This window comes from Rhodnius prolixus, unplaced genomic scaffold, assembly GCF_049639745.1.
Source record: "Rhodnius prolixus isolate KJV_2025 unplaced genomic scaffold, Rpr scaffold_1, whole genome shotgun sequence".
Classification (NCBI taxonomy): Eukaryota; Metazoa; Arthropoda; class Insecta; order Hemiptera; family Reduviidae; genus Rhodnius; species Rhodnius prolixus.
The window spans coordinates 20430274-20537887 of record NW_027411581.1 but is presented as its reverse complement, the minus strand read 5'-3'; the positions used below and the strand labels follow the sequence as shown (position 1 = coordinate 20537887).

Below are 107614 nucleotides of genomic sequence, written 5' to 3'. Positions count from 1 at the left end.
TTGTCCATGCATATGTTTACTTGTTATTAAAAGCATTTATCAGTTTTTCTGAGTTTTTTTTTTTTTTTTTTAAATACCTTCAACGATTGCCTTTAAACTTTGCTGTGGTATTTTATATACATATGTAAGGCTATTATAATTTCTGTATGAAACATTAAAAAAAAAAAAAATTGAAAAAATTAAGAACACTTCAGGAAGTGGGGGTAGGCATTCCTCTAATGCTCTGTTTCTGTAAATTTTACCGTCTCACCACCTGTATAATATTAATAAGAATCAAAAGAGGAAATAAATTTCTATACTTCTAAAGATCAGAGCAACTGAATTTTCACTGCCTTGAATAGATTTGTCAGATTTTGAGATTTTATCAAAAACAGCTCCTACGAAGAAAGTGATGGAAATCAACAAACAATGGTTTTATTTAGGTTTTTATCTTTGAATTAAACCCCATTTACGGCAGGTTCAGATTTAAGTTGAATGCCAGGCGATTCCAGCGCTTCCTAGCCGGCTATTAGAATACTCCCCCTGCATTTGTCGCTTGTCCACCCTACTTCTTTGCTACCATCTTTTTTATTATTGTAGTTATCGTTCAGTGTACGGCGAGTGGTCTCCGTTCATTCAGCATTTAGTAATCAGTACTGAAAAAGTATTGGCACAGCTAGGTGGTAGCAAAAATCTGAGTTCGGTTTCATCACGTGATTAAAATTAACTACAGTCGATTTTTGTTTAAACAGCTGCAAATCTTTGTCTGTTAGCAAAGATTAAATTAATTAAAAAGAAATAATAATCTCGGAGTTAATACATCCAAATTGAAAGTCAATGAGCAATTTCATCCATTCGTTTTAGTGTTTGTTAAAAGTAAATATTCGTCCTATTTTTCAATCAGAATCCTACACATCATCATTCAAACAGGTATTTGTGTTTCGTTATGTTATCGAATAAATAATTAATAATTTTATGAGTAATTTTAGACCTCTTTTATTTTGTGTTTAATAAAACTCTTAAAGTACGTAATCTTCTTATTTGTAAATCACAATTCAAGAATTAATTGTTTTATTGGATCATTAAGAATTAATAGCTGAAAGCTTCAAAATAAGTTTTCTAAGCATTGGATTTGGCAAAGTATCCCCTATTTTTTGTTTAGCTACAAAAGTAAGGGTCTGTTGTAAGTTAGCTTATTCTCTTTGAATTAGATTTCCATTTCATGTAGTGTCCAAATTTTTAACTGTTCTTAGCATTTTTACGAATAAAGTACATAATTAAGAAACTACGTGTATCACTGTTTTTATTTTAAGATTTGTTTTAACAAATTTATGGGCACTTGAAAAATGAGTGCCGATAGAACTTATTTATCCTTTATTTGGAAAATAAGTTTGTATGGAAATGAATGGTTCCAAGACAAGACGATAGTAATAAGCGCGAACATTAAATTAATGTGATTTCTTTAAATTATTATATCACCAAAAAGATAAGTAATAAGCTTGCGAAAATGCTCACAATCCATTTTTCATTATAGGGAGGTTGACACAAATTTGTCATATGTAAAATAATAGAATATTAATTAAATGAGCAAGTTGAGTTTGGCGCCGTAGGTTAATTGGTCTAGTTCTAGTTGATGTGATTTGGGAGGGGCTCGTTAGCACCATCGCGACAACAATCGTAGTACTGTGTAGTTTCTTGCTCGATGGAATAACTAAGTTATACATTGGTTTCCTTTATTAAGTAGTTGTTTGAATTTATGTTGACAACTTGGACAATTCCAAATATTAACTTAAGAATTTGCAAAAAAAAAATCCTTGATATGTTTATCTATATTATTTTACTTTCCTGCTGTTTTGTTTCTGGCTTTTTGAATAAATGTTTCATTTTGCTTTCATAATTTGATTCTTTTTCAAATTTCTTAGAATGTTGTCATACTAACAATATTTGAGGTTTATTATTATTCTTTAGTTAAGAGAAAAACCTTACGCTGTCTCAAAAAACAAAAAAAAACATAACACCAGCAGAGTAAATCAAGGATGAAAATCTTGAACCCGGCCTAAACCACTTGAGATTCACTGAAATCCGAACGAATCGAGAGAACAGCCTAAACACCTCCAACGTCAACCTTTTCCTACCAAAGATCTTAAGCCAACCTCCTCACACCACCGGCTATTTAACGCCCAGGAAACTCTTCTTGCAATGGCAGATAACATATCGCAGTGTCTGTTCCTCAGGCTATGCTAAACCTATACTTGACCTCAGACTATACTAAACATTACAAAATATCTAGGCACTTCCTAAGCCTTCAGTGCTCGATCAGCAAACCCAATATCATTTTAAAGGCGACACTGTTCGTACTGCTTGAGCTAGTCTAATTGGAGTCATATTTTGCTATTTATCAAAAACATTTTTTTTACTTAGGAATCTTTAATAGTTTTTCTTTTCATCTGGGTTATTAATTTTAGCTACCAAAATTTATTGTTGTCTGTCTGTTTTTTATGGTTGCTTCCTAGCATAATTAATCTAAGCAATTCTTTAAAATTCAAGTACTTTTGTGCTTGAAATTCAGCTAAAAAAGAATTTTAATTAGAAAGTTTACTGCATTTTTTATATTTAGATTCTGAAAACTGAACTCCGCGAATTGTGCTGAAATATTTTATTGATTCTACTTGCTAATTTATTTGCATGAAGTAATGTAATATTTCGTTAGTATTCGCTAAATGTTTGTTACTATTTTTTGTCCATAAAATATATACATATATCATCAGTTAATGAAATGAAATATCAATTCCTATCAATTGCACATTCTAGACGATGTGTTCTTACGTTATCTTTTTTTATTTTTCTGATAACTGCTTGGTCACCTAGGAAAATAGATATTTTATTGCTTGATCATAACGGGAAATGATTATTCTATGGGTAATGTCTATCATTTTATGATAGCAATAAACATCTAATTTTTATACTAAATTTGTCTTCATTTCCAATTTTAACTGAACATTTTAGATTTATAAAGAAATCTGCCCAGTTTGAGTGAACTTCTTTTATTGTTTTAAAATAAATACTTTCCAGATAAAGGCCAGCTGCTGGATTCGAACCCGTGATCTCCGCGTGGAATCCAGATTCGCTAACCATTCAGCTAATTCCTTTCCTAAAATTAATATTGTTACATATTTTGATTTTCTTACCCATCAATCGGAAGATCCCAGGTACGGCATCTTATAAAAACTAAACGATTATTTTTTATTAGAAAATTCGACATTTACATTTTTATTTTTGACCTGCCAGTCAGTAGACTTCAAACGGCCTTCAACCGTTGTAACCATCTTGCTCCAAATCGATAATTTTATTTATGTATCCATAGTGTATATTCTTTTGTAAATAACGAATTTTCTTCATCAACATATGCATGAGATAATCAAGAAGTGTAGTCGAGTTATGGCGGAAGCTTTAATAGCCTGAAATACGTACGAGTGTAAATAAAAAGATCAATTGTCTACGTTATAGACCAATTGTCTACTCCACACTTGATCATTTTTCGATGATGAAGGAAAATCCGGAATTGGACAGAATTAAGTAACAAATCAGCTTTTCTTATAAAGTTAACGTTAATCCATCACTGCAGACAGTATGAATTGTCAATATATAAATGTTATTGAACTGAAATAATATTTTATTAACTAATGCAAAGGAAATATTACTCTCAAGAACTCCTGAAGGCGATCTTTTTTAGAAGCGTATTTAGATTTTCGCTGGAAAGAGAATTCCATTTCATATCTATTTGAACAAAAACAAAAATTCTGTCGACATTGAAAGAATTCAAAGGAATTAAAAATTCTAATTATTTACTTTGGAAATATAAACAGTTAATTTGGAACCGTATTTTTGTTTATACTCATTCAAAGGACTCCTTAATCTTAATTGGTCTCGTTCAACATCATTCTTTTTTTAAGCAAACAAAATTATCTCATTTGTATTGCATTTTAATTTATAATTGTTTATTTTTGGATTTATATATTTATCTTTTTTACTTTTATATCGTTGTACTTATAATTATGTGGCATATTGTGTTAGTTTATATTCTAACGCGAAGTAAGATATTCGCACGTTGTAGTTAATGAACTTATTGAATGAATAGTTGGGAACCTCCTGCATTTTTACAAATAAAAGTAATCAACCAAAAAAAAAAAACTTCCCAATAAGAGGGAAATGCAAGTTTTTCCAGTAGCCAAAAAACTTCTCTTATCAGGTGAGTAAACCTCTGCGACCGGCAAAACATGAATATTGTGTAAGCTTCAGAGAAACTGTTGCGTGAATTTGGTGCAAATTCCCTTTAGGAGTCTCCCTCGACCCTAACTGAAATGAAAATTAAAATCGAAGTTCATCTTCTAAATATAAGTCTTAATCTATTCCATTTAACATTTTGCAACTGCATTTAGGTAGTTTCATTAAAGAGCTCTAATACTGATAGTAGTCAATCGCTTAATTGCTTAATGTGACGCACACAATCTGCTTGGGCCAATTGAATCTCTTCATAATATGTTGGTATTGCTTTTATAGTACTATCCCTAATAAATACATTTTTTGCTTGTTTTGCCTTGTTTGTTTATAAACCATTTTTATTAACTTAACTGAGTTAAATGAGCCTGTTTCATCGAATCTAGTTATAGCTTTCTACGCTGAAATAAACAAGCGAGTATATCAGATGAAAAAAGGAGTACATCCAGAGTTCAAAAGGATATTTTTATTTATCAACCTCATATAAAGTGAAATGCCCTGGGATAACAATTTACCGAAGAAACGGGTTAGAATTATCAACAGGTTCAGACCAAACCATTGCTTGAGTCATTATTTAAATGAAATAATTATTAAAAATTCAAAAAATGCAAATGAGTGCGATAGCTAACAATTCTTAGAATGCAGGAATGCAGAAAATATGTTCGTAGCTTTAATACTGTCAATTATTCTAAATTTCTGCACCTGTGAGCAGGGGCTAGCCTCCGATTTTGATGGTGAAGTGATTCGCCATGAAGGCGCAGCCCTTAATGGATCCTGAAGCTAAATAGTACTATTTTGTTGACTTCAAAACGGCATTTCAAGCCCATTGGCTATCTAAACATTAGCTGCAAACAGCTAGGAGTTGCAAGATCCTAGTCGTTAGTCTCATCCATTAGGGTTAGGAGTTGGATGTACTGTTGGTAATTTGGGAATAATGCACACTTGTTCACTTAGGAAAATTCAATTTTTTTTAAAAAAACAATTATGTCAATAAGGAAGTAATTGTTGTTAAAAAAAAATGTCGTATGTGTAGTTCACAAAAAGGTTGTTTAAAAATTCTTGGTAAACCGAGTTAGTATTACGCAAATCGGTCAAGAATGCATTCGGAGAATAGTTCACGTGGCCCTTGTCACGTACTTCATTTTTCTATGTTACCTGTTGACGTTGTTAAGTTGATTAGACTACTTTCGTAATTTCACCTATAATAGCTTTCTTTTTTAAAAAAAATAGACCAACATTTTGTAGTAGAGGTTTATATTAAAATTATTGATTTAATTTGTTTTAATGCAATAAAGATGTGGTCTCAATCCATCTTCCATGTCGCCCAGTCATTTATTGATCTGTCCCAGTTAAATGTTGCAACATATTGTACACTTATCTGCTCCCCAACTCAACAACTTGAGCTTTAAGAATCTCTTTTTATCTTATTTGGAAAATTGAAGTCAGTTTCCATTGTATAGAGAATTCATAATAATACGTCTGTTTATTTTAATGTATATTATATTTTTACCTTCATAATTCATTACGTATAAAATTAAAGATTCTTTTGCGAAAATCTCCTAAGTAAGTCGGGTGGTAAACAAAGGATAACAAATTAATAATAAAATGAAATGTGTTAAGCACTACCTAGCCATGCTTAAGAGCGAACTAATTAGAATAAAAATTTTAAATTTTTTGAATTTATTGGCAGCAATAAAAGTGTTTTAATATTCTTATTTGGTTTCTCCCTAAATTGCAGCTTGCTCTTTTGGTTGATGCGTATTTAGTAACAAATGTTACAGAACTGCACGCGAGTGAAACGTGATCAGAGATATTATTCCTGACACAATTGTTCACGTGAACAACTTTTAGATAATCGTGTAGAATTCATGCAGACTTTTTCATAAAAATTAAAACAAAAATATTTCTTCCGTTTTCATAAAAAATTTAAGTGTTTTATAAAATGAGTATTATTGTTAAAAAAAAAAAAACATAAATAAATGACGTTGTTCTAGAACAGGAAAAGATACAGTTCTGCTTTATTTTTATATTCTAGAAACTGCTATATCATTATTTCAATAATTTTAAACAGTCTTTATTTTATAAACAAGTATCAGAATAAATTAGATAAGGTTGTTTATTGATCAAGATAAGTTAATGAATCATAGTGTAAACGCAGGATTGGATAAAATTAATTTTTTTTTGTTTTGTAGATACAAAATATTTTTAACATAAACCTTTAAAGGAAATCAATATTAATTGAACTTTATTTTAAACAGTATTAAACAAGCCATAAATATTTATATATATTGTTTTTGTTCCTCTGACCGAAACCCAATTATATGAGAACATGTAGGCTGTAATGTGGACGGACAGTGGTCTATAGGTACTATTTATAAACTGATGGCCAATATGGATTTTAGGTTTAATGCTACAGAATACAAAATATGGTTATCTATTCGATTTCTATCATGCCACTCGTCAATAACTGTTATCAATAATTTTCTTTCATTCACAAAATCTATAACATTCATAACATCTTGTACCCAAATATGTATTTGATTAAAATATGACTACTTTGTTTGAAATCAAAATGTGCTCACTGGTGAAGCTTTCTTGTGAGAAGGTTTTCGGTATACTTTTGGAAGATTTTTCATTACAATCCATTTCTAGCTATTTAAAATCTTATTTCTCACAAGTAAGTCACGAAGAGTTTTTCTTTTGCTCTAATAGGCTCTTCAAGCGGTATAGTTTGGCATCAAACGCCAGATTAGTTAAATAAGCAAATTAAAATTCAATAATTAATTTAGCAAATAATTCGTATTCATCTCAATAAGATAAATCATATTAAGACATTTAATAAACAATTCACGCAATTATTTTATACATTAATGAAATCTTCAGTTCAGCCCTCAAAACTGGCAGAATTCCAAATAAAATACGAGCATCAAGTGTGAGTGGAATTGTCATGCTAATTTGAATGCATAAATAAAAAATTCAACTAATTACATAACTTGTCTGTAAATCATTTGTATTCTACTGTTTGAAATAGAGAGGGGATGAGAGGGAATTATTTGTTTACTAGTTCTAATCTGCTACTTCGTTACATGCTTTTTTTTAAATAGTTTTGAGTTTTTACGCTGCGTTCATACCTTAGGCTTCCATATAACTAACCACCCTCAGTATACTGCCGACGTTTCGTTACAATCTGCATCATGGCAGTTGCCAGCTAAAGTTACACAGAGCTTACAGGGAAAAATACCTCAGGTGTATTCATAGAACGGACTTTCACCATAGTGCTTCGCGTTGAAAAGACATTCTCCTAGTTATTGATGGCTAGGCAAGCACCATCAACGGAGTATTTTTCGTTTTAAGAAAGAAAGATTAGATCTTGAAGATTTTGGAGGTGAAAATGTTTTTTAATGCTTCATTACTTTTGTATCAAAGTTCTAAATTTCTTCTTCCATTTTTGTATCAAAGTTCAACCCTACTTTTAGCTTTTAAGTAATAAAAGCTGTAGACAAAGTGAAGTCAGACTGGCAACTTTCATTGTCCACCTAAGTTATTAACCAAAGTAATAAATTATTTCATTTTTGGGTAGAGGGAATGATAACTATTTAAAAAGTACTTTAATAGTTCAAATGGTAACCATTTCTTTCTGTAAATTTGACAGGGTATTCTTTGATTGAGGTAATAGCTGTCTTCTAATGGCTGGCTACTCATACGAGTATAAGGCTTCTTGCTGAAAGTAAGTCGCAAGTTCCTCTATACGAGTATATCCGCTATTGTTCTGCACTTGTTTCCCACTTAAAGGAAAGTGCATTAAGCGCTGAAGCATCATATCTCGTAATGATTCCATTTAGTTTACCAATTTAAGAAGTTTAAATTGGGAGAACTAGCTGATCCAAAATTAGAAAGACTGATTATTCAATAAAGTTGTATAAAATCTTAATTGGTTTGCTTACCAATACGGCGTTTGTTTTTATTATTTCTCAAAATTTAAGTCATTTAATACATGGGTTATTGTAAATAATCTGAGGGAGTTTTAAGCCTGTAAATTTTAGTTGGGATTGTGTGGGGCAAGATATGCCACTCGCTGCAAAGAGTCGTGATGTTATATAAGAATATGCGCAGTTGTACATTACAATCGCATATTCCAAGTGTCGAGGACTCTTCACTTTCTTCAATATAAAGAGGTATTAAGTTTTGGTGCCAATGGTATATTAACTTATTTTTTTTCTTAAGTTCTCCAAGTATCTTTTATTTTGCCATTTTTAGTTGATCTAGAGCTCTAAAGGGGAATCAGCTGCCCCTCCTGACATGTTCATGTTTCTGCCTAGAATCATCTGAGAGTTTGAGCCACAAAAGCTCGTAGTGTACTGAATTTGAATCCAGGAGCTTCGTTTTCCGTAAGCCCAATTAGGAATACAGGGCTCTAAATATTCAAAGAAGAATGCTACCATAAAACAAGGAAAATTACAGTACTATTGAGTAACAAATTATGTAATAAACTGCAAAATGTGTATACAGGTATCAAGTATATAAACATTGGTATAATGGTGGTGATTCATGACGATGTTTCTCTTAATGTATTTAGAGGCACGATTAAGCTTAAGTACGGAGCGTGCGCGACTGTAGAAGAATCAGAGGTCGCATATGGCTATTAGTAGAACTATTTAATCTTTAGTTCGAGAAGACGCTCTGTTGGTATTTTTTGTTTTTGAATTCTTCGTCATTCATGAAAGATTTCTAATATCGCGGGAAACCAGTCTTTCTTCTCTAGAATAGTTTTTACTCGTCTCAGAAAATGGAAAGTTGAACAAACTGTACGTAGTAACTGCAGTCGAGGTATTCTTACTTGAATCTTTTGCGAAAATTTCTTTAACTTGTAGCCAAATTGTATAAAGGTAAATACGTAGGTTCAGAATTGGCCTGAATTCATCCTAGTTTAGTAATAGCATTTGGCGAGTGTGCAAATGATAGAAAATACAGGGAAAACGTGTTGTGCAAATTTCTTGAACCATTGTAATTTTTGAATGGATTGTTATTTATAAAAATTTGTGTGAAACTATTTCTTACTTTCTCCGTTTTTATTTCCTTTCAGAAAATCAAGTATGTAGTATCTATCTGTCAAACCATGATCAGATAATTCCTTGATTTTGGCTTAATACAACCGTACTAAAGTAAGCCGTTTTCTTGCTTTTATCGAAGTTATTCTGCGTGACGTAGAAGAGAGCGCTTTTGTCCGTGGTCAACATCCTCTTCTTTAAGATAACACGTTAACATAACCTCTTCAATTCCACCCTTCCATCTCTACCTATGAGATTCTCCCTTACTGCCCCTTGGGTCTTGCGCCTTTGGGATTCTATCTTAAAGAGCAAACAAGTTTGCAAATGTTATTATGATACGCTGAGAATAACAAGAACGAATTCTTGGCCTTTTTTGCTCATGACGCAGAAGTAAAGCGGTTAATCTAATCAGTTAAGACAGAAATTTCGACCAACTTTCTTCAATATGGAAGAACATTGGTGCAATATGGGTTCAAAGACGAACAAAATTTTTGTTGCAACACGTCGTAGGACTTCTTAGAGTTTGGTTCATTCCTAGTTGATTCGTCCGGTTGAGATTTTAGGTTTCATTGATTTGTACCACAATTTCTCGAATAATTTCTGACTGGAAATCACATATTCTAGGAGAAGGTTATTAGTATGAAAATTAAGCAAATAAGTAGCCTTAAGAAGCCATATTATTGCTCTTGTCTTTACGAGACTTTCTTCGTTGCACAAAAAAAGCCTTAAAAGGTTTAAAAATAAAAAATAGCTAGGCTATGATGATTGATAATTATGTTTAAACTACGAATCTGCTATTGAATGAGCTGATTGTTTGTGAATTTCATATTCAAAAGTCAGAATTCTATATACAAAATTAGTGTAAAGTTTATCTCATTTTTACTTAATCTGTGTTAGAAGTCTCAATTATTGCATTTTGCGCATAACTAGTTTATGTAACTTCAAGACCTATTAATAAGCGGTTATGTAATATATGTATAAACTGGGAATAAATTACTAATTAATTCTAGGGAAGGGATTAGCTATGAGGTTAGCATACTGGACTCCCACGCGGAGGTCCCGGGTTCGAATCCAGCAGCTGACCCTTAGATTTTCTCTTCCTAGGAGCTTCTTACAGCTCACTGTCCGGTGATGGACAGTGTTGTCTGTAACGAGAGAACACTGTCCGGAGGCCGGCAGTGCACTGGAAAAAGCTCCGGGCGCTAATGACCTCAGCTGTTGATGCGCCAAAAAAAAAAAAAAAAAAAAACTAATTAATTCTCCACTATGTTTACTAATATTGGGCGATAATGTAAGCCGTTCACTCTAGATAAAATTTATATATAAACCCATTTTCGCGTTATCATTACAAATTATTATTATTTACTTTAACAATATAAATATTATTATTCTTCAAGAAGTCTGCAGACAGAAGCCACGTGTACCGTTCGTGAAAATGATTTTTTTTTAAATCTTTTTCTTAATCGCATCTAATTGGAGATAAAAACGCAAACAAGACGAGTTGTCCTTCTATATTTACGTCTTCGATTGTTCTTTTTATTATGTCAAATCAAGGGTAATTTAATATGTGGGTTTCTTGCTGTTTTTTTTTTTGTAAACAGATATTTATTTATTGCTATAAATAGTTGGACAGATATTTATTTATTGCTATAAATAGTTGGTTATGAAGAGTTCTTTAACATGAATGAATATAAGTTAGCGCTATAGATAAGTTATCTATTTTAACGTTCTGTAATAAGCTATTTTTGGTTGTGAGGAAAAAAAAAGAACATAATTTTCTCTGAACAGTGAACTTAGTTTTTTTTTTTACTTATAAAGGTTTTTTGTGACTGAAGTTTTTGAGCAATTTGACATAATTTGATTTTTAAATAAATAAATATTAAATTCTAGATAGTTTTATATCAACAGTTGAGTGGATTTACAAGTGGGGTGTCTTATCTTTGGTTCAAATTCCGCACGGGCCTAATTTTTATTCGTTAGAAAGGTATTAATAGTAAAGAATCTGCTTCCGCCCCCGTCCAGGACACCTAATTTGGTAATTAGACGTTAGCCCCACCTGAAAATATACGCATCACTTTACGAGGGTCGTTTGAAAAGTCCGTGCAAAGTCAGAGAGATAGCACTACTGGCGCGTATTGAGGTTATGTTTAGTTAGCAGCATCTCTTGGAAGAACACACACCAAGTTTCAGCCAGATCGGTCTATTTCTTTGTGTTTGGCATTCGTTTGAATCGAGGAAGTCGAGTGATTTTCAAAAAATGGACGAAAAAGAATTTCGTGTGTTGATTAAACACTACTTTATGAAAGGCAAAACGCCTCAGGAGACTAAAGAGAAGCTTGATAAACATTATGGTGACTCTGCACCTTCGATTAGAACAGTTTATAAGTGGTTTCAAAATTTTCGGAGTGGCCATATGGGCACAAGTGACGCTGAACGTTCTGGACGCCCTGTTGAGGTTACTACTCCAGAAATCATTGATAAAATCCATGATATGGTGATGGATGTCAGAAGAGTGAAGGTGCGTGAGATTGCTAGTGCTGTGGGCATCTCGAATGAACGGGTACATAATATTTTGCATCAACATTTGGACATGACAAAGCTATCCGCAAGATGGGTGCCGCGATTGCTCACGCTTGACCAAAAACGAAATCGTGTGAAGTGTTGCAAGGACGGTTTGCAGCTGTTTCAGAAGAATCCGCAGGACTTTAAGCGTCGTTTCGTCACTGTGGATGAAACATGGGTGCATCACTACACTCCTGAGACCAAAGAACAACCTAAACAATGGGTTACCAAGGGGGAATCTGCGCCAAAAAAGGCGAAGATCGTTCCTTCGGCCGGAAAGATTGGCGACTGTCTTTTGGGATTCGCAAGGAATAATCCTCATCGACTATCTGGAAAAGGGTAAAACTATTACAGGTGCATATTATTCATCGTTATTGGACCGTTTGAAAACCGAGCTGCAAGAAAAACGCCCACGATTGGCCCACAAAAAGGGTCCATTAACCTGGCGGCACTTTGGTTGAATTTTGGGACGAAACTTTTGCGCTGAGCTCGAAACACATTGCGCTCTTATGCGCCACCAAGAAAAAATCTAAATTCGCAAAGGAAAAGCCACAATAAGCAATTAAAGTTTTTTTCCCGCCAAAAAAAATTTGACTGGATTTGATTGCAACTAACATCATTATGTTCAGTACTCTTTGCGCTCTATTGCGCCACTTTAAAAAATTCTGTAACTTTAATAATTACGGAGATATGGCCATTCAAAAGATCAAAGGAATTTGCCGCAAACCTTGAATTTCGACCCGGGACTTGGTATACAACTAGAGGAGAGCTAGCGCCAGCTAGAACCACAAAAAAAATCTAATAAAATATGCACACATTAAGAAATATAAGGAATTAAAGTGCTAAAAAAAGCATTAACTTGGCGGCACTTTGGTGGAATTTTGGGGAAAAAATTATTGCACCCTGTTCGGAACACTTTGCGCTCCTATGCGCCACCAATGAAAAAGCTAGCGCCACTAAGGAAAAGCCTGAAATTTTCATTTAAAGTTACGCGCGAAATTTAAATTCAAAAAAAATGGTTCCTATTTGCGGGCAAATTGGTGCGGTTTTTTCCAAAATACCTAGCATTAGTGTTAGAAACGCTAGCCCCACACAGAAATTGCCAAAAATTAGCATATTTCTAAAGTAATTTACAAATTACTTAACAGATTTTCCCGCCAACTTACCATTAACTTGGCGGCACTTTGGTGGAATTTTGGGGAAAAAATTATTGCACCCTGCTCAGAACACTTTGCGCTCCTATGCGCCACCAATAAAAAAGCTAGCGCCACTAAGGAAAAGCCTGAAATTTTCATTTAAAGTTACGCGCGAAATTTAAATTCAAAAAAAATGGTTCCTATTTGCGGGCAAATTGGTGCGGTTTTTTCCAAAATACCTAGCATTAGTGTTAGAAACGCTAGCCCCACACAGAAATTGCCAAAAATTAGCATATTTCTAAAGTAATTTACAAATTACTTAACAGATTTTCCCGCCAACTTACCATTAACTTGGCGGCACTTTGGTGGAATTTTGGGGAAAAAATTATTGCACCCTGTTCAGAACACTTTGCGCTCCTATGCGCCACAAAAAGAAATTTTGAATTTACACTAATAGCTGAGATATTGATAATAAAAGATGCACGGACAGACGTAACCATTAAGTTGACGGCACATTGGTGGATTTTTGGAAAAAAAATTATTGCGCCAAGCTTGAAACACTTTGCAATGCCAATAAAAAGCCAGTAACACACTAGAAATGGTAAAAATTCGCTAATTATACGCCAAATATAACTTTAACCGGAAGTGCCCTAAATTGAATTGAAACTCATTCCATTTTGTTAAGGGTAGCTAGCGCCAATATGCGCCACAAGAAGAAATTTTGAATTTACCCTAATAGCTGAGATATTGATAATAAAAGATGCACGGACAGACGTAACCATTAAGTTGACGGCACATTGGTGGATTTTTGGAAAAAAAATTATTGCGCTAAGCTCGAAACACTTTGCAATGCCAATAAAAAGCCAGTAACACACCGGAAATGGTAAAAATTCGCCAATTATACGCCAAATATAACTTTAACCGGAAGTGCCCTAAATTGAATTGAAACTCATTCCATTTTGTTCAGGTTAGCTAGCGCCAATATGCGCCTCAAAAAGAAATTTTGAATTTACCCTAATAGCTGAGATATTGATAATAAAAAATGCACGGACAGACGTAACCATTAAGTTGACGGCACATTGGTGGATTTTTGGGAAAAAAATTATTGCGCCAAGCTCGAAACACTTTGCAATGCCAATAAAAAGCCAGTAACACACCGGAAATGGTAAAAATTCGCTAATTATACGCCAAATATAACTTTGACCGGAAGTGCCCTAAATTGAATTGAAACTCATTCCATTTTGTTCAGGTTAGCTAGCGCCAATATGCGCCACAAAAAGAAATTTGGAATTTACACTAATAGCTGAGATATTGATAATAAAAGATGCACTTACTGACGTGACCATTAACTTGGCGGCACTTTGGTGGAATTTTGGGGAAAAAATTATTGCACCCTGCTCAGAACACTTTGCGCTCCTATGCGCCACCAATAAAAAAGCTAGCGCCACTCAGGAAAAGCCTCAATTTTCCATTTAAAGTTACGCGCGAAATTTAAATTCAAATATAAATGGGTCCTATTTGCGGGCGAATTGGTGCGGTTATTTCCAAAATACCTAGCACTAGTATTAGAAAAGCTAGCCCCACACAGAAATTGCCAAAAATTAGCATATTTCTAAAGTAATTTGCAAATTACTTAACAGATTTTCCCGCCAACTTACCATTAACTTGGCGGCACTTTGGTGGAATTTTGGGGAAAAAATTATTGCACCCTGTTCGGAACACTTTGCGCTCTTATGCGCCACAAAAAGAAATTTTGAATTTAAACTAATAGCTGAGATATTGATAATAAAAGATGCACGGACAGACGTAACCATTAAGTTGACGGCACATTGGTGGATTTTTGGAAAAAAAATTATTGCGCCAAGCTTGAAACACTTTGCAATGCCAATAAAAAGCCAGTAACACACCGGAAATGGTAAAAATTCGCTAATTATACGCCAAATATAACTTTAACCGGAAGTGCCCTAAATTGAATTGAAACTCATTCGATTTTGTTAAGGTTAGCTAGCGCCAATATGCGCCACAAAAAGAAATTTTGAATTTACCCTAATAGCTGAGATATTGATAATAAAAGATGCACGGACAGACGTAACCATTAAGTTGACGGCACATTGGTGGATTTTTGGAAAAAAAATTATTGCGCCAAGCTCGAAACACTTTGCAATGCCAATAAAAAGCCAGTAACACACCGGAAATGGTAAAAATTCGCCAATTATACGCCAAATATAACTTTAACCGGAAGTGCCCTAAATTGAATTGAAACTCATTCCATTTTGTTCAGGTTAGCTAGCGCCAATATGCGCCACAAAAAGAAATTTTGAATTTACCCTAAAAGCTGAGATATTGATAATAAAAGATGCACGGACAGCCGTAACCATTAAGTTGACGGCACATTGGTGGATTTTTGGAAAAAAAATTATTGCGCCAAGCTCGAAACACTTTGCAATGCCAATAAAAAGCCAGTAACACACCGGAAATGGTAAAAATTCGCCAATTATACGCCAAATATAACTTTAACCGGAAGTGCCCTAAATTGAATTGAAACTCATTCCATTTTGTTCAGGTTAGCTAGCGCCAATATGCGCCACAAAAAGAAATTTTGAATTTACCCTAATAGCTGAGATATTGATAATAAAAGATGCACGGACAGACGTAACCATTAAGTTGACGGCACATTGGTGGATTTTTGGAAAAAAAATTATTGCGCCAAGCTCGAAACACTTTGCAATGCCAATAAAAAGCCAGTAACACACCGGAAATGGTAAAAATTCACCAATTCCGGTTAAAGTTATATTTGGCGTATAATTGGTGAATTTTTACCATTTCCGGTGTGTTACTGGCTTTTTATTGGCATTGCAAAGTGTTTCGAGCTTGGCGCAATAATTTTTTTTCCAAAAATCCACCAATGTGCCGTCAACTTAATGGTTACGTCTGTCCGTGCATCTTTTATTATCAATATCTCAGCTATTAGTGTAAATTCAAAATTTCTTTTTGTGGCGCATAGGAGCGCAAAGTGTTCCGAACAGGGTGCAATAATTTTTTCCCCAAAATTCCACCAAAGTGCCGCCAAGTTAATGGTAAGTTGGCGGGAAAATCTGTTAAGTAATTTGCAAATTACTTTAGAAATATGCTAATTTTTGGCAATTTCTGTGTGGGGCTAGCTTTTCTAATACTAGTGCTAGGTATTTTAGAAAATACCGCACCAATTTGCCCGCAAATAGGACCCATTTATATTTGAATTTAAATTTCGCGCATAACTTTAAATGGAAAATTGATGCTTTTCCTAAGTGGCGCTAGCTTTTCTATTGGTGGCGCATAGGAGCGCAAAGGGTTCCGAACAGGGTGCAATAATTTTTTCCCCAAAATTCCACCAAAGTGCCGCCAAGTTAATGGTAAGTTGGCGGGAAAATCTGTTAAGTAATTTGCAAATTACTTTAGAAATATGCTAATTTTTGGCAATTTCTGTGTGGGGCTAAGCGTTTCTAACACTAATGTTAGGTATTTTGGAAAAAACCGCACCAATTTGCCCGCAAATAGGACCCATTTATATTTGAATTTAAATTTCGCGCGTAACTTTAACTGGAAAATTGAGGCTTTTCCTTAGCGGCGCTAGCTTTTTCATGGATGGCGCATAAGTGCGCAAAGTGTTCCAAAAAGGGTGCAATAATTTTTTCCCCAAAATTCCACCAAAGTGCCGCCAAGTTAATGGTCACGTCAGTAAGTGCATCTTTTATTATCAATATCTCAGCTATTAGTGTAAATTCAAAATTTCTTTTTGTGGCGCATATTGGCGCTAGCTAACCTGAACAAAATGGAATGAGTTTCAATTCAATTTAGGGCACTTCCGGTCAAAGTTATATTTGGCGTATAATTAGCGAATTTTTACCATTTCCGGTGTGTTACTGGCTTTTTATTGGCATTGCAAAGTGTTTCAAGCTTGGCGCAATAATTTTTTTTCCAAAAATCCACCAATGTGCCGTCAACTTAATGGTTACGTCTGTCCGTGCATCTTTTATTATCAATATCTCAGCTATTAGTGTAAATTCAAAATTTCTTTTTGTGGCGCATAGGAGCGCAAAGTGTTCCGAACAGGGTGCAATAATTTTTTCCCCAAAATTCCACCAAAGTGCCGCCAAGTTAATGGTAAGTTGGCGGGAAAATCTGTTAAGTAATTTGCAAATTACTTTAGAAATATGCTAATTTTTGGCAATTTCTGTGTGGGGCTAGCTTTTCTAATACTAGTGCTAGGTATTTTGGAAATAACCGCACCAATTCGCCCGCAAATAGGACCCATTTATATTTGAATTTAAATTTCGCGCGTAACTTTAAATGGAAAATTGAGGCTTTTCCTGAGTGGCGCTAGCTTTTTTATTGGTGGCGCATAGGAGCGCAAAGTGTTCTGAGCAGGGTGCAATAATTTTTTCCCCAAAATTCCACCAAAGTGCCGCCAAGTTAATGGTAAGTTGGCGGGAAAATCTGTTGAGTAATTTGTAAATTACTTTAGAAATATGCTAATTTTTGGCAATTTCTGTGTGGGGCTAGCGTTTCTAACACTAATGCTAGGTATTTTGGAAAAAACCGCACCAATTTGCCCGCAAATAGGACTAATTTATATTTGAATTTAAATTTCGCGCGTAACTTTAACTGGAAAATTGAGGCTTTTCCTTAGTGGCGCTAGCTTTTTCATGGATGGCGCATAAGAGCGCAAAGTGTTCCGAAAAGGGTGCAATAATTTTTCCCCCAAAATTCCACCAAAGTGCCGCCAAGTTAATGGTCACGTCAGTAAGTGCATCTTTTATTATCAATATCTCAGCTATTAGTGTAAATTCAAAATTTCTTTTTGTGGCGCATATTGGCGCTAGCTAACCTGAACAAAATGGAATGAGTTTCAATTCAAGTTAGGGCACTTCCGGTTAAAGTTATATTTGGCGTATAATTGGCGAATTTTTACCATTTCCGGTGTGTTACTGGCTTTTTATTGGCATTGCAAAGTGTTTCGAGCTTGGCGCAATAATTTTTTTTCCAAAAATCCACCAATGTGCCGTCAACTTAATGGTTACGTCTGTCCGTGCATCTTTTATTATCAATATCTCAGCTATTAGTGTAAATTCAAAATTTCTTTTTGTGGCGCATAGGAGCGCAAAGTGTTCCGAACAGGGTGCAATAATTTTTTCCCCAAAATTCCACCAAAGTGCCGCCAAGTTAATGGTAAGTTGGCGGGAAAATCTGTTAAGTAATTTGCAAATTACTTTAGAAATATGCTAATTTTTGGCAATTTCTGTGTGGGGCTAGCTTTTCTAATACTAGTGCTAGGTATTTTGGAAAAACCGCACCAATTTGCCCGCAAATAGGACCCATTTATATTTGAATTTAAATTTCGCGCGTAAATTTAAATGGAAAATTGAGGCTTTTCCTGAGTGGCGCTAGCTTTTTTATTGGTGGCGCATAGGAGCGCAAAGTGTTCTGAGCAGGGTGCAATAATTTTTTCCCCAAAATTCCACCAAAGTGCCGCCAAGTTAATGGTAAGTTGGCGGGAAAATCTGTTAAGTAATTTGTAAATTACTTTAGAAATATGCTAATTTTTGGCAATTTCTGTGTGGGGCTAGCGTTTCTAACACTAATGCTAGGTATTTTGGAAAAAACCGCACCAATTTGCCCGCAAATAGGAACAATTTTTTTTGAATTTAAATTTCGCGCGTAACTTTAAATGAAAATTTCAGGCTTTTCCTTAGTGGCGCTAGCTTTTTCATTGGTGGCGCATAGGAGCGCAAAGTGTTCTGAGCTGGGTGCAATAATTTTTTCTCCAAAATTCCACCAAAGTGCCGCCAAGTTAATGCTTTTTTTAGCACTTTAATTCCTTATATTTCTTAATGTGTGCATATTTTATTAGATTTTTTTTGTGGTTCTAGCTGGCGCTAGCTCTCCTCTAGTTCTATACCAAGTCCCGGGTCGAAATTCAAGGTTTGCGGCAAATTCCTTTGATCTTTTGAATGGCCATATCTCCGTAATTATTAAAGTTACAGAATTTTTTAAAGTGGCGCAATGGAGCGCAAAGAGTACTGAACATAATGATGTTAGTTGCAATCAAATCCGGTCAAATTTTTTTTGGCGGGAAAAAAACTTTAATTGCTTATTGTGGCTTTTCCTTTGCGAATTTAGATTTTTTCTTGGTGGCGCATAAGAGCGCAATGTGTTTCGTGCTCAGCGCAAAAGTTTCGTCCCAAAATTCAACCAAAGTGCCGCCAGGTTAATGGACCCCCACAAAAAAGTCCTTTTCCATCACGACAACGCACCAGCTCACACCTCAGCAGTTGTGGTCGCAAAATTAATGGAAATAGGGTTCCAACTCGTTTCACATGCCCCCTATTCTACAGACTTGGCTCCCTCGGACTACTATTTGTTGCCCAATATGAAGAAATGGCTGGCAGGAAAAAGATTTTATTCAAACGAGGAGGTGATTGCAGAAACGAATGGCTATTTTTCAGACTTGGACAAATCCTATTATTCGGAAGGGATCAACAAACTAGAGCAGCGTTGGACGAAGTGTATAAGCCTAAAAGGAGACTATGTTGAAAAATAAAAAAGGTTTACCCCAAAAAATTAAGTAGTTTTTATTTTTGCACGGACTTTTCAAACGACCCTCGTACTATTTTTTTTCCTTTCTCTAGTACGTCTTTTGACAACAATACAATGCTTTTTTTGCCTAATTTTAATCATTATTCTTTAAAATATTTTTAAAAATAAACTACACTGTGTTCACGTGAATTTTTGGCGCTTATTCAAATCGCTGCAGAGTTCCTGGATTGCAGCCAGGTAAGACATTTCCGAATGCAGTTGATAAACATTTAGCATGGAAAGAGTGAGCCCAGGAGAGAATAAGTGCATTGGACTCAGCCCCGGGGTTTCATGCCCATTTGACTGACTGCCTTTCCGATGCCTTTACAGCCTGCTGTTTCGTAATAGGGAGGAATCGTCTCTAATGAGAGGACATTGACCGGAGACTGGATACGTATTGGCTGACACTAATGTCCTTTTAGATGTTGTTCGTATTAAATAAAATAGACAATAGCTCTAAAGCCATAGAACATATCATGCATGATTTTTATTAACCTGATGTATTGATGCAGATTAATATGCACATGTAATTCTCTTAAATACATCCGGCATTCAGCTGGAAGAGTATTTTTTTAGGATGCACGAAACATATTGTTACACAAATATTTATTTGATAATGCTTTTTTTTATTTAAAAAAAAATAATTATCTCTGCTAAATAATTTATTCCAATAATATTGATGGTTTAATTTTTTAATGAATTTTTTACTGAATGACGACAATGTAGGAAATATTTGCACTTGGTTTGTTTAGAACAATTGCTACATATTTTTATCAATGCTAGTTCATTTGCAAATCATAGTGTGTTACATAATAATGAACAGCGTCAAATATTCTTCAAGTATGTTCAGTAGTTTTCCGTTATTTGTGCGTAATTTGAGAGTTCGTAGGGGTCCTTTATATTTTACTTGGGGTCACCCTCTTATCTAACTATTTAACCTATTTAAACATGTCACTTAGTTTTTTTCCTTTTTATACACACTTCTTTAATATGTATATTATGTATAATTTAAAAATCTAGAAATAAACAAAATATTTTAAAAATTAGTTTGGTTTCGGGCCCATCTGAATCTGAGTTATCTTCTTGTGGATGTGCCGCACCAAATATGCCTCAAATCTGGAGTTCCTTCATTAAATCTGGTTTGACATGATTAGCAATTGAGAGGACGTATCCTCGTAGTACTCCAAAGTGCAATTTGCTTCTCAGAGAGTCTTTTTTTTTTAGTTGTCAGATTTTTTCGGAAATGGTGCCAAAGAATTTAATGATATCGTCGATTTAATTCATCACTGAGGACCTAACCACATTTTTTTAAATTTAATTATATTTTGAATATTAGTTGACTACAATCTAACTCTTTTAAACTTGAAGTGTTGTTCCACCTTACTTATTATACTTATTATAACCTTACTTATTATACACACCTACAATCCTTACTAAAGGTCTTAATACGTACCCCCTGTTACATAAATAATGCTTGCATACGGTTGAGAAAAACTCTATAAATAGATCTATAGATCTAAAAAAAATAGTGCATTTCTCTAACATTACTATCCTCTATCATGCCACGAACCCTTTCCGAAGATAATAAACAAGTTGACTCTTTCTATGCAGCGGGCTCTTCAAGTGTGATTCAAAAAATCCTTTCTTGCTCTATCCTTAGTAATCAGCATTTATGACGTAAACTGTAATAGCGAATACTTGCAACTGTACCATTAAACGTTCCGTGAATTTAGCCGTGATCTTGTCAACGATAATTCACCATCTGCGTGCTTTAAGTCTGCAAAATGCGTGTGTTTTTTTTACGCAAAAAAAATCTTTAAAACCCGAGTGATTTTAATTGATGCAGTAAAGAATGAAAAGTTTATTTATTTTGAAAATCCAATCGAACAAATCCAATAGAATGATACAGTTACGGGGAAAAAAAATCCACACTTATATTGACAAAGCGTCTAAAATCAAAAATACAATGTTTTAGGATAAGATATGTGGTTGAATTTTGAAATAAGAACAGCCTTTGACATAAATGTGTGCAATATTAGGAGTTGCTCTGAGCTAGTGTTCCAACCACTTGGGAATAACTCATTCTCAAAGCTATAAAGTTACGGCTCAAAGTTGCCTTATATAACCAAACGTTTTCCATTATATTTAACATGAAGTTCAATTTTGGACATATTAGAGTATAAACCACGAGACCATAGTTTTCAGAACAATAAGTAAAAGAAAAGAGGGAAGGGATTAGCTATGAGGTTAGCATGCTGGACTCCCACGCGGAGGTCCCGGGTTCGAATCCAGCAGCTGACCCTTAGATTTTCTCTTCCTAGGAGCTTCTTACAGCTCACTGTTCGGTGATGGACAGTGTTGTCTGTAACGAGAGAACACTGTCCGGAGGCCGGCAGTGCACTGAAAAAAGCTCCGGGCGCCAATAACCTTAGATGTTGACGCGCCTTAAATCATAAAAAAAAAAAAAAAAAAAAAAAAATAAGTAAAAGATTAGATGTACTTTATTACCAAAATGCCATACTTTTCACAATCTTAAGACGTTTTCAATTTTTTTTGGTTTGTGTTCATATTTAAATTACCTTTTTTTTTTTGTAACATTAACATCAATGTGGACAAATTTTAATAATTAAATTGTGGGACCCATCAGAGCAGCAAGGAAAAATAGCATTATTGTATTATAAAAGAATGATTGTATGATATTTAATCTAAAACGAATTACTTTCTAGGTCTAAATGACCAGAGAGGCGTGGAACCCGCCACAGAAGGAAGGCCTGTACGATCCAGCCTTTGAGAAGGATGCTTGCGGAGTTGGTTTTATCGTGTCTATAGATGGACAGCGTTCTCACAAAGTAAGTATAAATAAATCAAATCAATTTGGTAGCAGAGTTGTTGTCGTTATAATTATTTTAAAAAGTTTTCCTGTCCATGATCCTGTGGCCACAGCTTGTCAGCTTGTTTTTGACCACTTCGGATTTCCAATTTTCTTTTGAGATTATTCATCACTTTCTTCAGAAAACGGTAATATCTTCAGCAAGCTTATCGATTGATGTTCAGGATATTATGTTTTATCCAAAATCGCATACCGGAAATTTCTTTTCCTCGGTTACTTGTTATTCCTTAATATTGCTAAGGATCACTAGATATCTGGAAACTTGCCATCCAAAGTGCTGCTACAAATGGAATCGCAGAAAGCTTGGACTTTACATTCCGTTTGGGAAACTCCTCATGGTACCGTTCCTTAAGTTACCGTCCAAAATCTCTGGTACAGAAGTTACACTTCCATTTCTGGAACTAGGTTGACTAGGGTAGTTGGGTTTAATTCTCTCTAAAGGCCTTTTTTTACTAAGGGGATTTTGAATTTATGAGTTCTCTCAATTAAATTAATTGGATTAAATGAAATGTTACAATTTCGAGTTGGTAGAAAATTTCTCAATAATAAATTTAAAAAAAAATAATTAAGATAACGTTTTAAAATTATTGTCTAATAGTAAATAATTTTTTAAGATTGTTAGTGAAACTTGCTTAAAGACGATCAGTTTTTAGTAAAAAAAAAGGTTGCATTTCTGTTTTAGTGTACAGAAAAGTAACAACTTGGCCTTGAAATTAAAATAGATGACACCTTCTGGTACTTTATATTTTCTTATCTGCTTTACTATTGTTTTTTGCTGTTTTTTTGAAGCAGTCTAGTAGTTTCTTTAATCATATCTGGGGTTAATCAAATTATCCCTTAATTTTGTTTTCTTAACACTCGTTAATCACTGTATTTAATCCATTTCTAAATCATTCCTTGTTATTTATTTATTTTTTTAAATATCTCCTTGCATCCACCTAATTTATTGCTTAATTTTTGTTAAAAGTTTCTTTGCCAAGGAAGTACCTGAAAACAGCTTGAATTTCAGTTTCATTGCGATTTGCCTTCTGCATTATCTTTGTGCTAATAACTGTGCGTTTTAAGTTTATTATTATTCTGTAAACATTATGATCGTTTTTACAGTAAATATTTTAGTAATTGGAAAAAATGTATTTAATAAACTTAAAAACACATTTATCTATGAGTTACAGACAATATAATTGTCGAAACGTTGCCTAAAAGACGAGTTGTTGTTTTTATTTGACCGATTCCAGGCTAATTTTGAATCCTTAATTTATCTATTATATTAATAAAAATGAATCCTGACTGACTGATTCATTATCAGGGCCTAAACTACTGCAGATGTACACTAAATTTTGTTTTTTGAACTCACCAAAAAAAAAAAAAGATTCTTTTTCGATGTGAAAATATGTATGAGAAAATTACAACTCATCTATTAAGCTGGGACACGACGTAAAGAACCCTTTGGGATAGATAACAAGAATAATACATTAGAAGACTTAACACGTTAAGTAGATTCTGAATTACAAACGATTTTTCACCACATTATGGACGAAGTTTACAATAAATTTTTAACGAAATATGCTATCTTTGTAAGAACAAATTTTAGGACTGCATGTTCTACTCAGCCAAAGAGCTGTGAAGCAGTTTAACAAAGTAATGATTAATCTCAGTAATCTTAGTTCTAATAACAAAGGTCCATTAGTAAATTCTGCTGAAAGATCCTAAGTTATAATTTGCGCCTATTACGTATGTGTTAATATGATTGAAGACCTACTAGTAGCAAGAAGCCCATCTATTTCATAAAATTTACCCTGGGCGCAAAATTAAACGTAACTAGAGGTTGACAACTGAAAGGAAAAGTCTTCACTCTCTGTGTCAAACTTTTATTTTTAGAAACGAGAGCTCTAAGTATATTTTAATATTCATTTACCTAGACTCATATGTTTCAGCGAGCCCTGGACCTCCCTCTTGAAATACACAAAAGGGCTTTGTATGTACTATACTATGTTATCAAACCTAATTTCAGGTCTAACTGGTTTTATCCGAAGCGCAGTTACCAACCGGTTTAGTGTCGCCCAAACTAGCCGGAACAAAAAACTGATATGGATTAAAGTAGTTCAGATTCAAAAGCGAAATAGTTGTTTTGAATATCCTTGTTAGCCTTTTTCCTTAAGACAAAATACCAGATTATACAAAATAACCAAACATCTAGTCATTTTTTTTCAATAAATGGTCCCTTCTTCTCCACATATTCGATGTTTCCATTCTAAAGTTTCTTTTAAATGTAAATCTAGTAATCTTCTTTCGTTTTCAATTTGCTGAAACTCCAAAACACATCTCTCTTTTCTTTTATTAATCATTCTTATTATTAGATCAAACATTATTCTCAGCGGCAATGAATAAAACAAGAAAATATCAACATTCTGAATTGCAGCAATCGATTTATTAATAAATTTCTTTTCACGCGGTTTTTTTTCCCGATAAGCAATCTGATAAACTTATTACGCCTTGTGAAAATATTAATGGTTTAGTCTTCTTTTCGCTCTAGTGCGGGAGATCATGGTCATAAATATGACCTTCCAAAAAACGTTTACGTCCCTTTTGTTGAGCAGATAAACATTCTCTCTCAAAAAAAAAAGAAGTAATAATGACGAAATCAATAATAAAAAACATAATTCTTATACTAATAGTACAGCCTTGAACTAGTGTTCGTAGGACGTTTTTGCGAAACTTTCTTAGCGATAATTTTATCAAAAATTTAGATAATGACTTCAAACTAATATTCAATTTAATTTGTTAAAAAAAAATTAAAAAATTAATTTTGGTTAAGAGTGAGTTCAAATTTCTATCCTTACAATATCTTTTGAAATGACATACTTTTTTATTTGTGAGTAATCTGAGCCTCTGTTCAACAATTACGGAAGTTCGTAGTGTCTTCTTACTCGTGATATTTTACATTCATAAGAAAAGAATCCCTTTCCGCAGTAGTATTCCTATTAACTAGTATTCCGGAGGATTAAAAATTAAACCATTAATATTCATTCTAAATTTCTATAATTTACCATGATCGCAAAATGCCCTTTTCTTTTAAGAATATAATTTTTCTCTTTAGAATATAAAGTCAAAAAATTATTTTGCCTTTTACTGGAAATATTTTTTTTTCTTTTTATTTCTAGTAAAAAAACTTGGAATATTAATTAATTTTTAATTTTATAATTACACACAAAAGATAAAATAATTTTCTTGATAAATATTAATTACTAGTTCGAAAAATAGATTCACTTTAAAATGAATGTAGGTCATATATTTGAAATGAAAATTAAGTTTTGATAGAGTCAACAAGGTGAAACGACACGTGTTTTTCGGAATCGCTCTATCTCAGGACGTCCATTAGACTTTTCTTTAAAGAGGGTTTCATTCGAAAAATCTACGAGGTATAAGAGAAGGTAAAGATAGGCTAATTATGGATGAGTTAATGTATCTTTTATATCTCCATCAGTTATTAATGAAATAGATAATAATATTATTATTATTATTATACTATTAATATTATCAGTTTGTAAACAGTCCTCTTAACCTTGGCACTGTCTCGACAATCTGAGTAATTATTTCAGATAATAGATGTATCGTAATATTAGCAATATTTATGTGTCAATCGGTTAGATATAACCGTTTCTGAAGTGTTTTTTTAAAGAATTTTTTACTTTAATTGGAATTCTCTATCTAGGTTAGGAAAATAATTGCGATCGTGGCAAAATTTTGGATACCGAATCTATTTCGGAAATAGTCTTAAGATCGATCCCCTGAGTTGATTTCTAAAAGGTTTTTGTGAAATGGTCTCTCTTTCTCTCTGTGGGTACTGTTTATTTTCCAAAGAAATTCGATTGGAGAGAATTTTGGCGAAAGGGTTATGGTTGGATATCTTCTCCTGAAGTACCACGTCAGTATAAAATGTACTGTCTTGTGTCTAATGGTTTTAATTGAAACATAACCCTGTTAACAAGTGTATGATCGGTGGCCACAGATTGAAAAAAGTACTGAACTTCAAGTACCTTGGTTCGTATCTCTAATATTGGATGGTGCGTCGAATCTGGAAATAGGAAAACGGATGACAACAGCGTTGAAAGCTATGGAAATGTTGGACCCTACCTTGGAGCAGCAATATCCAGATGAAGACCAAGCATCTAATATAAGATTAATTTTAATTTTTTACGTTAATTATAACGAGTATAATTAATTTGATAAAGTAATAAAATATAAACTTAATAAATTTATTTGGAATAATTGAACATTTTATACATAACCGTCTAATTTCAGATTGTTAGAGATGCAGAGAAACTTGCCAAACGGATGAACCACCGTGGTGCATGTGCCTGTGATAATGATACAGGTGATGGCGCCGGAGTTCTTACCTCCATTCCACATTCCTTCTACGCCAGTGAATTAAGGTAATTATTTAGTAGCATGCTTAATTATAATGTTAATAAATGTATGCTTTTATTTGATAAAATTCTTTATTTTTAGGGAGCAACAAAGTATTGAATTGCCACCATTAGGTGCATATGCAACTGGCTTTTTTTATCTAGATAAAGTGCACCATTCTGAAAGTGAAGCAGCCTTCGATGAATTGGCTAAGCTTTATAAGTTGAAGGTTTGTTATTCACACCTAGAGTATAAGAATTAAAATAAATTAAAAATTACAGTCTCAAAAATTATTTTTTTAAATTATTTTTACGTGCGAAACGTTAAATCCGACCGCAGATTAAGGTAAAAGAAGTACAAAAAGCAAAATATTTGTTTGTAATAAATACTTATAATTTTTTTGTACGGTTTCATAAATCTTTTTCAGATATTTGAAATTGTACATTCATTTGACTTTCTATACTTCTTTTATTTAGACTAAGGTTGGACTTGTTCTATATAATTCGAAAGTTTCGCGTAAAAAAAGAAATAAATCACTTATGGGACTGTAGTTTTTGTTTTCTTGTGACCGTACCGCGTTATCCATGTTTACTAAAACCCAAACATTGCTGGATTTTTGTTGAATAAGTAATTAAACTGAATTGTCATAAAGCCTAACTTTGCACTCGTGCGCTAAACACAAAGCCTTTTAAGGTTGTAGATTTGAATGTTCATGACTTATCTTTCTGTTTACTGTGCACCTATCGGCAAGCCTTACTTTGCACTCGTGCACTAAACATAAAAGTCTGCTGAGGATATAGATTTGAATGTTTATTATTTAACATTCTATTTACTTCAGCAATACGGCACAGCGTAAACCAATATCTTCGTCAAAATCTTCAGACTAAATATATTTTGCCAAAAATAAAAATGCGATCTTTCTGTCAAGGCCTTTGTCATGTCAAGCTAGAATTAACGCTCACCTCGGCAAACAAAACTTCAACATTGTCAGTCAAATTAATCATTTCTGAATAAATCTGTCTCTAATTGTTACAATATTTTGTAACTATTATTTTTAATTGTTTTTTCCCCCCAACAGGTCATAGCTTGGAGAACTGTTCCGACATGCAGTGCAGGCATTGGTGAAGTTGCTAGAAATAGCGAACCATTTATGAGACAGGTATTTTTAACTTACGAAGATGATTATCCTGGGGAAGAAACATTTAAAAGACAAGTAAATATAATGTTATTATTGTGGTTAATTAAAAAAATTTAGAGAAAAATCGTAATATTTTTATTTATTTTATTTTGAAGATCTGGATTTTGCGAAAAAGAGCTACACATACTATTCCAAAACCTGGAGTTCGTTTTTATATTTGTTCATTGTCTGATTCTATTATTGTTTATAAAGGTCAATTCACGTCAGATCAGCTTTGGGAATATTTTGCAGACCTTAAGGTAAGCTGCATTATTGTAAACTCAACATATAGTATTTAAATAGAATATTTGAATTTAGAATCAAATAGAATAGAATTCAATAATTTTTATTGTAATTATAGAGAAAATTTGGTAATTACTAATGTAGATATTATATTTCAGCGCCCAGAATTCGTAGCTTATTTGGCATTAGTACATACAAGATTTTCTACAAATACATTTCCCAGCTGGGAAAGGGCACATCCTTTAAGGTAGTTCTTTCTTCTTGTATTATCGGAAATCTTAATATGTGAATTTAAAATTTATGGTTCATTTAGAGAGTGCTACTGTTGGGTAGTTTCTCTCCTCCTCCTCTTCCCGCACCAGTTCATCTTATTTACCTCCTATTTACTTATTGTATATATTTATAAAGATTGTAAATTACTAAATAAATAAATAAAAATTATTCTAAACTAATCAATTTTAGATGTTTGGCTCACAATGGTGAAATAAATACATTAAGAGGAAATGTAAATTTTATGAAGGCTAGAGAAGGTGTGATGAAGAGTCGTTATATTGATAATCTCAAAGAATTATATCCCGTTGTTGAGCCTAATTTGTCTGATTCTGGAAGTTTAGATTGCGTTTTGGAATTTCTGACAATGGCTGGTGACAGAAGTTTGCCTGAGGTTTTTATAATGAACACATTTATTAAATATATAAATAGTACCTTGGAGGTATACAACACTGAGTCCATTATTTCAAAATTTATTTTTTTAATCTTTCTAATACAAAATTATTGTTTTTTTTTATTACACAACCATCTGTTAACGTGTATCTATGTTACTTATTATCCACCAAAGATTTGAGCAAAATAACTCCCGTGGGCCTATAAGTAAGAATAACCGCGAAAAAATCTTTCATTTGCTTTCCTGTAAAAAATTAAAAATGTGATATGTCACAACACTATGGTGTTGTGTACCTCCGAGGTACTGATATATACATCTGGCTTCCAAAGATGTAGAAAATCTTGGTAAACATATATTTAAATTTTACAAATTTTTCAGGCAGTTATGACAATGGTGCCCGAAGCTTGGCAAAATGATAAAACAATGAATAAAGAAAAACGAGATTTTTATAAATGGGCAGCTTGCACTATGGAACCGTGGGATGGACCAGCTCTTTTGACCTTCACTGATGGCAGATATGTTGGTGCCATTCTTGATAGGTATGATTAACTACAGTAACTAATAATATACTAACAATATAATTAACTAATCAAAATCTAAAAGAAAGTAGCTTGGCCTCCCTGGTTCGATCTCAGCCTAGTCTAGTAGCTCTCAATTTTCTCTTCCAATAACTTCACAAATCAGTGCTTCATTCAGCTTTCGAAATTACAGCTCAGTCCAACAGATTCAATGAATACAACATAAACTTTTTAAAAAACAACAAAAATCTCGTACCATCCAAATGGAATGTTCTCTTATAATCTCCCAATGTCAACTATTCCTAAAAGAACCAAAAAATATCCGTAACTTAGCAACCTTAAAAACGAATTCCTTCAAACAACTGTGTACTACTTAAAACCAAAGAACGTCATCAAGTGGTGCAAGTTGCTAATAACTGCTTAACTCAAGCGAATTTCTCTTTCTAATATCCTTTTTTCCTCCCCTTCTTCTCCGATTCTATCCTTCTTTTTCTCTTTTCCTATATATTTATTACAAATTTTAATATAAATATTCTTAATTTGATACATACTGAAATTTACATATTTAAACATCATTTAGAAATGGACTTCGACCTTCTCGATTCTATGTAATGGAGGACAACATTATGGTTATGGCTTCAGAAGTTGGAGTTTACGATACTGATCCGTCTAATGTAAAGTTGAAAGTATGTATGATTTACAGTTTTGATATTTATTGTTTTGAATTTGCATAAATAATGATCAAAGTCCTGAGTGTTTGTCCCAATTTCTGTATCCTAGGTTGCTCTATTTAAATAACTCCAAAGCTGAGTTAAAAAGAAGTACACTAAGAGTGGGTCAACTCAATTCTGTTAGCACAAAGGAGTAACTGAATTTTTAAAATGAATAAGATAAACTTTTATATTGTTTTGTTTCAGAGTCGTTTAAAACCTGGGAGAATGCTTTTAGTTGATACAAAAGAGAAAAAAATTATACAAGACGTTGAACTTAAACTGGAAATAGCAAATAGTAGAAACCATTCAGAATGGCTAGCTGAGCAGGTATGTTGTCACGGTACATATCCGCGCTTTAAAATAATAATTGAAGTTTTTAGTTAATGCGTAGTAAGTACTAATGTGTAGTTCAGGATATTGCAAATCCACATGGGCGATTAAAAAAAAAAAAACTTTCTTCTCTGACAGTTCAACAAAGTTGCAAATGTTTTAAGAATAAAATAAAAACAAGAACTTAGAGCTAGATAATAACAATAATTATAAGAGGGAAGTGGTTAGCGCATTCTGGATTCCAACACAGAGAACCCGGATTATTGTTGCTGGCCCTTAGATTTTCTCTTCCTAATCTTCTTAAAGCTTCTTATGCAGTGATGGATAGTGATGACTGCAACGAGAGAAACAGTCCTGAGACCAGCAGTGCACTGAAAAACGTTCCGGGCGCCAACGACTTCAGATGTTGACGCGCTTTAAATTAAAAAAATTAATAAATGAAAATATCATATCAGTATTATAACATCTGGTGTGAACAATAACTCGACTTTCTCTTTCGTAAATTATTACAATTCTAAATGTATATTCCAATCTAATAATTTTTGTACTAATATTGAATTTTATAATTATAAATATAATATTGTTATATTATAATTGTTAAATTATTTATGGATCCATCCATTTGGCTTGCCAAAATTTGTAATAAGTAGGTAATAAATTGGTCCGTAAATGCACTTCCCTTGGACAGATTTCTGCCAAAATCTTGAACATCTAAAGATATCATAGTAAAAATGCAGAATACTAAGATTGATTATCTGCGACTTTTCTTATATCGTGATTCACTATTTTATTTTTATTTATGGTAGTAGTATTATGTTCGGAACTACCTATACTGGTATGTAGAAGAAGGTTTATGAATGAAATTTCAGAAAATTAATAATTCCTCACATTTGGTACGTAATAATGCCCAAAAAGTTGGATTTTAATTTATTCATCGAAGGGTGGGTAAGTTGCATCTTTTGGGTTTTTTAAAATTACATTGTATCGTTGGGATCTTTGCTTTTAACTTGGGAAATGGACTGAGTTTCATTCAATTTTATTTAAAGTAAATTTGTTTGTAACATTAAGAAATTCAAATAGCAAAATATATATTTCTACTAATAATTGTTTATTTAAACCATTTTTAATGTATTTTTCAATATACTTTACTAATAATTTAATTGTCTTATTCCCGAATATTTATATGCTCTCCGTTGGTGAATCTGAATAATGGCTAAAAAAAACAGACGGTGAGTTTATTGATGTTATGTTTTTGCACAAAACCATTTTTTTTTTGTAATTATCTTTTTGCACCGGATTTTGTTTATCCTGATGCACAATTTTATACCTCTCATTGCACATGGTCAGGCAGAAAGTCTTGAAATTTGAACAAATATCTCTCTTACACGTTTATTTATTTATTGTAATCATTTTGCATGTGACGATTATATAATTGCGTTTGGCACCATGAATGTAGAAGCGTTTTTTGTTTGTTCACATTTCAGAGAACAATTTTGAAAATTTCTTTTTCAATAGAAACTTGTAAAGTTTGGTTGCTCTGAACACAAAATTTACATAGTTCGCTCTAAAAATAAATTACTAATGTACAAAACATTAATTTAAAGTCGAAAACAGTAAGTGTTCCAAACTAAATTTTTGTTGCCCTTATAAACTCTTGAAACTTTCTGCGTGACCAAATTTTCGTTTTTGGTTTGATTTTTGTTAATAACGAAAATTGTTTTATTGTAGAAAAAGATTGTCAAATAAGGTATAAAATGATGTTCTTTTGAAAACGTTCTATAATACAAATTCTTTTGAACTACAATTCCTATAAGGAGTCAGTTTAACATACTATCCTAAAATTGGAAAATTATTAGTTCCCTTACCCCTCAATTAAAATGTATATTAAATCAAACTAAAATGGCTAATAATCATATAGGATTAAAACAAATATTTTTATTTTTTTGGTGTTTTGATTTAATTTTGCATGTTATCTGTAATGTAGAATATTTTTAGACATTAGATTTGCAGCTATTCCATTAAAAAAAACAAGACATGCGGGAGCAATTTCAAACTTTTTCTTTTTATGTTACTTCTATTAAAAAATTGAACTTTTTATTTTACAGCTAAATTCGCTCGTTCATTTAATTACCAGAAAAAAAATCCTTACTAAATTGTTTCAGATAACAATGCGAGAAATAAGAAAAGCATCTAAAGTTGATAGTAGTAGCGAAGGATTTAGTGTTAATGGAAACATTACTCCAGAAATTATATCATCACTGCCGAAGGAAGAAATTAGCAGAATTTGGGGTGGTGATCGCAGATTGTCATTGTTCAATTATACCATAGAAACCATCAACATGCTCATCCTGCCGATGATGAAAACTAAGTAAACTATTAATTCATTTTTCCCTCTTAAAGAAACTATTAAGACCTAATTCCGCCTAAAATAGTGCTCTTTAATTGTAATACTGATAAATAAACAAAAGGCAACTTTGTGACTGAACTTACATTAACATTTTTAGAATTACCATCTACAATAATAATTCTGCATTCATTAAATTTTTTCCTTAATGTGTAAATATGATTCCTTTAGTCTGAACTAAATATAATTTGATGAGTGTATATAGGCGCTAAGCTTGAAACCTCAATTTCTGTATTATTTCAACTTTGTGTACATATGTACAGTTTGTAAATAAACATTATTATTATTAATATATATTTTTTAAATTTATCTATACGATAAATTGCTATATTAATGAGAAATAGAATCCAAAAATAAGTCAAGACATATGTGCACATTATTGTTGTTTCTCCTTGAAATGCCTTAATGGGCACTTTTAATTAGTTTTCAGGGCAGTTCATAACTTTCTACTATTCAATTATTGTTGCTTTAAATTGATTTTAAAACATAAAAATGTAAAAAATTATTTTAAACCTGATCATAAAGTTTTTCATTAAAAAAAATTAAAATGGTAATCTTTCAACAGAAAAGAAGCTCTAGGTTCCATGGGTAATGATGCACCTTTTGCCTGTTTATCACAGTTTCAACCACTTCTCTACGATTATTTTAAACAGTTGTTCGCCCAGGTAAATTTTTAAAATTTATGAAGGTAATTTTTTTATATTGTTAATCTGAATGAAATATTTTTTATATGGCTTGTTTTATAGGTAACAAATCCTCCCATTGATCCGTTCCGTGAGAAAGTGGTAATGTCCCTGTTATGCCCTATTGGGCCGGAAGCAAATATTTTAGAACCTAGTGCTGTACAGTGTCATCGGCTTTTCCTGCCTCATCCGATAATATCTCTTCCAGACTTAGAAATCCTCAAATTAAATACCCATCGTGACTGGAAGGTATATTTTTCTATTACAATTATAGTATTAAGATTATAATAATAGTACAAGATATAGATCTTATTATATTTCACAGTTTTGTCTAAATGAAAAAAATTTAGCGTGATATGGATTTAAATCTTTAATAAAAGATAAAATTATATTTGGTAGAGTGGGCTCTGTGGTTTCCCATTGAATAAAGCAAATTTGTTGCTCTAAAATAATCCTTTCAACAATATCCGAGTTTTCTACGCTTTTTTTTACAGACTTTTGTCATTGATATAACTTTCGATAAGGAAGAGGGACCAGGAGGATTAGCTACTACATTAAATAGAATCTGTGATGAGGCTTACAAAGCTGCTGAAACCGGTTATCAACTCATTGTGTTAAGTGACAGGAAAGCAGGCGTTGACAGGTAATTAGCAAGATTTTAATTTATTATTGATTCTCTCTGTACAAGTTTTTATGTATGGTTTTATTTCGTAGTTTATGTTGTTGTTTGTAAGCTATGTTGTTTAGGAGTTAAAAGTTTTCCACTCTTGAAACGTATTCTTAAATGAGGCATAGTTTTATTAATTTTGGAGAATTAATGGCTGCCCTAGCATTACTTTAAAAAAAGAAAGGTAAATGCGGTGAGAGATATTTTAAATATTTAATTTCATTTTCTTATGCAAAATTAAGTTACTTTGTTCTTAACACTTTTTAGTTGGAGATCCATTCATTTCATTTTATTTTTTCCAGAGTACCATTGAGCATGTTATTAGCACTAGGGGCTGTACATCATCATCTAATAGAAACGCGGCTGAGAATGAAAGTGGGCCTTATTCTGGAAACTGGGGAAGCGAGGTAGCGAAAAATGTTCTTGTAGTTAACAGAAATAAAAGTATAACTTGAAATAAAGTTGAATTTTAACAAAATAAAATTGTTTTTAGGGAAGTTCATCATATGTGCGTCCTGTTAGGTTATGGTGCAGATGGAATCTGTCCTTACCTTGTATTTGAAATGGTGAAAAGTTTAAGAACTGAGGGTGTTATTGATTCTTCTTTGACCGACCAAATACTTTATCAAGTAATACAACATAATTAAATAAGTTATTACTAATTTATCTACTCTTCATTAATGCTAGAACTTCTTCAGAAAACTGCTCCTGGGTGTTCCCAAAATTATTATTTAACCTTGCTTTTAAATGATTTAGGTACACTGCCCATTTGAGTAAAGTAGTCACTTGATTTGCAGGTGGGACTTCAAATCCAATTACCAAACTAGTAAAAAATAAAAAAGAGATTTCAATGAGACCTGAAAATGTTGATTTGACAAATTGGTTTTGAGAAAAGCATTACTGCACTATTTATTTTATTTTTTCAATTATTTTTGCCCTTGAAGCTTTTAACAATAGCAGATGCAATTATTATTATAAACATATTTTGCTGACAAATTCTAAATGTACTACACCCTCTTTTAATTTATGCAAATAGTAATTTAATGTAACTTGAATTTCCTCAGAATTATTCTGAAGCAATGGAAAGGGGAATTGCAAAGGTAATGGCAAAAATGGGAATTTCGACATTGCAGTCATACAAAGGAGCACAAATTTTTGAGGCCATTGGATTAGCAGATGAAGTTATCAACAAGTGTTTCAAGGTAGTTATAAAACAAGAATTGTCCTTTAGGAATGAGTTTAACTTCACTCTTTACTAATCAAGTACTGTATTCGTGCAATCGATTGTTTCTTATTATTCAGTCTTCTTAAAAAAAACATTTGAAAACTATTGCCGCTACTGTTTATCTATCGCGGCCTACAACAAGCTTAAAGAAGGAATTTTAATTTAATTTGTTTAATCAGTCAACAATGGTACTAGCCTAGAACAGTGACGATATGATTTTCATAGTAAATAATTTAGCCAAAGAAGGTAATCTGGGGCTAGAGATAAATTTTGATAAGACAGAATATGGTAGTAGGAGGTAACGAGGAGGATGTCCAGTCCCCAGATTGAACCATTAAAAGCCCAGAAAAACGGAAAGCAATAAATATTTGGGATGTATAATCCTAAGGATAGCTTTTCAAATAAAGTTACAGAATCCCATGCCCAGAATGTACGAAAACCCATAAGAATGTTATATTTCATTTTGAGGAATCCATAAATCGGTTACAATAAAAAAATAATAAAATACAAATTTGTAAGCCCATCGTGGAGAGTGTATATTGCTGTAAGGAAGTGGAACCTGGACACGACACGATGCTCAAGAGCACAACGGATAGCTAAGGTCCAAAACAATAGGAAGGCTCATGGAAATAGAGGACAATATAATAGACCTAATCTATCAAAAAGCCCTTAACATGGTACAGACACACACTGAGAATAGAAAATGACAGGAGGCCCAGGAGATGTACCATCCTTTAACAGAACCAGAAAGGGAGACCAAGGTTGGATTGACAAAAGTGTACCCAGGTGGTTGTGGCCGACTAGGGTCTACAAAACAGTGATTGCCTGGGCAAAAAGATCTGGAAGGATGAGATCCTTGCAGGCAACATTCGGGAGAAGCCTGAGTAAAGTAAATAAGTTATCAAAAAATAAATATTTTATTTTTTATTTATTCTAGGGAACCCCTTCTAGGATAGCTGGGGTTACATTCGAGATTTTGGCTAATGATACTTATGAAAGGCACTATTTAGCATATAATGATGGTGATAATTTCGTCCTTGGGAACCCAGGCCTTTATCACTGGAGAAGTGGAGGAGAACCTCATATTAATGATCCTCTCAGCATTTCTAATCTCCAGGTAAATAATTTTGTTTATAATAGAAATTCCGCTGTAAACCAAAAAGAAACCTATATTTTGTGATAAATATAATAAATTAGATAATTAAAATTAAAACAAATTTTTATAAGCTAATGCTACTAAAAGTCAAAATGCATACGAAAAGTTAAAAGAATCAGTATTTTAAGGCATTCCTGGCTTTGTTTGAATCCTCTTCAGCTCTAGGTGTTATGTGGATAGTTGGGTTTCCAAGCTCTGCAAATAAACAAATTCTTACAATTTTCATAATTAAAGATATTACAGATGTTAATTGCCCTTACTGAATGGAAAGCATTGATTAACAAATACTCTAAATATTGTATGTAGTGTTGTTCACTGTGTTGTACTGTCGTTTTTTACGTTCCACAGTAGTTATTCCGAAATTTTTTTGGTCAAAATTGATCTGAGTTTGCGATACATTTTCATTTTTGCATAAATTCAATTTAAACGGCAGACATCTATGGAGTCATTCTCTTTGTGAATTAAAAGTGATAGCTCTACGTTTAAGAAGAGAAATAAGAGATTTAAACCATTCTTTTAATAGATGTTTGAACATTTTTCTTTACAAACCATTTCCACGCTTACAGAGTTTAGAATACTCTTACTAGTTTTGGAATAGAGAGTATTTTTACATTTCATCAAATTTCTTCTAACTGATGAACAATCGATTTTTAGGAAGCTGCTGCTAATAAAAGTAAAAATGCATATGAAAAGTTTAAAGAATCTGCTTTAGAAGGAATTCGAGCTTGTTCTTTACGTGGCCAACTGGAAATTATTCCCAGTGATAAACCAGTTGACATTTCTGAAGTCGAACCTGCTTCAGAAATTGTCAAACGATTCGCAACAGGTATTCAGAGTGAATTTATTTTTAATTTCAAATTTTTCATTAATTTTTTTTATCATTTCAATTGTTTTTAATGCAGGTGCGATGAGTTTTGGAAGTATTTCTTTAGAAGCTCATACTTCGTTGGCAATTGCCATGAACCGAATTGGAGGCAAATCAAACACTGGCGAAGGAGGTAAGATTATTAAATCTTAACTAACCTTAATTTTTTAGGGGGGTTTATGAACAAGTAAAACGTCATCTCGTAGATGTCTTTACTTAGTATTTTTCAATTTCATTCATGTAAATCATCAATCGAATTAATGACTTCTACACAGTTAAAATCAATAGCAAACGCTATTTTTAATACTTCATTATCTTCAGGTGAAAATGCTGATCGATATCTGGATCAAGATCCAGAATTTAACAAGAGATCCGCAATAAAGCAAGTAGCTTCTGGAAGATTTGGCGTTACTAGTTCTTATTTAGCTCATGCTGATGATTTGCAAATAAAAATGGCCCAGGGTGCAAAGCCTGGTGAAGGAGGAGAGCTTCCTGGATATAAGGTATCTTAAAAATTTAGAACTTCATCCTATTTATTTGAGTTGAGATCAAGGTCATGAAAATTTAGTATTCATATTCATTCCGGTTAAACTTTTTTTTAATCACCTTAATGCTTTGTTGTTTATCTCTTAAATAATATTAAGGTGTACTCCTCTCGATGTAGGAAATAGTAGTAACGAACTGCGGCAATTTGTTAATTTATTTACAATAATATTTTAACTTTTACTACGATAATAATAAAAGAATTAAAAGGGTCTATTAGATCATTGGGCGTATATTTCACGAACTAACCTTAGACCTTTTACTGATTTTGGCATAAGAATTTTTTTCCTTGACATGTTCTTAGATTCAGTTCAAATAACTAATAAAATAAAAATAAATCTGGTTGGAAGCAGTCGTTCATCGTTCTCCAATTTTTATACAATTATCTTCTCAATTCTAATGAATTTCAAAATTTTCTTTAATTGGAAATGTGTTAAATTTTTGTATTTATCCTAACATTATGTAAGTTGGAATGAGTTATAGGGACTCCCAACAAGAGGATGTGAAACTGTTGTTTTGTCCATTATTAGAATTCTAGTAAACTGAGTGAGATTTTCAAATAGGTGTAGTGTACACATTATCATGCGATAATTATTTAACGAGATATCTAATGTAAGGCGAATGCCCAGTACAGTTTTTGTCTCAGAATATAAATTTAATATTAATTATAATAATTTTATTATGTACTAATTATAGTAATTATATTAAAAATAAATTTAGAATTTAGAAATTGACGATTAAAATTAAAATTTATGAACTTAATACTTAATTTTTAATTGCTGTTGGAAAGTCTATAGGAGATTCTTACCTAAGATAAAAAAAAATCAATTTCAAGAATACATTACTACTAACAAATCTTTTTGAAAATTTTATTTGCAGGTCACCAAAGATATAGCGAAGACTAGACATTCAGTGCCAGGAGTAGGTTTAATTTCGCCGCCTCCCCATCATGATATTTACTCTATAGAGGATTTAGCTGAACTTATATATGATCTAAAATGCGCTAACCCTTCTGCTCGCATCTCTGTAAAACTTGTTTCAGAAGTGGGAGTTGGAGTTGTTGCTTCAGGTGTTGCTAAAGTAAGTAAAATTTATTTGCATTAAAAAAAATAATAATTTTTCTAGTGGTTACTAGATTGATTATACTTGATGATTTTCTTAATGATTTAGGGCAAAGCTGAACATATTGTAATATCTGGCCATGATGGTGGCACTGGAGCTAGTTCCTGGACCGGTATCAAAAACGCAGGACTTCCATGGGAACTGGGTATTGCTGAAACTCATCAGGTTTTAGTACTTAATAATCTCAGATCTAGAGTAGTTGTACAGGCTGATGGTCAAATAAGAACTGGTGCGTGATTAAATTTCTTTTATTTTTGAGGATGGAAGTGACTTACAAACATTTATTTTTGCTTTTAATGTCCAAATTTTAATTTCAGGATTTGATGTATTAGTTGCTGCTCTGCTAGGTGCTGACGAATTTGGATTCAGTACCGCTCCTCTCATTGCATTAGGATGCACAATGATGAGAAAGTGCCATCTGAATACTTGCCCTGTAGGAATTGCAACGCAAGATCCAGTTTTAAGAAAGAAATTTGCTGGCAAACCAGAGCATGTTGTCAATTATTTTTTCATGCTTGCTGAAGATGTATGTTCTGGATTTACAATGTCATAAATAGCTAATAACTAAATAACTCAATTTTTTTTTACTTTCGTTTTCCTAAACTGCTGAATATAGGTTAGAGGATATATGGCACAGCTAGGTATACGTAAATTCCAGGATTTGATTGGAAGGACAGATCTTTTAAAACCTTGTGATAGCTACAAAAATCCCAAAGCTAAACTATTATCTCTTGCTCCAATCCTAAAAAATGCGCTTCATATGAGACCAGGTGTAAATATAATAGCAGGCTCTCTGCCTCAAGTAAGTTTAACATGTTTAAATTACTGATACATGTTTCAAAGATATTTTTCTTTAAAAAGAAAACTTGTATACACTGCAATGAAGCATTTCATTGTAATTGTCATATACTATGTATATACAATATACACTGGATCGCACACATGTGTGTGTATGTACATATAGTAATTCTTGTTTTTACTTATAGTTGAGCAACCTCACTGACTCATTATGTAGGCTATATTTCCCTGATCACAGTTTTTTACATTTATTTCTAAAATGATTTTTTTAGGATTTTCAGCTTGATAAAAGACTGGATAAATACGTAGTAGAACAATGTTTTCCTGTGATAAGTGGAGAAAAAAAGCAAATTAATTTAGAATTAACTATTAACAACGAAAGTAGAGCATTTGCTTCAACATTAAGTTACCATATTTCTATGTTTGTATTATTTCTTTAGCTTTTACATCAAATATTATTTTATGATGTAAGCATTTTAATCAAATAATGTTCACTTGTAATAACATTTGAAGGAAACATGGCGATGAAGGATTACCAGATAAGAGCATTAATATTCATTTGAAGGGTTCAGCAGGCCAAAGTTTTTGTGCTTTCATGACAAAAGGAATTTCTGTTATTTTGGAAGGGGATGCCAATGATTATGTGGGAAAGGTATTTTTCTCTTCTGGTATATGGAAAATTATAATGAATGTTTTACATAAGTCATATAAAAAAAAATATGATTGCTCTGTAGGGATTATGTGGTGGTGAAATTGTAATTTATCCACCTAAATCTTCCAAATTTGATTCAGGACAAAATGTTATTGTTGGAAACGTTTGTCTATATGGCGCAACGTCTGGTAAAGCTTTTTTTAGAGGAATTGCTGCTGAACGTTTTTCAGTGAGAAATTCAGGTGCTATCGCTGTCGTAGAGGTAATCACGATTTAAGCTAAAAATTTGAAAAGATTCATTATGGTAAAATTGCATGAACTTAAAGAATATATTTGTTTGTTAAGGGCGTGGGTGATCATGGATGTGAATATATGACTGGTGGATGTACTCTTATTCTGGGTTTAACCGGAAGAAATTTTGCTGCTGGAATGTCTGGAGGAATTGCCTATGTTTTAGATATTGATGGCTCATTCCGAAGGTTAGTTTCTGTAGATTTATTTTTCTTTAAGGAACTGTGAACATTATATTAATTGTCCTTATTTATTTAACATGCTGATAAAGCAGAAGGTAATATTACTGAAAGTGTCATATAAAAATTCTTGTCTAGTTAGGTTTAGAAACAGAATTTAATTGATGTATTTATGTTCAAAGCAAATGTAATATGGAAATGGTAGAACTGCTGCCGTTAGACCTGCCAGAAGATATTGAGTACGTAAAATCTTTATTATTAGAATTTCAAGAAAAAACGGAATCACTTATTGCTGCTGAACTTCTAAAAGCTTGGCCAGAGCCTGTAAAAGATTTCATCAAAGTAAGTGCCAGATTTACCGTCGTTATTGTTATTTGGATAACCAAAGAATGCACAGAATCAGTGCAAAGACATGATAGATGAAGCATTTTATTTTACATATATGCTTAGGTATTTCCTTACGAATATCAGAGAGCCTTACGGCATATGTCCGAAGAAAAGAACCTAAAGAAAATGGAAGGAGACTGCTTGGTGAATAATATATCTCCTATAAGAGATATTGAAGAAATAATAGTCGATGGTAAGACCGAAAAAAAACGTTTGGAAAAAACTCTAGATAAAATAAGGTAATACAAAAATCTATTTTTTTCTACTTTCTTGAGTAAGTGCATTTTCTGAGTGTGACAATAAATTTATTTTTACCACTTTTTAGTTTTTATGCAATTCTAAAATAGAAACGGCAACAGTAATATATAGTTATTATTATTATTTTATATTATAGGGGGTTTGTAAAATATGCAAGAGAAACAGGAATGTACAGACCAGCTGAAAAAAGGTTAAAAGACTGGGATGAAATTTACAATTTTGAACATGTTAAAAAAGGTCTACGCGTACAAGCAGCTAGGTGTATGGAATGTGGAGTACCATTTTGCCAAAGCTCTCATGGTTGTCCATTAGGAAATATTATCCCTAAATGGAATGATTTAATTTTCAAAAACAATTGGAGTGAAGCTTTGAATCAGCTGTTGCAAACTAACAATTTTCCAGGTGTTTAATTAAAATAAATACATTTTATTTAAAAACGAAATATGGTGTGAATTCCAGGATCTAACTTGAACATTTTCTTCAAAGTCTGTCAGAAAAATATTTAGTATTTTTTAAAATTGTATAGTTTAGTCTGATGTAAAGATCAAATCCTATCTTCACCCCACCATAGTACCGACCTAAACCAGGTTTTCTTAGTTAAATTTTAATAATTTTAATAATAGTTATAGATTTGGTGTATTTCATAAAAAATCTGAGAGAACCTCAAAAAAAAAAAAAGAAAAAAGTAAGGGGCTTCTTCCGCTAAAGGAATTTTCTTCGAATTCCGAATTTTAGTAACATATTTAATCAAACTAATAGTATATAGTGATGGGACCGTACATTACACTGAAATTTTACTATACAGGTATCCTAGCCTAACTTTTCCTCTAGAAGTGCCTTAATAAAACTTTGCTGTAAAAAATTATTCATATAAAGTAATAGAACTGCGTGAATATAAAAATTATTAAAGTTTCACTAAAACTTGTCTAAGTTACTAATAAAAACCATAGCAACTTTTTCCCTGAAAATCTCCAAAAAAGGAAAAATTTCTGCAATAAAGTGCTATTTTGGATTAAGAGATTTTAATGCTTTCTGTCGATTCTCTGAGGCTCTCAAGCAATACAAATGGAAATTCGTAAATTACAAATGATAGCTTCCTACGATTTTTCGTTTTCGAGCTAGATTTTTTGTGATACTCGTATCACACATTTTCTGAATACCTCTTATTCTGATCATGAAACTTCAATACACATAACTCCAGTGAAACTCTACTAGAAAATTAAAGGTATCTTTCTTAAAAGTAAAAGGGCTTGAAAAATAAAATAAAATTTGGCATATATTTGGTAATTTGGCCGCTAATTTGGAATTCGTATAATACGTTAAAGAAATGTCAGAACTTTTTTTAGAACACCTTTAAAATAAATTTTTTAGTTGTTAAGTTCATAAAACAGAAACTCGTGTTAATATTCACACCAGATTTTGTTTGAAAATTATTTCAAATTGTGTTTCGCTTAAATATCACTCGGTAATCTACTTTTAGAATTTACTGGCAGGGTTTGTCCTGCACCTTGTGAAGGTTCCTGCGTTCTTGGTATTAATGAACCACCAGTAACTATCAAAAATATTGAATGTGCTATAATTGATAACGCTTTTGAGAAAGGATGGATTGCACCGAAGTTACCTCTGTCAAGAACTGGGAAAAAAATAGCCGTAGTTGGTTCAGGCCCCGCTGGTATGGCAGTCGCTCATCAGTTGAATAAAGTAAATGTTTTCGTATGTTACAAAGATGCTTATATTAATTTTAATTTAAAAAAAAAATGCAAATGTTTATTCAAGATCCTTTTTATCCAGTAAAAATAAGTTAGTCTAACTTGAAAGTATAACATTTTAATGGACTCCTAAAATTATTATCCTTGCAGGCTGGACATGCGGTTACAGTTTTCGAAAGAAATGATAGAATTGGAGGTTTGTTACAATATGGCATTCCAACAATGAAATTGTCCAAAGAAGTAGTTCAAAGACGGGTCAAATTATTGGAACAAGAAGGAATTGAATTTAAAACGAATATCAACGTAGGCAAAGATATATCAGCTAAGGTAAATAGATTTTTTTTTAATCGTTGGAACGTCTTTTTTGCTGATTTTTATGATTATTTTGGTTTTTTAAATAGGAATTATACGATGAATACAATGCGTTAGTTCTTTGTACTGGAGCCACATGGCCTCGCGATTTGCCAATTCCAGGACGACAGCTTAATGGAATTCATTTTGCAATGGCATTCTTAGAATCTTGGCAGAAGAAACAAATGGGTAATAATATTGTCCCATTGTTGGCCAAAGACAAAGATGTGGTCGTTATAGGAGGTGGTGATACTGGATGTGATTGTATTGCAACTTCGCTTAGACAGGTATTTATATAAACCACTTATTGTTTAGGTATTCACGCTTATTTTGATCTAGTTATTCAACATATTTTAAACTACAGTGGTAACGTCTCATCCATGAACTGTCACGTGAGCAAAACTCTCTCGAAAAAATTTGCGTTACTTGGATTTATTTACAAATAAGAATTGCATGAAACCTAAAATTCATTGTCATTATTTAATAAACTAATAAGATCTCCTAACGGCATTGACACTTAATACTTAATTACTAAAAAAATTATTATTTTATTTTATGATTTAAGGCGCGTCAACATCTAAGGTTATTGGCGCCCGGAGCTTTTTTCAGTACACTGCCGGCCTCCGGACAGTGTTCCCTCGTTACAAACAACACTGTCCATCACCGGACAGTGAGCTGTAAGAAGCTCCTAGGAAGAGAAAATCTAAGGGTTAGCAAGTTGGATTCGAACCCGGGACCTCCGCGTGGGAATCGAGTACGCTAACCAATAGCTAATCCCTCCCCTTCCCTATTTTATTATTATTATTATTATGGTGAATTCGTATTAACCCCTCACAAAGTGAGTCTTTTTATTCAATTACAAAAAAAAAGTAAAATAATGCCTTTTTTTTTCTACGTCCTACTTTCAAAGTTTCACTCAGTTAAATTTATATTTAAAAATAAACAAAATTAATTCTTTGCTAGGTTAACTATGAAACCAGTGGCCGTGTAATTTTTTCACAGAATTAGATCTCAAAAGAAAACGTAAATTCATGTTTTTTTTGTACATCTAACTAGGTGTGCTGTATTAAAAATAGTTCTCTTTTTGTAGGGTGCAAACAGCATAACAACTTTTGAAATTTTACCCGAGCCTCCGCAGAGGAGAAGCCGTGATAATCCTTGGCCTCAGTTTCCAAGAGTTTTTAAAGTAGATTACGGTCATGAGGAAGTTAAAGTGAAATTCGGAAACGATCCAAGGCAGTATTCAACTTTGAGTAAGGTATTAAATACATTTCTCCAAAATCTGAAATTTAGCGTTATTTATGTATTTGTCTTGTTAGTGGTATTTCTTATTATTATTATTTCAGGAATTTATCGATGATGGGAATGGTAATGTATCTGGCATTAAAACTGTCAAAGTAAATTGGACTAAGGATGAAACTGGACGTTGGAAAATGGACGAAATACCAAATTCTGAAAAGGTTTGTTATTATTACTGATTATGATACTTTGTTCTTATTTATTTATTTATAATTATTTAAAATTATTCGCAGATTTACAAATGTGAGCTGGTACTGTTGGCAATGGGTTTCTTAGGGCCTGAGCGGTACATTGCGAATGAATTGGATTTAGATTTAGATCCACGTTCCAATTATGAAACTCCTAGCGGAAAATATAACACATCTATATCCAGAGTATTCGCTGCGGGTGGTAAGTAAAATCTATTGAGTGATTAATTTTTAATAAATTCGTGTTTCTAAAAGTTTCTCCTCAATAAAAGATTGTAGGCGCGGACAATCGCTAGTTGTCTGGGCAATTGCAGAAGGAAGGCAAGCTGCACGGGAAGTAGATGCTTTCGTAATGGGTAAAACTACTTTGCCGGGACCAGGAGGAGTAATAACTCTTGTAAATCAGTGTGGCGCGTAAAAAGGTTTGTTTATTTGATTTTAATTGCAGCTTTTTAAAGTAATGATATTAACGATTTTAGTCTCACATAGTGTAGTTTGGTAGAATATAAAGGGGTTGAGGCCCTCTAGACCCTTAAATATGTGCTATATATATATGTGTGTGTTTGCGTGTGTGTGTGTCATTTGTGATTAGCGTACATGAAGTTTCATGCGTGTTTGTTAAAGACAACCAAACGTGCTCAAAACCAAGTGTAAATGTGGCTCAATGCCTACAAATTTTTAAAGTTATGGGGATTCGCTACTTAGATCTTGTATAACATGAAATTTGATTTAAAAAAATGAATAAAAAAGAAGAAATAAAACATTCAAGGGTATTAAAATAAAACTTTAGGATTATATAAAAATATTTTTATTGTTTCAGAAAGTTCTTCTGTGAAAAATGTGCAAGAGTTCAACGCATTTGTAATAGATTATATTTTTGTAGTATTCAGTGTATAAAAAAGTGTCTTATTTTAAAAATTATTCATAATTATGTATATATTTCTTACTGCGTTACTTAATTAGATGTTACAGTACCTTGTACAATTATAATGCAAAATAGCTCTAAAGTTCTGTAGCATTACTAGTTGCAACGATATAAACTTATTATAAAATGCTTCAGCACAATTAATTAGATGTAAATCTTATTAAATAGCATATTATACATAATTTGTATTAGCCTTACTATTTATATATATATATATAGCCTTTTTATATATTAATATTTTATTTGTAGTCATTTCTGTTTAAAATAAAGACTGTCATATATAACAAAATAATTAGGTAATAGAAAAATTGGAAGTACGTTTTTGAGATTAAGAGTCAGGAATATATTTCGCATGCCATTTGATAATCTCGGAAAAACATTTTGTGGACTGACAATAGTTTTTGAAAAAAGTAGGTATCTGTAGTTGTACAAATTTGGTTGAACTATACTTTTTTATTAACTTATAACACTTCCACTTTATCAAAAATAGATTCTCATCTATATACCTAATATATGTTATGTTCATCTACTTCATGAAAGACTGTCATTGCAAAAAAATCGACATCGAAAAATTGTACAATAAAATAAATTATTTCTGCAGGAGAGCACCATTTTGCAGTTTCGTATACATACACTTGGAAACTTGTTATAAAATTGTTAAATGATTTTTATTTTTTCATTAAATAGATATGTAGTTTAGAACGTGTAAATTATTTATTAATTAATTCTCCCAATTAAGGGAATTATAAATCTTGTAGAATCTTCCAGATTTTGGTTTGCAATTTGTTGGTGGTTAATGCAATGTGTGGCCTATTTATTGCTTTCTACTGCAACACATTTCATTTGTCACTTCGATTTATTCTTACATTTTCTCTTGAATTATTAAAATCGAGTATACTTTTGTCGCTATTCCAGAAAGTTAATTTCGGTAACATCAATTGAATCTCAAAAAACTATAGAATGCAATCGGGAGAGTTTGAACTTGATTATTTTATGGTTGGAACAAGTCTTACTGTATGGCTTGTACATCAATTAACGATACGTTCCAATTAAAAACTTATTTTACTCTTGGTAATAATAGACCTGATGATAATTTTAGTGGCAAGATCACATAATCAAATTAACATTTATTTTACTATTGAAACAACAAAGATTCAGTGTATGCAACAAATTGTTTATTAATTAGGCTAATATGATCTACATCATGGATGTCCAACTTTTTGAGTTCGAAGGGTGCATTTGTGTATAAGTTTAGATAAAGTGTGATTGAACCTTTCAACTACCCTATATAAGCTTACTTATTATAATATGATTCTTTTATTTCCGCAATCAATGATTATAAAATTGATTTACACAATGTCTGCAATTTTATTCATCTGATAATAATAAACTAGGGAAGTGATTTTTCAGTAGTAATGTTAATAGTGCGCTGGGCTCCCTCGCGAAGATTCCTAGTTCCATTCCAATTGCATAACTCTTAGGTTTTTTTTCTTCCTAAGACCATTTGCTAATTGCAGTCCGATGAAGGTCAGTGTTGTCTGTACCAATAGAACGCTTTAACAGTGTATCGTCCGGGGGCCTTCAGTTCACTGATAAAAACTCTGGGCGGTAATGACCAGATGCCTTAGAAAGTCATAACCTCTATGTAGATTTAAAAATTGATTATTAGGGAAAAAAACCTAATACACCTCAAACGTTTTTTTTATTAACTACTGCCTGTTCTACTTTTCCTTGGATGAAACAAATACTTCGCTAAGATTAAACAGAAATGAAGGTTAGCAGATATGGTTCCAAATAATACTATCAATTTTTATTTTATTTTTTACTTTAATGATTCAAGGTGTCATTTGTTTTAGCAAATTCAATGCCAATTTTGTTAACACAAACGTAAAAAAAAGTGCAAAATAAAGGAGAAGCTACACAAGATATAGGTAGGTATGTGTCCCTTTATAAAATTGGGCTCTATATTTTTATTTTAAAACTCAATATCTTTCAGCAGCAACTTTTTAGTGTACACCAGAATATTAAACTTGTGACAATAAAAAACAAATTGTTTCATTTTAAAATTCTTACATTATCTTACGGATACGTCGGAAATAAACTCTAAGAAAGAAAGAGGTCAACCTGGTCTCTTAAACCTAAGGAGCTAAATGAGATGTTATCATTAAGAACAGTATCTTGTCTAAGATTCTTTCTTTAAGAGACTCGTCAAAATCTTACGCTTCTTCTGGCCTTCAAGCACTATTTTACTTACTGCATTACACGTCTTCTTGATGTCAACTGGTTGATTCATTATACCATCGTAAAGGCTCATATTGCCAGCTGCGATTCTGGCTATGATTTCGATTCTATTGTGTTAGTACGATTCAATTCACACCTCTCCCAGATATTTCAAACTGCTTACATGAGGCTTGTACTTGCAATAGCCGTGTTCTTGATTCCAAGATGACAAAAGTAGTGGAGGGATTAATTATCCCTCATTTTTAATTAATGGAGCTGACATTTTTTTCATAAAAGATTCTATTCTGATTATTTTTTAATCAACTATTTCTTTATTTAGCGGCATTTTGCTATGCCATAAAAAGCTCAGTAACATGAAATTATTCCTGTTCTGGAATGGTAACATCATTTGTCCTAAATGTCACATTGTGTATCAATACACAAAGTCTTAAACTGCTTAGAATTAACATCGATGGGTTCGATACCCTGCTAATTAATCCACTTGGTTTCGTAAAAATTAGTGACACTTGAAAAAGTTATCCTCCGACGTAATCTTTGCATCACAAATGTATGCCAACTAGCTCTGTTTGAAAAAATGTGGCCAAGTTTTCATGGTTCCTTACTTGGACTAGTGCTGTACATCTCCATCTCACTCATCATCCTATATTCCTCTGTTCTGGAGACAGCAGAGAATATTAGAAATTACAATTAATGACTGTCAATTATTAATCTTTATTTTATAAATAAAGAGATTGTTCAGCCTAAAGAGATAGTATTTCAAAATTATTTTTTAAATAATTTAGAATAATTTGTATGCAATTATTTAACAGGATTTATCTTCAGACTCAATCTTCTAATATAGTCAAATGGGATTTAAGCCTAATTACTCATCCAACAACAGACAGATAAATCCCTCCAATTGTCAGTAATTAGTAAACTCATCAGACACTCAAAACAATATCAAATCCCTTTAGCAGGAATCTCACTCTTAATAGTTTTCTGTTAGATTAATAAATGTAATGCTAAATTTACAATCTCTTGATTAAATAATAAAAAATATATATTTTGCTTTATTAATTTGATGAAAAAAAAAGAGTAGGACTTAAGAATTGTTTAAGATGAAAAGACTATCTACCTAACAAAATTTAAATTATATATTTGTCATTTGAAAAAAGGTATTAAAATTGTTGAACTGATACAAAAGAAATTACCGCAGAAAAAACTTTCTTTTTTTTTTCTTTTTAAAAGAAAAAAGCTGCTGCGTTGTGCTAACATGAACTATTGGTGAGAGACCTCTGCATAATGACTGATCTAAGTTATTCAGAAATAAATGCTAATCCAACTTCATCACACAAACACGAATACTGAAGAAGAAAAATTACTTTAAATATTATATATTAAGGGATAAAAAAAAAAATTCCTCCCGTTACCTTCAATATAATATTAATGTTAATTTAAAATAAATATATTATTTATAATCTTTCTATTAATAAAAAAAGGTTTACTGCATAGCTTTTCTATTTTTCTTGCACTCCTGCATACAATTTTTTCATGCATTTCATATCACTTTAAATTATTTCGAATGATGTAACTTCAACTTTTATCTTTTTAATTGTATTATCACTAGTTTTCATATACTATTTCATCTTCCCCCTTTTCACTTAACAAAAAACTAAATATCTAGGAACAGAAAGTTTTCATGGAAAAAACAAGCAGAAGAAAATTCATGGTACAGATTAAGACTGTGGAAGAGTGGAAACCGTGCGATTTATTCACACAGAGGTTTTGCTGCACGTGTTGAAGTAAAGAACAATTTATTGTTTTTAATTTTTTTTTTTTTTTATTCAAGGGCATGAATTAAATCCAAAAAAATATACCTGGTATAAAATCCTGTTTTTAATCACCTTAATATAAAATTAAGGGGAAATCTGTAGAAGCTATGAAGGGTTGTGGCAAGCGTATAATGTAAAATTTGGTACCCAATTAGTTTATTCATTTATTTTTTTTAACGCACCAGATGTAGTAATATAAGTAAACTAATCCTGCTTCGAAAGATTTAACATAAAAATTTTATCGTAAAGGCCGTAGCCACCTATGCACTCAGTGCCGTAGCCACCTATGCACTGAGATCAATTATAACTTTAGGCCATTGAAGGTCTGAGAAAATTACGATTCTAGAATTGACTAGCAATCTCTTATAATCTCAGTAGAATTATGTGCAGCAACTAGTTCTGTTTGAAATCACTAGGAACAGGAACAGGAACTTCTGGCACTAGCTTGCCGAGAAGAAATCACACCTTGGATTAGCGCCATTCACGCTGGTTCCTTCTTCTGCCCAGGAGCCGTCCGAGAATCTCACAGAATCATAGGTTTAAAGTAATTACAAACTTATAAATGATTGTCAATTAAAAATGTTATAGCAAAAAGAGATCATATCCTAAGTCATTCTTAATGTCCTAAACATATTCTCAGAGAAACTCTCATCAAGAAAGTGATTTTGTTGAATCGGAGGTGAAAGAATAGTTTTTAAAATAAATACGTAATGGATTAACTTTTCAAACCAAATTCTCTGAAAAAAAAAAATTCTGTGAACTTTAACACTAGAAACATTTTTAGAAAGACCGAGTGACAGATAAAACCGTAAGTCGTATACCTCCTAAACTATATCGTTCTAATGGTGGAAGATGGCAAATTCTGGCTGGAAGCATACGCTTTCATTTCTTTCTTAAGAAACTGATGAATGTAAGCGAGTGAAAAAGTTGTCGAAGATTTAAAATTAATTAACGAGACGAAAATTGAATAAATAAATCTAAAATAAGTTTAGAAAATTTACTAAAATACAAGTAATAAGTTTTCTTAATTCTTTATTTTCAAAAACATTACACACATGGACAACGTCGGCTCTTTAGCCTATAATCAGAAAACATTTCAGTGACTTGTGTACTCCGTAACATGCAACGGTAATGAAGGTGTTACTAAAGCTGTCCTAATTACATGTATGTAGTGGAATTCTAAGTTTCAAATTTATTGATCATACAACTTATGAGAATTGCGTTTTATTTATTAACATATCTAGAAACCGCGTAAAAATCAAATGTTTACTCTTTTCCGTTTAGGGTACGGGAAGAATTGTGTTGATAATCCCTGGCATTTTTACTCTTGCTGTAAACAATGAGTGTGGGCCAAATTTGGTTGAATTCTGAGCAACGTAGCAAGAGCGCTTAAGTAACACTAACAATAAAAATATTAATTATATTCTAACTCTTCCACACTTTTGCTTCTTACAATTTATAAATATTAATGATACTTACTTTACTTACTATTTAAAAAAAAAAACCCTCCTATAGAGGGTGCTACCGCTGGGTAGTTTCTCTCCTCCTGCTCTCCTCCGAAAAATTGGACTCAACTATCTCCTTTAGCTATTGCGATCTTGTCAAAATTTGTTTTTGGAATATTCATGGGAAATAACCGGTTTTTCATTTCCCCTGACCCCAAAAAGTCTATAAAAAAGGTCTATATAATATGTTTCTAAGAGTACACTCCAGCTTCAAAAGTACAAATTGCTGGTATTTTGTTTCAGTACTACTTCATAAAGGCTTAAGATAGGAAGTTGACGCTCAAAATTCTTCACTAATCATTTTATATTTATATTTTTCTTGAGATATTCTCTGTTTTATTTAATCTTGTTGCACTCATTACACATTCCCCCCTCTACTCTTTTTTCTAAACTTTGAAAATAGATTACTCAGATCTTTAAGTTAAGAAAACGTATGAGTTAGAATCTTGAGAATTGAAAGAAAAAGTCGCGACATGTAATTTACAATAAATACATTTCACTAACTTCTTGCTTACGAAGTTTTATTTCTTTTTTGTTTATGGCAATCTTATTTAACCGCTTTTTCTTTATCATCACAACTTCAGATGTTGAAGCCAAGGTTAAAAGAACCGATTTGGAAAAACAAGCTGATTTAGTAGAATCCCTAACTTCCTAGAACTAACTCGCTAGGCATTTAATGACCTTAATCTGCGCTAAAGCCAAAGGAGTTGAGTCCAATTTTTCGAAATGAAGAATACGATATTCTGTAAGTGTATGAACGTGGTTTACGGAAGAGGTAGCAATTATTCCCACTTGTACACAAAAAAGAGAAATCGAGTACAAGAACATTAAATAAATCAGGAGAGATTTTGTTCAGCACATTCTAGTTTTCTCATTTCTACCAGGATACAACAGTTTATTACTACCCTTTTGTCGCATGCATGAAACTTTGAAGTAAAAGGCATTAAAATACGTCTTAACAATTTAACATATAAGTTTAGGAGAGATGATTTATATATTATATCCTGGCAAAACTTGGCCCCATTAAAAGACAGAACCTTTTCTTAAATAAACTATGTTTGCGTGATGCGCAATCAGTTTTAAAGTTTAACCAAATGTATAGGCATAATATTTATAGGATTATTTAGAAAGAACGAAAATAAATTATTACAATAAATTTCTTACACTTAACACAAATGTTCTTTGTCTATACAATTGCTGAAATCCCCAAGCCTAATAAAAATATATTTCGTTTTATTTACATTATTTCTGATCTTAACTTCGCTACAATCCTTTGCATGTTTCTTTGTACAATCAACTAAAATATTATAAACATTATATTAATAGTTCTTTTTTGAAACTATTTTCCATGTTAAACACAAATAAATGATTTTGTTTTTTTAGCCCTCTTGTTGCAATGAAATTATTTATTTAATAAATGAAATCCTTAAACGAATTTGTCTCCTTAAAAAATGTCCAATAAATAGAATACTATCTTTTAAATCTTCTTCTGCATGCATAAAATTCATTGACAAATTTTGTTAATAATTATTTACTTTTACTGTGAAGTAGGTTTTCTGGACTCTCACGCGGAGATCCCGGGTTCGGTCCAGCTGTCTGTCTCTTAGATTGTTTTCTTCCTAGGACTAGGAAGCGCCACAGAGTTCTCTGCCCTGAGATGGACAGTGTGGAAGTCTGAAGAGAGAGAGAAAAGGAACGGAGAGTGGCAATGCCATCTCAAGGCAGTCAAATCTCAAGCTTTAGGACGCACAAAGAATATAGGTAATGCCAGTCTTAATAACAAAAAAGAAAAAATACTAATAAATACTGTTCTGAAGTTCTCTTACACCTCCTTTTCTCTCACAATGCCAATCTGATTTTTCAATGAGATCAACTAAGATTACCTAGTTTGATAGGTTTGATAGAAAGAAGAAGAAGAAAATACACTACACTCATGAAGAATTCTCTGTAAGGGTGAAGGGTGTGTATGAATGTGTACGAGTTTGGTAATTCGGAGAAAAAATCTCCTGGAGTATTATCCAGGTATTATCTACTGTCTCTTAATTATAATCGAACAGACAGGACTGTAGGAGTTTCTACAAAAGAACTCCTGGGACATGGTTGAATAAGCAATTACCACAAGATCTAATCTAAACTTAGTCCAAATTTCAATTATGATAGTAAAATTATTTTTTCAAATTCTTTCGGGGGTTTAATATTTTAATATTTCGCGGTGAAATATTGGAAGTTAATTGGTGATTAAAGTAATCAAACTAAGAAATAAAATAAAGGCGCCACGGTAGCTGTGCGGTTAGAGGCGAGTCCTGTAAAGCTTATATGAATTGTGGTACTGGGTTTAGGCCTTGGAATTTATTTAATGGTTAATAAAAGGAATTCTACAGTTAAGTATGTTTGCTATCCACCTCCGCCCACGACACCAAATTAGTAGTTGGACGTAAAGCCCACCTGAAAAAATAGACATTACTTTGATTTAACAAATAAAATCATAAATTAGAACCATTTCAATCCAGGACTCTAAGAGGTTCTATTGTAGAAACTCTTACTCGGTAGAATACGCTAATTCCCACGGGATCTAATCTAAACTTCAATTTTCAGATTATTTTTTAAAATTATTTCTTCATATTCTTTGGGGGGTTTCAAAATTTCGATGTGAAATACTGGAAATTAATTGATGTAATTAAAGTAATCAAAGTAAGATGTAAATAATAAATTAGAATAATTACAAAGTAAAACTCATAGAATTAAAACGTAAATTACGAAAAAAATACAATTAATAGTACCATATGCGCTATTGATGACTGTGTCATATGTATAATTTTCATGACTTGTTAACTAGGATAACTCCATAATGGATGTAACCTAAACATTAACGAATAAACTGATGGTGTATGAATCTCATTTTGTACATTTTGTATGGAATGTTTACAAGTATCCTTATAAATCTAGGATGGTGGGGTTGGCAGAAAATTATCACGAGGAGGCGCAGAAGGTAAAAATTATTACATTGTACTGGGATTAAACCATGGGTGGAAGTGTAGTGATGTCCCCAGCTCATTCTACAAGAATATTATCATATTGTTTCCTTGATTGCCGTACCTACATGAAATCTTAATAATGTATTTATTTCTTTTAAAAAGTATGTTGCCCATTTACCTGCCAAAGATTTGGGGAAAGCAATAATGAAAATTTCGATTGCCCACGTTAATAATCGCAATTATGCGTTTTTAATAAAAGAGTTTCGTTGACTGAACAAGCAAAGGGTCTTATTACTTTTAAAATAAAATACGGCAATTTTGAAGAATTGGCTCTTTCACACTACTTAGGCTACCTAGTAGTAAGGGTAGTGATTATGATGATGATAGACGCATTCGTTACTGGTTCAGTTAGATAAAGCGGAAAAAGCTAGGCTCATAATTTTGTTTAAAAAGGAAATGAGTTTAACGAGGCTTTAAAAAATACAATTACTTTGTCTCGTAATTTAAAAAGTTAATAAATATCTTTGATTTTATCTGTCGTAGCAGACACTGTATTGTCACCTTGACCAGTTTCGGGCTTTCATCCATCATCAGATTGACTCAGTCAGTAGGTGTAGTGCCAGACAGAAACATAGGTGAAGTCGAAATCTCTACATCATACTGATTAATGTTCCTTTGATATTGGATGAAAGTCCGAAACCAGTCAGGGATGCAATAAACATGCGTGCAACGACGGATAAAATCGAAGATACCAGCTCTGCAGACCTAACCACATTTTCAACAGCTAACGTATACCTTGACCCTCGGTACCTTACTGATTTCAGAGATATATCACCCCAATTTCAAGGTCAGAATAAAACAAATGTTTTTAAAAGCGAAAATACAGCACTGATTTTCACCAAATAATTTATTTTCAAAGGCTTTTCCTCTCATTATCTTGATTACTTGACCTTAAGCAAAATTTTATTTTCCGAATTTTCATCCTTGTTACCCAACACCGTACAGGTGTAAGTATTTTCGGGCGGGCTTTTTCGTCCAACTACCGATTAGGTGTGTCCGCAACAATAAGGCTATTGAGGCGGATTTACTATTAAAAAAAATTTCTTTTTTTTCATTGACAGCATTTCCTTTGATTTTCATTAGAAAGGAAGTGGGCCTTTGCTAGGGGTGCTTTCATAGCCTTCAAAGACCCATTAATTTTCTCATATTAAGGAGACTGAGACCGACAATGTCTTACAGATGTAAAATTACTATTACACTGTAAGGCCCAGTCATGGTTATCTAAGATACTCTCAATTTAACTGAGTGTTAGAAAGGGACGTATGTATTATAGCATTTTAAAGACTAGAGGATTGTAAACTCCCCGGAAATTAGTGGTAGAAAATCTGTGATTGTTTGAAAAAACTGCTATATGGTTCTGTCGTGTAAATTATCTTCATTTGTGTGTTGCCTTCTTAAGAGAAATGGTTATTTCTTTCTTCTTGTATTTTGCAGGTCTTGAAAACTCTTCTTTCTCTGTATGCCAAACTTTTCAGTACGGATGAGTACACTCTTCAGAGGCTATGCTTAGCAAATCATTGCGGCCCTCAACAATGTTACATTCGTGGTACATGATACCAAAAGAAAGGCTATATCCTAGCTATAGAAAGCCTAAAATCAAAAGACAGGTCCCAAGTCAAGTAGTAAACAAAGTTAACTTCACGTGTAACGTGATCAGCCACATTCAATGGACTAAAAACCCATAAATAATAGAAAAGAAAATACTTCCTTAGTTTTCCACGCCACCACCCTCCACCATATGTTCAGCGTTAACAATCTAAGAATTATGGGCTAAAAGAACAAATCAATATTGAAAACGATAAACATGGAAAAAGATCCTTTGCAAATCAGAAACAGAACCGAAATATAAAATTTAAACCAAATATATATCCACAAAATATAAACTAAATCCAGCGGCCTTTACCGTCAACTAATTTAAATCACAATAGGGCTTAATCTCTAATGCCTCATATTCCTCACAAAAAGCACAGCTTCGTATCCTATCGGCCTCTGAGAAGGCAACTATCCGAGCAGATGACATGTAGAAAAAGGGTAAATTTTACAACCGACTATCCAGTTTACACAGCATAAAAATTATCTTCGATTTTAACTTCGGTAGAAGCGACTTCAAAATTTGGTAATCCTAGCTATAAGAGTAATGGAGAATTCATGAGTTGAAAAGATCTAATCGCCCCACAAATACGCAAATACAAAATTGAATTACTGACCAAAAGTTCAAGTAATAAAGTATAGAAATAAATCTTCCAAAAGACGACGTATTTCTAATCTAAATTTCAGATTGGGAAGCAAATGATGTGATTTAACTTTAAAATCGTGACAATAATAAATTAGACTTTTCTGGATTAATTTATTTTCGTATTAAACGAAATCAATAAATGTATCTATATTTATATTTCATTTCTTCCACTTAAATTAGCTAAGAATTACCCTTTCGGGTTGTTTTTTTTTAGATAAGCATGACAGTTAAGAAACAGATTGTACAAGGAATATTCTGCGTTTAATTTACTGCGGATCGTAAAAGATGTGTATTCCTTTTTTGTTTTAAGTATAGAAAAAAAAATTATCTGAATTATTTACCGCATCAAAGCGTGTCACGCAACTAAAACATTAAAGTAATAAAAATATATTTAGTTGTGTGAGAGAAAAGGTAGCATATAATTTGACGAAGTTGGGAAGAAAAATCTCTCGTGGATATCCGGTTACAAATTTTCTAACCAAGTCTATGAGGGAAGAAGTGCCTTTCGTGAGGAAGCGGCTGGTAGGTCTATATGTCGGCGATAGACCCAGCAGCCTTGGAGGTGGGAAGAAGGAGGGGCCATTCTCTGTGAGCATTTCTATATATACCCGTTAGCCGTATTTCTCAGTCAGATATAAGACACTACCGCTCTTAGATACTTATTTATTTCTCATTTTTAGTGACATTTCTTATCTGTTTTGTGTTGATTTAATGATTTCATAGCCACAATGCACCTTTCTCCATAACAAATAGCTCCAACTTTACTGCGTACGGACTTAGAAAATAAAATAATATTGTATTTAGTTTTATATGAAATTAAATTCACTTCTATTTTGTTTAATAAATGTGTTTGTTTATATTTAGGCAAGGAGGTGGTGTGGAAGAGGTGGTGGAGGAGCAGGGTGATAAGGCAAAATGATTGAGAAGTCTTTCGTTTTCAAAATAAATGACAACGGCTCTGGGCCGAGTCTACTTCACCAGGTAACTTCACTGGTAGTTATTTACTAGAGGAAGTAGAACTTAGTGTGCTACATATTCTTCAGAAAACCTTACCAAATGACTGAGTTAATTTAAATGCTCTTAAACTATAAGTTGGTTTTTATATTTTCTCCCGTTGATAAATTAACATTTCTGGACCAAGTTGCGTAGTATGTGATTAATATACCAGTTAATCTTAAATTATGTTAAAATAGGCAAAAAAAGTATTCGCTTAACTTTATTTTACTTCTTTACTCCTGTCTTGCTCAACTTTATTCTCATTTCCTTAACAGCAAAGTTCCTCCAAAGCGCAATTTTTGTTAAATATTTTAGAGTTTATTTATAACTGCGGGTTCTGTACAATAAACTTGAGAGATTCTTTTAAAATGGTAACGTCAGAGAGCTTCTTGAATCTCAATAAAATTTTCTTGGAACAATTTTAAACAAAACTTAAAATTCTCCATACTTACATTTATTAAGTAAAATAATCTTAAAATAACAGCTGAAATAGTTTTCAAGTGGACCAGGAAAAATTGAAAATAAATTTAATTTAATTTAAGAATCTACCAAAGAAATTTATTTCAGTCACACAAAAGTTAATAAGAATAAGAAAATTTTATTATCATTTTTTAGATGGTAGATACATTAAAGGGTCCAAATCATTTTAAAGTCAGCGATCTCCTAGAAGTTCTCCATAAATGAATTTTAGTTTTCTGAATAAAACGTTTGAAGTAAAAGAGACATCGTAAAAAAAAAAACAATTAAAAATTAGAAATTTTATGTTTTGTCCAAATCGTTTGTATCGTTCGAAAAATATACGAGTTATACTATTCACAGGAGACGTAGCGAGATTATAAAGCAAATGTTCGCAGGCGTGTCCGTGAGATGGGCGACCGTTTCTAATAAATGATCGTTCGGAAAAAATGTTCCTTTCAATCATAAGGTAGAAAATATTTGACAATACGATTTAATAATTAGCATGGATTTTACAATATACAATGCTTCTTATGTTACTATGCCGTTACTACTACCTAGTACTATTGGTGCTAGGTCCTTAAAGGACCTTGACCTAACCAAAGAGCTTCAGCCACTCGGCTCGTTCCGAAGCTTTGGCTCATGATGACGAGTCATCATCAGAGATGTCTGATCCCAGTTATGGAACAACTGGTTCTCCCTCATCAAGTTATCTCCCTCAGAGTTCTCGCTTAAAATTTTCCTTCGAGTGAAACTCAAGTCTAACTCTTTGTTCGAATTTGTCATATCCTACCCTACACATGGGAATTTTCTAAGGATTTTCCACTCCAATTATGAAGGATTATGGCCGAATAATTGCTTGAAATACTGAGATTTAGCTTCGAAGGAGAGATTTCTTTTGCGAAGGAAAATCGTGGCAATTCATGACAGCCATCCTTGCCTTAATCTCGTCCGTGAGTTATCTACTCTTACAAGCTTTGCAGGTCAGATTTTTTGGAGCATGCAGCTCATGATCTGTAATTTGCCTCAAAGTAGCGATGCATTTGTTTTGATTAAGGTAACCTTTAGACCGAGTTAACTTGGATAAAAATTGGACCTAGCTAGCTGGAAATTTGTTTTTGATCTTTTTGAGATTGCAATAACACTAGCGTGCTTGATGGTCTGTTGTAGTTGCTGTGCACTACTAAAGACCCTTATATACATCTTTTTTGCCTCCTTAGTTCAAAGTTGTTGCTGGGTTGCTGGGGCTGGAATCCCCAAAATTGTGAAGACTGCATTCACAATGGCGCCGCTAATGTTGTTTTATGTAGATATAGAAGCTCAAGTCCATATTGTGGCGTAAGTGCTTCAAGCAGTAGTATCTGTAGATGCTATCGTAATTTTAAAAGCCCTTACTTTTAAAATTGCATTCGGATGTTTAAAATTCAAATATTTTACTTAAAAATCAGGTGAAAGTTAAGTTGTTTGTTTTCAAGTGAAGAAATTGCAATTGTTAATTGCGAGTATTCATTAATTTTAAAGCGAACTTAATTTTAAGTAACCAAACAAACTCATGCTTTACCAAATCTTAAACATTATATGTTTGACACACTGTTTGCAGTGTACGACACTATTTGAGACTGGTCCTTTATGACTTAGAAGCATTGAATATAACTTGCAACCACTCTTCACACACGTTTACAAACAACTCTAAGAAATATTGAGAAAGATTTAAAATTAATAAAATTAGGGACTTCCTTAAATGGAATTAGCTTTAATTTGATAGTTTTTTTTTACTGTAAGTGCAATTTGTGAACCATTATTGTAAAACTGGTAAAAGAAATATTCATTTTAACTATTTACAGTCTCGTCACATGCCTATTTTATTTTCTTACATTCTAGTTGATGCATTCCTCTATTTACTTCTTTATCTGCGCGACTTCAACTTCCATCTCTTTACACATATCCTTTTAGATCTTCCTCGATAACGCCTAGGCACCAGTTTTTATTACGTCTAGGTTTTTTATTTTCATTTTTTTTTGCGTTTTCAATACATAAGATGACGTGAAAGTTCTTTCTATGGGACCCATCCATCGAAGTCAGTTTTTCTTGACAAATGCCATCAAAACTACTGACCATTTAGATAAAAAAACAGTTGGTTCTTCTTACACAACTAATTCCATTTTCATATTGGTCTCTGCATAAGGCTCTGAGTATTTTACAGCGTTCCTAGACTCTGCAGTCTTACTTCCCTTCCTTTGGTGAGAACTCAAGTCAAACATTCATAAGTATTTGTAAATCTTAAATCTGCTTGCTTCTAACTTAACGTTGATATATTCATATCATTGTTCAAGAACCATAGATATTTAAGTGAACTTTTCATTTAAAAAGAATGACATCCTTATAGGGAAATTAGCTCCGTATTTTTTGGGTGATGAATTTCATATTTACCGTAATATCATTTACCCAAGGACTTAGCTGTTTCCTTTACTTAACTAGGAGAGCACATGCTAAAACATCTTGCTGCTGGGTAAAAGTTGGGTATTATCATATGCCGACTAAGCCTAGTATAAATAATTTTTCTTATCAGCTCTTGTGACCATTTCCAGGGAGGGCTATGCTGAAGAGAGTTGGAGAAAGTTAGTTATTTTTTCTGAAATCTTTCGTTACCAGGAACTTCCTCAGACACATTACATTTTGCATTTGCTGCCTGCAAATCTCACTCTTGTTAGTTTAGCTTCCGAGGTACGCCTAGCTTTTCCATAGTATTAAAGAACAATGATGATCTTCCAGTGTCCATACGCAAGATATTCTTGCTTAAAATCAGTTAACAGATGGGAATAAATCCGCATCGTATTCATTCATTCATAGCATTTTTCTGATATTTGAGTAGAAAAGAAAATTACCTTATCCATGATTAATCTACCAGGTCTGAATTCAGCTTATTCGGACCAAAACCGGTGTAAAACCAAATTAGAGAATTTTTTAGAACTAAAGTTAAATCCCATTTCTTGGTAATTGATCTTTCAATTTCTAAAGATTGCTGAATACTCAAAAAAAAAAAAAAAAATGGTTGATTTGAATTCAAAATCATGTGTTGTATTCAAATGACAGATTAAAAAAAAAATCTTATACTTAGTTTCCTTAGCTTGCAAACTTATACAAAACCAAAATTGTTTAAAAATTAGTTACTGGTAAAAAATGTAAAATTAACAATTCAATTGTTGAATGTATGAATGAATTTAATGAGGTGTAAAAGTGTTTTATGAGTGGAGGTACAAAGCGAAAGAAACAGATGTGTAATGTGTAAAATTAACCAAGGTAGGCCGAAGGTACACTGACATAGTTTTTAACGCAATTGGATCAATATGAGTTCAATCACGCAATGTTTACGATTCAGACATGTTTTTTTAAATAGTTCTGCTCTCTTAGCTTAGTTTACTTCTTTTTTGGTCTTAAGACTTAATTATCACTTCATCTTTATGTAAACTATTTAGTGCCACGAATGTACGTGCACTTTTTGTAACACCTATTAATTTAACTTGTCACAAAAGTGTTTCTTTTACTACTTCATAGTAAATCAACAAGCAAAGCGAGTTAACAAAACTCTTTCTTTTTTTCGTCCTCTCTTTTCTTCTATTTTTTTTTATTTTTAATGTTTTAATTTTTATTTAATTTATTTCATGTTACCCAGAGTTTTTTCAAGAGTACTGCAGTACCCTGGACAGTCCCCTCAAAGTTGCGCTGTTCTTCACCGGACCTAGAAAGGACGTGTTTAGAAGAGAATACCAAGGTCTGGTCTCTGGTATTGAACTCGGGATCTTCTCTTAAATGTCCAACTCTTTAGTGCCAATGAATCAGAGGAAAAATGTAGAAAGACTGCAACTTTCTTAGCTACAGAAACCTTTGTCCATTGAGTTCAAGTCATAATAGAGGTTAGAGAAAGAATCCAATTCGCTGCAAGATTCTTCAGGCCAGTTAAAGGCCTGAAAAGGCTTCGTAAACAGAAGAGAAGTCTCTAAAAAAGATGAAGTTTCTGTCTTCTGAAATGCTTTTGTACTAATTTCAGAATTCAGAGGTCAGCCTCAAGTTAGTCCTAGATTATCACATCAAAACCTAAGTGTCAAATACAAATTATGGAAATGACATTCGTGCGAAGAATAGAAGAAGAAAATGGAAGAGATAGATAAGGAATTTATATTAGATCAAATCTTGACGGGTAGCCTGCAGAGAAAATGATGAAGAATTCCCGTCAATGTGGTAATACCTTGTAAATAGAAACCTATATTTAGTGAAACCGACTGGCAAGAATAACTTAAGGGGCCACGACGCAAAGACGTAGACTAGTAAGAATTGGGAGGTGGGCATCTGAAATAAACTTTTGTTTTTTTGTAAACTTAATGGTTCGACAAGAAACAAAAAAAATAGTATATTTCCTTAGAGAGCATCAATGTTTTTTAACCACCATATTTAACATCAATGTCTAAAGCCGTGGTTCTATATTTACTCACGAAAATAGTTAAAACTAAAAAGGCCTACCATATACTAATCGACTAATATCAGAAGCGTGATGCACGCGAAAAATCTGCAGCTAACAAAAACGTAAGATTCAATGAATAATGACATTCAATCTGTAACTTTTATTTAAATTTGTCGCATAATTATGTTACATTATATTCCACGCGATGACAAACAAATTATAATGTATTATAATGTTCTTATTCGTTTTGATGGATACCGTCATTACAGTTATTTATACTTATATGTTTAAAAGGTTATAGGGTGACAGAAAACTATAAACTTAGCATTCCGAATTGACCTGTTGTCGCTTTAAGCTAAAATCCGTCAACCATAAGCATAATTTTGTATACGCTATTTTAAGTTTTATTTTTCTTGAAAATAACTCGAATTTACTCACCTATCACTTGTATTTGAAACATTTTCTCTCTCAAATTAGGTTTAAGTGCCCTTTCAGAACATGTTACAGTTTTGGTGCTTGAGCTTAGATAATTATACGTAATAATAATTAGTATTAAAAGCATTGTTACAAATTAAACATTAAATTGAAATCGGTTGTCAGGAAAGGTTTTTTGTTTCCTTTTTTTTTAATGGTTTATTTAATAAACTTTAAATGTTAATGGTTTTTGTAATTAATAATTTTTCGCAATAAGTTATTTTAGAAATTTTGGAGGCAATTTATCTTAAAAACAAATTTTTTGGGTGGTGTAACTATCGTTTTTACTAATAATTTATGACAGGCTCGTGAGGTCGATTGAAGCGTAGGGGTGGGCTGCCTGATCTTCTTAATGAAGTAAATGCATGTGCATAATAGTGAAATACTCTTTTTTGGGACTCTCCTCGTTGGGTGAATTCTCCCCTTATACTACTCATGTATTCATTTGTAAGATGAATCAACTTCACTGTTGCAGAAATGTACTGCAATTATGAAAATAAATTTTAAAAAAATACTCGTCTCTAAAGTGTTGAATATGTTGCATTAAATGTGGATGGAATGAAGCTAGATTTACCTGTAGGTTCACTAAACCAAAATAGTTGCACTCGTCAACTATCTCTGCAGCCCCTGTGAGTAATAATAGTAATATAATAATAATAATAATAATCTTTTATTTGAATTAAGAAAACAAAATATACATATTCTTTATATAAACATCAATGACATGGTACATTACCATGTCTGTCAGAATCTCATTCAAACAAAAAATTATTAACTTAATGATAAATATTTAATGAAAAGGAAAGTGAAGAAAACAGAAAACTATCTTTACATAAGAATACTAGTTTTCAGTGTAACTGTGGAATTTGGTAATAATAATTAAAGTAGGAGAACAATATGAATTAATTAACTAAATACCACCTATAACGCATAGCACATTTAAACAAAATTAATTAGAGCTCTCCAATTACTACCATTTATTAGTTAGCATAGAACTTCTTCTTTATTAAGCATGTGCTTATTAAAGTATCGGATCCTGAACTCTCTCATAATGGGACATTCAGCCAAGAAATGAAAAGTACTTTCTATAGATCTGAGGTTGCATATTGAACACAAATAATTCAAGGTTTATAATTTAAATTTAGAACTTCCGTTCGCACTTTAAATATTATTTGTTTAGAAGGGTGATCAATATTTAGTACCACTATAGGTACATCAGGAACTTCCCGATGTTCGCTCAGAACCGGCGTTTTCTTCTCTGGCCGCCTCTTTTGTTTTCGTGGATTTTTATGTTTTAGAAGGAGGGGAAAGGGATCTGGAAGGAAGGGAAATTCTTCCCCCGACAAACACTCGAATCTATTCCTTTTCGTTACTTCTTCATAGGCGGTGCCTCCTAGAAATGTAGTTACATATAAAATCTTTTCTTAAGCTATTTTGTTTTCTTCTTTATTCTTTGGACAAGCCTCATCCGTACCCAAATTATTTCCTCAGCAGTGAATGCATTTTGTTTATTTCGCATCGATGCTATGTGCACCAGAGCATTTACTGCATCTAGGCCTTTGCATTGTGCGCTGGACGCGAAGACACTTGACATATACATATTCTTCTACAAGGTGTATATGGTTCCACTTTGAATCTGGCACCATACATAGTAACGTACCTTGGTAAACTCTGACGGTCAAAAGTGAGAAAACACGTCTCGTGTGGTCAGGTTTTTGCCCTTCTGAATATTCTCCAAGATCTCTCTTCCTGAAAATGACGTCTCCATCCCTTTTATAACACCTTTTGAAAATATAAGGTGGTCCGGAATGTAGGCTTTCAGATTTCTTTTCTTGAAACAATTATTATTAGTTAAATAGTTCGCTGCCTCGGGGGTACTGGTTTCAATTTTTGATCCTGTTTTTCTTGACTAACCTTATGTCCAGAATATCTTGGGAATGTTTATTATCTTCGGTATATATCCATTTGCCAAAAGTGTGGCACGATGGATACTTCCCAGGTTTCCCCTCAACAAAAATGAAGTAGGGACCTTTATCATTAGGCTTGAATTTATTTTCTGCCGGTAATCGTAAAGTTTCTATGGCAACATTACCGCTATTTTCTACCATGTCGTCATTTTTACCCAATTTGGGAGCACGGATTAGGTCCACAGGAGTTCCCTCCCGAGACAGCGATCTTTTATTCGTTTTGCCTGCCCAGTGCGGTACCAATGAACCGCGCTAATATTGACTGTAGGCGAACTCTTGTTGTTATTAGAATTACTATTATTAATATTACTATTATTAGTAGAATACTTATCCGGTTTATTGTTGGGTATCGGTGGTCCTCTGTCGTGTGGCAGTCCATCGCTACTCTCCTCCATGTTTTCTTTTGAAGTTTTTTCTTTGTTTTAGCACTTTGTTATTGTGTAAATTACAAGTGTAAAAAAACTTTTACGCGGAAAAACAAAAAATTTTTAATAAACAGCTCCTTAAATCCACTAAGTTCCTTATTTTAGATAAATTTGAAATTAACTTTTTTTTAGACCTCCAAAAAAAACCTCAAACTTTATAGAGTTAAAAGGTTTTTAGCAAGAAATTAAAATTCAGACCTCTCAGCTGATTTTATCTTATTAATAATGGTTATCATTTGTTGTTTCCAGTTAGGACTATACGCTCTGTCTAATTCAATACCATGTAACTCAGACAAATATACCCAATCTTGAAACCAGAAGCATTGCATTCTAACGACCTCCTTCGCCAACACGCGAGTTAATCTACTGTCTGGATGTTCAGCAAAAATCTTAAGAATATTTGAGAAATATGTTTTCAATGTGTAGGTGAACAGTGAACATTTACCGGTTTCTAAATAAATTAGGGGCATTAATCGGAAGGCAAAACATTTTTTTGATGAAATTGTTCTGAAGTTTTTCCAAATCTTCAAAGACGACAGAACCCTACACTTGTCTACCGTAACAAGCAATAGACCGCAACACTGCGTCAAAGATTTTATATTTCAGCTTAAGATCAATGGAATTATTTGAAATGAAATTATTCCATAGACTTCCTATACTACGTTTTCTTATAACCAATTTATCATTCATGTGTGTTTTGCCACTGAGAGTATTGTTAGAGTGATTAGGAGGACGTAGGAATGTTTATATGTTGTTAGCCTGGGATTCCTACAAGTTAACCAAGATCCCTGATGAGCGGATAGTCTGTTTTTCCTTGTGGAGATCCTTTAAGTATGATTTTATTTCTAAAACATTTAACAGAAAATATTTACACGTTATTTACTAGCATCAAAAGATAATAGTACAAGTCTGCAACTCTATTTGTACAAATTTTATGCAAGCTTTTTTACTGAAGTAAATAGAAATAAAAGGGCCATATGGCTTCTTTATTTTATTATGCTGGTGACCTAGATGCTAATCGCCTTGGCATTGTCAACGGCGCTAACAATCTGAACGGCATTGGTAAGTCCAGGTTAACAATGTACTAGTTAAATTAAGGTTGTTTTTATTTTCTTTTAACGGGAGCCTAATGTACTAATGTTAGTAAAACTGAGAAGAAAGAAAAGAAAAATTGCTCAACTTTGTTTGGAACTATGTCAATAATGAATCTTTCAAAATAAAATATGGTAAAAATAAAGAAATAAGCAAACGCCTTGCTAATCTTTTAATAAATTATTACATACTTTTCTCTAAACTTATTAAAATTAAGAATTTAAATCTTTTCGTACGCAATGCAGTATTAACGAGTGATTTCTACTAAAAGTTGAGAGATTTTTATAGACCTGTTCTTTGTGTTTTTTCTAGTCATTTTATCCGATGAATTATTTTTGTATAAATAATTGCTGTTGATGACCTTAGCGCCATGAATTCGTAATAGACTTTTAAATTTAAAGTCAGATAGATCAAAGAATCAAAACCAATTCATTCCAATTTGTGTTTGAGTGCTGGCCTTGTTATAACAAGGGGCAGCCTCGAATTGTGATTTAAAAATATACTCATCAAAAAATCAGTTAAATTTTGATTTGTTAGTCTTTAACGATGTGGGAGCACCGTACAGATATAAAGTAAAATAATTGCCTTTTTTCAGGCGTGCTTTACGTCCATCTACCATTACGTGTCGTGGACGGAGGCGACTAGCAAACGTACTTTAGTGTAAATTTCTTTTATTAACCTTTTAATAAAATCCAAGGCCTAAGACCGGGAATCGAACCCAGTACCACAATACATATTAGCTTTACAAGCTTCGCCTCTAACCGCTCGGCTACCGTATAGATAAGTGGTTTTCAATGGTGGTCATTTTTTTTTTTCTGGTGTTGGCCACAGTAAATCAAAATGAAAATGGGGCCAAAACAGTTTTCAAGGAAAAGGTATTAAAAAAAAGGAAATATCCATGTTCCCCTATAAAATGAACGATTATTTCTGATCAGAAAATTTTGTAAGGTTCACTTTAACTTAAGCTTAAAGTTAGGATTTTTACGTCGTTTGGTCGTGTGTATTTTTAAGTAAAAAATAAATGGATAATATAAATAAAACTTGAAAATGTTTGTGTCAGTTTTTCTCTGTTTCTTTTGACCATATGTTGGTTTTCAAGTTGTTTAAAATATAGATCATGTAATTGCAAAACATGGCGTTTTTCATCCTCTTCCAAAATCATAGTTTTTTGAGGATGTTCAGAATACACATATTTTTTTTTAAACATCTTTTATTATCATGTCGCTAAAGCGTTGATTAAAGAATGTAACTTCATTGCATTGCATCCTCGAAGCTGGATGTCAGAATTTAAGCTCCATGAATAGGAGTTGCACTAAAGATGACTTCTTCTTTCATTATATACGGAGAAGCTTTATACATATTAGTGGGAACTTTATGTCACCATTCCGAGTATGAAAATTCGAATCTCACGAAGTTGAGGTGGAAATCTCATATACGTGTTTTCCAAAATTAGGCTTTAAACATATATAAGTATACTTTGTCCATGGCGGAATCAAAAACAATAAAGCTAATTAAAACTAATTAAAAGGGAGTAACTTATAGTGGTTAGCGTACAGTATTGCCACACGAAGATCCCGGATTCGAATCCACCAGCTGGCCCTTAGATTTTTATCTTTCTATTAGCTTCTCTATCTGGCTCAGCTCTCTGATCTGTGTTGAACAGTGTTGTCTGTATCTGTTGAACGCCAATAACCCCAGATTTGTCGCGACTTAAATTAATAAAAATAATAATATAAAGCAGACATGGAATGTGAATCTCTCTTAAAAGTAAATAAATAAATGTCACACATTGTCAGTATCGGTGGGGTAGATCATTTGTTTTTACAAATGCTAATGCCCATTCAAAAACTGCGTTTTTATTACTCACTATCTTTCTAATCGTGATATTAAAGTGAGTTGAATTATTACTTTTATAGGATATTCTCTGTCCAAAAAGTAAAAATATATAAGAGAATGAACTACTGTAGAAAAAAGCTGATACATGTTGCATACTTAAACTCATTTCAACAAGATATTGATTGATTCATAACAGTTGGTCTGAAATGCACGCTATCAGTTCGTGGTCTTATAATTCCACACATTAACTAAAATAAAACAATCTACTTCAGCCATCCCTTTACATTCATCCGTACAACCTACATTAATAAAGTTTTAAATAGCATCACCGCAAAACCTCACTAGACACGCACATCCTTTCTAAATGAACACGTCAGCAAAATAAAACACACTTTACTTTTGTAAAAATAATTGCTCGAAATAAGTAGTAAATGATATTTTGGCGAATTAACATGATCTTATTATCTTTAAAATTATTATTTTAGGAACAAACATAATATAACTTTACATGGAAGTTTGTACACATTTGTCTTGGGAATAAATGCTTTGGAGATCTCGATGTATAAATTATATGTTAAAAAAAATTTTTGAAGATAACATTATGTGTAAAATAAATTAAAGAAAGATTTTTAACTGGTTCCTTGTTCAAAAGGAATTTTGAAAATATATAATTATTTTTACAATTATGTATCATCTCTTAAAATCATGCAGATTTTCTTTGTTAATTGGCCGTTTTCTTTTGAATTTCTTCAAGATATACTGAGATGTATCACTGTCTTACTAGATGTTATGAACATGTACAGTTCTTTCTGAATTGATTCTGTCTCGCTGAAAGAAGATTTTCCAAGTAATTTATTTGTTGGTGTTAATATTTTCCCCCCTAATTTACAAGTACGCTAGAGAAACCACAAAATTCTAAGTTTTGCAATTAATCCAATACACATTGCCACTTTAACCGAAACGTTAAGTGGATGCAAACGATCAACATTCAGGGAACCAGTCTTCTCACTTCTCTTCATCTACATACTAATTTACTTAAGTGGGCAACGTAACATGAGACTATAATTAATAGCAGAATAGTTCGCAAAGGCAAATGAAGAGTGTGAAATCAAAGATAAAGTGGCGCTGATGGTCGTTTCTAATCTGTTTTAAGATCACCCCAATCAAGTAATGAGATTCAGGCGCTGAGTTTAATAAAGGAGCAATTCTAAAGATGTTTAACAAAGCTGATTTTTGCTTAAGGATATTTTATTGAAGTAAATTCCATTAAAGAGAGAAACTATCCCTTCACAATGCTGTTAATTTGAATTATTAACACACAGTTACACAAAGGCGTATGATGCTGGTCACTACATAATTAATATTTAATACTTCTTAGTAAGACAAACATTTGTTTTTATTTATATTGATCAAGTTTTGCATACTTATCACTTTTTATTACAGGTATGCTTAGAAAGGGGTTGGCAGGAGTATTCTGACGAAAATGTTACAAAAGAACGATGGAATATTTGGTGGAGAACAACTGGCTTTCCTGTGGCACAATGCAAATCCTTAAAGAAGTGGCAAGTAGGTAAACTAAAAGCAATTATACAGATAGTTTACAAAAGCTTTGTTAAACTGGGATCTACTAACTTTGTGGAATTTCAATTTCAGTTTACCAACTACATACCAAAAGCATATTCAATTTGCAGGAAGGATAAACTCTCCAGATATCTGAAACGTATGCGGAATAATTATGGACATATATTTGATTTCAGGTATTTTTACTTTATAACTCGTTTACAAACTTGGAACTTTAAATGATCACAAGAATTGTTTTATTATTTATTGACGGAAGAAACTGAACTTATGGTGAATTCACAGCCTTTGGTTAGCTGGTATCTAGTTTGCAGATGCATTCCAAGTAATGAAAAGACCAATAGGTCGCAATCAGGGCATTCTCTTGGCGCGTACCTTGTGATGGCGTTTAATGAAATCCAACACTTTATTAAACTAAAGATTTTTTAGGACTATTGACAGCGGATTCACTATTGATAAATTATTTGTCTGCTGAAATCTGTTGAGGGGTATTCTTTCTGTAATCGAGTTTATGTTTAAAAATGAAGTGAACATTAAAAGTCTATGTTGAACGTTCTTTTATGGCACCTTTCGTATTTAAAGTTTCAATTTGTACAAAAAGTACATGACTTCAATGGCTTCAGGTACAATGTTCGGTACCAAATTCGCTAAATATTGAAAAGAAAAAACTAATCTGAGAAATAGCACGGTCAGTCTATTTTCTAAAAATTGGGAATCTTAGTAACATATTTAATCCATATAATTACAAAGTTTACAAAATGTCACTTTAGAGGAAAGCCGACCCAAAATCACATCGTCGCATCTCTCATACGAGAGTCAGATTAATCGAATTTCCACAGAAAGTATTTCAAATAAAATTAGATCAACACATGTGCAGCCAGTAATACTAAGTTAAAGAATAACGTAGGAGCTGTTTTTGAGAAAAAATTCTGAAAAATCCATTGATTAAAATAAGCACAATTGGTTGTCACAGTTTGCTTGATTTAGTGGCACCTCCTAAACCAGATATAAAATTTGTACTTCTTGTGAGTTTTCGTTTTTTAGGAAAGCTAAACTCATTCCACACTCAAACCAACACACACTTACATATTCAAAGTATCTATCTATATCTATAAAACCACTTTATGCAGTTTTTCCCCTCCCCTGATATTTTTGGAGGTAATTCCAAATCGATACTTGGACATGATTGCAGTACCTTCTCTTGTCTAATAGAGTCAAAGGGAAGTAAAACCATTTCAGGTTAAAACTTCCTTACATTTAAATAGTGGAACATAAAATGTCTAACGTGCATCAATTTCTTTCTTTTAGAACCAATGATATATAGATTAGCATCTTTCAGTCAGTTAAAACAAAATAATGTGTAATATAACTATATAACTGGCAAGGAACATTGCTTTTGTTAATTATTCGTTATTAAAAATAAAATGATAAAAATGTAAATAAAAATAAGTGAAAAGTTCTGGCCATTTTAAGCAAATGGTCACTAAATAGTAGAATTTATTTATCTCTTCTGTGTTTTTATTGCGGTTTCTAAATAGGATCTTTTTATCTTATTGCTTTTTTTTTCAGCAAATGCAGCTTAGAATGTCATTGTTTAAAGTAATCTCAGCATAAAACCTATTTTACCTCTACTAATATTTAGTAATCTTACAATAGAATAGCTTTTAAGTTAATTTTTTTTTTTTTATGGTTGTTTTATTTTATGCCGAGTCAATTTTTTCAAAAAATAAAAATAAAAAATTCCGGGCCCATCGAATTCTTGGTTAGAAGCGACATTTGGAGTAATTATTATTAATTTGGAAAAGAACATTTTGAAACAGGCAGAACAAAGAAAGGGATATGCCTTAAAGAATATAAAGTGCATTTAAAGGCTACAGACTCGATGGTTCTTAGCGATTACCTGGCTTAAAGTTATAAAGCGGTCGAAAAAATTTCTGTAGTTTTATCCAAATCCTTTAAATAATTTAATCTGTAAAATTCAAATTTATTTTGCTTTTGGCTTAAAAATTTTTTTTTTCACATTATTGTACTAAAATAATGTAAGATGGTTTCTGGTGAGAGATATTCCCAAGTACATAACCATGATGGATGATAGATGACGATATTCACGGATGAATTTCCGACTCTTCTAAGTACTAACAAGACTTTCCATAACGTTGTATATTTTTGGTATGTAATATTTAAGATTACTAACATCTTTGCGTGTTTTTTGTCTCTAAATCTGGTTACTGAAATACTTCCGAAACAACATATGTGATAGAAATTTTGTAAGAATCAATATCTCGAACGGTGAACGAAAGCGGTCATAGGGGGAAAAGATGCGTGCTGCAAGAGCCATAATTCCTATTTTCTGTTGTTGGTGTACGTCAATGCTATCGATGTATGGTATCTGCGCTTTCCTATTCAGTCACGATGATAACAGGAATACTAGCATAAATATTTTTTTTTTTTTTCAGTGGGCTATAAATTCAGCTTCTGATAAGATATCGTGGATGGGGTTGCAGTCATTACACCTATGCTCTCATGTTTTGCGTCAATATTCACGTTGCTCACGTTAAAATCACATAAATCCCCTCATTCAAGATCGGGGATGTAAAATAACGCGCGATTCCTCTCTAAGCTTTTTAACTATAAATAATTATTATTAAAAGAGAGTAGAATGCAAACCTAAGGGGAAATTAAAACCCAATATTGAATGTTATTTTTTTTCAAAAAGCAATCTTTGATTCATTCAGATATGATGCCAAGGCTCATTTAATTAATCGTAATTATATTTAATCTTTCTGTTTGGAATTTTCACAAGGAAATGCCAACCTGCTGCTATACGTCTTAATCAACGAATGCGTTCAAGAATATTGTCGCCTCGCCATTCACCAGAAATTATTTGTTTTTAGGGACATTAAAAAATACCCTCAAGTCTTCTCCTTCTCCGAGAGGATTTATCAATAATTCCACTTCACATTTCTGTAAGGGAACGAATAAAATTAAAGATTTACTTTGATGTATCGAATGAAATAAAAACAAATCAAAAGAAGGGGCTTAGCTGAGTGATTTGCGAATACTGGATTCTGAACGGAGATCCCGAGTTTGAATCCTGCTGCTGGCTCTTAGATTCTCTATTCTTGGGAGCTTCTTACAGCTCACAGACCATTGATAGTATGTAATGTCCGGAGACAGGCCTTGTCTTACCTTGCCTCTTGATATGTCTGTGACTACAAAATTTCGACAGCATTCCTTGTACCTCACCTAGGTCACTTCGAAGTCTGAAGACATTGGTGGGGCTTTTTTAGTACACCGCTAAGTGTGTGCCCATCATTGGATAGTGAGCTGTAAGAGGCTTCTACGCTATCTAACTGACTGATAACGGATTCCTGAGTTCTAATAACGATTATCAGTTGTTCTCTTAGACAGTGATGTCTAATGCTCTGATTATAATGGAACTAGGTTAAGGGAAGAAGTGTCAGAATCAAGTAAATAATAATTTTTAAATAAAAGAAAACTATGAGAAAGGTCATGAATGTTTCATTTAAATTTGTGATCTCATTTAGAAACGTTAAAAAGAAATATTATTCCAAATTCAATCTATTTATTCTTCGTAAGATTTTCCAGAAAACGTTTTCAGGAAGAATTCTTGAGGTGAAAGTTGAAGACTTATTTTTTGTGAATTTTCGTGAAGGACTTAGAAAACGTTTTCTTTAAACACTGTACCAAAGGTTGATGTCACAATAAATCTCTTTGGCTGTACCTTGGGTATCACTCCTCTAGTTTCAATAACAAATACAAAAGATCACGATAGAAGTCGCGATAGATGTTCGCGAAATATTTAGTGCGTTCCTGATACGATCACTTCGTATCTATGTTCTATCCTCGACATGGCGCTAATGACCAACACAGTCGATGCGCCGCAGGGGAAAAAATGCCTCTTTTGGCTATACTCTGTTTCCTTAGATTTCACCTTCTCATTATACAGTTGAAAATGTAGACAAAGATGTGTTGCAATATCTCCTGGATTTATAAAATCAGAATACCATTAATAGTTTTGCTTATATTACATTTAGGTAGAGTTTTTAAAATTTTGGTTTGTTTAGTCCCGATGCCTTTGTATTACCGTCTGAGTATTTAAAATTAGTAGAAGTTAGCAGTCCTCTGGATGTGTGGATTGTAAAACCCGTTGGATTGAGTCAAGGAAGAGGAATATCGCTGTTCAGAGTAAGTGCTTATTTTATTTAAGTAAGGCAATTTAAAATATTTTTCTAGCAGAAGCTTGGAAAATAGATTTTAATTTTAATATGAATTTTACGGCAATTTTATTGATTTTTTTTTTTCACTTTATTTTTATATTTACAACTGCAACAATTGTTGCACCAAGTAAATCTGATCTTATTGGTTCAGTTCTCTTGAAAAGTCATGGTTGGAGCAATCACCCACTGGCGAAACTCCTTCACAATGATTGATTAACTACTAAATAATGCTTTGCTTTGAACTTTATCCTATGGTTAGAATTCAAATTAAACGACTTTTAACAGAATCTGTCAAATAGAAACAAAGCATTAGATTTTCAAAATAAATTTTTTTGTGAAGCTCTTCTCGTTATTAGTAAATGGATAGAATCAATTTTAATTGAATGACCGCTGCTGTAGATGCGCCAAAAATCAAAATACTTGGGGTAGGTGTTGTAGTGATTATGAAGAGTAGATTTGTAAGTTCAATGACACCTGATTCGAATAACGCGTGTAGTTAACTTATATTTGCTAGAAAAAATGTGCTTCTGCCTCTGTCTATGACACCTAATTGGTAACTGTAGGTTAAGCCCTGCTAAAAAAAATAGGCGATTATTTTACTCTTTGTTTCTTTTGAATTTTGTTCTATTTTAGTAATGTAATCGTGTGGCAGTGTAACATGTAATTCTAATATTTGAGTTTCACCTATTTATTTACGATAAAAACATTATATGTTTAACATTCTCTGTGCCTGAAACCTCCTTTTAAATATATTTGTATAAAAAATTTAAATTGTAAATAAACTTTTTCAAATTAAAAATAAAAAATCTGTGTTTTGAATTTTAATTCAGTCTGGAACAACTTTTATCGAAATTAAACCTTATTGCATGAAACAAAATGGTTATTATAGTAAAAAAAAGCAAAAACATGTGCATCAAGTGAAAATTATTGCTGTCGTGTGCTACAGTATTTACCGTTGTAGTGATATACGTCCTCACATGAAATGTCAGTCAATAATTTTGTTTTATCTCAGTTTACCTTTTCGGTAAGGTTTAATCTTATACTGGTGAATAATGTTGAATTTTTATATATTCCTTAATTTAAGAAATGATACTTTCTAACAGTATTTTTAGTTATTATAGAGAAAATACCTATAATATCAAAATTTATTAGGCTGGTGCTGTAACCTAAATTACCAAAGAATAAACGAGACGTTAACTATAAGACCTCATTATAGGCGTAGAATAAACCACAATTCTATGGAGATCTCTTATAATGTTACACTTGAGGCCATTATGCTTTCAGAATTCAACTCAGTTCAGTCATTTTCATTTATGAACTCCTTTTTGCGCCAAATCAAATCTGACATCAAAGTCCCGGTGACAAATCGCAAAAATCAACATTTGAGTAGATGAATTAAAAAAAAAAAAAAAATCATGTCTAGATCCACAATGTTGGATAATAAGAATAATTTTTTCTTTCCTAACGTGTTTGTTTTCAAAAACTCCATTCACAATTTATTTTCATTCATCTTTAGAAATTAGCTCATTAGTTTAGTCAGACTTTCTACACAAACCCAAGTGGACAATTGCTTGAAATAATCTGAAACCAGTAAAGGTTTAAAGAGTACAAGCTAGTTAAGGCAGATCAAGCCATAATAGTTTGACCAAAAAGTAAAACCTTCGTCGTGGTCTTACTTCACCATCTTTGCTATTTAAGGAACAAGCGTGTCTACAAATAAGAACTACAAATTGTTCTAATAGAAATTTAATTTTAATAAAATAAGATTATGTTCTCGCTTATAAGTTATTAACTAATAATTTTTGTTTTACAGAAAGTAAGTGAACTGAATAATCCTTCGCATTCGGTCGTCCAACGGTACATACAGAACCCTTTATTAATTGGAGGCTACAAATTCGACCTCAGGCTATATGTATGTGTACCCAGTTTTCATCCTCTCACCGTGTACGCTTATCGCGAAGGTCTAGCCAGGTTCAGCACGGACAAATTTTCATTAAACGATCTCAGCAACAAATACGCTCACCTGACCAACTGTTCTGTGAATAAGCAAGGACCAGGATATTTAGAAATGAAAGATAAAGTTGGGGCAGGTGAAAATTTTTGTTTTTGTCACATAAATTTAGAACAGACTTCGAGTCTAAATCAGCGTCCAATTTGTTTAATTTTTCATTCAATTCATTTACAGTTTTATTTACATGCCTACTTTCTTGTCGGTAATGAGCGGATTTCTTCTTTCTCCTCTTTTTTTTGTTATGCTAAGTTGAAGAATTGAAAAAACTCTTCCTCAGTGTAATTATTGCAGAAATAACAGAGAAATTTTCTTTAAATTAGCTTTAAATTAAATTTCTTTAATTTAGTCTACTTCAGCTAGAATATAGGAACAGAGAAATTTTCTTTAAATGTTTAATCTACTTCAACTAGAATATAGAGAGAAGGTGGTCCGCTTCTGACTCAAGTATACCAGCTTTAAGAAGTGAATGCATTGTACTCGACATTTTCAATGCTACGCGCCCAAGTCTCATAAATCAACGAGTCCCAGAATACAGAATCCATGCTGTCATTTTATTAATTTCTAAAATTATTAATTGCATAAATACTTTTACTGTAATTGAAAAAGTGTCTGAAGCTCTTATAGCTCTTATAGCGGCTAGTTCTTAAAAAGAAAGAACTCTGAGAATCCTGGGGGGAGAAAAAATAATAAATTGAATAGGCATTTATATGTGTAAAGTTTGAACATTTTTAAATTTAGAAGTATTTTTTGTTAGTACTTACAGTTTGTCTAAGTATCATATTATTTATTTTTGTACTATTCTTGCCTTTTTTATTTTTATTATTATTATTTTGTGTTTTGCTAAGTTATCTTGGATTGATTTATTGTTTAAATAGGAGGATTCGAAGTTTTTGTTATTTATTAAGGTCATTGAAGTATTTTTTATTTTGTTTGTACCTTTGTGTATTTTTGTTTACCTTTTGCCGTATGAGATTACTTTTTTATGTTAGAATTTAAATTTTATTATTTTCTATTTTTAATAATTATGTATTCCATTTCCTTTTTTATTTTTTGTATTTTGCGAGGTCCATATCCAACTGTATACCGTAGGGTTTAACCAGTTGTTAAAAAAAAAGTAAATAAATGTTAAGTTTGAACCACTTTAAAAAACAAAAAAAAAAGCTATAAAATAGATATAGTACAAAAAGCTATAAAATAGATTCGGGACCTGAAGGTATTCGCAAGTTCACTCCGCAGCTAGCTTATCAGCCCCATTTTTAGAATTTATTCTTCTTAATGTAAACAATTAGTGTAAAATTTCTCTAGCGGTTTTCGGGAAATTTGCAAATGTCTGAAATTCCAATTAAATCACATCTCTAGACGACGGATTTGGATTGCAACCTTGTGTAGGATTTCAATCAAACTTCTATGTCATGTTGAATTAAAACTTAAAATTCTGCTACCTGTAATTTTTGGTTTGTGAGATAATTCTCCGCCCATACTAGCCAATAGCTAAAAATTCTTCTTTTTTTTTTACTCATAGTAACCCAAACTTATCTATAATTTGTCAGTAACATAATTTCAAAACTAAGAAAACTGATCGCAACCTCTGCTCTCATAGCAACAAGAACAAGTTAAAAAGTTGATGGCAATTATTTATAATTATTAACGCCAACTGAGATAAAGAATGATACTGATTCCCATATCTGAAATCCTTATCATCCATTAATTTCTTACTAATTGAATAAAAATTAATTCTTCAAAGACCGCGTAACACTTCATGTCCAGTTACTTTGTATTAAACATCAACATTTTTTGCTTCAAGCAAGGTCTCCCGATAGATATCGAAAGTGCGAGCATAAAATGTAAAACCGTAAAAAGTATATAAAATATTAAGACTTCTGTTTCTACTTAAAAATCTCTATTTATATCTTTATGCATCTTTTTTTTTTCAGGTTGCAAGTGGAGTTTGAAACAACTTAGGTACTACTTAAACCAAAATGGATATGATGATTGGTTGTTGTGGCAACGTATAAATAAACTAATAGTACTAACTGTGGCTAGTCAGTTATCCGGAGTACCGCATACATCAAACTCTTTCGTATTCTATGGTTTCGATGTGCTCATAGATGTAGAGCTTAAACCATGGCTGCTTGAAGTAAGGAACTATGAATAAGATTTTAATCTGTTTTCTGAAATGTAAAATAATTTTTGTAAGTGAACTGTGGTCGATCATTTAAGTAATTCCATGATAAGTATTAAGCTAAAATTGTAATTTACTTTTTGTTTTGATAGGTTAACTTAAGTCCTGGTTTGTGCACGGATTGTGACATTGATCCAGCTGTAAAAAAGCCTATGTTACATGATATGTTCGATCTACTTGGATTGCCTGTCTGCAATACTGGACTTTCAGTGTTTTCTTATAAAGGTGCTTCTATCTACAGCGAAAGTGATTCCTCTTCGGATGAAGATTACATGTCTTATGGAAAAAATAACAGAACATCTGCCTCTTTTGTGGCATTAGCACATAAGTGGAAGAAGCAGATTACACCTACAAGCAATAGAGTAAGATAAAATTCCTTATTCCTATTATATTATTTGAAAATTAATGTAAAAAGAATAGATTTATATTAGCATGATTATTTAGTTATGTTAAAAATGTGTGGATGCCATAATCTGCTATAACTAATGCCTTCTGCTATGACTCGATATCTTAAAAAATTCAGGTCAGTTTTCTTCTTTTTTTGCACCAATTTTTTGACATTAGCAGGCATTTGAATTTTACAAGTATGTAATGCCAATTAGTTTGTTCTTTCCTACCCTCAACAAATATGGATCTATAATTTTTCCTTTATTGACTGAAAGCATTGATGCTAATTGGTTTACAACCCATTGGCGACAACTCCTTTTTTCTTCATTAGTGGCCTCATTATCGATGATTGGATTGAAGGTTACAGCTTAGCATTTTGAATATTTTTTTAATAGCACAGTTGTCCTGCCGGAGATTCGCAAACATCCAAAAATGATCAATTTATGTTTTACCCATGATTGAAATTTTGTTTTCTTGTGTTTGTTGTAAAGAATATCCAATTTTCTAGGATTAATTAGGAAATTTTCGCAGCAAATATAAACTCTTGTTATTTTCATATCTTTAGAAAGAACTCAGTCCGATGAATTTTCTGAAAAAAAACGAAAAAAACACATCAATGTGATATGCTTAGGATAGATGGTGTTCTGAGGTGTTGTAAAATTGCTCATACAAGCAAATTTATTATTTAGTAACCATCCAGATACCATTCGTCTCAAATTATTGCAGTCTTCACCAAAAATCTAGTGCTCCACTAGAGAATGTCTCCAGAATTTATTTAATTTTACAAAAAATTTCAAACTATTGTGTTAGCTAAAACACTTGTTAACCCATGTTTCGAGAATTAGTTGTTGCCCTTCAGTTGTAAATTTCAAACTACAATATTAAAAAGAAAAATTATTGAAGTAGATAGCTAGCCACCTCACTTAGAAAGAAAACTTTTTTTCACTGACCTCTCCGTCTTTTGTTGGTCGCCATTATAGTTTTCAGTATTCATACCTGAGTACTTCCTAGAAGCTTAATCAATTGCTTTTACTTTTTTTTGATACTAATAATAATAAATCAATCAAATTGAATGAATGAATAATGTAAAATAAATGTTACCTCTTGCAGACTAAAATTAAAGAAAATTCGGTGGTTAGCAAGTTACATTCATCCAGCTTCAATCGAAATCGAAAAGGTAACATTATTAAACATCATTAGAAGTACAAAAAATTAACATTAAATAAATTTTACTTATTTTAAAACTTACCATTGAACTTATAATTATATAATCGTCTTAATTTAAATTAATTCCAAAGTGCATTATGCTTTTGCGATTTCCTCGATCCTACATACAAATGACTTACAGTCAGTTTTTCTTTTATTGAACTATAATAATAATTTTTTCATTCATATCATTAATTGAATTGTCCAACATATCTAGGATGCTATGAACCGAAGAATCCTCTTCAAACCAGTGACATGAAAAAGCAAGTACAAGCGAGAAGAGAAGAATCATCTTTAAGCAAATGGGGCAACGGTAGAGACTGGCGAGAACCGCCATCAAGTTTTGGCGATTGGTGTCGTTTATATCCATATTTCAACGTGGTCGTACCATCCTATTGTATTTCCAAGGAATGCTCAGAACCACCAAATGATAAAGGTTTACGTCCAATAATTACAGAGGTTAGTAAATACTTTAAGATGGCTCGTGAAGTATTCATCAAATATAAAAGTGCAGATGACCACGCCAAAAATTTTGCAATGAAAGAAGAATTAAAAGTATCAGAAGCCATCTGGCATCCAACTGTGATGGAAAATTATAAACAAACCCTTCATTCTAATTGAAAGAAACTAAGTTTTTGTCAATTTGTTCCAATAAAATAAACAAAACAGAGAGCTAATAATTAATTGTTTACTTTTTGTGCCAACTAAATGTTTCAGACAGACCTTAATGCCTATTTCTCTATCATTAACTTCCAACAATTCACCACTTAGGTAATCTTAATTGGACGTAAGAAATAGTTCTGAATAGTATTTAAATTTACATAATTTTATACAGAAGAGAAACTTTTTTATTATGTAAACTATTTATTAATTAATGCGAAACTATTAGTTATGTAAATGAATAATTTTAATCTGACAGCCAGAAAGAGGTATTGCTAAGAAGAGCTATCTATAAGTGTTATCAATGGCGCAAACAATAAATATTAGAAGCTTACCTATGAAAGAATTCTATTCTATTCTGTTCTACAGTCTGATAATTTTATTGTCAACAATTGTGACCTAAACAATTTTGGTATATGTGCTATTAGTAGAATTTAACATATCTATTTTGGGGTACTTAAAGTTAGGTTTTGAAAGCAAAAAACATTTTATCAAAAAAAAACTTCTGTTATTGAAGACGCATTTGTGACTGTAAGTTACTGTGACAAAAGTTGAAGAGCAATTTTACTTATTTGGTGTAACTAAAACTAGCTATTTACTTATGCGGTGTTTGGTTTGTTTCCTTTAAAAAGATTTATTTATTTACATTTCGTGGAAACTAACATTAAAGTAAGAAAGTAAAAAAGTACTAAAGTAAGAATTTAATTTTTGAAGATAAGATGAAATATTTTGGTTAATAGTAAATTACTTATAATTTACAAATAATAGTAGCAAATAATAGCCGGCGGACTAGTAGTTTTCAGGTTTGAAACTCCTTCCTTCAATATTTGATACAAATAAATTTCTTCTAGATTTCTGAAGATTAGAAATAATTGTTGTTTTCGCAAAAAGTTGGCATTTTTCTTAACTTCAGAGACTCGTAGATGAAACTGCAATTAGGTTAAAAACAAAACCCAAATTGAAAATTGTGAGTAATGAAAAAACGAAATGAGACATTACTGTGATATTGCGGACAAACTTGAGGACAAGAAAGAAGGCAGTCCTCACACCGCTAGGTGGTAGATGAGGTAAAGATTGTGATGTCTATTTTGTGCAATATCCGTAAGTGAGGGAAAGCGGATTAAAAATAAATTTTCCCCAAGAGATTTCAATGAGCACAAGCTTACATCTTTTTCTGAATGACATTTTCGCTAAAATGTAAATTTACACTTTTAGTAATGAAGTAAACTACCCTTCTTAAGACTTCAATTTTCACTTACGCAAGAGTATAAATTAAGGTGTGAAAAAGGAAAATGTCTACCAAATTTTCTAAATAACTTCTTTTGATGAATGAAGTTCTGAAACCGTCCAGACACAGCATTAAGACATAAGACTCTTTAAATGTCTAGCTCTGCGATCCTTTCCTCTAAATAAAATGGAATAAATAATACTACGAAAAAATACATTTGAGAATGTAAGGACATTATTAGCTTCATAACTAAGGGATTATAGTTGATTCTTTATTTTGTTGAAATTAAGTAGAGGGGAAAAATTTTCTCTAGCTAACGTTTTTACACTTCATAATCGTGCTTCTGATCGATAATTTTTCCTTTTAAACTATTGTTTGGGAGGCTACCGGGATTATTTGATACTTTCAAAGTGTTCTTCCCTTCTTTAATTATGCCAACATTTTCGACTTGCGTGTTCACAATATAAGTTATCCTTCTTTATCATAACAGAGGTACAGAGAGGAGTCATTTGCCTTACATCAAATATAATTTTTGAAGTCCTAAATTCTCGTTTGTCAAGTAGTTGGGCAATTTATAGTGTTGTGGTGGATAATGTTTTTCTGTAACCCTCCCAGTGAAGTGAGGTTTGCATAAATTACTAAGAAGTTTAATAGGATTGGTAAGTTGTAAAATGTTAAAGGTGCCGTTTACCGTTTGGTAAAGGGTATCCACAAACTAAATTAAAATTAGTACTGAAAACAGCTAAGTTTCTATTAGTAATTAATAATACTTTACTCTGGTCTCTCTTCAAAACGAATAAATCTTTCGCCTTTTATAATAGACATTTAATGATGTATTAATTATAAATAATCATTTTGTCGCATGTCTAAAGCGATGGTTAAATAGGGATAAAAATAGAGAGATTGAATTTATGTTACTTTTGAATGTGGTGACTAAAATTAAAGATTAATGTTAAATTTCTAATGAATGATTCAAGCGAATCACGCAGGTTGATAGAGAAAGAGGCATGACAAGGTTATATAAATGACAGAAAATAAACAATAATTGCTTAAAACTAAAGCAATTTTACTGACTAATTAATGTTAACAAGTACCTACGCAGAAATACCACAATTATTCTAAATGATCTGACAATACTTACGCTTTTTATTGTATTTATTTACTTTACTTACATTTTTGTTTTTTTTTTTATAATAAAACGTTTAGTAGAGAAACATGTTTGTGGATTACATTATCAATTTTTTCCCAAACGCCTGGAACTTGCAAATAAATTTGAAGTGTTACAAGCAAAGAAGCAATTGGTGAGTTGAGATGAGAGCACAGTTATTCCTTAATGCGTGCGCTTACTTTTTATCATTTTGGAGCATCGACTTCAGGGTCATTAGTTCACTGCACCCTACTTATTAATCGTATTGGAGAGAAACGAAGTCCTAAGTTGTCCAGATACCCAATGTGTGGTTGTGAATGTTAGTGGTTTAATTATAATAATTGGAAGGTTGCATATGAGTAAGGAAACCCAAATAAAACATTCGTCCACTAAAATCTTTTTCTAAATTTTTGCTTGAGAGCAATTGTTGGGCTTCAATATAGGCTGATTTCCCTAATAAGTTTATATACGATTAGAGGATAAAAAGTCTGTATGTAGTCTTGCACGCTGAAAACTCTCATGAGTTATCTCATTATTATTTGTGAAGTGCATCATCAAAGTTTGATAAAAAATTATAGTAGTTTTCTTATGAATGATTGGAAAAATTTGCTATCTAAAAACTATGTGCCGTCTTTAAGTCACAAAAGGGATTGCAGAAGGACTCCCCTGAACTAAATAAATATATTCCCTGTAAAAGATAATTACATGTCATTGTTAATCTGTAAATTTTGTAAATTTAAAGAAAAAAAAAAAACAATGAGTACTCATTTTGCAGAAGTTATAAACAGAAACAATACTTTTTTATTTGAAGTATACAGTTAAATACATTGTACAGAGCATTTGATTTTTTTTTATTAATACTCATTTGTAAAAAAACATGTTCATAAAACAGTAAAATGCGATATGATTCTTATGGTGCTAAGAAACAATTGTAAAATTGCAAAGAAATCCAATTCTGCACGGGAATTTGCTGAGCTAAGCAATAAATTCTTTCCACAACTAACTGGAGTTCTATCAACATATTTACTTATCCACCCTAAATATGGGCATATGTACATAAACGCGCTAACAGTCTCCTTTCGGTGGCACTTCGTTTTAATATTAGGTCGACTGTTGTTGCATTGTCCTACCTTAAAAATTTTGTGTGCCACTGCAACTGCTTTTCCATCACAAATAAGAGGTCCTCCAATATCACTTCCGCAAATTCCAATATCATCACCTCTTTTCAAACAAACAAGCTGGTATTGCTGGTCACTAAGAAAAATGAGCAATTAACATTAAATAATTGTTTAAATCATGTTGGTTATGTTGGAACTAACTTTAATTTTAATATATACATATATGAATAATTATGTTGTATAAAAAGCCCTGATTAACGACTTGTTGAAGTTTTTATTAAATAAATCATTAAATATTTGGTTAGTGCGTTCCTATATTTGGGGCTAAATGACCTTTTACAACCATAGAGATATGAGTGAAGAAATGAAAAATGATGTAAACAGACGATCGATCGTTTTTTTACTTTAGTATCAATAGGACCAGACCTGTACAACCAGTGGCGTGGCGTCAGTGGAAGCAAAGAATGTAGTGCTTTCCTTTCTAAACATGATTTTTTATTAGTTAATAACGGCATCAAATATCTCGGGAAATCCCAAAAAAACATCTTTTGAGTTTTCCGTTTAGGTGGGCTGCCTTTCTATTTAACTGATATATTTCCATCCTTTTTTAAACAGCTGGCTCTCACATGCTGTTCTTATGGAACTAATCCAGTTAGTAGAGAATCATGGCAATTTTTATCTTTATGTAGGATATAACGTTTTAAAACCATACGGGTTTTTCTTCTCAGCAAGCTTCAGTTTAATCCATGCTTATTCCTTACTGGCTGCATCGTACAATAGGCATTAACTTTGTGGGCAACAAGGCAATGATCACTTTTTGTTTAACAATAATGAATAGAATTCTGTTTTAGTGGCTCCCATCACTGTTTTGCTTATTGTCGACAAATTATTCATTTGGAAAAATCAGAAAAGTACATTACGATTCATCGATGGTGGTTTCTATATTTTATTTTATTATCTAGATGCAAATTTCTTTGCTTGCAAATATCCCGGTTATTGTGTAATAAATAACTTTGGGGGTTAAGTTTAAAATAGTCTCTGTAACACTAAAGGATGCGAGGCGCATTGATCATCTACAGTCAAGTTAGGCGTTAAATATCCCAACCAGTAGTGTAAGAAATTCTGTTATAATATACACCACTAGATAAGAAGTTCAAAAAGGTGCCACTAAAATCAAAAGACGTAGCATTTGTGACATAGTAGTCGTTGAATATCCTTAATCTGAGCGCTTAAGGATACTATCTTAATACAATCTGTCAGTTCACTAACTCCATCCGCATCTTAGGTTTTAAATTATATACTGAAAATACTCACCCTTCTGTACAGCCACTGCATGCTTTATAGCCGTGTTCAGCAAAAACCTCATTTACATGTAGAGAGGGTTTATCTCGATCACCTTCGACGGATCCAAAGCCAATTATTTTACAAAATCTCTTGTATGTGTGATCATTTAGCGGCCAATTTTCATCAGAGAGAGGAAGAATTTTTACTTTATCTAATTGAAATGATAAATCTACCTGCCCAATGAAACAGAATTTGTTTATTTTCAAGTGTTTTGAACTTTGTTTTTTTTTCTTACAATAGTGCATAAGAACATATTATTTAATAATAATAATATAATAATAATAATAATATTACTTTATTTAAAAAAACAGAACAAAACTATACTCTTGAACAAAATCAAACAAGTAATGTACAGCATGGAACTAGTCCGTCTGCTGGAGGTCGACGTAAAAACAAAATATTGATTCTTATTATTATAATAAAGCAATATACAATATAATTAGAATATAATACAAGTTGGGACATAATACGAATAGATTAATAAATACTCAACGAAGACAAAAATAAAATTAAATGTCTAATAAATTATAATAACTGAACAGAAAAAGAAATCTGAGATTAAAACAAAAATAAAATTACTACCTCGGACTGACTATAAACAGTAAAAGAAATATAAATATCTTGCAATATGAAGTGGCGAAAAGAAAATACAAATAAAATAAATAAATAAAAAATAAATAAATAATAATAAATAAAATTAAATGAGTAAATGAGTAAAATAAATTAATAAAAGGTTAATATCAAATATAAATCAATAGTTGAACTCCAAAACCAGCTGATAACGATAGTGCCAAGCGTGTCGGGCAAATTTAATTAAATTTTTAAAATTATTACTTAGCTGATCAATAAATTGGCTTTTCGTAAAGGAGGCTGAGTTCAAGTGCAACCGACGAATCTCTGCAAGTATGGTGCACTCGGCCATGAAGTGCACAATATCCTCTTTAACACGCGCATTACATAACGAGCAAATTACTACCTCCCTCGTCCATATTGGAGCACCATTGAGATACAATAAATCCCCTCTGATCTTAAAAAGCCACCTTAGCTCAGTCAATGACAGACCCTGAGTCTGATCAGAGATTAAGCTAAACATATCAACGTTATGTTCCAATTGTTTGTAAAATACGAAACGAGAGGAAGAGGCAACTTGCTCGTACTGCTCATTCTGAAACTTAATTGTTAGTCTGTTCAACAAATCATTGAACATCTTTGGCCATTCACTTACATTGTTCAAAGAAAATAGCGAATCGCAAGAGAATTCTGTACACAAAGTGTTCCACAACTTGAACCACAGTGCATTACTATTAATGACTCTAAGGGCGACCATTTTAGAAAGACGGGAATCCGGGAGTTTGAGTAATTTGAATATGTAATTAAAATGTAGCCTAAACGTGAATAGAAACAGTTGATTCACCTTAGTCTCTAAATAGAGCATGAAATTAGGGGTCGTCTTGGGTAGAGAAAAAAGTTTTCTAATAAAAAAACGCTGTGCCATTATATTATTTAATTATGCTAATTTTTGCCGATGGGTTTTCCATGTAGTCCTGAAGATGGAGATAGGCCACTAGCTTTTGTACATGTAAATATTGCATACAAAATATATAAATATATATTATAAATATTGCGTAAAAATGTTTTGTTTATGAAAAATAAGACCAGGTTCGGAACACAGCTTTAATCAAACTTCTTTGTGAACCTCACTTGAACTCATTATTCATTTCTCCATATATTTCTTATAAATCCAAAAAATATACATTTACCTTAATCAGAGCAATGTCGTGTCCTCCTAATTCTTCTATTGAATAATCATATTTTGGATGTTTTACTATTAAAGAACTTTGTGCTTCAATGGCACCAGGACCATAAATATCTGGTGTGCCAGCAAAAACCTAGGCCATTAAAAAAATCAAAAGCATACAATTTTTTAATTCACTGTCCAATATAATATCATAAATAATTTTTATTTGTAGTGCAAATGTAAAACTAAACTGAGGGAAAAGTAACTCAATAAACGAACATGTTTATTAAAGAGAAGTGGAGATTAAGTATTGTACATTCCAGGGAGGTAAACTCTTATTTGACTTTTTTTAAAAATAAGTTTCTAAAATTGTTTGGTTAATTCGATTTTTCTCTAACATAACACTTCTTTCTCTTTTCCACTCACAAAATTATCTTATTAATATTGTCTTAAACTAAACCTAAACTACAGATCATATAGATATAGAGGAGAGGATAGCGGTGCAGCTATAAGAGCACTCTAACTTCTAACTTCCTTAAACTTATTCATCAAACAGATCGAGTTCCCAGATCCTCCAAAACTCGCAAAAATATTTTTTCAATAAAATTTTGAAAATAAAACATTATTTATATTGTAAAGATTCATTAAATTGGTGCAGCCCTTTTCGCGAACTTTCAAAAAATATCCTCTATTCAGTAAAAACGCTTTCTGGGTAACCGATTTTAGTTGAATAATATTATGTAAATTTATAAAGAAATTGAACTAGTAATTAACTCAAAATATGATATTCATTACACAAGCAGATTATTATTCGACAATTCGTTAATTATTAAAATCAGTCAGTATTCCTAATAAAATTTAAATAATTGATAACAGATTCAATTTTACGGAGTGAGGATGGTTATCACTGAGGATTTTTATAAAATAAATTAGAAAAAAAAGAAAAATAATGTACGCATTTTATAAAGGGGTATACAAAAGAAGAAGACCTATTGTTGTTTACTAAACTGCGTTATCTCAAACTCAAAAAAATTATTTTGAATATGTATCAAAAACTAATGGTGGTTTCAACCATCTAAAAAGAATTAACTCCAAGGAATAAAGCAATTAGTATGAGAAGAAGCAAAAAGAAGTATACTTTATAATTTTTATAATTTTATAAAGAATATTTAGAAGCATAATAAGCCTCACAGAAGGTAGATTCGAGTCGCATTTCGACTCCTAATGGTTCTCAGGTTTTTTATTCAACACTAGTTCGAAATTGACAACAAAAAGAATTGAAAAAATAAAAAAATGACGAAGTACCTAGTGTTTCTGGATAACAACTATTGCTATTCAGCGATTCGGACGTATTATGGAGACAGACCTCACGAGATCAACAAATCGCCAACTCACGCAAGGCAGCAGGCTAGAGAAGTTTCCTAGTGCCAAAAAAGTAGACATATCCCAGAAATTAAATTAAGACACATACAAAATGTAATTTATAGCCATTGTAAATAAAAATATACATGATAATATTAGTTTAAATACTACGATATTGGTAACAAAAACATTTTTGCATTGTTACACGGCATCGAGTTTTTATATGAGATATAGGTGCATAATTGTGCGCTCTTTTCGTGACTACACACTGATGGCTCTGATGGCAGACTGAAGATGCGAGCCAGCTCTGGAAGCCAGCCGGGTACCGTACCGCAAGAGGAATGTATCGGAGGTTTAGCGCACGCTATCCGCTATCGCCGCAAAAAGATCAATACCTGGTTCGATCTATTTGATGCAAACATGTAGACAGCCATCATCTGCCGAATGCCACCATGGTACTGCTATGGAACACCGTGCTTACTGCTGAAGGGGTGCTGGAACGAGTGTTACAGTTCTGATTAGAGCTTATCTCATACTTTACTGTTCTTTTGTTCTGGTTCAGTTTTATCTATACTTCTTATCTGAATTTGTATCCATTCGCCCTGCTCGGCTGCATTAGTATCCATAAATGAAATAATTTTTTCTTAGTGAGTTAAATGGGTCCCTAATTTCGTTAATTTTACTGCTAATTCATGCAGAACTTCTGTTCTGTTTATCGAATATGTCTGCTGATGATTTAAACGAAAACCTTATTTCAGCAATTTTTGAGACTTCACAAGTATCAGATATAATGACTGTGAAAACTTCTGCTAATAACCTCAAAAGAATTGTATAAAAACAAAACTTTGATCTCGCAAGGGTTGCTGAATTTAAAACTTTAAAAACAGTTTCAATAAATGTTTTACACCCAAACAATTTAATTGTTATTGATGTACTTGGATCCTCTTTCTAATACTAGAGACAACTATAAATAAATTTTAATTATTTACAAAAACCGTTGATGAATTACCACTTAAGATATGAGATGAATTCTATCATTCAATCTATGTTTTCCGATGGTTTTTCAGTTGGAGACGTCAACATTTTGTGCCTCCGCAAACTCATTGGTAATAATAAAAAAATCGAAGTAAATATTAATTTCCATAAAGAAAGATTGTCCGGCGTTCCTATTAGATTTGAATATTCTGGCCAAGAACTACAACCGGTGAATTGATTACTTTATTTAAAAGTTAAATTTACTTTTTATTTCTGTGGAGTAATCAATGATTATCCATTGGTGATAGCTATTACTATTATCTCAGTTTCGTCTGACCAACAATTATCTACTATTTGTGATGAACCAAATTCCTTATGCAATTTAAGCCAAAAGAATGTACATCAATATGAACGTTAATGGGTATGCTGTCCAATTATTAATCTGTCCAGTTTACTTTTACTTGCCTATGAGAGAAAGCCTTCTGCCCTCACAGCGCACGTTTAATTCCAGAGAAATTTGATGAATAGTGTTTAATGGTGTCTTCTGCTAAGAAATTTGTGCATTGTAGTGGGCATCTTTAAATTATGATCCACTCTCAACAATGATTTGGTTGTATATGCAGAAAAATGTTTATTTTTAGTAATTGCTGGTGATAAATTGATTCTGAGTATTTTTTCTAAGTATGAATATTTTTTAATTAATTAATTTAAGACCGAATCTTGAATATGGTTCAATAATTTGGAGTCCGTTTTGCAAGGTACATCACATATTCTATTGAGGCTGTTCAGAACAAGATCTTTTGGTGGTTGCCTTGCCGTTTTAAAATCCCTAAAGAAACCGTTATCTATTCTGATCTAGAGCTCACTCTCAATATTCTTCCACTTGTCATCAGAAGAATTTATTATGATCTCTCTTTCCTCTGCAAACTTCTCCATTCTCAAATAGACTGTCCTTACCTTCTTTTTCTAATTTATTTTAATATCTCATCCCATAATTCTTCTCCGTTCAATGTACTGTACTGCAAGCATAATTAAGTTTTTTACTCCCCTATCTTTCGTATGATGCGAACAGCTAATCGTTTCAACTTAGATTTCTTTGGCAATGATATACAAAATTTTCTAAATAAAGCCAGATGTCAACTATTTCTTTGTACTCTGTATTATTAATGTTATAATAATAATAATTATTATTTCTGTAAATTGGATTATTAATACTTTTTTATTTAAAATAAAATTTAATTATGTTTCACTCTTAGAAGACAAAAATATATTTCTGCCTTGTAAAATATAATATAATACAAACAAAATAATTCATTAAGTGTATAATTAAAATTATCACTAGGTTTGTAAGAACAACCAGTTTAGGTTTTAGCATTTCGGTCTGTTTTCTATATGAATCTTGGCGATGCCAATACTTTGTAGTAAGTAGATTAAAGAGTAGATTCTCTAAAAATGTGTGTGTTGTCTTGTCCATAAAGCCTTATATTGTTGTAGTTCCCATAAGATTTGTTCATTTAAGTAGGAACTACGGTGATCCCAAGACCTGCGTCCTTTATTTTGAAAAATGCAACTCAAAAAAAAAAAAATTCCCGAAACAAGAATTCCAAAAAACCCATTTTATGAAACTTCAGGTGGAAGAAGAAAAAGAGCATGTCCTCGCTTAAGATGGCATGACGATGTAGAAACCAATATTAGAAGCCTGGGAGTCAGAAGATGGACACTCCTTGCTTTGGACTGGAACGAGTGGAATGCTGTGCTGAAGGAGGCCAAGGTTCTTACAGAGCTGTAGCGCCCTATAGTAAGTAGAAATTGAGGTTTTCAGAGGCATTTGCCGGTTAATTTCTTGTGTATATTTATCAATAATAGTGATTTGCTTTTCCAACTTAGGGCCATACATAGTTTCTTTTTATCGTTGCCAAGTTTTTATTTTATTATTTAATTATTAAAAAATTAAATAATAATTATGAGGTATTAACTGAAAACATAGTAATTTAAATAGTACATATTTACTGTTTTGGGGGCGGGGTGTTGGTTTAAATTTAATAAAGCGAGGCTTTGTAAGTGGGAGATCCCCAGTTCAAATCCCACGATTAGCTACATTTTATTTATTAGAAAAAAATTTAATAATATAGTATCTGCTTTCGCCCCCGACCAAGATCTAATCGGAAGTTAGATGTCAAGCTCACTTGAAAAAAATAGGAATTATTTTACTTACTTTTTTATTTATATTTATTTAGTAATGTAATTTGCATTATTACAAATTGTAGCGATTTTTAGTTGCACTAAAATTTAAAATTATCTTTTATTTCCATTTTCTATCTGAAGTAGTTCTGCTGTAACTTACCATGGTAATCCCACTTGCAGCCACACACCTAGCAGCTGTCAGTACCCAATCACTGTCTAAAATGAATCCAGTACAAAACATATTCCCATTTCTTATGCCGACTATAGAAGGTATATTAGGATCTTCGTCATGCTTTTTTAGTTTCTGCGAGCTATTCATAATAAAAAAAATGAGTAAAATTATAAAAAAAACTATAATTTCCATAACTATGGAGACTGAATCACATGTTGTAGGTGATGCAACAATACAGGTGGGTGTTTAAAAATATAAGACTTTTAAAAACCTTGTTTATTGTATCCTTACCAAAAACTTTTGTTACAAAAAAGCTTATAGACATAGCTTTAGATATACTTTTACAGCAAAATATAAAATTATTTCTTTATAACATTAAAATGAAATGAACAATGAACACTGAGAAAAGCATATTTAATTCTCAGATAATTGGATAGTTCGATTTGCTACATGAAGTAAAAATCACTGATATGGAAAGGCAGTTTGTATCGGAAATATTCTGGAACTTTGCCTCTATAGTACCAAAGTGAAGCAAAATACAATTGTCATTCCCTCATGCAAACTGAAAATATTGAGCGTCTACTTCGAATATTATAGCACCAAAAAAGTAAACAAAAACAGAGCCACAAAAATTGGTGCATCGGGAACACAAAAGAACTCAAAATGGGAAAATAGTTCGTTCTTCGTTAAGATTAGATTTTTTGTTTAAACCTTTTATTGAAATTCACAACTGCAACTTGCAAATGTGATGTGACGACATCAGGAATAGATGGGAGAAGGCACCCCGTGGTGTCACTCCATTAACGTGCTCTTATCTTATGATGTCTTCAATCTTCTTGGAGGACTACCGCTATTGCAGAAGAAGTGTAGGTGTTCTAGAAATCTTATTATTAAAAAAATAAAATTATTATTTTTGCCTGCATTTCTTTCCAATCTCTTCAGATTTTCATATATGTACATATATACTTGTATAAACTATAGTTGAAGTATTGTCTTTATCAATAAGTTTTGCCTCTTTCACTACAGATGTCAAGGATATAGAAAATGAAAGAAAAGTAGCTCCTCATAATTAAGTAGAGATTTTATCGAAAGTTACAAGTGAATCAAGTGCTTCAAGTACGAAAGTAGATACATATGTATATTTTGCGTAAGAAAAATAAAAGAATAAGTAATTATTTAGGATGGAATATAGGAAGATGGTTTAGCGAAATAAAAGTCATCTGTAAGCGTTGAAGTTGTCTGTTCACCCTTACCTAACTCAACCATGTTTTATTAGATATTCAACATATTCAAGAAAGTTACTAACTTCACACGAAGAGAAAATAGGCAAACCTGGAAGAAATCAAAATCATTTCCTTATAACTCAAACATGTAAATGGTTTTCAATGCTGTTTTTACATTTAAATTGCAACGATTGGCTTATAAATGTTATGAAAAGATTTTGCTGGGTAATTTTGGAATAAGTGAACATTATAAAAAAATTACAGATATTTAAACATTTACTGTAGTATACTTTTAGACAATTCGTGGGTTTCACCTAGTACCCTAGCCACAACAGACAGGATAGCGATCACTCATCACTGATCACAGAGAAGGTTAAACCATGTTTTCAATGCTTATTGCAGTTTGTTTTTTTAGTAATTATAATAAAAACTTTTTTTTTTGGTGTAATTAATTCCAAAATTAGGAAAAAACAAAAATGAAAGGAATTGGACGACGGAATATTATTATTCCCCTTCTTGAAAAAGAAACCTATTTTCTTTGAGGTTGTAATTGAGAAGGCCATGTACATACTGTTTCAGAAGCCTTTACGTGCTAGTGTCAACTATGGTAAGCCACGCGTTCAAATATTCTTTATTTTAAATCATCCTTGTTTTTAGAGATTCAATTGTAATATTTCAAATCAAAACATTTATTAGAGTGCCTTAGATATTATAATTTATTTTGAATAAACTCTAGCCTTCTTTTTAAATGCTGATTCTAATGTTTTCAGACAGTATATGTTAAACCCTTGTTACAACAATTGTGAACTTTTAATCATTCTTATTTAACTCTAAGGCCCTTAATACTTTTTTTTAAAACAGTAACTATCAATAGATTAGTGCTACATTGTTTTATCTGATTTGTTTTGTTGAGCTGTTAATAACCTTAATCATTGCATGAATTTTTTATTACTAGGCAAGAGGTCCTAAAAGACATTTAAAGCGTCTCAATGCACCAAAGTCATGGATGTTGGATAAATTGGGCGGTGTTTTCGCTCCCAGACCGAGTACCGGACCACATAAACTTAGGGAGTGTCTACCGTTAGTAATTTTCTTGAGGAACAGATTGAAGTATGCATTAACTAACGTGGAAGTTACAAAAATTGTGATGCAACGTCTAATTAAAGTTGACGGAAAAGTACGGACTGATCCAAATTATCCTGCAGGATTTATGGGTGAGTTTCTGAAATTTCATATTTTATTTGTTTGGTGAAACAAAATTTAGAGTTTACATTTAAAATGGTGATCAATCGAGTAAAAACCAGCTTAGGAAATATTGTTAAATCACAATTTTCTGTGCGCAAGGGCATAGACAATTTTAAACTGGTAAGCAGACTAAAAATTAAATTGTTGCATTATTAGACAGAATAGGCGGTTATGATTTTGATTCTAGATTTTAATTACATATTTGGCATATAATTGCATTAATGTTTAATATATAATTGTATATTGTTAAATCTATAATATTCTTAATTAAATTATTTTGCAGATGTCATCACAATTGAGAAAACTGGCGAGTTTTTTAGACTAATCTATGACGTTAAAGGAAGATATGCCATTCATAGAATAACTGCTGATGAAGCCAAGGTAATTTTCACCTATAGAAATATAATTTACTACTCATTTTCTTAGTAATAAAACACGACTTATTTATTGCTGATGAGATCTTTATTAATCACTCTTCATGGTGAGTTATTTTGGTGCCTCAACAAGTTCTTTGTAAATTATAAAATTATGATTGATAGATTGAAGACGTTTTTATTTTCAATATTAAGGTAAAAGTGATAGTTTATAAGAGTAAAAATGATAATAAATCAGGAGCGATTAGTGTATATAACGCCGAATTTTTTTTTGTATCTTTTGCTTATGCCGTCAGGTTATATTTTTCTTTGTATCGTAGATTTTGCCCCGTCTGTTGTCTTATCGTTAACAACGAGTCTTCGGTTCTGTGACCCATGTGGCCACACTTAGGATAACAGATCCAAATTGAAGATATAATTTTTTTTTTTTTAATGTAAAGATCTTTGGAATTTACTCTGTTATCGAAGTGATTGGGATCTATTCTATTTTCCTAGCAGTGTGTAAACTTCCTATCCTTTGTTGTTGCCTATCCTCAACTCCTTTCCAAGCAGATCTTTATTATATAAACGGCAGAGGCTGGATCGCCCTTGTAAAATATTTCTTGAAAAAAATACTATTACAAATATCTTTCTCGTAAAATATGTGGAAGCTAGTGGTAATAAGCTTAATAAATTAATTGTGATCTTCGAGTACTTTTAGGTTTATTTATTTATTTTTTTTCGCTATTGCCGCATATTTATGTTGATGGAAAGAAAAAAGAGATGAAAACTACCACGGTATATTTCTCGGATCAAGAACAAGTTAACATTATCTCAAAACAATTTTGTTAACGAATTTATTTCTTTGCCTGTTAATATAAAAGTGAATTTTTCTATTTCGATTTATATTTAGTTTAAAGCTTCCACTTAGAATATAATTATACACCAAAAAAGACTTCTTTTTATTACCTATAACACTATTATAATGTGTAAGAAGTGTAATGTTAAAAGGAAGGTGGGAAAAAATTAGAGTGAATTGAAGTGGTTGGAAAATTGTTTACGGGCTTTATCGAAGCTATTGAAAATTTCTGTTAGTTTTCAGTGGTCAAAAAAAGCCAATATTAATTTTTCTACTATTATGGTCGCTGACTGTGCAGATCATAATTCAGCACACCCAATGTAGGAACAGTCTTCTATATAAATTTATTATTATAGTGCTTGTTAATATGCAAACTGGTTTTGAAGATAATACGTAGATTATATCATTGTAAAGTGAGTTATAATGTTTAAAAGGAAGGTGGGAAAAAATTATAGTGAATTGAAGTGGTTGGAAAATTGTTTACGGGCTTTATCGAAGCTATTGAAGATTTCTGTTAGTTTTCAGTGGTCAAAAAAAGCCAATATTAATTTTTCTACTATTATGGTCGCTGACTGTGCAGATCATAATTCAGCACACCCAATGTAGGAACAGTCTTCTATATAAATTTATTATTATAGTGCTTGTTAATATGCAAACTGGTTTTGAAGATAATACGTAGATTATATCATTGTAAAGTGAGTTATAATGTTTAAAAGGAAGGTGGGAAAAAATTAGAGTGAATTGAAGTGGTTGGAAAATTGTTTACGGGCTTTATCGAAGCTATTGAAAATTTCTGTTAGTTTTCAGTGGTCAAAAAAAGCCAATATTAATTTTTCTACTATTATGGTCGCTGACTGTGCAGATCATAATTCAGCACACCCAATGTAGGAACAGTCTTCTATATAAATTTATTATTATAGTGCTTGTTAATATGCAAACTGGTTTTGAAGATAATACGTAGATTATATCATTGTAAAGTGAGTTATAATGTTTAAAAGGAAGGTGGGAAAAAATTAGAGTGAATTGAAGTGGTTGGAAAATTGTTTACGGGCTTTATCGAAGCTATTGAAAATTTCTGTTAGTTTTCAGTGGTCAAAAAAAGCCAATATTAATTTTTCTACTATTATGGTCGCTGACTGTGCAGATCATAATTCAGCACACCCAATGTAGGAACAGTCTTCTATATAAATTTATTATTATAGTGCTTGTTAATATGCAAACTGGTTTTGAAGATAATACGTAGATTATATCATTGTAAAGTGAGTTATAATGTTTAAAAGGAAGGTGGGAAAAAATTAGAGTGAATTGAAGTGGTTGGAAAATTGTTTACGGGCTTTATCGAAGCTATTGAAAATTTCTGTTGGTTTTCAGTGGTCAAAAAAAGCCAATATTAATTTTTCTACTATTATGGTCGCTGACTGTGCAGATCATAATTCAGCACACCCAATGTAGGAACAGTCTCCAAAGATAATTTCGTTTAATTGTGAAAATTGATTTTATAATAAATATATGTATAATGACTTATTGGATGGTATTGTTGTAGTATAAGCTTTGTAAAGTAAAGAAAGTGCAAACTGGCCCCAGAGGAATACCGTTTCTTGTTACTCATGATGGAAGAACTATAAGGTATCCTGATCCACTTGCCAAAGTAAACGATACCATTCAACTTGATATCGCCACATCTAAGATTATCGATATCATTCGAATGGATTCCGGTAAAGTAAAGTATTTATATTATTTTTATTCTATTGCTTATTATACCGCGATTTTGGTTTTATTTTCTTTTACTTTCGCCTATAAATTTTATAGTTTTAAAATCAGTTCAGATCTGTGAGCCCAGTAGTTTATTGAAATAGTTCATAAAGTAACAAAAAAAAGAGTAGTTATTAATCATGTGTTTAACCTTAAAATTTTTAGATCCCTTCAGTTATATCCTAGTTCAATGTTAAAAAAAACTTGAAAAATATACGCTTAAAATTCTATTCTTTCCTCTTGTGTTTTAATGATGAAAACTAATGGCACTTGATTTATTCATGATGTTAATTTCCTTACTCAGCTGAAAAACATTCGTTTAAAAATAAAACTGTTCAAGTTTTTTAGCGTTGCTAAAATATGGAAAAAGAAAAATTTACTTATCAGTAAATTGAACGAAAAACTATCTCAATTGTTACTGGGTATGATACAGATTAATGTTCACTTAGCTGGTGATCATGAAAAGAGTTAAAAGTGGAAAATAAATATCTATAGATTGCAAAAAAAAGCATGTTGGAACTTATTGACGTAGTCATGGAATAAATGCAAAATTTGAAAACACTAAGAAGGAATATGCTGGGTGTTTAAAATTTAAAGTTTTTACAATTCAAATAATCGCAGAAAAAAATGTTAAAGAAAATTGCTTTTTAGTATCTTGAGACAATTTCTTTTTGCATCGAGCATATCATGTACATACGCACCGTTTAATTTGTTTAATTATACAGCGTCCTGTGGGAAGTTTTGTGCAGGACGGGTGTCCCAAGGCGTAGGACTTACGACTACGAATCCCTATCTTTGATTTCATTTTTTGGTCTTGTTCTTTTCGATATGTCCATATACATATCACCGTACATCATGAACGTTCATCATGACATGTACATCACTATGAATATTCACCGTATCATCTCGTCCAAATACACCCTACCTTGCAGCTCCATGTGCTGGTGAACACAAACTGAGGTGTTAAATAATCATATATATATGAACAAAACCATTTCTCGAATTTGTTACTTCTATTGAATTTATACCCTTAAGATAAGTAAGTGTAAGCCCGACTGTAAAAAATAAGCATTGTTTAAGTTATGCAAGCTACTTCAGGCTTCAAAGGAAACCATTGCTAACAAACAACTTTGTTTCTATGATAAAAGGAAGCCAAAATTAAAATTCTGTTATACGGTCGCTGGTTCAGTTATTTTTCATCCTGTACTAGCATCACCCAATACAGAAACAATTAGATTTTGTCTTAATTTTTTAATCTTACACAGGTGTTTTAACAGATAATCTACGTTACCTCAATATTACTTTCGTTCAATGGAGCAATAATAATTATTTTTATAGGGAATCTTTGCATGATAACTGGTGGCCGTAACTTGGGTCGAGTTGGTACAGTGGTGAACAGAGAAAGACATCCAGGTTCATTTGATATCGTCCACGTTAAAGATGCCAGTGGACACATGTTTGCTACCAGGTAAAAACTTTTAACGATATCCTTTATATTTCCATTAATTAATTAATTTCCACTGAAACACATTTTCACAGCATTCCCCACCTAGGATTTTTTTTTTATAGTTGGTTGCTTATTGCTGGATTATTTATTGGAGATTAGAGATTAAAATGCAAATAGCTGTCACTTTTGTGGTTATTTTAATAGCGCCAGTATTTGAATTTCAAGAGTTTGTTTCAAGTATATACTTACGCTAATTCCATTGTTTTCTCAAAAACTGGAAATCTAGTGTTATGTAGTGTGTTGCAGAACGCTGATCATATTATTTGATTTCAGGTTAAACAATGTTTTCATTATTGGCAAAGGAAGTAAAGCATATGTTTCTCTTCCTAAAGGAAAGGGAGTGAAATTGAGTATTGCTGAAGAAAGAGATAAACGGTTAGCTGCCAAAGCAGCTTCTGGTTGAGAGAAAATGTTAAGTTTTTTAATAAAAAAAAAAAATTAAAAATGGGACTAGGAAATGAAGTTTTAATTTATTCACCTCCAACATTATAATTGAAAATTTTTAACAGGAGAAAACTGTGTCCTTGAATATGAAATCGTGAGGATAACTAAAATTATTTCTAGAACATTATTAATTTTAGATAATTCATTAAACCATCACGTCTCTTGCTTTTTATCTAATTGGTGAGTTCTTTTATTTATTGTACTGAGTTAGCAGTACTTTGTAAGTTGAATGGCTCTTTCGAGAAGCATACTGTCAGAGCAGTAGTATGTGGAGCAGTTTTTTTGGTTATCTCTTCCATCAACTCATTTTCTGTAAACCAGCCTTAATTTATTGCCATTGGATTATGGCTTAGCTGACGGATGCAGGACCATCGTTAGGCATGGGCAAAACAGCAGATGTTCCTCGTAAAAAAAAATGTTCCTATTTTTATCAAGCCTATTGACTTAATGTCTAACATTAAAATTAGTAAAAAACGGATTTTACCATTCGACTGCTTTGAATATGGAATTGAAAGCGCACAAGTGGGATTAATTTGAGTACAAACAAAATAAATATTTTGCGCTATAAGTGGATCTTTAGCATTGTTCTTACATCAACGAATCAAGATTGACTGTTTTTTTTTTTCAAGTATGAGGTGAAGCTTTTAAAGAGACAAGAAAATTAGAACACTCAGGTAATTAATTGGTCCCACATCTCTGCTGATGATTTGGCTGCGAATGCCTCGCTTTCAGTGGTCACCAATTTTGGAGGATGGGTAGAAATTAGGTTCACTCTAGTTGCATATGCTAGAACTTAAGGAAAATAGAGCTCTTCTGTATTGAAGCAGTCTTCAATCCAAACATTGTTGCGATTAAACAAGGAAGTCTTATCTGGAAGGTAGGGAAAGCACATTATAGTGTTTTAGGTAATGTGTTGGCCAACAAACTGGATAAGAAAGTATATATTTAGTAGCCTAAACTTATTCATACAACTATGTTTTCAAGAGCATGTGTGGAGAATCGCCTTTGGATTTCCTAAGGCATATAAGTGACACTGTAATCTCTTAATTTTTTGAAAAGGTTCCTAAGGATGTTAGCCATCAGTACCTTTAACAGCAATGCCATCCCTTTCAGAGATCGCCCCTTCCCAGATAGTCTATTTCGGCAGAAAAGTAAAAGCTTAAAGAAGAGGGGGCCAAAAGAGGCCAAAACCAACTGAAAAGTATTGATATCTATAGTAACATATGGTTAAAAGGATTGACTTTTAGATACTAGGTATAGGTATTGAGAGGAACATATCGATACTGGAATCGTATCAGAAATATTGGATAGTAGTCCGATGTCCAGCCATTTAAGTTCGTTATTCCTTATGTAGTGAAACCATTATAACCTTACGTGTCCTTAATCGAGTCAGATATACCAAGTTAGTGTTAGAATATGGTAATGATTTCAAGTCCATAGGTGCATTATAGAAAAATTTATTATTAATAGGAAATGGTATGTCTTACAGAAAACCAAATGCTAAAGTTGAATTTACTGAGATTTACGTCCTTCGTTAAGAGTTGCAAGAAACTAACAGATGGACGAATTTCATTCAGTGCATTTAATTTTCTAGTTTTGAAAATGAAAAATTATATTTTGTCATCGTTATTTTGTATTTAAGCTAATCGTTAAGTTTAACTTTTATTTCAATCGGTTTGAAAGTTAATTTTTAAATTTCCTAATGATTTAGGAGCAGTTTATAAGCATAGACATTCATGTTCCCAAACTGTTGGAATGGTTGATCAGTAGGAGGCATTGTTCTAATGGATGGTCGCTGGATATAGTGAAGATCAGAGAAAAAATTAATTCTGCTATTCAAGATATGCCCGCTAATGAGACTATTACGGCTCTATTAACTGGAACTTGTAAGTTAGAAATAATTGCAACAAGTATTTACCCTCAGTTGAAGACACCATATATTCTTATATTTTGTTTATTGTTTTAGATATCAATTATTTTCATTGCCTAAAAATTGTGGAAATATTACGAGAAACTGAAGCAGATACAAAGAACATTTTTGGAAGGTACAGTTCAAAAAGAATGAAAGATTGGCAAGAGATTGTCGGCCTGTATACCAAAAACAATGTTTACTTAGCAGAATCGGCTGATTTGTTAATCAATACTGTAAAATACGAAATCCCTGGTATTAAGAAACAAATAGCTAAACAACAGCAACTTCAAAACGTAAGATCAACAATAGCATATTTTGTCTTTTGCCACTTTTGCTAATTCACTTAATTTTTTAAGTAAGATGAATTTCTGATGGAATCAATTTTGATTTAGGAGATTAAAAAAAAGGAATCTGATGCGATAAAATCAGGCAAAACAGCTAGAAATGATCTTGCTTCCTTCCTTAAAGAACTGGGTCTAGAAGGAAAAGACAAAGGTTTTAGAGAAAGTTTAATTGAAAGTGCAAAACAATTGTATCACATAAATGACGAAATAGCCAAGGAGATGAAAGATATTTTGCCATCTTTGGAGCATTATATTACTTTCGCAGCATTTTCTCAGCCTCAACAATCTGTGGATTTAAAACTTTTAAAATTTCTTGTAGGTAAGAAACACTTAGATTTATTGCAGATTTAGATTTTTTTTTTAAGTAACTTCTAGTATCAGAGTTTATTTTTTCTTTTTATGATTCGTACATTACTTTTTTTTTGTCTCTCAGAAAAATTGTTAATATGTTCTATTAAATGAGTTAAAATTTAAAATGAACAAGTACGCAACATTTTTTGTTTTTAATTCTTCCAAATTTAATTGAAACATTTTTTAGCCAGTTGACCGAGTCATCATATTTTGAATTTCTCAATTTTTAAAAAGTCTCGTTCATAATAAATAAAGAAGTCATCGTCTTTTCAGATAAAGGAAATGCAACAACTTACGAATGGGAGAAAGGAATAAAACCAACAAAAATAAACCTACCTTCTTTAATAGTGGATGAAACAGTTAGTATAATTTATGTTTCTGATTGATATTTTAGCTCGATTGACCATTTCTCAATCCTTGATAATAATTCTTCTTTTGAATTATTTAATATCAATGGACGTTTCAGGCACCTGCCAATTTGAAGATAACAATGTTACTAGTTTGAGATTCTTCAATCTCCACGAAATATTTATAAATGCATGAATAGTATTTTGCAGTCAATTGTAATAGAGTTAATTTAATGTTTTATTTTGAAAGATCATTTTTGATAAACTGATAATTTTTTTTTTTAAATTATTTTAATATATGCTGGAGCCCGCTGAGCTACTAGATGAATTTATCGATGTGCTAGATGCGTTTCCCACAACTCGGGCTTCCTCAGAAAAACACCATTTTTGTGCCTACAGTTATTTATGCGCTGTAATGCGCTGAAAGTAATTATAAACTAATCTTCAAAAGCTCCTGCACCGTTTAGTTTAATCCCTTTTTCTAAGCGGCGATAAAAACAATCATATCCCTTCTCCGCAGAATTGGCTAGTCTACTATGCGTGGATTTACCCCGAATAATCACTGATCACACTTAGATTAACTGAAGTGCTTCTCATCCGCTTTCATAGAACCGACATTGTGCAGAGGGTTCGATTGGTTTTGACTGTGCCATAAACAGGGGGGGGGGAAATGAATCCTGTGTCTTTGCGTGGAATTCCGTTGTTGCAATTAACTTTTCTTGGGGTGTGAGTATATAAACATTGCAATTAACTACTAAAATAGAATATATGGGATTGCAAAACATTTCTTGTCCCAGTTACATCATGACAGGTTTTAATTTTTGTTTGTGTGACCCATGTTATCGGGTTTGTTTGTAATCTAGGAAACATGATTACTTTTGAATTTCGTAAATTAATACAAAATCAAACCATCTCAGCCAAGGGGATCTGAAAATCTTGACACTTTAATTTCATAAAACTTTTTAATTTGAAAAATTTCCTTAGTAAGTTATTTATAAACCCTAAATTACAGAACGTCTGTTCCCTTCCATCAAAAGGATTTATTCTTTGTGCGTGTATTAAGTTAAAAACTTTGGTGCTTAAGTTTTATGTATATAGAATTATGTACATTTTAATAATTTAATTATTCTTGTAGTAACAGTATTATTAAATTTGTAAATTAAATTTTATTTCAAAGTTGCAGGAACATAATGAAGATGGCATTGATTGGGGGTATTCTATGGGCAACAGCGATGGCATTGAGGTATTTACTAATTATAATTATTTATTTATTTTACATAATGCTTTTTAGAATTATTCCTACAGCATGGAGTTAGACAGGTATTGACTAATTTTTAGGGTTCTATAGTCACAATCCATAAAGGCAAATTTGAGTATTTCTTAGTGGCATTTTTAATTACTACCTCTTAATTTTCAATTATCACTTTCAATTCGGGTCTTTCAAGAGAGTTCTTTTAGTTTGAAAGATTCACTCGTACTGTATGTTGAAAACAACAGGTAATAGTTATTTTTTTTTCTTGTAGATTGAACTAATTGATTCTGGAGAAATAAAGCAAGATGGTATAGAACTCGAAGCAGTGGAGGTATTCACATTCTAAAATATTTTTAAGGACTTTATATTCAGTAAATAATGCTAAGGGTGCATCTGGGCCAAGGATGGCTATTTATGTATAATACTTTATTTTAATTTTTATTTAAGACGCCGAGTTTTTTTCAGTGCTCTGTCAGTCCCCAGGGAATATCTCGTTACAAAAAACACTGTCCATCACCGAACAATGAGCCCTAAGAAGCTCGTAGGAAGAGAAATCTAAGAACCGATAGCTGATTCAAACCCGGGATCTCCACCTGGGAATCCAGTACGCCAACCACTTCCCTAATCCCTTTTTCAGTGCACTAATGGTCTCTGGACAGTGTTCTCTTGTTACCGACAACACTGTCCATCACTGAATAGTGAGCTGGAAGAAGCTCCAAGGAAGAGAAAATCTAAGGGCCAGCTGCTACATTCGCTCCCGAGAGAAATCTGAAGCTGAAAGCGTTGGAATCTAGTATGAGCCAACTATTCAGCTTAACCCCTCTATCCCTTCCCTTATTTTTATTAGAATAAGGGGCGGGGCCTATTCCTTGAGCACCGATAAAGATAGAAGGCGTTAAACATCAGCCAGAGGGTAAGATGTGGAGAGAAAGATTAGAACGCATACATCCAACTCAGTCGAAGAGATCGTTAAGGAAAACTACTGAGCTTGAAAAAAATTGGTGGTTCGATCTGCTTCTTGTCTCGAAGCTGTCAGAGTAACCAGCTTCATTTAAAGTGAGGCCAAGGAAGGAGACCTTGGAAAACGGTGTCAAGAAATCCATTGACAAGCTCTCGACTGAATTGGAACAGAAAGAAATCGCCTTACAAGAATCTTAATACTAATTCAGGAGTGAAATAACGTGTTGAGTGGGTTAAAAAAGTTACTACAAAATGAAATGGTTTTTTAAAGAAGTAATTATGAATTTCAATGAGAATAATCAAAGAGGAGAACTAAAGAGATTAGGCACGAGATGTGGAGGTGCATCAAATCCTAGCTCATCAAATTATTTTCTTGAATGAAGTTTATAACTAGAACAAAAACTGGAAAGTAGAAGATTGTTAGTATTGTGATTGTAAGTGGTGTTGAAGTATAAAGTGAGTGACTGTGATCACTAAACCAAAAGAGTTGTTCTCAACGTGTTGGGGAATTCAGTGTTAGAATTTACGCTAAAATGTTAGATCTATGAAGAGATCACTCGGATTTGTTACATTATTTCATTCTCAAATGCATTTTAATGAGGGCTTATAAATAAATGAATTGGTGATAGTTATTGGATTTGAATGTGTTTGGATAAATGTGTTGTGATACTCTGTTAGCAACTATAATATTTATACTTGATTTTAATGCGAGGGTTTAACATGCTGTATAATTTGTTTTTTCTATTTTTTAGCCAGAAAAGAAGGATTCAAACGAAATTCTTGCAGATGGATCTTTAGCCTTGTCGCTTTTAGACAACCTACATACCAGAACAAATATAATTAATCAGTTGTCAGAAGTACGTAATATTTTGCTATCATTTTATATAATTTATTGAGAAAAAAAACTTCCGTGAAGAGTAATATCAATTAAGGGTCTGGCATAGCAGACCACTTCTAATAGTCTAAATTTAGCTCTTCTTTTTGACCCAAAATCATTAAGACATTAGGCCCGCAAACCCTAAATCAAAAATTTAGTTTAAGAAAGAACAAAATATTGTTCTCAATCTCCGTTGTGCTTGAAGTAAGAAAAAGTTGGTTAGCTGGTGATTGCTAACATTCTATTAAGTAACCCAGAACAAATTGCCATACCTAACGAGCTCTGAAGTTTTCTACTTTAAGGCAGTTTCAGGCAAGTAGGAATCAAAATGGCGATCAGTTTTAAAATCTTCTTTAAGATAGATTATAATGTAATTTTAAAAAACTATATTTCTGGTGAAATAACTTGCCAGTGTACGTCTTGCTTCCCAATATTATATTGCTCTTCCAGAGAGCTTGCTACTAGCAAAAGTAATTACATAGGCGAAAATCTCATCACAAAGAGGTAATCTTTTATTCCTGACCCTGCTTAGAATAACAGGAATAAAGTGGTCGCCTGCCCTTTGGGCCCTTCCATTCTATTCTTACTGTTTTAATAGCAGCATCAGTTGAAAGTTAACAATTCATTTTAGATGCAAATAATTAAGGTTTAAATTTTTATTTCAGATTCAGTGTTTCTTGAAAACACGAATTTATGAATTTGATAAAGAAGGTATGAATGAGAGTATTGTTGAATCTAGAATAGACCTTGACAAAATGCTCTCTTCTATAGAGAGCATTTTAACGAAATTAACTAATCCAACAACCGAACATTTTTTCAACATTCTCTATTCGCCAAGGTAGGAGAGAAGAAGTTGCTTGCGGAATAAAGTCTCTTACTGATGATTAATATCTTAATTTTACTGGAAGGTACTTGGAAGATATTATTAAAAAAATAGAGCAGAAAGAAGCCGCAATAGAAAGATCTGCTGCTATAGTAGAGATGTCTAAGGATAGACTGAAAGAATCGCTTGATTTAGAAGTTAATCTCAAACAGAAGGCGCAGGTAATTGTCAAGAAGAATAGAGAACTGCAGTCAGAGGTATTCTTTTATCTTGTTTCATTTATTAGCATAACTTAAAGAAATAAAACTCAGTTAAGATAAACTTGTCATTTGTGAGAATGCTTTTTTTCTTTTGCTTACTTTCTTTAATGTTTTAGAACTAACTTTTTTTTTCTTTATGTGCAGATTGCAAACGATATATCTCAAAGGTATAATGGGCGGAAAGTAAATCTAATGGGCGGACCTGTATTCCCTTAATCATAAATATGTGAAATGTTGTCAAGTTGTCATAAAAATGTTAATATTTTTAATAAAATGTTAATTTTTTTATTTGTACTGTTCATCACCTAACTCAATTTTAAACGCGAAAAATGTAAAACCATTAGAAGTATCTTATTTTCTCCTACCGCTCCAAGGAAGATCTTGAGCGCTGTCTTAGGATCTCTTCATTACAAAAAAATTTGTTTTTACGCGAAATCACAGAAAATTCAAATTTGTTATTTCGCTTAGGAACCAATAAGGTTTTGACAAACTCAATAGAAAAATTGTACTGTCTGCTATGTATAGAAAAATAAAAGTTGAGACTTCTATGACTCATAGAAATTGGAAAATTTCCAAAATTAAGAAACCAATGATTAAAAAACTACAACGCCTAACGAGTCACTATGATTTAACCAATTTGGTTTTAGAAAAAGAAAATCTGGGCGGAGCAGTCAGATCTTATCGTCATCTAATCTCTTTTCAATACAAATATAATAACAGTTGCGTCATCACTTACGACTCTGTACAATTCTGGCTAAAAGACACGAAGATAACCTA

General features: G+C 32.2%; 5 protein-coding genes, 1 long non-coding RNA gene and 4 other non-coding genes across 18 annotated transcripts; 9 read left to right on the top strand and 1 right to left on the bottom strand.

The window, feature by feature from the left end:
• The first annotated feature begins 579 nt into the window (after nt 1–579).
• On the top strand, nt 580–46964 carry LOC141447485 (uncharacterized). Of its 2 annotated transcripts, none has more exons than XM_074115102.1 (41): nt 580–909; nt 22345–22467; nt 26811–26941; nt 27018–27144; nt 27994–28128; nt 28209–28352; nt 28494–28582; nt 28798–28999; nt 29378–29538; nt 30098–30203; nt 30435–30557; nt 32723–32928; nt 33530–33629; nt 33711–33896; nt 34142–34290; nt 34617–34721; nt 34808–34943; nt 35379–35516; nt 36477–36656; nt 37350–37521; nt 37598–37693; nt 37882–38063; nt 38983–39183; nt 39274–39454; nt 39543–39751; nt 39842–40027; nt 40296–40444; nt 40537–40675; nt 40758–40937; nt 41021–41154; nt 41328–41487; nt 41596–41771; nt 41927–42192; nt 43271–43491; nt 43650–43826; nt 43901–44137; nt 44941–45108; nt 45197–45310; nt 45383–45539; nt 45610–45759; nt 46158–46964. In XM_074115102.1, the coding sequence occupies exons 2-40, from the start codon at nt 22351–22353 to the stop codon at nt 45753–45755; spliced, it is 6186 nt and encodes a 2061-aa protein (XP_073971203.1). In that variant the 5' UTR covers nt 580–909; nt 22345–22350; the 3' UTR covers nt 45756–45759; nt 46158–46964. The 2 variants fall into 2 exon arrangements, with proteins under 2 accessions (XP_073971203.1, XP_073971193.1); XM_074115092.1 differs by having other exon boundaries at nt 41325–41487.
• Nucleotides 46965–54640: 7676 nt separating this feature from the next.
• Nucleotides 54641–81080, top strand: LOC141447335 (probable tubulin polyglutamylase TTLL2). Of its 6 annotated transcripts, none has more exons than XM_074114772.1 (10): nt 54641–54808; nt 57955–58071; nt 70239–70361; nt 70449–70552; nt 74462–74582; nt 76428–76704; nt 78560–78762; nt 78900–79169; nt 80305–80371; nt 80618–81080. In XM_074114772.1, exons 2-10 carry the CDS (start codon nt 58006–58008, stop codon nt 81019–81021), a joined length of 1635 nt encoding a protein of 544 aa, XP_073970873.1. In that variant the 5' UTR covers nt 54641–54808; nt 57955–58005; the 3' UTR covers nt 81022–81080. The 6 variants fall into 6 exon arrangements, with proteins under 6 accessions (XP_073970873.1, XP_073970888.1, XP_073970880.1 ...); XM_074114787.1 differs by lacking the exon at nt 54641–54808 and adding an exon at nt 57550–57678; XM_074114779.1 differs by lacking the exon at nt 54641–54808 and adding an exon at nt 57708–57858.
• LOC141447428 (uncharacterized) lies at nt 61283–62917 on the top strand. Its single transcript, XR_012454313.1, has 2 exons — nt 61283–61842; nt 62216–62917. It is a non-coding gene; the product is annotated as an uncharacterized lncRNA (long non-coding RNA).
• Nucleotides 81081–84213: 3133 nt separating the features above from the next.
• Nucleotides 84214–92537, bottom strand: LOC141447398 (trypsin II-P29-like). Its single transcript, XM_074114909.1, has 4 exons — nt 92317–92537; nt 87658–87786; nt 85868–86070; nt 84214–84689 (listed from the first exon to the last, which is right to left on the bottom strand). Exons 1-4 carry the CDS (start codon nt 92518–92520, stop codon nt 84317–84319), a joined length of 909 nt encoding a protein of 302 aa, XP_073971010.1. The 5' UTR covers nt 92521–92537; the 3' UTR covers nt 84214–84316.
• A 1478-nt stretch (nt 92538–94015) lies between these two features.
• On the top strand, nt 94016–99725 carry RpS4 (ribosomal protein S4). The gene is made up of 6 exons (XM_074114921.1): nt 94016–94158; nt 94507–94765; nt 95080–95177; nt 97552–97723; nt 99099–99228; nt 99541–99725. Exons 1-6 carry the CDS (start codon nt 94156–94158, stop codon nt 99668–99670), a joined length of 792 nt encoding a protein of 263 aa, XP_073971022.1. The 5' UTR covers nt 94016–94155; the 3' UTR covers nt 99671–99725.
• Nucleotides 96208–96340, top strand: LOC141446381 (small nucleolar RNA SNORA16B/SNORA16A family). The gene has a single exon (XR_012453677.1). It is a non-coding gene; the product is annotated as a small nucleolar RNA SNORA16B/SNORA16A family (small nucleolar RNA).
• LOC141446382 (small nucleolar RNA SNORA16B/SNORA16A family) lies at nt 96490–96622 on the top strand. The gene has a single exon (XR_012453678.1). It is a non-coding gene; the product is annotated as a small nucleolar RNA SNORA16B/SNORA16A family (small nucleolar RNA).
• Nucleotides 96772–96904, top strand: LOC141446380 (small nucleolar RNA SNORA16B/SNORA16A family). Its single transcript, XR_012453676.1, has one exon. It is a non-coding gene; the product is annotated as a small nucleolar RNA SNORA16B/SNORA16A family (small nucleolar RNA).
• On the top strand, nt 97054–97186 carry LOC141446379 (small nucleolar RNA SNORA16B/SNORA16A family). The gene has a single exon (XR_012453675.1). It is a non-coding gene; the product is annotated as a small nucleolar RNA SNORA16B/SNORA16A family (small nucleolar RNA).
• A 1269-nt stretch (nt 99726–100994) lies between the features above and the next one.
• On the top strand, nt 100995–107125 carry LOC141447375 (CDK5 regulatory subunit-associated protein 3). 3 transcript variants are annotated; one of them, XM_074114880.1, is made up of 11 exons: nt 100995–101130; nt 101423–101597; nt 101678–101916; nt 102016–102286; nt 102592–102677; nt 103843–103908; nt 104189–104248; nt 105630–105734; nt 106420–106592; nt 106663–106834; nt 106982–107125. In XM_074114880.1, the coding sequence occupies exons 1-11, from the start codon at nt 101128–101130 to the stop codon at nt 107051–107053; spliced, it is 1422 nt and encodes a 473-aa protein (XP_073970981.1). In that variant the 5' UTR covers nt 100995–101127; the 3' UTR covers nt 107054–107125. The 3 variants fall into 3 exon arrangements, with proteins under 3 accessions (XP_073970981.1, XP_073970971.1, XP_073970992.1); XM_074114870.1 differs by having other exon boundaries at nt 101030–101187; XM_074114891.1 differs by having other exon boundaries at nt 101093–101113.
• The last annotated feature ends 489 nt before the right edge of the window (nt 107126–107614 follow it).

Bases quoted from the DNA above. Each gene is read 5' to 3' on its own strand.
- LOC141447335 (XM_074114772.1), top strand. From the start codon at position 58,006: ATGATTGAGAAGTCTTTCGTTTTCAAAATAAATGACAACGGCTCTGGG. The intron at 70,553-74,461 runs GTATTTTTACTT...TGGTTTGTTTAG, and splicing joins GGACATATATTTGATTTCAG to TCCCGATGCCTTTGTATTAC. The intron at 79,170-80,304 runs GTAAGATAAAAT...TACCTCTTGCAG, and splicing joins TTACACCTACAAGCAATAGA to ACTAAAATTAAAGAAAATTC.
- LOC141447375 (XM_074114880.1), top strand. The intron at 101,917-102,015 runs GTAAGATCAACA...ATTTTGATTTAG, and splicing joins AACAACAGCAACTTCAAAAC to GAGATTAAAAAAAAGGAATC. The intron at 106,835-106,981 runs GTATTCTTTTAT...CTTTATGTGCAG, and splicing joins ATAGAGAACTGCAGTCAGAG to ATTGCAAACGATATATCTCA.
- LOC141447485 (XM_074115092.1), top strand. From the start codon at position 22,351: ATGACCAGAGAGGCGTGGAACCCGCCACAGAAGGAAGGCCTGTACGAT. The intron at 28,129-28,208 runs GTAAATATAATG...TTTATTTTGAAG, and splicing joins AAGAAACATTTAAAAGACAA to ATCTGGATTTTGCGAAAAAG. The intron at 32,929-33,529 runs GTAAACTATTAA...ATCTTTCAACAG, and splicing joins CTGCCGATGATGAAAACTAA to AAAAGAAGCTCTAGGTTCCA.
- LOC141447398 (XM_074114909.1), bottom strand. From the start codon at position 92,520: ATGGAAATTATAGTTTTTTTTATAATTTTACTCATTTTTTTTATTATG. The intron at 87,787-92,316 runs GTAAGTTACAGC...TTAATGGCCTAG, and splicing joins CTGCAAGTGGGATTACCATG to GTTTTTGCTGGCACACCAGA. The intron at 84,690-85,867 runs GTGAGTATTTTC...CATTTTTCTTAG, and splicing joins TGCAGTGGCTGTACAGAAGG to TGACCAGCAATACCAGCTTG.
- RpS4 (XM_074114921.1), top strand. The intron at 97,724-99,098 runs GTAAAGTAAAGT...TTATTTTTATAG, and splicing joins TATCATTCGAATGGATTCCG to GGAATCTTTGCATGATAACT. The intron at 99,229-99,540 runs GTAAAAACTTTT...ATTTGATTTCAG, and splicing joins GGACACATGTTTGCTACCAG to GTTAAACAATGTTTTCATTA.